Source organism: Camelus ferus, chromosome 12, assembly GCF_009834535.1.
Source record: "Camelus ferus isolate YT-003-E chromosome 12, BCGSAC_Cfer_1.0, whole genome shotgun sequence".
Classification (NCBI taxonomy): Eukaryota; Metazoa; Chordata; class Mammalia; order Artiodactyla; family Camelidae; genus Camelus; species Camelus ferus.
The window spans coordinates 53,177,586-53,287,388 of NC_045707.1; the positions used below are offsets into that span (position 1 = coordinate 53,177,586).

The 109,803-nt window shown below is 55.6% G+C and overlaps 1 protein-coding gene and 1 long non-coding RNA gene across 4 annotated transcripts; one reads left to right on the forward strand and one right to left on the reverse strand.

Moving 5' to 3' along the window:
- Positions 1-4,602: 4,602 nt before the first annotated feature.
- Positions 4,603-65,425, reverse strand: EDAR (ectodysplasin A receptor). Of its 3 annotated transcripts, none has more exons than XM_032493678.1 (12): positions 28,880-30,282; positions 27,144-27,212; positions 26,443-26,565; positions 25,727-25,908; positions 20,013-20,098; positions 14,008-14,094; positions 12,646-12,771; positions 12,491-12,565; positions 12,165-12,237; positions 11,036-11,195; positions 10,259-10,319; positions 4,603-6,926 (listed from the first exon to the last, which is right to left on the reverse strand). In XM_032493678.1, the coding sequence occupies exons 1-12, from the start codon at positions 28,883-28,885 to the stop codon at positions 6,604-6,606; spliced, it is 1,371 nt and encodes a 456-aa protein (XP_032349569.1). In that variant the 5' UTR covers positions 28,886-30,282; the 3' UTR covers positions 4,603-6,603. The 3 variants fall into 3 exon arrangements, with proteins under 3 accessions (XP_032349569.1, XP_032349568.1, XP_032349571.1); XM_032493677.1 differs by having other exon boundaries at positions 12,646-12,774; XM_032493680.1 differs by lacking the exons at positions 26,443-26,565; positions 28,880-30,282 and adding an exon at positions 65,136-65,425 and having other exon boundaries at positions 12,646-12,774.
- A 5,465-nt stretch (positions 65,426-70,890) lies between these two features.
- LOC116667751 lies at positions 70,891-74,277 on the forward strand. Its single transcript, XR_004324778.1, has 3 exons — positions 70,891-71,203; positions 71,582-73,825; positions 73,971-74,277. It is a non-coding gene; the product is annotated as an uncharacterized LOC116667751 (long non-coding RNA).
- Positions 74,278-109,803: the final 35,526 nt, after the last annotated feature.

The window sequence follows — 109,803 nt, forward strand, 5'->3', positions numbered from 1 at the left end:
AGCTAGGATACCATCAAAAAAAGAAAAAACCACCTACAGAATGGGAGAAAATATTTGCAAATGACGCGACCGACAAGGGACTAATTTACAAAATATGCAAACAGCTTATACACCTTAATATCAAAAACAAACAAACAAACAAGCAACCAAGTGAAAGCTGGGCAGAAGGACCTAAACAAGCAATTCTCCAATGAAGACGTACAGATGGCCAGTAGGCACATGAAAAAATGCTCGGCATTGCTAATTGTCGGAGAAACGCAAATCAAAACTACAATGAGGGATCACCTCACACCAGCCAGAATGGCCATCATTCAAAAGTCTACAATGGATAAATGCTGGAGAGGGTGTGGAGAACAGGGAACCCTCCTATACTATTGGTGGGAATGTAGTTTGGTGTAGCCATTGTGGAAAACAGTATGGAGATTCCTCAAAAAACTAAAAATAGACTTACTATATGATCCAGCAATCCCACCACTCCTGGGCACATATCCAGAGAAGAATGTAATTCAAAAAGACCCCTGCACCCCAGTGTTCATAGCAGCACCATTTACAATAGCCAAGACATGGAAACAACATAAATGTCCATCAACAGATGACTGAAGAAGATGTGGTATGTACACAGTGGAACACTACTAAGCCATAAAAAATAAAATAATGCCATTTGCAGCAACATGGATGGACCTGGAGATCATTCTAAGAGAAGTGGGCCGGAAGGAGAAAGAAAAATGCCATATGGTATCACTTGTATGTGGAATCTAAAATAAATAATAAATAAATAAGAACACAAATGAACTCCTTACTACCTATAACTTTATTGATTTCTTGAATGTGTGTGAGCACACCTGACTGTCCTTTATGGTTGGATCACTGCATTCTGTTGATTCTTATTTTGTGGTTGGCTTTATTCCTTGATAACTACGTAAGTTTAAAAAGCTAAAGCTCTAAACTGTTCTTAGAAACAATAAACAGTACATATGTGTAAATAAAAATGTCTGCAGTATATGGTATATATGTATTTACATGCAATATATTGTATATGTTCAGTCATACTGTAACAATTCTACTTAATAAAGATGAAGAATGAAAAAAATAGCAAAATCCATTTTCCTAATTAAGTTTAATCTAATCTCAGCCTGACCAGGCACAGAGCTTCTCTGTTAGGGCTCCCTTTCTACAAACTTTCCACAACTTTCTGTGTCCATATTAGTCTGTTCCTTATTTTTTCTCCATCCAGAAACAGGCAGCTCTAGGACCACGTCATTTTTTTCCCTTAAAAAAAATACAACTCCAGTCCTCATACCTTTTTTTTTTTTTCACTCAAAACACATATTCCACTTTCCTACTATATACTGAAGTGTTCCCCCATCATTTTTAGTAGCTTCAATTACATATTTAATTAGAATCCTCAATTCTTAAAGATCCCCACCTCCAGTGAATGTTTCCGTATGTTGTTTTGTTTGAGAAGGACCTAGCTATTCAAGTATTCAGTAAACTTCTATCCCTTAACTTAATTTAGCACAACCCTAAAATTTCAAGTTGTCAAATATCTGGAAAGATCATTTTTAAGTAGACATTGCTAAAACATAATGATTCCCAAAGATTTCACCCAAAGCTCTTATCCTGTTTGCATTCACCTATAAGAATTTCATCATACCAATTCATTTCTTTGACGAACTCTGCAACAGAACCAGCGTGAACTTACTGACCTTCAGTAAACCTACGTACAGTAGAGACATGTCTGTACTGATTGTGCTGACAGCTTAAGCTAGCTTTAATAGCAAGTAGCAGTTCAGTACTGAATATTTTCCAGATCTCATGAACCCAAAATTTGTTGTCTGATTTCTTTTATACTTAAAAGTGCTTACAAATTTAAATACTTCTAAATGAATTAAATAGAGCTCATGTACAAGTTAGGTTTTGGGGGGTTTTTTTGTTTTTACAGAAAGACAGAACCAAAGATGTCAAGATTTTCCCCTGAATTAAAAAAAAAAAAAAAAAACACAACTTTTTTTCCCTCCCTGAGAGCCCAGGTAGATTACCTGCATCTCGCAAGAGAAATGCAAGCTCCTCCTGAGAAATGCAAGCTTTTACAAAACCCAACCACCTTGGCTGTTTTCAGGGATTTTTTTTTTCCTAGTTCCCAAATACCCACTTCAGCTTAAAGAAGTAACAGTCATAGACGATTGTATATAATTCGTTCCCATTCACATGCCTTACTTTCAGCGAAGTCAGGGAAAGAGAACAGGGTTTGGACTCAGGTGCTGAGGAACACACACCCCCCGAAGAAAAAAGCCAAACTGCCCCAGGCCCACTCTGATGCAACAGCAGGGCCCCTGTGCTCCAGACTCCAGGGAGTTCTAGTCCACACAATGTTGCAAAAATATCATTTTCTTTCATTTACGGGAGCATACCTGAAGCTCCCAGTTTTGTAAAATACACCCTCGGGGACTGTAAGATGGAACAGAGCTCTGATCATCCATACTTAAGTATTCACGGCCGAGGTTATCAGATATCAAGCAAACAACCATCCAAAACAGTCTCTCAGGGTCACAGTTCCCTACCCCAAAAGGGGGGAACCCCAGCCAGTGCCCCATCAGAGATGAGGCTGAATGAAAGACCAAGGCCAGAAAGGAAAACTGCCAACCGAGGCTCTGCCCCAGGTGAGGCCAGCGCGATGGGGCGGATTCCTGGTGTGCTCACACGCCAGCCCCCTTACTCAGACATCTCAGCCCACCAGCACAAGTTCTGACACACACGTGCAAACAGACATGGCCCCACAAACCAAAGATCAGAAGTGTAGCCCCAAAACTCCACTTCGTCTCCCAAACGGAGGCCTCCAGAGTGGCCTGGCTTCCGAAAAAAACGGACCCAGGGCGGCTCCCCGTGAGCCCGGAGCCGCTCACTCCTGGGAGGGAACGAGCCCAGGTGGGGCGGGTGTTCCCGGAGGCAAGCCCATGTGCCCGCCGCACCCTGAGGCCAAACTGAACCGTCGGAGTTTGGAGCAGAGAAAGATTTACTGCAGGGCTGAGCGAGGAGGACACGGTGATTCATGCCCCAGAAAATCCCGACCTCCCGGAAGGGTTTCAGCAAAGCCTATTTAAAGGCAGGAGGCGGGGTGGGGCGGGGAGTCGCAGGCACGCGATCCGCTGTGCGCAGTTCTCTGGTGGGCTGATGTGGAGGTAAGGTGGGCGACAGCAGTCAACACTGTTAACCCCCAGGCTCCAGAAGGTCTGGGGCCACGTGTTCTCCACCATCAAGTAGTTCATTCCTTCCCTTTGGTGGTGGGTCTAAGCATCTGAAAAACTCAGGGAAAGAGCATGAGATACTGGTATCTGGTCCTTCAGAGCGGAGCTGCAGCAGAGGACATAGGCTGAGCCTGGAAGGCCCCACAGGGCCCCACTCGGGCACGCAGGCAGAACTTCCCACCCTGCACAGGCCAGAGGGGCTCACCCCAAAACGGTGCACACAAACGGCAGATAAGCCCCGGTTACACAGTCAGAGGAGGTGGCGTCTAGAACTGCACTCCCAGACAGAGGCCTCCCCGCAGAGGGGCCAGGGCAGCCCCCTTCCCAGGGGAGCGAGCCCGGACGCAATGGGGAGACTCCCAGCCTGTGTGAGCAGGAGTCCAGGAGCCACGCACCCCTCAGCCACAGTGAGTGTGGACACAGCTCCCGACAACAGCCTGGGGGTGGGGGCACAGCGCCCGGCAGGGAGAGTCTTCCCCACCCCACCCCCTCCCCGGTTCCCGGCGCGAAGTGAGCTCCGCAGCTGCTGGGACGCGGGGAAGGGGCGGCCCAGGCCAGGTCGGCCTGCTCAGGCGCGGACTCCAGGCTAAAACTTCGCTAAAACTGTCACTGAACGCAAGTTCATGTGCCTGACACACTGTGAGGTCAAAAAACACCAAAACGTCCAAGTTTGGAGCAGAAGAAGGTTTGCTGCTGGGCCGAGCAAGGAGGACAGGTGGCTCATGCTCAGAAAACCCCGAACTCCCCAAGGGTTTCCGCTGAGCCTTTTTAAAGGCGGCTGAGGGTGGGTTGGGGGGGGGATGTCCCAGGGCAGGGGATCAGCTGTGCACAATTCTCCGGTTGATGATGATCCATCCTTAGGAGCCAGGTCTCGTGGCCACGTGCTCATGGTCATTAAGTAGTTAACTTCTTCCCTTTGGTGGTGGTTTTGAGCATCTGAAAACCTCAGGAAGCTTGCGTGAGATTCTATAATCTGGCTCCTTCAGAGAGGAGCTGCAGAAGAGGATACAGGGTGGGGGGTGTCTGTCCCGGGAGGCCCCTCAGGGTCCTGCTCAGTTACAGGCCCAACCCAGGTCAGCGAGGACCTTACTGACCACTGAGCTGTCGTGATGAAATAATAATTGTCTTTAGCCCTGAGCTTTGGGATGCTTTGCTCCCCGCAGCAGGTAAAAGGCACTTACAAACTCCGGGGGAAGCAGCCACCCACGCGTTTCCCCGGTGATCTCACTGTAACCTCCTGCTGGGGACATGGTCCAGCCACCCCATTTGGGCAGCACAGTCCCCAGACAGGACAGCGCAACCAGAACCATGTCCACCCCCCCACCCAAAAGAATTCACACTAACAGCCTGTTGCTCTCCCTCGTATTTGTTTATTGAAACTGTAAAATATAATAAGTTATAAAAACAGAATTAGACACAAGTATTGCTGATTAAGACGTCGCTGGCCAAGGGCACAGCTTAGCCTGGGGCTTTTCTAAATGTTTTTATTACAGCAAAACCATGGAACGTTGTCCCCGGTGGGACGGGCAGGGCGGAGCCCCGTCTCTGCTCAGTGATGCCCCGTGGTCTCACTGACCCGCCTTCCACCACGCAGGCTAGAGCTCACCAGAACAAACCTTTCCTGGATTTGTTTCCAAACAAGTAAATGACAAAGGAACATGTGACTCTGAGGACAAACCCCCTACACAGGCAGCTTGAGTCCCCAAAACAGGCCTGACGCCAGCAAGACCCCCAGCCCTAAATTCTGACAGCGGGAAACCAGGCCGCCCCTGCCCCTGCCCCTGTCGTCCAGGGCAGCCGCTCACCCGTGCAATGCTTGCAGCCTCCCTGGGGCGGCTGCAGAAAGCAGGGCACCCAGGATGCCAGAGAGGAATTAAAAGCGGGTCAAGTTGTGCTGTGGAGAATTCAGCCTTCAGGTCACAGCACACAGGCAGGGCAGCAGTGAGCACACTGAGTGCGGACTCCACCATTCAGACCTGTCAGGATGTCTGCGTTCCCCAGTGCCAAGTCGCTTGCTGCTCTAAACACACACTGATTTCCTCTCCAAAAGCATTTGCTGGGTCGCTTGAGTTATCATTTTAAAAACACTGCTTTGTAAGCCGGAGACTGGTTTAATTTAGAAACAACCGCACTCAGGCCTGCCGTGGGGGCTCAGCAGAGAGCTCTGAGTTACCCCGTTAATTCCCAGTCTCGGGCGGTGGCAGATGTGAGAGAATTTGCAGGAACAAGTCCCGACCATTAACTTTCTCTCTAAACGGGGGACGAACACTCGCAGTTACGGTGAAAACTCAATTCTGCATTCTTCTGTTTTCATTCCCGTTTCACCTGATGGCTCGGGCGGCATGCACGTCGACGGGGGCAGCCCCGCAGAGGCCTGGTGTTTCCTCCAGCCCCAACTCACTTTCGCTGGCCCGAACCTTCCTTCCCTGACTCTGCGTGGCAGATGCGCTGGGCTGGCTAGGGGAAGGGAACGGCCCACGTTGGCAAAGCCACACCAGGTCCCGGATGCCGGTCCCCACAGTCCCCATGGGCTCGGAAGGCGCCACACAGTGCATCCATGTCTGAGGCCCTCTGGAGACCTGGAGTCACGTGGCCAGCCCCTCGGCTGACCGCTCATTTCTGCTTGAAGCAAACGGCCCATGTCCCTGAGCACTGCTGCCCTCATGGGGTCAAGTCCGACTGAGGACAGAGTGGAAGGCCGTCCAGGGACCCTGGTTCCCAGCCCGGGCCACGCACAGCAGTGAGGTCGGCCACAGCCCACAGACAGCACACAAGGCAGATGCAGAGGGGCTGTCGTTCCGTGGAAGGCCAGAGGGACACAGGTGACCTCAGGGACACCTAGGACTCAGACGTGAGCAGAGCCAGACGCCACACACGCAGCAGGTTCTGCATTTTGTAGCCTTTTCCCAACTTTGGAGCCGCTTTCTTCACGAGGACACCCGGCTCCCTTCGTCCCCCGTGGGCGCCATCTCCTCTCCGAGCCGTGCTCACGTTTCCAGGACCTCCCTCCCACGGGTTGTGTGCCGTCTTCCAGAAAAGCAGCTCCAGGCATGTCTCTGTGTCTCCCCAAAACCTGGACCAGATCTCCACCTCTGTCCCCTGACACTGCTCGGGCATGTGGGGTGGGGACTAGCCGTGTCCGCGGAGAAGGAGTGGCAGGGCAGCCAGACGAACACAGACTCCCTCTGCCTGGTGACCCCAGCGCACATCTCCTGGGTTTGGTTAGACAGGAAGACAGGCCCCAGTTTCCTCTTGCTCCCTGGACCAGGCTTGCCAGCGGAGAAAGCCCGATTCTGGGGTCTGCGGACACCGCTCCCGCTGCAGAGCCCGCCTCCATCCCGGCCCATCCACGCGCTCCTCAGGACACAGGGGGTGGGGGCGGTGTGGGTGGCAGGACCCTGGCCCACTCCAGGATGTCTGCGCACAGGGACTCCACAGCATCCAGCCGCTCGATCTGCACCAGCTTGGTCAGCAGCTCCGGGATGCTGTAGCCGGCCGTGCTGATGCGGTCGAACAGCTGCAGGCCGTCCGTCATGCCCCCGATCTCGTCCCGCTTCAGCCCGAAGCTCTCGGCCAGGTGGCGCCACGTCTTCACCACCGCCTTCTCCGAGTTGTACGTGGAGCTGAGCATCCGGCTGGCCTTCTCCAGGCAGTCGAACGGCAGCTCCGTGGGGCTGAGGCCTGCGGGACAGAGGACCACATCAGACCACAGCAGGAGTGTGACCGCAGCAGGAATGTGACCCCAGTGAAAATGACTTCTAGAACCTCTTTCATTGTAAAGTAAAACACAGATGCACAAAACCACACAAGTACACACTTAAGGCGAACAAATCCTGGGACCTTGCCAGCCACACAAGAAGGCTCTCATTTCCCTCAACCAATAGCCCCTACTGGGGGAGGCATGTGCTCAGGGGTAGAGCATGTGCCTAGCGTGCACGAGGCCCTGGGCTCAATCCCCGGTGCCTCCACTACATAAATAAATAAATCTAATTACCCCCCCTTAAAAACAACAACAAAACCCAAATCTTGGACGCCCGCAAGGACACACTACAGTCACCAACGGCTTTAATACAGGCCTCCCTTTGTCAGGTGTCCCTGCCCCACAGGGGGCTGGGCCAAGGAGGGGTCGAGGGACAGCATCATGTCCCTTTTTGGGGACTGCAGTCACGTCAATGAAAGGTGCTCCAAAGACAGCCCAGCACGGTGTCACCTGAGCCAGCTCCGTGGCCCAGGGTCTCAGTGAGGCTCAGCCAGGAGCACCAGAGACGGGGCACTTCCACTTCTGGAGGGCGCAGCGGGCGTGCTTCTCCCCATTCCTCCTGGTAAGTGCGGCCCAAGCCCCGGACACCACGGAGCAAACGTCCGGAGGCTGGAGAGTGCGGAGGAGAGGCAGACGCTGGGGCCCTGGACGGGCAGTGGTGGTCAGTTTCTGGGTTTTCTGCTGATTCCTCATCCCAGACGTGGAGCTGAAGAGCCCAGAAACCCAGAAATACCCACAAGTACAGACCAAAATGCCCATCAACCCTGCAGTCTTAGCAAGAAGAAAACATTCAGGCAGTAACTGCTTCGTCACAGTCAAACACCACAGAACAACCTGGCCCCACTCCCTCCGAGGCCGGCAGCGCTGGACGGGGAGCCTGGACTTCCTCCCCGTCAGCTGGTAAGGAGCCTCCCTGCCCCCACAGCGTCAGTGGGGACGACCCAGAGAAACAGATTCCCACCCCCACCAGCAAGAAAGGAGCCCCTGCTTGGGCGTCAAGGCGAGCTGCGTGGGGACCTGGCCGCCCACCTCCACCTGGTGGCAACTAGGTGTCACCCCTGCCCCTGCCACAGGCGCATCAGGAACACCAGCTACAGGGACGGCTAAGGAAGACCCAGAGCCTCGTGACACGACAGGACCTGTTCAGGTTTCACGAGCAACTCACTCGTCACACCAGGAGCCGGGGAGCTCGCCAGCGAAGGAGGGAAAGGCCAGCAGGCGGGGCCGACACTGAGATAAAGGACGTTAGAATCACCTGACAACGTTTCAAAGAAGCCGCGAGAGAATGCTTCAGCGAGCAATTAAAAGCACACTTGAAACAAATGAAAAACCGAAAGCCCTAACAAAAGACAGAAAATATAGAGAACCAAATGCAAGCGTTACGGCTGAAAAATGCAGGAATCAAGATTAAAAGCAGACAAGCTCACTGGCAGAAGAGAGGCAGAGGAAGGAGTCAGTGAGCTGGATCTCAGACTGGAAGTGACCCGTCTGAACGAGAGAACACAGACTAAACACACAGAGCCCCCGGGGCCTCTGGGCTATCACAGAAGATCTCCCCGTGTCACCAAGTCCCAGAAGGAGGGGGGTGGGTGGGCCCAGATAAAGGAACAATGGCTGAAACTTCCCAAACCTGGAAAGAGTGAGGCCTACAGAGTCAAGAAGCTCAGAAAATACTGAAGAGGATAAACCCCACAAAATCCAGATCAAGACACACCATAAACTTCTGGAAACTAAAGACAAAGCAGTCTTGAGCAGCCGGAGGAAACGCCCCTTCTCTGCAGGGTAGCGGCTAGAACAGCTGTGGGTGCCCATCAGGGGCCGGGCGCCATCCAGGGGGGTACGGTCCCCGTGCCTAACAGCCCAGAGATGACGAAATTAGAGAAAGCAAGAGTGGACTGGGGCTGCCAGGCGCCAAGGACAGGGTGTGGGGCTTGAAAAGCCAACAGGGCTCCTGTGGGGACAGGACGGCTGTCTTCACTGGGTCAGTGGCAATGTCCCAGTTGTGACTTTAAGGGACGGTTTGGCAGGTTACCCCCGGGAGAAACCGGGTTACGGGCCCAGGACCCTCCGTATTCTCGCTTCATCCCACGTGTGAATCAACAATGATCTTGAAGTCACAGGCTTAAGTAAAAACTAAACAAAGGACCCTGACACCTGGCACTCACTGCAGATGGGCCGCATCAGGACCTGGGGGCAGGAGGGGGCGGTGGGCAGAGGTAGTGGGATAACGTCCACCCAGGGCCGGGCTCTGCGGGTCCAGGGCCGGGCTCTGCGGGTCCAGGGCTCTCGGCCTCGGCCGGGCAAGGGGCTGTGCGTCGCTGGGGGTGTGCGCCCGCCCTGGGCGGCGGGAGGGGGCTGAGCGCCCAGGGCTCCACCCTCCCTATCTTGCTGCAGGGCCTCCTCTTCCCTGTGAGGATCTGAAATTAATTTGAAAACCACTGGGCCAGGGGTGTGGGCTCTTGAAGCCAAGGCACCCGCTGGAACAAAGACCTGCTTTGACCGCAGTGGAGTACAAAGTACAGACCGTGCTCGCGGGCGCGGGCAGACCCGCCAACCCGCACAGGAGTCGTTGTGGACAGAGGCCCCGTCCCTGCAGGCGGCCGAGCAGCGTTCTCAGCCCCTGGAATCATCCCTAGTGGTCACTCCGGGCCCACACAGCACCCACCCACGAGGCTGCCTGGGCTCAGGGTGCTGGGCACAGCCCTCAGCAGAGAAAGGGGCGGGCACCCGGCTCCCTGGCTGCTGCCTGGGCCAGATGGGGACCAGAGCCCAGCAGCCAACAAAGCTTGGGGGGGGTCCCCTAACCTCCACGACCAGTGTTCTCACTCTCCTGGGTGCGTGAGAAGGCAGCTGAGGGTCTGGATTTGGAAGAAACTGGGAATGTGGCTTCTGCTTCTGATGGAGACGTCCACACTCCTCAGCTGGCCGTCCTTCCCTGCCCATCCCTAGCCGTGGTGACCGTCGGAGAAGAAGGAGGGCAGGGCTGCTGATCTTTGCATCGAAGCCTCAAGGCGACGGTGCTGATGCAGAGAGCGCATTGTGCAGGATGCGCTCCTGTGCCCCGAGCACCGGCCTCCTTGACCCCTGGCTCTAGTGTGTCCTGCCTCGTCCCCAGAGGAGGAAACGTGTTGAAATTGCTCCTCACCTCCAGTTTGTCTCCCCGCTCCCGGGCACCAGGCTCCGTCAGAGTGCCCTCACGGGGATGTCTGAGGGTCCCTGCGAGCTCAGTGCCTGGTGCGGGGGCTCCGCTTACCTTCCGCGACCCCGCACACCTGGGCGTACACCTCCAGTATCTTCTTCCTTCTACTCTGAATCTACAAGAGGAAGAGAATGTTACTGCTCAGAGAAGGCAGAAATGCAGCAAACAAGGGCCCCATCCTGCATCTCGGTGGGCAGACGGCTGCTTCCTGGCCAGAGACGCCGAGCCATGCGCTCACAGGGGCTCTGTCAGATTTACAAAGGAAGCCTTCTGCTTGGGCCGCTCGGTGCCCACGGGGCTCCGCTGGACACAGACCCACAGGACAACCCAAGGCCTCGTCTGGCATCGGTCTGTGTGGAAGGAGGGACCTGGGGACCCTGGCTCGCCGGCAGGCAGCTGGGATACTCAGCAGCCAGGACGCGGTATGTCTGTCGGGACCGGGCCGCGGCCAGATCCCTGTGGGGCCTTTTCACCACGGGCGACGGTGCCCGGGCAGAGCTGACGGGCTGTCCCATCCCCCGTGGCCCCTGTGCGGCCCCTGGCCTACTCCCGCTCCCGTTTCCGGGGGAGCAGACACGTGTGTGCCCGCATGCGTGATTCTTGTCTGGTAGGACACATGCCAGCATGTTCACAAAGGGTTTCCTGTCCTGGGCTACTCCAAGCCATTTAAACCTTCTCCTGAAGTGTTCGTTTCCCTTTTCTTCTGTAAAGCTGTGTAATAGGAGAGCTGGGTTTTGTGTTTTCAGGGTCTGGAACCTGTTGCCTGGCTGGGCTCGTGGGAGAGGCCCTATCTCAGCGGGGAGGTGGGGCCAGACTGGGGTGCGGGCTCACCCCGGCCGCTCTGGTGGCGGTGGCCGACTTCTCCCGGGCCAGGTGGACCAGTGACAGCAAGCACCGCTCTGGAGAGCCCTGCCCGTCGGGGGCCGGGTCCTCGTCGCTGTCCAGACTCCGGTTCAGCAGCTGCTCCTTCTCTGATGAGGCGTCATTCTCGCTGTGGAAACAGGATGCTGGTGACCCTCCTGGCTGGACAGCCTAACCCACTGCCCCAGTGGTGGAGACAGTGGGTGCAGGGACCTGCCCCCGCTTGACCGGGCAGCTCCGGGCCCTGGGCACAAGGCGGAGAAACACCCACTCTCTGGGGCCCAATGCTGCATGCGAGGGTCCCGAGGTGGCCAGGAGCTCCTCAGCCGCGGGGCCACCAGGGCATGGGCACAGCCTCTGCTCTCTCCTCACCCCTCCTGGCCTCTAGCTCACCCCTGTGTCTCCACGGGGCCAGCACTGGGTCCCTGAAGATCTCAGGAGTGAACAGAGCCTGTGCTTGGGGGGCCCTCTGACAGTGGAGGGTCGGGGGCTGGAGTGGGGGCCTGCTGAAATGTGTACGTCTGGGGGAGGGGCCATAGCTGCCTGGCAAGGGGCTTTGGGACGTCCCTCGGGGGGCAGGAGGGCTCACGTCACACCCTGGCTCCCTGCCTGGGCCAGAGCCCTAGGCACACGTGGGTTGGTGCTTAAACTTTCAAAATCATTCCAAATGTATGAAAAACAACGTTCTTTTTTTATAGGCATCCTACTCGCTTCCTGTGGTTTGGCTGAAGACTAATTTAAAAACAAAGAATTATATTTGCTAGCAACTGGGTTACAGAAGTGAAGCCCATTCCCGCCCAATGTCCTCTGGAGGCAGAGGATGCAGAGCAAACAAGCCAGGAGGTTTCAGGGTCCTGACGCTGTCCCTCCTGAGAGCAGCCTTGGGGCAGACGCCCCGCACTTCACTGCCCCCCACCCCCACCCCCGGACCACCACCCCTCGCACCGCAGCCCTGCTGCTCCCCCAGGGCACCCGGCACAGCCTCCAGGTCACTCACCACGCCGCAGCCCAGCTCCCTGTCCTGCTTGGACCCCCAGGAACCCTGCCTTCAGTGGGCCTGGGACCTGCCTTGCCTGGCTAGGGCTGATGCCGGACTCACCTCTTGGCAGACTTTGCCGGAGCAGCTGTCAGCTTTTCGAATTCATCCTTCTCAGAGAAAATCACCACATTTTCTGTGGAAATAAGGGATGGGAGGGGAAGGTGTCAAAGTCTGGCCCCGCCGGCCTCCTCAGGGGCAGACGTGCCCGGGACTCTCCTCAGCCTCAGACCCCACGGAGTGGGTGCACCCACCCCCCTCCCTCGGCCTCCCCCCCCCCCCCCCGCAGCTGCGTGAGAGCTGGGGCTGTTGGAGGCCAGGTGCGGGCAGCGGCCGGAGGGGCAGACAACCTCCCGGGGACAGGCCCGCACTCCAGGGCTGCTGCCGACCTGGGGCCTCTTTCTTCTCCTCTTCCTCGCACATGGGGGCTTCCGCGCTCTTCACAGGGGGGCTGGCGCAGCAGGCTGGTTGGGAGAGAGAAGGGTGTGAGCAGGCAGCACGGGCCGTGGGGCCCAGGCGAGCGTGGGCGACGGGCAGCGGGCACCTGGGGCGGGAGGCCGGGCCTTCACGATGTAGAAGACGATGATGAGGACGATGCTGACGGCCATGGTGAAGATGGTGGACATGGCGATGACCAGGGCCGTGGCCAGGTGTCCTTGGCCCGAGAGCTCTGCTGTGTCAGGAGACAAGGCCACGCCCGGGGCTCAGGGCCCTCCTGCGAGACCACGGCCAAGAGCGGCGGTCCTGCCGCTGGACCCTCCCGGACCCTCCCGGACCCTCAGGATGCAGATCGCGAGCCCTGAAGCCCGTGCTGGGCGGCAGCGGCTCCCACCCCCCGGGGAGTTTGCTCCCAGGACGTCTGCTCTGGGTTCTGCTGCCTCGGGGACCCAGGCAGGTAGGTGTGGAGAGGAGGGGCCCACAAACAAAACTGTCCTGAAGACAGGGCAAGACAAAATTTTCCAGGAAAATCTCAGGAAGGAAGGATCACCTGCGAGTGTGTCTCATGTCACCTCAGCCTCAGCGTGACCAGCGCCGGCAGAGCTGGCGTGAGACCCCCGCCCAAGTCCCCCCAGGGACGTCTGCTGTGATCTGTCCTAATCCTCCAAGGGAGCCACGGGGACCCGGCTCCCCTGCAGCAGGATCCAGGTCACCCCATCAGATGGGAAGGAGACGCGTCCCAGTCCCTGGGCCCTGGACCCCCGCCCGGAGGGAGGCTGCCCAGGGCTGGCACCAGGCGCTGCCTGCCCTCTGGGTGGGGGTGGCCCATCTACGTGTCGCCCTTTCCTCCGGGCTGGTGCCAACCCCCCCCCCTCCCCGGTCCATGTGCTCAGCTAAGCCTTCCTGCCCTGATGCTCTGGCCACTGTGCGCATGGGTCTGGAACACTGCCGGGCTGGGAGACTGAGTGCACCCCGGGACCCAGGAGGGGCTGGAGCCTGGGCCCTGGGCCCTGAACGTGCTCAGACCCCGGTGGCGTGGAAAAGCACGTGGGAAGGAGGCCTCAGTGCCCGGTCTTGTCTTGGGAGAAGCCGCGGCCTGGGGGCCCCCACAGCTCCCTCCCTAAGGCCTTAGGGAGCCAAGTGCGGTTACTGGATACAAACAGTGAAGTCTGGTCAGCAGGTTGTCTGGAAGCCAGGAGGGCATCCCTGACGTGAGGCCCAGCGGCCTAGGAGGCTGGTCTCTGCTCACACCCTGATCACCAACATGGTCCTAGGGCCCGACACCCCCGGGGGCACGCACACCTCTCCTTGCAGAGAACACCCTAACTTCCAGGAACTGGGGGCCCCACGTGGTTGTCACTGAGGGGAGAGGTCTGAGGTGGGGGCGACTCCGTCTTACTTATTTCCTCCCGTCTCCTCCTGACTGTCCTCACCCCCAGGTTCCCTCCCCAAGGAGCCTGCGCCCTACCTTTGTGGGCGTGCTGGGCCGGGGAGAGGGTGCTGCCGCCAGGTGTGCGGGGGAGGTTGGCAGAAACTCCCACGGTGGCTCCCACACCTGCAAGGACAACGGTCACCGTGGGTCCCTCAGAGGGCCCGGGAAGCCCCACCCGCAGAGCTGGGGACAGGGCCACGGGGCGTGTGGTAACCCCGCAGAGGCTCCTGGGGTCGTCACTGAGCGTCACTGCTCAGTGTGGACAGACTCACAACTCAGCCTCCTACGACACGAAGGATTTGCATCTGCATGTGAAAATATGTTTTGGGGGGAAACGCTGGAATAATTCTTTCAATTGCATCGAACAGGAATGTATTTTTCATACTTTTTCTGGCTATAAAGTAATGCACACTCACTCTTGAAAATCTGGAAGAAACCAGAACATGAGAGAAGTAAAAGAGCTGCCCGCAGCCTCACTGCCTAAAGGTGACACTTTGATGTGTTTTCCTCTAGGATTTTGCCTCTGATACGTTTTCAAAATGGTTGTGACTGAACTGTCAAAGAGCAGAAACATGCTTCCTTCCCTCAGAACCGCGACTCACGAAGCTCTGCCCCCTTGTGGGAAGCATCGCTTGGCAGGGACGACGCAGAGGCTGATTTTGTGGTCGGGCGAGTCACTAGGGGACTGTTGTGTTAAAATGCCCTGGTGTGGACCTTCCTTTAGGCTGGGCTTGAGGTCTGCAATTAGTAAAGAGAATCTTGTTTTAAAGAAGTTTCCTTCTCTCTCACTTCTGTCTCTCCCGGGTTCGGAGTCATTCGTGGGTTTGCCTGTGGAAAGGTGATCAGACTCCATGTCCACCAGGACCCTGGCAGCCCCTGCGGGGCGTCCAAGGGGAATGAATTTCTAAATTACATCTCAGGGCTGCTCGGGACAGCAACACAGCTGATGGACAGGGGACGTCTGGCTGAACTGTCCACATATCCAGCAAGCAGAGGAGGTCACAGGAGGGCGGGCCAGAAACCCTGATCCCTTGCCTTTTAAAACCAGAAAACTTCACAGAGGAGGAGGGTGGAGGCTGGAAGGGATGGGCAGGCGGGGGACTGGCCCCGAGTGACAGCAGTGCCGTTAGTTAGGGCTTGAACTGTCCCCAGAGGCAGCACACGCTCCCCGATGCATACCCCCAGGCAGCCTTCCTTGCCCTGAAGAGCCCGCCGCCAGCTGGCCAGGTGTCCCAGGGCCAGAGGTGTCTCTGCTGGAGGTTTTCGGCTCCTGGGCCTTCACCCCGCCAAGCTCCTGGCCTTTGTCCTTTGCCATATCTGTCTCTGGCAGGGTTGCCATCCAGACAACCGCACACGCTGGGGCGCCTCTTCCCTGCGCCGGGCACACGCGTGGTTCCCGCTTCTCTCCTGCTCTGTCCTCGACCGACCGCTGGCCTTTGGGTTAGGTCTTAGCTCCCCCACCAAGGGGGTGGGACCAAGGGACGTGGTGGCCGCAGTGGGGACCCCAGAGCTGACCTGCCAAACAGCCCCGAGCCCACGTGGGGGGACTTCTCTCAGCAAGGCGGGTGAGGGGACAGGAAGCAGGAAGGGTGGGGGTGGAGGGACGCATGGAAGGTCTCTCCTCCCCCCCGGGCCGGCTCCTGAGTGCAGCGCTGCTGGCGTCCAGAGCTTACAGGGATGTCCCCTGCCTTTCTGGAGAGCAGTAACTCCCCCCACCCCAAATCTACACACATCTCGTAATTTATGAGATTTCAATGGGATCGAGTTGATTTCGCCTTCTCATCCTGGCCAGGGAGGGGGAGGGGAACACGGGGCCAGCTCCAAGCACAACTGATTTCCCTTCAAAAGCAAATGGGCTGTTGGGAAGAGACCATGTGTTTGTTTGTAAGGGGCTCAAGGCAGCCAAATACCTGGAGGCGCTGCATGTGGGTGTTTGTGTCTCTGTCTGTTCCCGTCCCTCTTGGTGGGGACTTGCTGGCTGAGGCTGGTGAGGTACTTGGGGACACAAACACGCCCAGGCCTGTGGTCCAGAGAGGGACACCCAGAGCAGCCAGCCACCAGACTTACAACACGCCCTTGCACCCGCCAGGCGGGGCTGGCACACAGCAACCACATTCTCCTGCCCCTGCAGGCACTCCGCCAGGGCCAGGTGCCAAGCTAGGCCTCTGCCCCAGTTCACCACACACCCCGGTGGCCTCCAGCTGGTGGCGCCTGGATAGCCCTGGGCTCCTTGCTGATCCCTGAGCAGATTAGACAAACGATCTGTTCTGAGCACGTCCTAGGGGCCCGGGTTGCCGCATGGACAGTGGGACATCCTCAGGGCCGCCCCACTGGGACCCTGCACCCTCAGAGCTGCCCCGCCAGGACCCTGCTCCCTCAGGACCACCCTGCCAGGGCGCTGCTCCCTCAGGACAGCCCCGCAGGGACCCTGCACAGCCCGAGTTCTGTCCCAGGCTCTGCTCTGGTCCCCTGAGGACTAACTCAGCACCAACGCTGGTTTTGGTGTCTGAGGTTTCCCTCCAGGATGGGTGTCCTGGCGTGGATCCTGCGATGAGAATGCCCCTCAGGGTTGGGTGTTGGCTCCCACACGAGGCCTGTCTTCAAAGGAGAGCAAGTGGGTCTGGCTGTGCTGAGTCGAAGAGCGGGCTCTGCCCAGGGAACATCCCTCATCCTCTGGGGGCTCTGAGGACCAAGCTCACAGCCCGCATGACTGCACCGCGACTCCAGGTGACAGCAGGCGCTCCTGGGGCCCTCGCTCTGTTCATCACACCAGCTGTGGCTATGCTGGTCTGGATCAGTCTGGCTGGGACCCCCTACCCTGATTTAGGGAGAGATTCACGGAGTCACCCATCTGTAAGGCTGCCACAGTGGTGCCCCTGGTGCGGAGGCTGGGCAAAGCCCTAGGGCCTTGGCTGTCTCAGCGGGGATGCGCTCTGACCCCGGACCTGGGGCCAGCTCAGTGTGGACAGGAGCACCTGCCAGTCAAGATGCTCCATGTGAGAGACAGCTGGGGCTCGGCCTCCGGGGGCCAAGGCTTCCCGTTCCAGCAACACCGCGGCTGGGCCTCTCATGACGGCATCTGGATAGATGAGCTGGCGCTCCCGGACTTGGCTCTGGGCCATGGCCCCTGACGCGGGATGAGAGAATGATGGCGGCAATGGAAGAATTGCTGGGTGCCGGCCGGGTGCCCATCCTTGACCCCAGGTCCCGCGAGGAGGGATTCCTTCTGCCGCAAGCCGTCCTGCTCAGGATGGCTGGAGGCCAGCAGGCAGTGCTCGTCTTCAGAGCCACGGGCCAGGCCTGGACTGGTTGCCTCCTGCACCTTTGTCCCCGCAAAAGTGGACAGCAGGCGACCCACTTATAGATGGGGAAGCTGGGGCCCACAGCCAAGGAACTTCCTGAGAGTGGAAACACGTCACGAAGCCCAAATCGATGCCATGACCTTTCTTCTGCCGCCTCTTGTCCTGACGATGCAGATTCCCAGATGGGTCCTCGGGATGGAGCAGGAGCGCAGTGGTCACGCCAGGTGGGCCCGCCCCTCGTCTGAGAAATGACCACCTGGTGTGGCCGTCCCTGGACGCGGCACTGGGGCCATGCTCGCTCGCTGCAGGCCTTCCTCCCGGAAGCTCTGCTGACAGTGGGGGGTCCACACAGGAGAGGAGGAGCTGAGGGCCCTGGGCGTCCCTGCGGCACCCCCACTCATACTCACACCACTTTGTGCTCTCAGGTTTCAAGTACTTTGGGCTCCTGTGTGTGTGTCAGGCCCACCAGGAGGACACAGAGGGACCAGGGGCCCGGCAGCCCTCACGGCTAGACGGGTATCTCACAGGCTGAGTCCACGTGTCCGTTTTGGGCCCCAAAACCAGCCCCGTGGCCACGTGTCATGGACACAGCCCCATCCCAGCCCCACAACAGCCTGTTTGGCAGGTGGGGAAACAGAGACGCCAGAGGTCAGGGGACTTGTCCAGGTTAAACAGGGACTAGACTCAGAGCAGGCCCCTCACTGACCTAACTGTCCCCAGAGTGCGGTCCTGGCCCCCCAGCCACTGAGTCAGGGGTGGGCCCCGCCGTGTGTGATGCAGGCACGTCAGACTCTAATGAGGCGCCCGCCCCACTTCACGGCCACACAGAGAAGCCGCCTTCTTTAAAGACGGAAGCACAGGGGGAAGAGGTGAGCAGCCCAGGGCTCATGCCTGCAAGACGTCTCCCCAGCGGGGCCTCGCAGGGCATGCTCCAGCCCTGAGATGTATACGTCCATGTCACGCCCCACTGGGGTCCGTGCTGAGAGCTGTGGACGTGGTCTGTACTGTCCACTGTTCAGTGACGCGGGACAGGCCCAGGTGATCACATCCAACCAAAGGCAGCGTCCAGGGTGGAGGCAAGGGGGCCCTGGACCCCTGACCGTAGGCTCAGGGAGGGCAGAGCCAGGGCACAGGGCAGCCAGCCAGCGACTTCGGGGACCTGACCATTCCTGGCTTTCCCAGGGTGGGGCTGCCAGCAGCCTGGGAGCTGGTCACGGTCAGCCTTCCTCGCCCTCTCTGCTGACTCTTGAGCAGGAGCCCCAGGTGACAGGTCAGTGCAGAGTGGGCTACAGGCCCAGAGGGGAGACCACACTTGAGACCCCAGCCCAGGCAGGCTCCACTCACCACGGCAGCCTATGAGGCCTCGCTAGAGGCATCTCCCCATTTTCCAGGCAGGCAAACAGGTCAGGTGACATTCAAGGTCACGCAGCAGGACTCCCAGTCCCCTGACTCTCAGTTTCGCTTCCTTGCTGGCCTCCTTTAGGCCTGGGTCCTGCAAACCCACGAGGGCCCGGGCAGCAGGCTGCTCTTCAGATCAGCAGTCATTTAGGGCCTGGGGTTCAGGGACTTTGCTGTCTTCCCCCATGTGATGGGCCTCCCTGGAGGGGAGGACAGTTGTTCCTTCCCGGGCTTAGAGCTCTCCGGCTGCTGCGTGGCCAGAGGGGTCCCGGGACTCGACAAGGTCACATGAAGGCCCATGGGGAAGGGCTGCCTGTTTCGCAGGGTCCACAGCAAAGAACTTTTTCCAGTAGGTGGTGAGTGTCCACCATCTCCCCAGCCGGGACTCACCCCAGAGCTCTCTGGGACTGAACTGTCCAGATTCCCCAGCAGCAGCCGGCAGCAGTGGCAGCAGCCCGGGGCCTCGTGTGATTTGTGGATTAATTAGTGTCTGGCTGGGCAGGGAAGCTCAGCTCCAAAGACTCGCAAACCATCTCACCTACACCAGGACTTTGGGAGGGAGGGGACGGCCCTCCTCTGGGCAGCCCCGCCCCGCCCAAACCACCTCCTCTGGCTGACCCGAAGGGGAGGGGAGGTGGGCTGCCTCCTCCTGGTGCCCTGAGGGGGAGGCCCTTGTTCTAGTCTCTGCAGAAGTGGGGTGGGCAGGGCCCCTGTGGGTGCCCTTGAAGGCCCTGGGACGGGAACAGGGCGCAGACACCCACTTCCCTCCCAGCCATCCAGCCGTCCGTCCGGCCCACTTCACTAGGGTCTCTCCCAATTGCAGACCCCACGGGACACACGCTACCTCCCCTGAGGCAGAGCCCCTGGCCCTCCATCATAAACGGACGCCCACGAGCAGTGAACCAGCATTGGACTAGGAAGGAGGCAGCCCCGGGCGGGACTCTAAACTCGAGACCCCCTGTGTCCTCAGGCGCTTCGTGCTCACCCCTATTTCCCTTGGCCTCATTGGGTTTAAAAACACGTGTGAGAACCTCCAGTTGCCTAGCGCCCTGCAGTACTTGGTAAAATACCTTGGCATCACGGGTATTTGCAACAGTCGCACGAGATGGATGGTTCAGATTTTAGTGGCTCCGCGTTACAGGTGAGAAAGCGGAGGCCCACAGGGGTCACGGGACTTGTCAAGGGACGGCACTGCCCTGAGCCTGCCTCATGGTTCCACCGCCGCAGAGCCCCTTCCCAGCCCCCAGCAGCATCTCTGCACCCTCACGGCCATGAGCTGGGCCAGTCAGGACAGGCACCAGAGCCGACACCGGCCCGCGGACACAGCACAGGGGCACTCACACTCCTTGGTGTGTGGCGGTGCCAGCAGGCAGGAGTAGCAGACCAGGCCGTAGATGTTCCTGGGCCGGTTTTCCATCATGTAGTAGCTGCGGGAGAGGAGGTGAGACAAAGCAGACAGGTGAGTGGGTGTGACCCCAGCACGCGCTGACCCCCGGCACGCACTGACACCCCCAGCACGCGCTGACCACCTGGCACACCCATGAGCAAAGCCAGGAGTGGGAAGACCCCATGGGAACCACTTCCTTTTCCAGGACTGCCCCTGCTCAGCCATCTGGGTGTCCCTCCAAACCAGGGACCAGTCCCCAACACGCCCACCCCAACCCCAGCGAGGGCACAGCCAGTAGCCCCGGACTCTGGGACCTCCAGGACTAACTGGACACCGGCTTCCCGAGGTTGAGTGGGGCTGGCTGGCAGAGCACGGCTGCAGCCAAGACCGTGGTCAGGTCATCTCTGAGAGTCACCTGCTTCCTCAGGAAGTACTTGGCCAAAGACACCAGGTGAGCTCAGGCCAGGACTGCACCCACCCCAGGGAAAGGTCAAGGCATTCACGCAGGGCTGTCTTCACCCCCAGCGATGCCCCGCACGTCTTTCAGGCTTCGCGGAGTCAGTGTGCCAGCGCCCTCCCCAAGTTCTCTGCAGGCCACGCACATGCGGCCCCACTCAGTCTCCTTCCACCGCGGGCTCCGGTGCAGTTCCCAGAAACACACGTGCAGCCGCTCGCCACATCATGAGGAGTCAGTTAACACCGTGAGCCAATGCCAGTGTTTCCCTTGTTACAGCTCAAGGGATGGAAATACCTCTCGGCCACTGGATTCTCCTGTGGTTGTTCTTTAATCTCTGTTTTATTAGCTGTGCACACCTAGCCCCTTGATAGCAGTGGTGGGGGTTGGAGGGGCTGGACTCGGCCTCCATGAGCTGGAGCACCAGCAGTGTGACCATCGGTAGCTGCCTGCCCTTCCTCGGCGTGGGGAGGCGCTTGTAAACGCCAGCTAACTAATCTCCAAACACCCTCAGAGAAGCTGCAGCGGACGAGTGCTCCCAACACACTCTGCCGCGCTCCAGAGCCACCTGCCGGGGCACCTGCTCCCAGGCAGCCAGGCCAGCCCCACCAGCAGTGAGCACCAGCCCCAGAGCTCCCCGAGGTCACCAGCCCCAGAGCGTTCGTCCTGGTTCCCAGTGCCCTGTGCTGGATGCTGGGTGCTGGGGAGGGAGTCCTGGACAGGATTGATGGGACAAAGAATGAGAGACCGAGGCTTCTGCACAGAAGTTCAAACCCCAACACTGAGAGGAGCCCAGGACATTCTGCGGTCCCCCCGCTCTTCCCGGCCCACCCACTGGGCCCCAGGTGTGAGCTCTGCTTGGATGAAGCTCTCCACGCCCGATGGGTGCAGGGCCCTCGGGGTGGGTTCTGTGCACACACGGGGCCCCCGCGCTCCAGGCCCCTCCTCGGGTGACCGGCCATGTGTCTGGAGGCATCTCTGAGCTGAGGCGTCTGAACAAGCTGTGGATGAACTGGACAACAGCGAGAAACAGCCTCGGAAACCACTGCATTTAAAGCCTGTCCCCCTAAGGCCCTGTGGGGCTGCTTCTCCTCACTCGGCCGAATGGGCACCTCAGCCTTGTCCTGGGCCAATGGCAGCGAGGACCGAGACCAGTTGCTTCAGTTAATTTCCCTCAACCGGAGGCGGGTGTTAGCGTGGGGCCTCTGGTCCCTTTGTCTTTCTGTAAACGTCTCATTTCCTACACTTTGATCTACACTTTCACTTTTCCCTAGTTCTTTTTTTTCTCTGTTCTCGAAGGGTTGATTAAGCCCAAGACAAGACTCAGTTAAAACAGCGCCTCTAGAATCTTCCTCCAGGTCGTCAGGTACAGATACTCCCCGAGGCTCAGGGCTCCTAAGCTGTAACGGACGCTCCCTCTCCCCTCCCCGTGTGGGTGGGTAGTGCCCACCATGAACTTCACCCTGTCCTCCCGCGGTCCCAGGCCAGCGGGTGCTTGTCCACGGGGGAGGCAACGCCCCAGGGAGGTTAAGAAACCCAGCCTCTAGACAGGCTCCGTTCCCAGGCCTCCCACACGAGCCTTTCTCAACAGGAAAGCCCCGTGGATGGCTCATTGTTCAGCCAGTGTCCCGGCCACATGCTGACACACAGTGGGAGGGCACAGGGTGAGGACAGAGCGCCTGCCAAACCACAGTGGGGAGAGTGCCAAGGCAGCCGCGGTCTGCGCCCACAGAGGGACCCACCGCTCAGGGATGAAATCAGCCTTTCCCGGAGCCCAGACGCCTCAGCCTCCTCTCCTCCCCTGCAGCCAGGCCCTGAGGGCTGCACTCCGGCCCCCGGGTGTCCACCTGGACGCCTGCCCCGTAAAGCACTGGGCCCGCCAGAGCTGGGGGCCGGAGGTAACGTAGGGCCTTCGGTTTGGGGCCTGGGGTTGGGACACTCACACCGCAGGGCAGAGCCAACCGAAGACAGCTGCACACGCCCACATTGTGGAGCCTGGATGCGGCCCCTGCGCTCACAGCGTCCTCCATTCACTCGCCTGGTCCTGGTGCGAGGACCCCACGGGAGGGAGCTGCTTGCTACTCAAGGTTTCAGAGCTGGAGACACCCTCCTCGGACACAGGTGGCCATCCCTTCTAGGGGCAGGGCGCGCACGACGTTTACATCGGCAAACGTCCCCGGGTGAACATGCTGGTTCTGAGCAAGGGGCCTCACTGCCTTTCCAGCACCAGGCTGGCCCCGGCCCGTGGGCGGGCTGCCTCCTGCACCGGCCTGGGCCTGTCCTTTCTGGCTGGAAAGTCCTTGTGGGTCTAAGCAAGAGGGAAGCAGGCTACCTGGCGTGCATCTTCACTGCCCTTTAGGCCATCGGGATACAGTCACAGTTGCCCTCACAGACCGCAGGGCGCAGGTTGGGGCTGAACTGTGGGGTTGGAGCCGGCGATGCCCACGGACGAGGCTCTATTCGGCAGTCTGCCCCCGCCCCCACCATGGCAGGAGCCCACCTGGACCAGCGGCTCCCCCATCATGGATGCGGGGGCAGCTCCCAGGAGGACCCACGCTCCACACCTGTGTCCCCATCCACGTGTTAGATGTCCTGGCCTGACGTCACAATCATCTCAAATTCCACACATACCTCTCTATCTCCCCCCTCCTCAAATCCCTCTTCCTCTGTATTCCACCGCCCGCGCGTGCGGTGGCCGAGCCCGCTTCTTCCCCACACCCGTCCCCACAATCCCACCCGCACTCAGGCTACAGCTTCATCACCACCATCTTCCAACAGGCCCCAAACTGCTCCTCTCCTCTGCTCCCAGCACTCCTGCACCCCCGCTCTCATGACTCCCGAACCCCTGTCCCAGCCCGGCTCTTCCTCACTGCTGGCCAAGACATGCTCTGTCCCCACCAGCCCAGATAGCGGCACCGTTTCCCAAGGCCCTCTCCCGCCGGCCCCACCCCTTACCTGTCTGTAGCCCCACCTGCGCCTTCCACGGTGCCACAGGGACCACAGACCCTGCACTTTGTCTCCATTGGAGAGCCCTGTCCTCTTCCTGGCCTGACTCCTGCCCATCCCAGCGCCCCCGAGAAGTCTTCCAAGACCCGTTCCCGACCCCCCCTCCCCAGTCATGAAGGAGGGTCCTTCCCAGACCCCAACACCTGGCCATACCTGCCGCACTAGGCTGCCATGGATTTTCCACTGCAAAGAGGGGAACCACGTCTTCCTCTTTGTCTCACCACTACCCACCTGGTGGGCTCTGAATTCAAAGGTTTATGAAAGTAAATGCAAGAGCTGTTACGCTAGGTTGTGAATGTCAGGTCAGATTCTCACACGCGGAGGCTCTCAGAACAAGTCGAGGTTTTGCAAAGAGTGCAAGTTCCTCCCCCATGGTGAGCATGGCCAGCTGTGCGCACTTCTCATCAGCGCTGCTATAGTTAATCCTCAAAACTCCGCATTTCTCTCATGAATTATGTATCTGCACTAACAAAAACCAATCAAGGCAAAGTCCTCGGAGGCACGTGTTTTCAGGGACTGGTTCCAGCCATGTAAGGTTAAGATCCTACAGAACTTCTCTTACTCAAGCAGAGTCAGCGACCCGTGTGTCATCAGGTGGGAAAGCCTTGATTCTGCTGCTCTGTTCTGCTTGGTGGAGCCCCCATACCAATAACCTCAACAACTAAGTTGGGGGCGGTAATTAGGTTTGTTTTTATTTTTAATGGAGGTACTGGGGATTGAACCCAGGACCTCGTGCATGCTAAGCACACACTCTACCACTGACCTCTACCCTCCCTCTCTGAACTTTTATTTTTATCGGACTTTCTAAAAGAATAGTCTAACATCTGCCTGGGCGTAGCTACCTGCCTTATGCATAGTGGGAAATAACGTTCCCTACTTTCTTCACCCATTTGACAAACAGGTTTGGCTCGTACTCTGGGTCGCGGATGTGGACGTGGGCTCGCCAAGCAGGTACTTGGACGAGTGGGTCTGCAGTTCATGAGATGGGTCTGAACTGAAGACAGAAAACCAGAGAGCCTGTGAGTGCGGGACAGTCACCAGTGGAGAGATGGCGGTGGGAGCCCCGGACATGGACACTTCCCAGTGACACATCTGAACTCTGGTTACTTTCTCCAAGTTTAAAGTATCTCCTCGTGTTAAAGAGCTTTTCACTTTCAATCTATTTGTAACTTGGAGGGTCTTTCCGTACTTCCTGTTTCTTACAGACTAATGCCCAGTGTCCTTGTTTGGGTGTTTTCTTCTTCTTTCCTTTCTCATTTCAGTACAGTGATTGAGGGGGATAACATGTGTGCGAGTGGGCTCCAAAACACAGTGCACTGTTCCAAGTGCTGCCGCCCCCATGGCTACCACCATCACTGCCACCATCACCACCTCCACCTCCATCACCACCTCCACCCCCCCACCTCCATCACCACCTCCACCCCCCCATCTCCATCACCACCCCCACCCCCCCACCTCCATCACCACCTCCACCCCCCCACCTCCATCACCACATCCACCCCCCAACCTCCATCACCTCTACCATTATCACCACCCCGTAGCCTTCATCACTGCTTTCACTTTCTATCTGTGGCCCTTACAAACATATGTGGTGTGGCCACCAGAGGGAGGTGGTTACTGGGTGTCAAGGCTGTACTTCCCTCGTCCCAAGGGGAATCTGCTAACTGTCTTGCCTGTAAGAAGGAAGATTCTATCTTTCTGTCTCTCACGCTAATTGCACTTTTCACTTCTTTTTTTGGGGAGACTTTTGATATATAACAGGATTGTGGTGGAATTATAGGCACCAAATATGTCTCTAATATTTCTATGAGCAGCTTTTTACCCTCGGTTTTGTCCAGAATACTAAAAATGGCAAAAGCAATACATTCGTATGGAGTTTTGGTTTTCTTTCCTCCAAAGCATGAGAGCTACATTGTCTCATTGTAAATAATCAACAGACCTGTTTGATGTAGGGAGTCAGAAGGTATGATTATGACCACGTCCACATGGGAGACACAGACGCAGGGCCTGAGTGGGTGCCCTGAGTGGGCTGCCCTTCTTGGGGGAGGCAGCCAACATGTGCCCCCCCCCACCTCCATCACCACCTCCACCACCTCCGTCTCCACCTCCATCACCACCTGGTGCCCCACTGGTGCTGGGGGAGTCCTCACCAATGGGGCCCACAGGGATTTGGCAGAGAGCGTGGTGGGGGGACAGCGCCGTGCTCACCCGGGGAGGCAAGGCCCACACTCAGCATCGTTCTCCGCATCCCCTGGAGTCAGCACCGTGGCCCGGAAGAAGCCTTCACAGTCTTTGTGGCGTCGGCATATCTGGTAGCCTCCTTTGGAGAACTTCTCTGCGGGGCAGGGGACGCAGCCATAGTCCTCATCTTTGGTGCCATAGCCACAGGACTGGTCGGGGAAGGGACAGGGGACCCCATCAGTACAGCGGCTGCCTTGCCATGACCGAACCCGCCATCCTCGGGGCACCGGGTGGCGCACTGGCTGTTTACAGGGGCTTCTCTCGGCCTTGGCGGCCTCACCGTCCTGACTGCGCTGCCCACATCCCTGTTCTGAGCCCTTCTGTCCCCGGTGCCCCCAGCCTGACGCTGCCCTCCTGACCTGTCCTGGGTAAACTCAACCAGCCAAGCCGATGGGCAGCCAGATGGTGCTGCGGCCCTTGGGGCCTGACTCCCTGGTCTCTGCAAGAACGAGGACGTTTTTCTAGCACTGAAGACATCCGTGGTGGCCGTTCCCGAGGCGGGGGGAGTAGCGGCCCTCAGGAGCAGCATGTCGCAGCCCTGCTCCCCGCCAGCGACAGCAGAGTAGGAAGCCGTCCTCTGGGTCTGACAGGCTTGCTCCCTCCCCTGGTCAGCATCGTCTGTGACCCCCACCGCTCAGACCACTTAATCTTCACTCACCCCAGGCAGCGTGCAGGGGCCTTACCAAGTAGGGCTCCTCCCCCGGCCCGCACTGGGGGCACGAGTGGCACAGCCCGGTGGTCTGGTTGTAGAACTCGTTCTCCCCGCAGCTGGAGTACTCCGCTCCCGCCGAGCACGTCAAGGACGCCTGCCTCAGGGAAGGGGGTCTTTGGCCTCCGAACCCCCGGAAGACCCGCACATACCTGGGGCCTGTACCCGCAGGTGGTGGCTGAAGGATCCGGGTGGGGGCCCCTTGGGCCCTGGTGCTCATTTGTCACCAAGTCCCGGGTGCCTTTAGCTAATGACCTGCTGTCCGAGGCTGCAGCCCAGGCGCCCTATACCCAGGAACTGCCCCCACTCCCTCTGAGTCCCAGCGAGGCCCCTCCCAGCTGCCTAGAACAGCAAGCTCTCAGTCACAGGTGTCTCTGCTCCTGGGGGGCCCAGGGGCTTGGCCTCCCCCAGTTTCGTGGCCACGGGCATGGAACTTGCCACACAGATGCCAGGCTGGTACCACGACATGGACCACGAAAGGCAGGTGAGGGCAGCTCCGACCAGAGTGTCTAACTGGGGCGGGGAGCTGGTCAGGGCTCTGCCGGGGCTGTGCTGTTGTCACCACCCCCATGTCACTGCTCTGCTGACGGGGGCCTAGCCTGGAGGACACAGCTGGCCAGAGCTCCCACGGAACCCCCAGGCGAGGGCGCAGGCGGCAGGCCCATGGCCACTTACCAACAGGACAGGCAGCCAGGCTGTCCGAGTGCAGCCTTTCTCGTGGGCCATCCTCTCCCACGGGTTTACCTGAAAGACACACCTCGTCAGTGCCAGGACCCACCGGCCATGGCCCAGGCCCACCTCCATGGCAGACACAGCGGGAATGAATGAGCCCCAAAGGAAAAGGCAGATTTCAGCTGAGCCCCAGCCCCTTGGACGCCACCATCTGTGGCCCCTCCCCCAGCATCGTGCCGTCCTGGGAAAAGCCCAAAGACGAAGGCCCAGAGCCCACGGAGGGCTGATCACTCACGCCCAGGGGATGGCCACTGTCCTTGTGCTCAGAGAGTCTGAGGAAGCAGGGCTGCTTGGGGGTGCCCTGCCCCTCCCGCCCATTGTACCCCACTTCCCGCTGCCCCAGCCGCGTCATCCGTCTAACCGCAGAGTTTTAGTGCTGAGATGACTGGGGCTCAGAGAGGCCAAGTGCTGCCCAAGGCCACACGACGGCGGGGCAGGGGTGGGGTGGGGGGCCGGGCTCGGGGCCCAGCAGTTCACAAACTCATTGCCACCCAAACGAAGCATCGCGGTTATTTTTCACTTGTCCTTTTCAGAAGTAGATATCTGTGTTTCCCACTCAGAACCAGTCTGCCTGGGAGCCTGGCTGCACAGAGGGTGGTGGGCTCACCCGGGTGCCACACGCGGGCCGCAGGCACCTCGCCTGGACCCAGGGTTTGAATTCGTAATCACACAGCACACCCTGTTCTGATGGCTGGGCTGCGTGAGAGCCTTCCAGAATCAACCGTCTCAGACCGAGGTCAGCTGGCCTTGGGGAGCCCCAGTCCCGTCGTGGTCATGGAAACCCACAGTCCCCAACCCATGTGGGGACAGGGTGGGAGCCTCAGAGCAGCAGGCCCGACCAGATGGGGCCCCTTCTACTTCGGAGAAAAGCCCTGAACCTCATGCCTGCAACACAGCATCCTCATGGCACTGGGAGAAAAGCCACCACAGGGTCACTGGTTGTGAGTCAGGAGGTCAAGGTGGAGAAGTCGGGGTCCGGGGCTGCGGGCAGTCCCTCCTCACAGGCCTTCTTTTCTAACCCCCAGGACCTGCTCAGTGAGAATTTTGGGGAGAAGCACCCAACACAAATGTGCGGCCAGAGGCCAGCAAGGGGCTGACCTCCGGAGCACTGAGTCCTCTGTCTCTCAGCCCGGGGTGTCCTCCGTCCAGCCTCCCACATGAAGTCCAGGTGGGGCTGTGAGCTTTCGTGCTTGTTTATGGTCACAACAAACGCAACCTGGGGACCTCAGCCCAGGGGACACAGCAGGCTCGGCCAAGACCACACACAGCCTGGCTCCCAGTGTGTGATTTCAAAGCTTGCTACACAGAGACCTGTCTGCAGAGACAGCCACCAGCTTCTCAATGAGAGTTTTTGGCAGGAGTGAGGCAGGGGTGGGTGACTAGACTGAGGCAGGTTGTGGGGAGCCATCCCTTTTTCCTGAATTAGGGGCAGAAGCGTGAACTCTGTGACCGAAAGAAAGGCAGGAGGGACGGCTGCCGGGAGAGGTTTGGACAGGACGCCCCGGCGACCCCGGGGAAGATGGGACGCGAGCCCCGAGGCCGAGGTCTTTCCGGATCTCCGCCCTGCTGGCCTGGCTTTCACCCCGGCAACATCAGGCGGCTTCGGGGGAGGGCTTAGGTTTCCGGAATCTCTTGAAGACACAAGAACTGCCTTTCCCCCACTTTCCCTGCACACAGACCTGCATTCAGAACTCCGTTTTGTTTGAAAACCCCGAACAGACCAGGCCAGATGCAAGCGCCAGGCACCGGGCCGTGAACTCCTGGGTGTTTTCCTCCCAGCGAGCGGCAAGCCGGGGCCTGCAGTCCGCCAGGTGGGGAGGGACGGCACAGACAAAGGCCGGAACCGGGGAGCCAGCCCCCCGCGGGCAGCCGGCCTGAGTCAGGACGGTGGGTTTCCTCGAGTCTCAGACCCGAGGCTCCCCCGGGAAGCAGCAGCCCTGGAGGCCTTCCAGGGACAATGCCGAGGGTTTCTGACTTAATTGACTCCTAATTATAGCCACGCCTGGGAGTGCCTCCCTGTAAACACGGGCAGGGCCGGGCGGGGCGCACCTCCCTGACCTCCGGGGCCTTGTGGAAAGGCTCACTGAAGACATTCCCAGGCAAACCCATGGACGCAGAAACAAGACAGAGTCTGTGGCTTTGGATGCATTTCTGTCATCGACTTCGACTCCCCAGGAGGAGGGGTTTGGAGGAAGGTGAGGGCAGTGCCCGGGCAGGGCTCCAGCCCCAGGTCTGAGCCCTCGCGGACAGGGCCCTGCACCTGCAGCGCCTGGGAGCTGGCGGGAGGAGTATCTCCCGTCATGACCTCTGGCTGATTTCACTTTGGGGATGCCCAACCCCATGCAGGGCCGCGCCCGGCCCCTCCGCTGTCTGAGCTGGTGCTCAAGGCCTGTAACCGCGGCAGTGATCAGGAAACAGGGTGGGCGCCCTGAAACACCTGCTCCCGTCGGCCGACAGACAAGGCTGCTGCCCAGCCTAACGATGGTCTAGTTCGGGGTCTGCAAATGGCCCAGTGAGTCCAGCTGCCACGTGGTCCCCCAAAATGCTCCTGCGGGATCACAGCTGCCTCTTGTCAAGACTTACGGCCACCACGACGCCCAGGACCCTGGGAGCCAGTCAGCCTGGACCGTCCACCACGGGGCCTCCTCCAGAGCTCCGCCCTCCTGCTGGCTGACCGCTCCTCCTGAGTCCACTCCCCTGTCGCAGCCCCTTCCTCTGCAACGTCCACCTCAAATGACAACACAGCAGAGACGGAGCCGCTGCTCTGGCCGGGTCCTCGCTGCCCCACGGGTGCCCAGCTGGGTGGGGGAGAGGGCAGGCTGGACCCTCAGGCCGTTTGGAGAGTCATCCTGCTGGGATTGTTGGTCTCTCCCCAGCGTCCTATGACCTTGGCCAGTGGCCGGGCCGCTGCTGCCCAAGCAGGAGGGAAAGCGTGGTGACTGGGAGCAAGCTGGATCACATCTGGGGAGAGCACGGTGCCCCTGCTGCCTCGTCTATGAAATGGGGATGAGAAGGGTGCCCAGCCATGAGGGGGCTGTGGGAGCGGCCCAGTGGTCCCACCTGGCTGGCCCCACCTGGTCCCGCCCCAGCCACTCTGGGGGCACCACGCCGTCTGACCTGCAGGGACCTGGGCTGGGAGCCCGGTGGGGCAGCTGTGCGGTCTCATCTGAGTCCTCAAGTGCCTGGAGTGACGGCGGCGCCCTGCCCTGCCTTCCCGCAGCTGGAACTCCAGAGCCGAGGGAGGAGCCCAAAACAGAGCTTCCCCCGTCCAGGGCTTCCCAACGTGTAAGCTTCACACACCGGCTGTGGAAGTGGAGAATCAGCCAAAGTTGGAAACATACTTAGGCCCAGCGTATAAAGTGGGGTCTCCAGTCAGGGAACCTCTCTCGCATCCTCAACTCCCAGGCGACCGTGTGCTGAGACCTGGAGCAAAGCAAGATGTCCAGGTAGCTTCAACTCCCCTTCTAGAGCAGGGCCTGGGCCGTGGGCACAGCAGAGCGGGTGAGCGGGGCTGCGGGCTGGGTGACTCCAGGCCCGAGGTGGAGGTGTTCCTGGAGGCCAGAGGTCACGTGGTGGCCGAGGGTCTGGCTTCCTGGGCTCAGGGTGCCCAGATGCCTTCTCTGAGGGCCTCTCACCCTGGTTCTAGGAAGATTGGTCAGACAGCTGGGCACCCCCCATCCCAGACAAAGCAGTTCAGCCAGTTCACGCCAGGGCTGGCCTCTCCAGACGTGAATCCTGCTGGTGGGGCTGGCCTCTGGTGGGCAACCGAGGGATTCTGTCCCGCTTGGAGGAAGGATTTCCGGATGCCCTGCGACCAGGTGAACAGGCGGCCTCTTGCTCACGTGTGAGAATCAGGGACTCTGGCCTCACCTTGGGGGTCAGACGACCGGCAACACGTGTGAGCAGCAGGAGCCACTGTCTCCGTGAGCCCCACGTCAGAGGTGGAACAGAGGCTGCCCTGGGACGGCTGGAGGCCAGGACTGGAAGAGGCATTGGCCAGGAGTAGGAGGCCTTTCGTCCCCTGGTCGTATGCGAGCCTGGATGCTCGGACGAGGCCGACACAAAGGCAGAGTTGGGGACGTAAGCCAGGAAGAGCGTGTTGGACCACCATCCAGCCTTGATGCCAACATGGGTCCCAGGACAGCAGCGCTGAGTCACCTGGAAGCTCGCTGGCAGTGCGGACCCCTGGCGTCTGTGGACCCACCACGTCAGGATCAGCGTTTCCGCTGGATCCCCAGGCGGCCAGTGTACCTCAATGTCTGGGGAAGCCAGTCTGGAAGGCCTCCCAGGAGCATCTTATTCGGGGCTTCATTCCCCACAGATCCCGGCCCGGGTTTCCCTGGGGTGAGTTGGAGCTGCTCTGTGCAGCTGCTTACAGACCTGGGGTCGGTGACAGACATGCACACGTCATAACCACACAGAGGTCTAGGCCCGTCCTGTGCATCCAGGGCCCCCGCCCGTCTGGGAGGGACCTTCCCTGAGGACAGCGGACTCTTGTCCCCATGCTGTCCGGGGCAGGACGGAGGCTGCGCCCGGCAGTCGGCGCCCATGGGCAGGCAAGCCCGGACCTCACGCTCCCGGGTCTGGTTGGGCCCTCGGCTGCACCTGACCCCTGAAAGGTGAGGAGGCTGCCTCTCCCCAAGGCTCCTCCTCCAGGAAGGCAGCCAACCTGGGGTGCTGCCTGCCTGGACCTGTGGGCAGGCTTGGTAGGAAGCAGGCCCTCGATGACTTGTTAAGTGCATGGGTCGGAGGTCCCTCTGTTCGGGGCCCTCCGGTGCCAGTGTGTTCACCTGCTAGGTGCTCAGAAGGTGGTGCTGGCTGACTGGGCCCCTTGTCCTCATTGGACTGCAGGGACCTGGGATAGAGGTCCTGCTTGCCCCCTGGGGAGGTCGGTGCTGCCCTTGGTGGTCCACATTCCGGGACGGGGGTGGACATGGGAAAGGACCCTGGTCCTCACTCAAGCTCTTTGTGAAAAGAGCAGAGGTGCTGGCAGCTGCCTGGTTCTGGGGAAGCAGCCACACAGCTCTCCCTGACATCCGCCCACTCCGGCCTCCTCACTCTCCCCCAGCAGGAGGGTCCTCCTCCCCAGATCCCCCAGGAGGCCCCCTTCCCACCAGCGTAGACAGACCCCTCCGTCCCCAGGAGTCTGCAGGTCATTATCAGAGCGGCTGGAAACAGGCCTCTGATGTGATTTATGCTCCCGGGAAGCTCCCGCTCTTGGTTGGATGGTGCTAATTAACACTAGATTGTGAAGATATTAACCCAATCTCTTTCACTTCTGTTTCTGCCAGACCTGTTTCTGAGAATTCGGGGAGTCTGGGAGGCATCTGGGGGGCCTCTCGCAGCCCTGACACCTGCACTCAACACAGGCTGGGGCAGGATTTTTAAACAAGGGGCCCCCTTTCTGTTTGGCAACCCTGCAAATTAAATAGTCTGTCCCATTCCAGGCAGCCTGGCTGTGCGGGCAAGGCCACCCTCCCCGGGCAGTGCAACCAGCGGTCGAGAGGCAGAGGCTGGAGAGTCTTCTTCAGACCCCTAAGGGGCCAAGGGTGGGGCTGAGCAGGAGGCTGGGCAGCAGGGGGTTGGGGGGCCTCCCAGAGCCTTACTCCCCATCAGGGGTTCAAAGGGCCAGTCTCCATGCCTGGCGCTCAGGGTCCTTGGGTAGGACTTGAGGGCTGGACAGGTGACCGGCCTCCAGCAGAGTCGCAGAGTGGCGGATGGTGTCCATACATTCCCATGACACGTATGTCCCTGTGTGGCTATACACATGTGTGCACATGTACATATAATTGTTTAGGGACTTCCCCTCCTCTGCTGGAGGCACACCAGCAGGCCTCACTCCTGGGACAAGCCCAGAACATGAATGAGTGTGTCACACTATTTTGAGTCCTAGGTGGGTCCCTTGCTCCTCAGCCGCAGAATCCCGAGAGCAGTCAAAAGCAAGGAAAACTGGCATCTTGGACACCTCTGTTCACATCTCAGCTTTCTGTTTCACTCAGCTCCTCCTGCCCGTTTTTATTTTCCCTGCATGCACACCAGCGGCAGCGTTCATGGTTCCTGCAGGGCCGCGGCCGGCCTGGCCGCAGAGGGCTCCCCGAACACCAGCGCTGCTGCTCCTGCCTGGGGGGCTGGCTTTGGGCCCCTCCGCACTCACAGCGCTCAGCCAGGCTCACGTGTCTGCGGCGACGGAAGCGGGTCTGCACCCGGAGCAGGGGGAGCTCTGCCCTGCATTTGGAACAGAGCATGGTGTTGAGACGCTGCTGCCTTCTTGAAGGCCAGGAGGCTTGTGAAAATAATGTGGCCAGGATTTCTCCACCCAGAAAGCTCAGACGGAGGGCAGGTATCCTCGCCCTAGCCTCCCGCCGCGAGGTCTGTGCTCACAGACTCATTTCTATTTCATGGAAGGGTCTTGCACACGTGGTAAGCCGGGTGAACCTTTCAGAAAAGCCCCTATTTTAGTGTCTTATCAAAATTGAGGGAAAGTATTTCCCGGGTGAAATCAGGAAGATTGTTTTAACTGAAATGCATCACTTTAAATTAGAAAATGCAAGTTTTCCTAGGACTCGCACATAAACATTTAAACATGAAACTTTGTTGAGACATCATAGCAGCCACTCTCATTATAGCTTTTTAACATGAGTGACGTCCATCCTTCCATCCATCCGTCCGTCCACCCACCATCCACCCAGCATCCATGCAGTACTTACTGAACCCCTACTTCAGACCAGGCTGAACAAGTTGTCACAATCCCTGCCCAGGGGGTGCCTCGCAACTTGGTGACCGTGAGATTGACGCCAAGGAGGGGATGAGTGGCCGGAGCAGGGAGAGCCCGAGGGGTGTTGTGTACGGGGAGAAGTGATGTGCCCGGGAGGTCAGGAAAGCTGCCTCCGACACAGAGAAGGGGATGGCCAAGGTTGGCCAGGAGTCACACTGAAAGGCAGAGGGCAAGATGAAGGGACAGCAGGGCTAAGGCCAGGGAGGCCACGTCCCTTGCTTCCTCCAGGCACCGCTCTGTCCACTCTCTGAGCCGCAGAGTCACCTCCTGACCTGCACCAACGGAACCCCGCACTCTCGTTTTCTGCGCAGGGGCCACCGTGCAGGCCCCCCCCCAGGGCACTGTCCTCCTTTCTCTGCTCACACATGTCGGGAAGGCAGTCCTTTAAGCCCTCCCTGCAGCCCCCCGGGCACCGGCATCCCCGCTGTGTCCGGGGATGAGGCTGGGCACGCGGCAGGTCTCGGCCACAGCAGTCCTGCTCCGCAGCACAACTGAACCACCCCAGCGAGACACTCCTAGCACCCAAGCCACGTCCGCTGAATAAGAGACCCTGATTTGATGGTGGAGGTGTCCTTTAAGCAGAGGAAGTTGAGGGAAATCATTTACTGGCACTGGGATCAACAGATTCTGCGTCAGCTGCTGAGCAGAGATGAAGCAGAAGCACCTGGAAGTTAGCTCTGTTATAACGCTGCCCCGAGGGGCTGGCCTGCGGTCCGCAGATTGTTATTGTGGGTAATTAGACGGCTCCCACATGGGTGGCAGAGGCCGCGGGGGCCTCCCAAGACTGAGAGGGAGCTGGAGGCCAGGGCGCAGCTCTCCAGGCCTGAGACCCCCCAGGACCCCCATCCGCTCCTCCCTTGGTGCCTCCATTTGAGGCCTGGAGTCAGAGCGGGAAGGGGGCCTCCCCCGTGGGCAGCTGTGTGCGTGGGCTGCCGGGCCGCCAGGCCAGGTCAGGACCTCCACCGCCACCTGGGGGCCCGCGGGCCCAGCACAGCGAGCGGATGGAGTTGGAGCTGAGCGGTCTCATGTTGCCTCGGAACTGGCGGCTTTCGTTCTGGTTCATGGTTCTCATTGCTGAGACTTTAAAAGCAACCAGCTTTATTGTGGTACAATTAACTCACAATAAAACCCACCCACTTCCAGGGTGCAGGCAGTGAGTTGGATGATGTCTACGCAACACGAACACCTGATCATGATCGGAACCTCCCGCCCCGAGGCCCTCCTGTGCCCCCTTGTCACCCACCTGCCCCTTGGCTGTGTTGGTCCCTGAGGACCCATTTGCCCATCCAGCTCCACATGTTGCACACCAGCCTCGAACACGGCCATAGGGGAGGGGGAGGGAAGATGGAGGCATCTGCCCGGAGTGGACCCAGGGACACCTCCCAAAAAGCCACTTCGCACAGACTGAGTGTACTGAAAGCAGCAGTCTGCTCGCCATCAAAACCATCATCCTCAACAAAACTCTTCTCTCTGAGGTGCTTTCTGCTCACACAGACTTGGCCTGAGGAGACGCTCACAGCATAGCCCTCACTTCTGAGGACACCAAGGTGCTGGGCCTCCAGCCTCAGGATGCACGTGTGGCTGGCGGGGCAGGGCGGGCTCAGCGGGTCGCAGCTGGCAACCGGGGCCCCGGAGCTTCCTTCTGGTGGGAAAATTGCAGCCTTCAGGTGCCCTCAGCTGGTGGAAACCACGAGGGCTGAAGAGAACCCTCATTGATTTCTTTAGGAACCTGAGTTCTGGGAGTGGACCCTCAGGGCACATCCCCATCTCTCCGCCTTTCGAGGGTGTTTCCGGGCCTCAGCCTTGCTGGTGACACACTATCTAATTCCGAGTGTAGGAGGTGGGTACTTACTAGTCCCCATTTGACTTGCTGAGCCCGTGGAGGCTCAGAGAGGTCAAGTGACGTGCCTGAGGTCACACAGACAGAGGCGGCAGAGCTGGGGCCCCAACCCAGATGGGCTCCTCTTCTGTCATGCTCCTCAGCCCGGGCCCAGGGGTCCTGGGAGCACAGGCAGAGAGAGGCTGGAGGTGGCTGGAGTGGGGAAGTCGGTTCAACATGGACTTGGTTTCCTGTAACTTCCGCAGACCCATGAGAGCTGGACAACCCTCTCTGAGGCCAGGGGAGCCACAGGGAGCCAGGGCGGTGGGAGTCGGGGCCCCCACAGCCTCCTTTGGTGGGCTTGTTGCCCTCTCGCCCCCACCCCCAGCCCTCCATTTGGATCCAGCACATCTGATACCTCCTCTCCCCTTTGGATGGGGTGCCAGCTCCACAGATGCCCGACCCCAGGCACATGGACTCCCACCAAGAGTTGCCCACAGGACTCCCACCAAGAGTCACCCCTGAGGACAGAGAGGCGGGTGCCCTGAGGACCCACAGCTGCAAAGAGGGGCCGTAGTTTGGTTGTTTGCTCTGCATGTCCCGGTCCAGACCCACTGACATGGGCTCGCGGGCAGGAGGTGGTGGTGCTGGAGGAACCACGAGGTCCCCGACTTCGAGTCCTAGCCTGAAGCTGGGAGCTTGTAAATTTGGATCCTTCCTGTCAAACTCAGGGTCCTGTTCTACCGGTTTGAGAGGAGATTTTTGAGCCCTTTTTAGATTTGTTCTGGGACTGGCGGCGATGTGAGGAGGCAAACTCACAGAGGCACCCCTGGGTCCATCGGGAGGGCCCCAAAGAAAGGGAATGGAGGAGGTCACGTCCTTGGCACGGGGTCACACCTGATCCGTCCCCCATGGGTTAATTTCATGTCGATGTGAAATCAACTGCACTGCAATCTCACTGCATTCCTCTCCCCCCAGTCCTTTCCGCAAAGAGAGAGCCAGGGTCACTGAAGACATCAGACGTAGTGACATTAGGGGCTGAGACAGTGGCTCGTCTGGACAGGAAGAGTCACCCCAGACTTAGGGGCCTGCTGCCAAGCACACCCTGATTCTGAGCAGAATTTGCTGTGCGGGTGTCCCTTGGCCAATGCTGGGCTGTCTGTCGGGCGCTGGTGTCTGTTCTCCAGGCCGCAGGACGGGGCTCACGGCCCAGCACCTCCTCCGCTCAGGTCGCACCATCTGTGCCCCACGGTGTCCCAGGCCGAGCAGGACGGGGCAGGCGCCGTGTCCACTGCAGGTGTGCTACTTTCTCCCGCGCATGGCAGCTGCGACAGGACAAGCCACAGCCTGAGACCCACAGGCTCGCCTGAGTGTCGTCACCCTACATCTCACCTGGGGCAGGTGCAGGGGTCCCTGCCTGTCTGTTCCTCAGGGGTGCACGGGATGAGTTTACGTGGGAGAGTTTTGCATGTGAAGCTCATACAGACTGAGGTTCTCGAAGGCAAATGCTCCTCTGCTCTGAAGGAGCGTATTTTCTTTGAGAAAATTTAAAATAGGGTGACTGTGACCGCAAGGAATGTTGCCACGGGGCTCACACTGTTGTCCTTAACCTAAAGTGGCTGTGATTCCTGCCGGGGGTGTGGTAAGGGCTCCCATCCCCCAGGGGGCAGATTTTCCCCGGGGGGACATTCACGCAGTCAACAGACCTCAGTAAGACACGCTGTGCTCGGGGCGGGGCGGGAGGGGCAGAGCTGTCCACCGCCCGAGCTCACCAGGTGTGGGTGCTGGTCCCCCTGCGCAGATGAGGAAACTCCCAGCACTAACCCCTTGTTGGATGTATCATCTGCAATCATTCTCTCCCATTCAGCAGGCAGCCTCTCTGTTTGGCTGATGGTTCCCTTCATTGTGCTGAAACTTTTTAATTTGATGTCGTCCCACTAGTTTACTTTTGCTGGAGTCATTGTCGCATTTGAGTCAGACTCAAAAAAATATCATCTTGGATAAAGAAGTTGTGGTGTATGTATACAATTGAGCACTACTCCGCCATAAACAGGGAGTGAAATGATAGACCTGGCAATTGTCATTCTAAGTGAAATAAGCCAGAAACAGAAAGAAAATGCCATATGATACCACTCATGTGAATCTTAAAAAATGACACAAATTGAAGTTATTTACAAGCCAGAAACAGACTCACAGACATAGAAGACAAACTTACGGTTACCGGGGGGAAAGTGAGGGAGGGTGGGATAAATTAGGAGTCTGGGTTTAGCACATAAAAACTACTGTATACAGAATAGATACAGTAGGACAGCAAGATCTGACTGTACAGCACAGGGAACTATGTTCAATAGCCTGTAATAATCTATGATGAAAAGAAGTGATGAAGACTGTATCTGTATAACTGCATCACTATGCTGTACACCAGAAACTAACACAACATTGTACATCAGCTCTACTTCAATGAAAAGAAATCTCCCATCGTGACGTCAGGTAGCTCACCACCTACGCTTTCCTTCAGGAGTTTTACCGTTCCAGGCCTTACATTCAAGTCTTCAATCCATTTTGAGTTAGTTTTTGTGTGTGGTGTACGACTAGTGGTCTAGTTTCAGTTTTCTAAATGTGGCTGCCCAGTTTTCCCACCACCGCTTATTAGAGACTATCTTTGCCTCATTGTGTATTCTTGCTTCCTTTCTTGTAAATTAACTGGCCATATAGTTGCTCTCAGTACACTGGGGATTGGTTCCAGGACCCCCTGCAGACACCAAAACCCACAGACGCTCAAGTCCCTTATATAAAGTGACAGTCTACTTGCATGCAACCTAGCCCACCCTATGTACTTAATTTTTTTTCCTTTTTCAGTTTTATTAGGTAGAATTATCACAGGCCGACTGCACACACACCTTATAGTGCATGTAAGTACATATATACAGGACACTGCACATTCTTTTAGTTTACATATATGTACTGATTATTGTTTTTAAGACCATCCTGTATACTTTAAATGTTCATGTCCAATTTCTTTCATTAGTGTCTTACAGTTTTTAGTTTACAGGTCTATAATTTCCTTGGTTAAATTTATTCCCAGATATTTTATTCTTTTTTTTTAAACTTATAAATGGGAATTATTTTCTTAATTTCTCTTTCTGATTGTTCACTGTTAGTGCTGTTAGTGTATAACAAATAAAAGAGAGTTTTGTCCATTGATTTTCTACCCTACAACCTTAATGAATTCATTTATTAGTTCTAACAGACATACATATTTACATGTCTTATGTCCTCCCAGCCTTGGGTGCAAGTCAACTCAAATTTAAGGAACAGAATGACCACTTCCCAAGAAAGTTAAATTAGCCTGTGTTCCTATGGAATCTATGGCATTTTTTTAATTGTACATAAAAGTACATAACAAAAGCATATACCATTTTAACGCTTTTTAAGCGTACAGTTCAGTAACATTAAGCACATTCACACTGTTGTGCAGCCATCCCCACCATCCATCTCTGGATCCCTCTCATTTTTCCCAACTGAAAGCCTGTCCCCATCCCATTCCCCTCCCCCAGCGCATGGTATCCCGCCATCTGCTTTCTGTCTCTAAGAATCTGACCCCTCTGGGGGCCCGATATGAGTGGACTCACATAGTATTTGTCCACTTGTCACCAGCTTATTTCAGTCAACATAATGCCTTCAAGGATCATCCACGTTGTAGCAGAATTTTCTTCCTTTTAAAGGCTGAATAATTGCATGCATTTTTTGTTTATTCATTTAAGACTAATGGCATTTTAAAATAAATATATCTCAGTTTTTTTATTAGCTGTATTTCTGTTTTTCAATCATTTCTAATCCTTTTTCGTGGCATTCTCAGTGGTTAATACTTAAATCACTGGCAATCCAAACAAACCACATTCTGTTAATTCTACCCAGACCTCTAATTAGCTCCCCTTAAAACTCAGAGACCTATTCTCTTTTTAATAATTTAATATTTGGGGAGGTGGTTCAAGACGGCAGAGTGTAGGAAGATCCTGAACTCACGTCCTTGCACAGATATGACAGGTCTGCAGATCCACGTGAAAAGGATCATACACCACGATCAAGTGGGATTCATCCCAGAGATGCAAGGATGGTTCTGTATTCGCAAATCAATCGATTTGATACACCACATTCACAAAGTGAAGGATGAAAATCATATGATCATCTCAATAGATGCAGAAAAAGAATTTGGTAAAATTCAACATCCGTTGATGATAAAAACTCTTAACAAGGTGGATTATAGATGGGTTATACCTCAACATAACAAAGGCTGCGTGTGACAAGCTCACAGCTAAAGTCAGTATCTTGTAATAACCTGTAACGGGAAAGAATCTGAAAAAGAATACATTTACGTGTAACCAAAGCACTTTGCTGCTCAGCTGAAACTAACACAACATTGTAAATCAACTCTGCTTCAATTAAAAAAAAGTGATACTTAGGAAAGGCTGTCTAGGATCACATCCTGAGGGAAAGGGCCACACTGGGTGCCACAGGGCTCAGGCTACACGGTGGGAGCAGTGCGAGAGAGGGTGACGGGCTGTGCCAGCAAAACTCATCACTGGAGATACTCCAAGGACTTTACACACACACACACACTCTCACATACACACACACTCACTCACACACACACACATGTACACACACACTCACACACATACACACACATGCATGCACACACACATACATGCACACACATACACACTCACACACACAAACACACACACACACGCATGCACACAATTCGAATGTCCACTTAATGTTGGCAATGGTTGTAGGTGGGAGAATTAGACATTTTTTCTTGCTTTCTTCTCCGTCCTTTTTTATATTGCTTGATTTTTTCCCTATGATCATTGTCTATTTTGAAAAGAATAATGATTCTAAAGGATATTCTAAAGCAATAGCATTGACACTCATACACACATGAAATATTTGATGATTTGCTTTTCAGTTCATGGGAGCCCGGCTTTCCCAGACTTCCAAACTGTCCTGTTGGCCGGAGCCCTGCAGCCATCAGTTCAGAGCACTGTCTGGTGCGTCCAGTTACCCTCATGGAACACGCCTTCCTCCTGCCACTGCCTTTGGAACCGCAGGGCCAGCGTGTGACTTGTGGTTTACTTTACCACGAAGACTTTTCCCCTAACTCTGGCCCATAAACAAGGATCAGATGAGGTTGGAGGACTGGTGTGGGGCTGCAGAAGCTAGTCACACCAACTGGAGAGCTCCCGCGAGTGGCTCGGCCCAGCCCTGAGTGCCAGGCGGGAAACACATGTTCTCGCCTCTTCCCAAGCTCTGAAGTCGGCACAGCTGGGATGATGGTGCACATAGCCTGTGATCTGTCGCAGGCGAGGGCTTCGTGCTGCCTTAGAGGCAGGTGCAACCGGAAAGTGACCTCGAATAACACGCCCCTTCCAGATGAGAGATTCTGTGAGCCCACCGAGGCTGGGGCCTTCATGTCCTGAGGCTTCCAAAGAATCCAGTGTGTCTGGGCATAGGTAGGACTAATCTCCCTGGAACTGCAGGGAGTGGGTGCCGCAAATGGGGCACATCAGTTAGAAGGTACGTTTGTTGAGCTCTGCTGGGCCTGGGTGCCGGGTGCCGGGAAGGCAGCATTTGTGGTGACTCTGACCTCAAGAAGGAGGTCCTAGCTGCAGAGCCGAGCACCGCCGGCACAGGGACTCCCCATCCCACGAGGCAGAGCTGACAGCAGCCTCTGAGCCGGGAGCTTCTTTGATGAGGGCTGGAGTCAGTCAGCAGCAGGTGAGCCAGCCAGGGCTGGATCCATCCGGGAAGTGCAGGTGACCCCTAATTCTTCTACGTTCCGACGTGCCTGCAGGTGGGACAGGTGAGGCTTCACACTCATGCCCCCGGGGCTCTGAGCTCCTGGCAGGACACCTGCCATCTGCCCCCCGGAGCTTGGCCTGGGCTTCCCCTCAGCTCTAAGGCCCTGCCCTCACCAGCTATTCTTTCTTCCTGAGAGACTCCAAACTGGAGATGTGAGTGCAAGACGTTTATTGGGGGAGCTCTGGGGACGAACACCCGTGGGCTTGAGAAGCTGGGCTGGTGCATCCCCAGCAAAGGCCTCAGAGAGTAGTCCTGAATTGGAGCAGGGGGCCAGGAGGTGGGTGACCGGGGAGAGGCAGCTTGCTCCTCCAGAGGGCAGTTGCCCGGTCAGAGACTTGGCTGGAGACCGACCGCTCACCTCCATCCCCTCAGCGTCTGGAGGCCCATGCCCAGGCTCTCCCGCACCCCAGTTCTCATGCTTGTTCACCAGACTGATAACCACCTGTCCTGGGGCTCTCAGCATCCTGAACAGCTTCCATGTAGCTCCAGGCTCTTCCCCAGAGGGCTCTTGTCATGGCTGGGGTGGAGGGGCCTCGCCCCATCTCCTGGTTGTACTGGTCCAGTCACCCTCTAGGAGCTGGTGCCCGGTGATCTCAGCACCCATCTTACACACATGTCCAGGCTTGTGGACTCTAATCCCAGTGACCACACCACAGTACTGGTACTGGAGAACCTCCACATGTGATCACAAAGAGTTGAATCTTCAGTTATTTCTGTTACCTGGGCAACACCGTGTCCGAGGTCAGATGAGAATTCAACCAGAAAGGCTTCTGTGATTATTGCATGAACAGGTAGTGAACTTCAGGAAAATGGAAAGGAATTTGGCATAAGGCAATCTTCATGGAAATGGGTTAGTCTTATCAGAATTTAAACGTATGTCTGAAATTCTTTGTTTCAAATCCTACATAAAATCCTGTTTATAACCCTAAATAGACACAAGTGCACAGATGAAGGTCATGCGGTTCAGAAGAAAGAGTGCTGGACCAGGGTGGGGCCTTGGGTGAGACGCCTTGCTAACAGGCCTGTTTTTTCACCTGTAAACTGAGGGTATTAAACTAGATCATTTCTGAAGGATTAGATCTGTGACGTGCAGTGAAAGCTCCCGGCAACCCTGATTCACGGACTGCCCTACTCCATCTCGGCTGGGTACTGATTAATTCAACAAACACTACTCTCCTCCCAGGGCTGTCAGGGTGTCACACAGAATGAAAGAATGAGAAGCAAGGCCCTTGATGCTCTTACAGCCTAACAGGGCGGCTTGGACAGTGGACAAATGATTGGGAAGCTAGAATCAAGAGTATTTCCATAAGGAAGCACACGCATAGGTTTTTTCTTGTTGTTGTTACTTTGTTTTTTCTTTTTTTTTTTTTTTTTTTTGGTGGGGGGCAGCGAGGACGAGATCAAAAGAGGAAAACAGCCCTGCTGCTGGTTGGCACCCAGAGGAGAGTTTCATGGATGAAGTGGCATTTGGTGTTGTCTTAGGGACCTGGGGCATGGCAGAAAATTGCAGGTCTAGGCACCATACACAGAAAGGCTAAGGTAAGGAGATAAAATGTAGGGCAGTTTCTTGGTTGCTTTGGTTAGAATGGTGGGCTCACATGAAGGGTATTGGGAGATTAAGTGGGAAGGTAGTTTTGGCAGTCATTGCAAAGGGATTTTGAACATCAGGATTTGGTTTCCATTAAGTACACAAGGTAGGGGATAAGCACTTTCTAAATAATAGGAGGACATACAAAATGTTTTTTTAAACCTCTCTTCTTCAGATTAGACAATTTCAGTTGATCAGAATTCAATTTGCTGCCTCTTTCTTCTACAACTTTTACATGTTGTTAAGTCATATTGTACTTCTCAGTTCTAGAATTTCTTTTTTAAAAATACTTTCACTATCTCTGCTGAGATTCTCCATCAGCTCACTCATTATGTTCACCTTTTCCTTTAAATCCTTGAACATATTAATACTGGGTGTCCCAAAGTCTTTATCCTTTAATTCCAACATCTGGGTTGTCTTGGGGGGTCTCTTTCTATTGTCTACTTTTTCCTGGATTATTAGGTCACATTTTCCTTCTTCTTCATGTCTGGTAATGCTTTATTGAATGCTGAACATTGTACTGGTATGCTATAGAGGATCTGCTTTATAAAATCTGTCCATTACAGCAGCCCAGACAGCACTGGAGGCATTTCAATGGCATAAATCTATGTCCTGGACCATTTCCTCTTCAGAACAAGGATCTTATTCCAGAACCAGCAGGAGGATGGTGGTGCCCTGGGCAGGTGGTTATGATTAGCTCTGTGATAAATGGACCACAATTTTCTCCTCTTAACATGCTTCTCATTTGAATGGTTCACTACTTAATGGAATTTCACAGATGTTCTGAAGCCCACTTGCCCTCTTTCAAGTTTGGAGATCCTGCTAACTTTGGGTGGGTATGGCCTCTACCGCATCGACGCAGCCATCAGCCCTGAAACTATGCTTGGGGAATGACTCCCCACCAACTCCTCTTGGCAAAATTGTGAAACATTTGCCTTCCCCCTCCATCTTAGTCAATGCCTGCCCGTGCAGATCTGCGCTTCATCTGGGGTTTTACCCACTTTTGTCAACCCATTCCCTCACTGGGAAGACCATTTTGTACAGAAATTTGTACTAGGCTGTGAGTGACTGGCCCACCTCCCCTCGGTAAGCACTCACAACTAGTTTCAGTAATAGCATTGTAGTGATTGTAAGTACAGGACTCTGAAGTCAGATTTCCTGGGTTCCAATTCTGGGTCAATCATTTACAAGCTATGTGGCTTTGCGCAGATTAACTATCTCTGAACCTCAGTTGTCTCATTAGTAACATTATGATTATTAATAGAACCCACTCAGAATGGAAGGATTAAGTGAGACGGTATGTATCAAGTGCTTATAACAGTGCTTGGTGCATAGAAAGTGCCAGTGAATACAAGCTATTTCCCATTTTTGGAATTTTTTTCCATTTATGAAAAAATTAAAAAACAAAAGAAAAACAGAAAGGGGAAATAAAAATCATAAACCACCCATTCTGATGCATTTTCTTGGTCTTTTATTTGTACCGACATAGGTATCTTTTAAAATGAAGTTAGGAGAGCAGTGTTTACATGCTGCTTATGGTTACCTTCTTCCTTGCCTGTGGCCTTAATGAGTCTTAAACCCCATTCTTTTTAATCGGATTCAAGGTATCCCACTGAATGGATGGAGCATAGTTAAATCAGCTAATCCTCTAATATCTGACCAATATTCACTATTACAAACACTGTGCCTGATCGGCTTTATGCCTGTTTGATGATATCCTTCTTAACAACCCCACAAGGTGCAGTGACGGCGTTAAAGAGCATGAGACGGCTGAGACTGGGTGCATGTGAGCGACGCCTGTGAGCATCCTTTAACTCAGACGGGACTTCTGGTTTGGATTCAGGTAAGGACCCAGCCTGATTTTGAATGCCGGGTGTTTCTGGTGCACTGACATAGATCACCCCCATCCCGGCCTATTGCCCACAAGCCGCGCACCAAGCTTTCAGATCCGAGGGTTCAAACACGCTTGCCTCGGTCCTCCTGGACAGCTGAGATGCCGCCCGCGGCCAGTGGGTGCTTGTCTGGTTAGAGACTGGCTGCCTGGTCGATGGACACTCCCCTGCAGATTTTGCTGACTGGCACCTGCTCATTTCCTGTCTGGCATCATCAGAATTTGATGAAAATCTTTGGTTTACGATTTGTTTTGCATTTTCCTCCTCGTCTGGAGTTTTGCAACTGGGACCTGAGGCTGTGAGGCCCAGCAGAAAAGGGAGCAGCTCCAGACTGAGTGACTCAGCCCAGTTTCCCACAGCCACAGGCCTCGGCTTCTCTGAGTATGGCTGAGAGCCTGGCCACGGCCAGGACACTCGGCTCCTCAGCTAAGCGGGGAGACTACTGCCACCTCCAGCTGCACTTGGCACATGACTGAAGGGACACCAGGCTCTGCGTCACCTCCAAACCCATCTATCCGGGCCAGTGGGGGCTGGTGACGGAGGACACTTCCCGTGAATCTGAGCCCCTCCAAATGGAAGGGTCCTGGCCCTCCCCCTGCCCCTCTTAAGGGCAGCTGTCCCTGAGCCTCATCTGCATTCAGCTAAATACTATGTCTTTGTAACATTTTTGATCTTCATTAATTATAGCTCAGGAAAGCTGGCAAAGACAACCTGTCTCTTTCATATAAACAAGATTAATTGCACGGTTCCTGCAGAAAATGAGCGACCAGCAGTTTAACAAAAAATGTTTGTCTTTAAGCAGCCTTTGGATAAAAAAAAAATTAAAACTGTTACAGGAAGTGGGGGAGCTGCCAAATTAGCGCGCCCGCAGGCCTCACCCTCATTATCAGACTGAAGGAACACACGCCCCTGGCCTTTCATCCTCCTCCAGGCCCGGCAACGGGGAGGGGAAGAAAGCAACTTAGCACAAAGCAGTGTCTCTGAAGTCTGGAATGCAGCCGGCTGTTTGAAGGTGGATTTGCACCCGACACCTTGCCCTGAGCTCCCTGTCAGGACTCGCCGGTCTTCACACCCCCCCAGACTGCCGTTCTGGGCTCTTCATCTCATAACGACCACATAATCCAAGAAAAGTGCACACAGTATCACGATCACTTTCATTAATAACCATGAAATAGGCCTTCCTTCAGCAAATGAAGAAACCCAAACATCAAATACGCGCAGCGGGCTGGGGCCGGGGCTCCTGGGGGCGGAGCAAGGCGCACCGCTGGCAGGCACTTCACTGCCACCCTGCCGCTCCAGGGTCTCTGGCCCTCACTGAGAGAAAGTGGAGCCCAGCTGGGCACTTGCTCCCCAACCCTCACCCCGGTACTCAAGAGGCCCGCTGGCATCCAGCCTTCTGCTAGGATCCCCTGGGGCGGCTGGGGACCCGGGGACCTAAAGTGAGGCTTCTGCCCGGGATGCTGTGACCTTAATCAGAAAGACCACCGGGGAGAGCCGGTTCTCCAGGCTCGGGGCTGGCTCGGGGGAGACTGCAGGTTTGGGGCAGGTCAACGGTGCGGTTGGTGCGAGTCTGGGAGCTGCAGCCACTAAAGAAATACCCTCGCACGCCCACATGGGGTGGTCTCCATGGCTGGAGGCTGGAGGCTGGAGGCTGGAGAGCCGGAGGCGCGCTGGGGTGGTGATGTGCTTTCCCGGAGAAAAGAGGGGCGCAGAGGGACATGGGACTTTCCGAGGTTGGGGATGCAGGGACACAGCGACCTGATGCCCGGAGACGGGTCTGAAACACGCCAGCCTGCCCCTCACTGATGCTGACACAGTCCAGGGTGGGGCAGGGGGAGGGGAGTGGACCCAGCTATCTGCTGTCACTGTTGCCTCCCCAGGCGGGAGGAGCTGGGTCGAGGGGTCTCCCTGTGGCCCGGGTGGGGGCCTCCTGGATTTTCACGACCAGAACGTTGCCTCTCTCTGCTTTTCTGTGATGTTCAAACCCTGTGCTGAAATGACTCAGTCTGTAAGGTTCCCAGGGACCCTGGTTCAAAGGAAGTCCCTGGGCTGAGGGGGCTTTGGGGCCCCACAACCCTCAGGGGGTCCAGCCAGGCCCACAGCAGTGCTGGTGCCCCCAGAACGCGGCCCTGGAAGCAGGCAGAGTGGCCGGGGCTGGTGAGCAGTCTCAGTGGATCGGCGAGGCTCTCCCCAGACTAAGCCAGGAGGGGTTACGCAGCGCCTGGCACAGAACAGCATATGAAAACCTCCGTGGGTCTTCACCTCGGGACTTGGGCCCCCTCTTGAAATACTAGTACACACACATCCAAGTGTAAGAGAATTTATGCACGCACGTGCCGTGGCCTGGTACCTCTCTGCTGCACATGGAACTGCGCACTCAATATCCCGTCCAGGGAGGATGCTGGTCTCCACGCGTGAAGTGACTCCACGACGTACTAACGGAGGGGCTGGCGCTTTGAGGACACACTGCCCCAGACCCCGGCCAGCAACCAGGGAGGAAGGCAGCCCGGGGAGTCTCCTGACGACCAGCGACAAGTGGGCTGGGGTCCGAAGGGCGGTCCGGCCCGGCCTAGCCCCTCACGAGCACCAGGTCTCTCAACGGGTGCTTTCTGGAACTCTGGGGGCGTGGGGGAGGGGCCCGGCGGGGGCTCACTTCGGCCTCCACTGTCCCCTCTGCAAACAGAAAAGCGGACCATGCCCACATCGCCTGGCCTCAGTCATTGACATTTTCCCCCCATTTTTTCACATTTTCCTGACTATAAAAACTCTATAGAAAGCCTTCAAGTATGTAAAAGTATAAAGAAGAAACCTGAAAGTCACGTAGAGTCCTGCCATCAGGAAGGATGAGATTTTGATACATTTTAAAAATTTTATATACACATGAAACTGAGAATCGTGTTGTGTATTGCGTGTTGTATCGTTTCTGTCTAACGACTTAACGAGCATCTCCTTGGTCGCCACGTCCTGCTCAGGGACACAGCTGCGTACTCAGATTCCACCGCACGGATAGGCCACGAGCCGTTAATGCACCCCACGGTCTGACAGTCACGTGTATCCCGGTGTCTCTGACTATTGTCATCAATGTCACAACGTCGGACTTCACACAGCGTGAGGGGCGCTAACTGTTCCCTTACACACTCCCCGTGGCAGAACTGCTGGGTCTGAGACCCAGAGATGTGGGGGCAGGGAGTGCAGAGTCCGCAGGGTGGACCCCACTGCTGAGCCCTGCGGTCCTGGGAGGGGTCGGAGTCCCAGAGAGAAGAGCAGGAGGATAGGACCACGTCCGACGCCCTCCCTCCTCAACAAGGCAGGAGTCCGGGTCACACCCAGCCTGTGGAAGCTCCGCGCGGGGCCCCGGGCTCATCGGTGGCCCTGGGGCGGCCAGTCGGGAGGTCTGGGGCCCCTCCCTGAGGACACACTGCGCCTGCTCCTCCCCAGACTCAGCTGCTCTGGGACTTGCCAGCGTCATCTTAACCCAAGTCACTGCTTGTGACAATCTGATGACACCATGGGGTTGTTGTGTGTCTTGCAGATAAAACGAGTCAAAGGGGTCAGGTCGAGTGTCTTCGTTCGCACAACCACTAAGGGCTGACGGGACTCGCACTGGAACTTCCCACCCAAGACGACCGCCTCCTGGCGGCCCCGCTGCGCCTCCATCCCAGCCCGACCTGACGCACACGCTTCTCAAGGCCAGCATACCACCAGCTCATGGTCACATGGATTAAAAGCTCAAATTCAGAGCCCCTCGGTCTTTATCGGTTACGATAAGGATGTACGAACACCCTGGCATTGTCCTGGGGTGAGGGGGGCAGCCTCGGGGATGCCGAGGAAAGCAGCTGTGGTGCTTGACCTCCTGCCAGTCATTTCCGCAGCAGCAACCTGACAGACAGAACCAAACGCTGTGGCTCTGCCTGGCGGTCAAGTCTGGCCAGTCACTCAGGTCCCCCTTAGGCCAGCCCAGAAGGAGCGCCAGGCCGTCTCTGGGCCCTAACTTAGCTCAGCGGAGGCCACACGCAGAGATGCTTTAGAGTTTGGGAAACTCCACCATGAAGTTTCTTAATGACGTTCCGGGCAAATGTGAAGTGCCTTCTATCAGTGAAAAGATCTCACAAATTCCAAATCTGGTTAAGTGGACGTTCGTAGGAGCCATGAGAAAAAATTCAATGTTTCAATATGCCTTTGAAGGCCATCTGCAATCTGTCCCTGAGGTGCCCAGAGCAGACATTCTTAACTTTAAGAAGATGTGAATTGTAAGAACTACAAGAGGAAATTTTAGAAATTAACCTGGTTTGAGATCCTTGAAGATTCACGTGATTGTGAGAAACAGTGGGACCCCCCCCCCCGTAACCCCAGTGCTCTCGTCTTACAAAACTGTGGTAGGATGTCTCCTGGGTAGTCAGGAGGCTGACGGTTACGAGAGGACTTTCCAGAGACTTTATAAAACTCTGTCAACTGCGAGAGCAGAACGAACCTGGGGCCCTTCAGGACTTGTGACCAATTCGGGGCAATGCCCAGGCTGAGGGTCTCGTGGGAGGGCCTGGCCCCGCCCCACTCCCCGCAAATAGGGGCCCTTCCATTGTTCTACCCTGAATGGCCAAGGGCGGGAGGAGGGAACAAGGGTGCCCAAGGCCCCTGGACGAACGGTGGACCAGGAGGCTGCGAGGTCCCACCAGCTCCAGCCCTGGCCGCTCCTGCACTCCCCTCTCCACCCACTTCCTTTGCCACAAGATGCAGCGGCTTAGCCTGGCGTGTCCAGTACGGCAGCCACTGTCCACATGTGTGGCTAAGCACCTGAACACGGCTAATGTGACTGGGGAACAGAGTCTTCCATGTGAATTAATCTTGATCATTTTACACATACAGACATGTGTGGCCAGTGGCTACCCCACTGGCAGGACAGAAAGTCCTTCAATCAGTCCTTCAATCTCTCCACTTCGTGAATGTTCTGAGATATCTAGTTTGTCTGGGTGGCCGTCTGGCCTCCTGTGGGATGGGCGGAGAGCCTCAGTCCCGGGGAAGCCGAGGCTCGAGACTCAGGACTTTTCCACGGCGGGTCTGTGCCCCATCGCACGCACACCCAGTTCGCTTGACCTCCAGATGAAACGCATCCTTGTGCGTTACACAGCCGCCTCCAGCAACCCACCTGTTCTCTCATCCCCCTCGCAAATGGTGTGAACCCAAAATGTGGGAAATAAAAGCTCACACTCTAAACAGCAAGACAGGCACTTCTGGAAAACCCCATGGTAACCAGTGACTGAAATCAGGGTAATTTTTTGACGACTAAGAGACTCCTATTTAAAGAATTAAGTGTCTATGAGCAAAAGGAGCAGCAAATAGCAAACCAACTCTAGGAAGGAGAACACACGGAAGTAAATCCAAACAGAAGCTCACAACACACTGGATTCGACACAGTTTGTTAGCTGTCCTCCCTGCCCCCCCCCCCAGCGTGGCCCCCGCCCGGGGTCGGGCTTCTCCCAAGAGACCTGGTCCTTCTCCATCAACGCCCCCCAGACTGCAGACAGTTCTGCACACCACACAGCATGACAAAAATACCCCTTAGAATAAGGGGTAATTCATTCATTCTAATTAAATCCTGTAAAGTTCAGCTTATTATTTAAATATTTATATATTTAAGAATCTGAGGCTTTTTCTCCTCAGTAGCACAACTTGCTTATTTCACACTAACTTCCTAAAAGGTTACTCTTTATTTATTTCCCACAAACAGTTAACCACTGTCTCCGGGAGTGTCTTTTCCCAGCCCCAGGGTCAGTTATGTCCTTTAATAACCACAGGCACAGGTCCCCGCTCGACAGGCGCACTGCACACGAGGGCGATGCTAAGCCCTCACGGGCCTTCTCCGACCCCCACAGGTGGGAGAAGGACCCGGGCTCTCCCTCTTACCTGCGGGTGTCTGGTGGCCCCTGCATCCTGCTTTCAGGTCCTCTGCAGAGGAAGCCTGCCCTTCCTTGGGTTTATGGTAACGGGGGTCTGATGCAGGAGGGGTGTGGCTCCCCGCGCAGGATGGCAGGTGAAGACAGGGAGCGCGGGGTTTTATCACTTCACAGGTGAAATCCAATACTGGGCCTTTCATGTCTCTCGCCCCTCCCCGCCCCTCCCCGCCCCTTCCCGAACCTGTTTCTTCTGCACCCGCTCACCCCCACCCCCAGGCAAAGGTATATTTCCTGAAAACTGGAAAAACCAGGTACTAGCAACCTCAGATCAGTGCTAATTAAATTAGGCTGTAAAATTCAGGCTGTGAGTGACAGCTCCCCCGTTCCGACTGGGCCCCTAACAGGCCTAGCGAGCGCCTCTGATGCCACCCTGATCCGGGGTAGACGGGGCTCAGGCTGCGAGCACATCAAGGGTTCTGAGCAGACTGACTTGGAAGCAACCCTCTCCTCCTGGCCTTTTCTGCCCCAGCTTCCATCTCACATGTTAAGTTTCAAGAACTCGAATAAGTCCCCACATAGCATTTCATTAGCCGCTCAAGTTCCATCTTTGTTATTAACATCGTGTTGGGTGATCTTTACAATAAGCACATGGACAGTGGGTGAGGGCGGCGCTGAGTTGCTACCTGACTTCGGGAGCCCTTCCCAGGCTGAGTCCCCCTGAGGTGACACTCTTGGGGACACAGGGGGTGCATCATCTGATGTCTCGCTGGGCCCCCGTGCAGTCCTGGGGGCCAGAGCCTGGACATCAGGATGCCAGCTGTAACAGCGGGCAGCTCTGCTGTCTCTGGTTTGTTCCCACGGAGGGAACCCCATCTCGTCCCAGGAGCGCCCGGCCATGGCACGCTGTCATTGGGCATGGAGGAGAGGGGCTTCAGCTCTGTGGCTCTGCCTGCAGGGAGGGAAGGCAGCCCACCCTCCCTTGAGCTACACGTGAGGTTGCAGAACCAGGAGCTGGCCCTGGAAGGCAGCAGGGGGAGGACTGGCCCTGGGAGAGGACGCTGATCCACACAGGACAGCAGCTCCACAACGTGGTTGGGGCCAAGGAGGGGCAGCAAGCAGGACCCCTTCCCCAGGGCCACCCGGGCACTCAGTACTTCTGAGATCAGGTCCCTGGGGTAGTCAGCTGTGGGTTCATATTTCACAGAGAAAACCAGAAAAAAGTTAAGAATATCAAAGGTAGAATTTTCTTTTGCTTCAGAACTTCATGTCCCCCGAGGCTGCGGTGGGCCGGGTTTTGAGGTCCCGCAGGCTGGAGGGGGCTAGATGGGGAGTCTTGCTGCTCTCTGGTCTTCAAAGCGAGTGTTTATGGGTTTCTTGATTGTCTTTCTATCCTCTTTTGTTATCAAAGAGGCTTGTAACAGTCCTGTGTGCAACAAGTGACTTCCTGATTTTTCTGCCAAACAAGGTGGTTATAAAACTTGAAAGAAATTGGGCACTGAGCGAAAGTGTCTTTGCAGAAAAATTTAAGGTGAGTTTGATCCTTTAATTGCCTAAATTTTACCTCATAAACCAACCTCTTTCCTCCTTTTCCTCAAAGCCTCCGACGACACGGTCTACGGAGTTAAACCAGACTGGAGCTGCTTGTTCGAGAGCCGCCAGGATGAGACTCCCTCCCGGACCAGCGTGTGTGGGAGCAGCGGCTTCTCGGAGGCCAAGGGTGGAAACCCTGCAGATTAGCGGCGCTAAGGCCCGTCAGATGTGGCTTTGTGGGACCCCCCCACCGCCCGCAGCCACAGAGTGTGGAGGCAAGGTGGACGTGGGGGGAGCCGAGCTCACCATGCATGGACAGAGAGATGGGGGGGGGGGGGAGCACACGGACGTGGCCCTGAGACTCGACGGTGCCAGGGCGGCCTGGGTCTAAGTGTGGAGCCTCCAGCCCAGCCCTGGAAGTCCCGTCTGTCCTCACGGACTGACGTGAGGCGGTGAGGTTGGTCTCACCTACACACTGGAACCCGAGGTCGTAAAACAGTGAAGCAACAGATCAGGAACTGGAACCTGTGGTGGGTGGTATTTATCTAAACACCAGCTTTTGTAAGAACCAAATGAGAAGGGGGTTGAAGTTGTAAGAGCAGCCTCAGCCCTGGACCCAGCAGCGGGTTGACATCCCTCAGCCTGGCCCGGGCCACACCTCCTCCAGGCAGGCCGCCGGGTCACAGCTTCCGATGGGTTAGGACCCAAGCCCGCTCTGTGCTCAACATGTGTCCACAGAACGGCGACCTCAGCGTCACCTGTTAGAAGGGTGGGGTCTCCACCTGCCCAGGTCTCCTGAATCAGAATCTGCCTCTTAACCAGGTTCCCGGGTGACTCAGCGACCACGGACACCTGAGGAGGGATGGAGCCACACCCAGGTTTCCAGCCTCCTGGGTGTACGGCTCCGACAGTAAAAAAACTGCATGAGGGTCACACACGTGATGTCCCACTGCACCGATCTGCTTTATGTCCATGGTACATATACACGTGTGGAAAGTTGAGAAGCAGGAGGTTAGGGTGGAAAACCATTCATTTACTAACGGTGCAAAGTCATTTGGTTGTTTAAACTTTGAAAACCAGGGTCGTAGCATCTCGGGTCTGTTGAGAGAGGTTTCTCCTCCTCGGTCATCACTGTGAGGAGTGGTGAGGGGTCAGGCCCACAGGAAGCCCCGTGCTTGTTGGGGTTGAGGCCGAGGGGCCAGTAAGAGCTCCCCATTTCCCTCTTGACAGGAGTCTGGGGGCAGGCGTCTCAGAACTCCCCCGCTACCCCCACCAGTGTGTCTGGCCTCAGCCTCCAGCTCCAAGGTCCAGTCCCGGCTCTTCCTCTGGCTGCGGGAGAAACTGGCCAGCACTCCTTCCACACACCGTGCACACCCGCCACATTGACCGGACTCAAGAAGCCACTCAGCCTTGGATTCGAGGTACCTGGATGATGGCACAGTCCTTGGGGATCTCAAGGGGAGAGGCCCTGGGCCTGGCTGCGCTGTTGGGAAACCCAGGCTCCAAGAAGGAGGATTTGGGCCTTGGAGAGAAGATAACCCTGAAGATTTTAAGTTCACGCCTCTGCAGGACTTGAAGTCGTTTGATTGTCCTAAACATGCTTTTCAAAAATGCCTCTAAGTATCTCGTTCCCTCAGATGCGTCTGGCAGGTCCTGGGTTGCAAGCTGAATAAATTGCTCAGTTTCCGGGAGCCGTGGGTTCAGCCCCCTGAAAGCTGGACGCCCCACGGCCCCAAGATGGGGCACCTCTGCACCACCTCCAGGACCGGCCCGTCTCGAGGCACAAGCCCGTGGGCCCCGCCCCGTCGGGGTTGCGGGGACAAAGGTAGCGCCAGTTTGACGTTTCCCTTCTGCTTCTGCTCTCCTCTCTGCCTTGGCCCCACTTTTCAGATACACGTCGGAGTCTGTTTCTCAAGACCCCACGTGGAACTGCCCATCTCCCCGCCCCACTGATTTGTATGACTCGGGTGTGAGGCTGAAGTGGCTCCGGCTCCGGGAGGAGAGGCCAGGGAGCCGGCTCGGGGCCTGGCACTTCTCAGACGTTCATGGGGCCAGACCCAGGCGGGGCCTCGGCACAGAGGGCTCCCAGCCCTGAGGATGGGGATGCAGCGGGCGTCGCTCAGAGCTGACAGCTGGAACGCAGCCAGCGAGGCTATGAAGTGGGGGGTGGTTTGCTGCAGCTTCGCACTTTATTCCTCTTATTTCTCAGGCCAGGTTTTGATTAAGTGTGGGAATTTCACCTTGAGTCCCTGAAGAAAAGTATTACTACATGCACAGCCGGCAGCATCTCGGTGCTGAAAGAAATACAAAAGTGTGAACGATGAGAAGCCACAGTCCCAGGGCCTCACCGTCCAGTGGGAGAGACAGAAGGATAGAAACAGAAGAGCAGTGCCCGGCGGGATGACATTGCCGGTCAGAAGGCGTCAAGGGGAACCAGCACCTGCGGGTCCCCAGGACGGTCCAACTCCACACGGGAAGGGACAGTGGGGGACCTCAGGGAAGGGCAGCGGACTGATGGGGAGAGTCCGGCTCTGGGGCTGGGGCCTCCGTATGCGGTGGTCGCCATATGACCACGTTCTGGGGAGCCACAACGGTCCATGACGGGGCTGCTTAGAGCTGGAACTCTCAGGCCCACCCAGGCCCTTGGAGTCAGGCCTGCAGGTCCCCGTGGCCCAGGGCGCGTTTGAGGATGGAGAAGCTCCTCTTCGGGGTGGGAGGAGCCGGGGGAGGGCTTGTAACCAGGCTTAGGACAAGGAGCCCTTTCAGGATTGTTCATCTGTGCATGTGAGCTCAGAGATCTGGCAGCCAGGAGCTGCGGGACTGAGCCCTGAAGCTGGAGGGAGAGTCCCGATGTCCCGCTGGAGGAACCGGCGGGGCGAGACCCACATGGAGGCACCGGACAGGCCTGGGGAGCCGGGTTGGCCAGAGCTGGCCCACACTCCGCATGATCATTTGTCAGTTCCAAGGGGGAGCAGGGTTCACTGAGAGCTGGGGTTCTGGGCATCACCAGTTTCTCCCCACTCAGGGAACCCAGCAGAGAAACTAGGGCAGTGGTTACTTGAGGCTTTCAGTAAAAGAAATGTTACTAGAATTTCTATAAGCCTAGAATTTCACATCATTAAAATAAGTTCAGAAAATGCACTTTAATTTGTTAGTGGTTCCAATGAAAGAAGACTCTCTGAACAATAATGTTTCGTCCTGGGAATCAACAAGACCAAACACATTTGGTGGAAATAGCTACCCTTCAGCAGGACAGAACGACCCATGAAAGGCTCCAAGACCTCGGTGGGGGTGGCCTTCTGCTTGTCCCACAGCGGATGAGGAAGGGGCAGTGAGGTCACTGGTCTCAGGGCTTAGAGAGTGAGGAGCCTGCAGGGTCACCGAGGGGAGATCGGCCTTGGACACAGGTGGCCTGACTCCCAGGCTCATCTCAGCTCTCAGGCCCTCCTGCCTCTGGACATGGGCCGGGAGAGGAGGGTGCGGTTTCCGCTCCGGGAAGGGGACACCTCCTGCCTGGTCTCCCCTTGGCCTTCTTGAATTTTCTTCTAGAGCTTTCTGAGCTGGGCATGCCCAGAACACAGCAACCTGTGCCCCAAACCCAAAAGTGGCTCCTACAAGGTGCTTTGTGGAGAGCTAGGCCTTAGACAGAGAGAAGCAGGAGCAGTGAGAGGGTGACCTGCCACCACCAGCCTCTTCTGGCCTCCGCCCCCACTTCTATTGGCCAAATCCACCTGGGGCCCTGTTGGTGCCGCCCACGCAGGAGCCTCCCGAACAGAGCAGGGAGTGGGCTGGAGGGGTGGGAAAGCCGAGTGCGGTGAGGACAGGACTGGGGCTCCTCTGTCCGGCTAAGGTGGGCCCTACGTACAGCAGGTGCTCATAGCATTGGTGGAGGGGGTGGGAACTGCCCTGAGTGGAGGAGGGGGATGTGTGCCCACAGGTCTCCCCGCCCCGAGCAGGGCCACCGCTCTCGGCAGGCAGCGGGTGGTCAGCCCCAGAGGCCTGGGAGAGAGCTGGGGGCACAGGCTGGGGTGATTAAACCAACTTGCCAGATTCTGGCATGAGTGAAGGATGGTCATAGGAACTGGGTTTGGAGCAGCAGAAACACCACGCAGGCAGTCCTGATGCTGGGGCATCTCAGTGTGGAGACGGGCTTGAAGGAAAGGCAGAGGAAAGACAGAAAAGTCCCTCCCTGGAGGCAGGGGGCGTCCGCGGATTCGTTAGCACAGCTGCAAACTTGGTTAAATTAAACCCACAGAACAATCCGCACACAGAGCTGAAGGAAGCAGATGATGTAGACGCAAATGAGCACAGTTTGAAAGCTTTCCAAAAGGAAGCCATTAACCCGCAGGGCGGGGAGTAGACACCACATCTCCTGCGGGGCTCGGGCGGCTACTGCTTCCCAAAGCCGACCAGTGCCAGCTTCAAAAACGCCCAGCGTTGAGGAAAACAAGATTCACCCCAACTCCCAGATGCCGGGCCACCGATGACACGAAGTCCCCCCCCCACACCCCGTCTCTTTCTCCTCCTGCCAGTATCACTCACGCCCAGGGGCAGACCTCTCCCGCTGTTGATCGAGATACCTTCCAGCCAGCTTTGGAGTCAGACCAGCCTGCCACCGCCCTCCTTGCTGGAGCCGCAGGGGGCTGCCCGCACCTCACTCCCCAGGATGGTCCCAGCCTCAGAGCAGCTACTTGGTTGCCGCATTTCACACACACCCCACCCAGGAAGCAGAGACACCCCCACCCAGGAATTCTGGGGCAGGGACTGCGCAGTTCAGGGCAGCTGTTTGTCCAAAACACGGTGAGTGAAGTGGGGGGAAGGGTGGAGTGAGGGCCCACAGTGGGGAGGCGTCAGCCATGGGGCTAGGGGAGGAAAAGCCCTCCTGCCTCCCACCGGGGGTTACACTAATTAGGAGGCAGAGCTGGTCCTTCGAGTGGAGTTTCTTCACTGGACTGTGTTTCCCGTGGGGAGGGGGTGGGGCTGTGGCCCTACTGTGTGATGGGGCCCCATGCCCGCCTCCCAGGCCTGGGGTGCGTGTGCCATGGGCACCTCTGCTGTGGGCACCACAGGGTGGGCGTGGGAGTCGTCCTGCATTCTCCAGCTGAAACCCAGCTGCGTCCCGTCTCCTGGTTGTTCTTTAACCTCAGCTCTTCCATCCCCTCCCGACTTGCTTCACTGACTCCAGACAGATCCCATGGGCTCACCAGAGTCACTCCCCGAAACCTGCGTTGGTGGCCCTCAGGGCACAGGCAGGAGTCCCCATTCTGGTGGTGGGGGTGAGCCCACCTCCTGTCCCTGCAATGACCGTCACCCGCCAAGGCTAGGCTCACTCCTTCCGTGATATTTACTTGACACTGTGGGCAGTGCCTTACGCAGGCGCTCTGCGGTGGGAGCTGCTACTTTACACAGAGTGCAGCCGGGATGGGGGTGTCTATGACACGGGGACCTGAGGGGGAGGAGGCGGCACCAGAGGTCCTGGGCAGGATCATTTGTGCAGAAGGAACAGCAGGGGCAGCGCTGCGGCTCATGTGAGGAGCAGCAGGGAGGCCGGTGTGGCTGGAGTATGGCCAGGGTGTTGCTGGTGGGGACAGCACTGCCCCGTCCTTCTCAGGACTCCTGCCCCATAAGTCAGGGTCCGGGGCCATTCTGGATCCTGGCCAGACCGACAGGCTGCTCCAGGGAAAGGCAGACCCCTCAGACAGGCTTGGGTTCAGGAAACCAAAGTTCCAATGGACAAGTAGAGGCCTAGCTGGTTATTAAGTTCAGCCCAGGGTGCACACCGAGTGTGCAAAGGGCTGACACGGTCCCCATCCCATTCTCAGGGCTCTGCCTGCCTTATCCCACGAGTGAGCTCAGGTAACAGGTGGTCGTGACGGCCAGGACCGCCCGGGTTCCAGCCCCACACACGGAGCAGGACCTGTGCTCAGTACCTCATGGGCTGGAGGCTGCGCTCTGCCCTCATTCCTCACTGCCCCAGCCCAGCACCCCTTCCCGAGCCCTGCTTCTCGGTGGCTCCGTCCAACCTGACACCCAAGGAGAGGGAAGGCTTCTGAAGTGAAGCAAACACAGCTTGGGGCCCTGCAACCCTGATTCTGCCGTCAGGAGAAGAGGCGGCCTAGTGCTGGATGGAGAAGGTTCTGCGCAGCGTCCTCTGCCCCCGGCCCACTGCCCAGGCTCTGCGGCCGGCCGGCAGGAGCGTCTGCTGAGGGGTCTCGGAGCTCAGCGCTGCCTAGGGTTTCAGAAATCTCTAAATCTCCCCACCTTTGAAAGGTTCTGATATAAAGTGAAATCTCGTTGCAGCAGTGCCCCCGCCCCATCCCAGATCTAACCTCTGGAGGAGCCCAGGGAAGGTCCGGGTGGGAAGCGGTCACTCAGCAGGACACGCTCCTGGGGTCGCTCGCCTCTGAGCCTCGGCCACACACTCGAGAAGGAGCGACGGTCTATTTCACAGGCTGGCGTGTCCAGCAGAGGCTGGCTGAGCGCCTGCCGTGCGCCAGGCGCGTGCTGGTGCCGGTGCCGCTCCCCGTCCTCAGAGGCACTGAGCGGAGTCTGGCGCCCAGGGGAGTGTGTTCTCTTGTTTGTGTAACTGTGGGCTGTTTGTCCTACTTTCTCCTTTCCATCGTGGGGCCGTGAGAGCAGAGGATAGGCCTATTTCTTTTAGATCCTCTTGTAAGAAATTGGGTAAGGTCAGGAGCACAGAGAAAGCCCCCAGGTAAATAGGACGGCCGGCCCGGACTCAGGGTCCAGGCTCCAGGGGACACCGGGGAGGCAGTGGGAGGATGCTCAGCCCGACGGAGGCCTGCATCTCCAGGCCCTGCTCTTACTTAACCGATGCCGCGGGAGAAAAACAGCCAGTTCCTTAAGGAACACGGACACATTTGTCGGTGTCTCAATTCTGTTCATCCTGTAAACATAAGGAGAGCCCAACATTCTACTGTTCTGAGTTTTGCAATCTTCACAAAATAAATATTTGCCTTCAAAAGCAACAACTCAGATAACCATCAGGGTAACATTCTCGAGCGTCGTCCCCCACCGCCAAGCCAGGAGCTGAGGTCAGCGCAGAGAGCTGTGTGTGGTCCGTCGGATGATGACTTTCACGTGGAAACCTCAGGTTGGAAACCAACTGGCAGCCATTTGGAAAAGTTTGGTCTCTCAGTTTCTAGATTTGACTCAAAACCAAGAATCCCCAGTCCCTGGGACGTCTGTTGGTTTCCTCCGTCCACCAGGTGAGGAGCAAAATGGCTTAAGTGAGTGCTAACGGGGGATGAAGACACTGCGAGGCCCTCAGGGGTCGTGGGGACTGGACTGGCCCTGCCGGAGGCCACCGCATAGTCAGACGCCCACTGGGTGTTCACACACCTCAGGGACGGGTCTCTCTCCAAACCCCTCTAAGAATGAGGTAAGACTGCAAAGGAGTCCTGCCGATTTTAGATGACACAGTGACACACAGATGACACAGCCCAGCAGCAGAAAACCACGCCATGCAGACCTCGTGCCATTTATAGGTGCCACCCTGGGCCGCCGCCGCCGCAGCCTCCTCTGGGCGCGCTCCGCCGACAGGCCGGCTTTCTGCGGAGAGGGGAGCATCTAAATAGCCCCACAGTGTCCATTCTGACTGGTTTTCTTCATTATGGACAAGAAGTTTTAGGAACAGTCATTCTGAGCCATTACTGAGAAATACATCTTAAGGAAAATGAACCTTGGGAGTCCTTTAAAAAAGTTCATTTCAATATTTTTAAGGATTAGGGTTTTCTGGGCCAGTGGTAATGTTCGTTAGGCAAGAACATGGACCTCAGTCATAACAGTAACCCATGAAGCCATCTCCACCAGGTAAACAAAACCCGCCACACCGACAGGCCTCTGTACCCCGCCCCACTGTGCTGTGGTCTCCGGTACCGTTAGGAGCCCAGCCGGACGCCAGGCCACTGAGGCCCCCTCTGGCTCCTCCCTCAGGACCCGTCCATGAGCTGTCACCACCCCACTTCCCACAGACAGGTCCCTTCCTGCCCAATCCATCTCCACGGCCCTGTTATGGGAGTGAACTGAGCCTGCCACATGCTCGTATCCATGTGCTGGACGGGTCCAGCGGCCAGGGCCACCCCGACTCCATGAGGGTGTGTGGAGTGGACGGAGCCACTCTGAGCTGTCCAGCCGGAACTAAAGCCCCAGCTCGATATCAGTTCCCTGGCAACTCACCCGGCCGGGAGAGGAGGCTTCCTGATTGACCGTTAGGACGCTGCTCTGCCCGCCCAGCCCTGCCTGTCTCCCAGTGCGGGGAAGCACGTCCCATCTCTCCCAGTGATGGGGGCAGGGGAGTACATGGAGCTGGCGGAGGCTCGGGGCTCTGGGCTGACCGCGGGAGTATCCGGGAGGGCTGGAAGGGCCATGTTTGACTCTACGAGAATGTTAAGTGTTTTCTTTCTGGTTTGAGATTTCTAAAAATGTAAGCATTTGTTTCACATCAGTCTTCAAAATTTTTCTCAGAAAGGGCCCCTTTGTCATTATTAATTGCAAAGAGAGCAGATGTCGAATTCAAAGGCCAACTGCCCCTGCCACCGGCCCCCAACCCCACCAGCCACCTCTGTCCCACCAGCCCCACCTGTGCTCTCAGGAGGAGGCCACCTGCAGATCAACTCATGGGAGCTGGGTTTCAAAACACACCACCTGGCTGCCGTGGGCACGGATGGTCCCAGGATGGCCTGGGCAGCTCTGAGGTAACGTCCCACCGGCCTCAGTGAAACCCAGACTCCTCGCCATGGCCTCCAGCCCTGCTCACTCTGTCTCCTGGTCTCCTCTCTCACCCCCACCTTCCCTCTGCTGTAGCCACGCCACCCTCCTGCTGGGGTGGGATGTCTCGGGTCCCCCCGCCAAGATTCCGTCCTCTCGAGAGGCCCCTCACTCTCTCCCAGGCTCTTTTCTGCTCACCGGCGTGCTTCTTCTCAGTGCTAGGTTTATTGAAGTCGTGTCCCAGGACTGTGGCTCCTCTTTCCTCACTGGAAGGGGAGTGCCACGAAGCAGGGGCACTTCCCCACTGCCCACGGTGCCGTCGTGTCCCCACGTCCCGGGCAGTGCCTGCTGCGGGGCAGACGCTCAGAATGACTTGTTGGACGAATGAATGAATGTACATTAAAACCAGCATGACATCCAACCTCCTCTCTCCTAGGCATGATGTTTAGGAAACGCGGAACTGGAATTCGGCAACACCAACCTGTTCGTAGTAGAGATCTGGCCTGACAGCTGCCAGACGGCGCCCTCTGGCTCGCGTCTGCAACCGGGATGCGCGTGTCTGTCTTTACATCCTGAGAAGGTGCTTTATGCCAGGATTAAGGAGTTGCTGGCAGAAATCCCTCCCCATTGCTTCAGGAGGCTAATCTCTTACTTTAGTCTGGGCTCACTCTCTGCCTCTGAATCCAGCCCCTGAAGGGTTGAGCAGCGTTAATCCTGAGGGTCTAGAAACAGCACAGCCGAGCGTGTGGCACTGAGTCCGTGGGAGAGGGACGGGCGAGCAGGGTCCCTCCGCGCCAGGTGCAGAGCCAGGCCTGACGCAGGGTCGTGCCCACGCTCTCACCGCAAGGGCGTCTTCTCATTTCCCATTGATCCGTCTGCCGGAGATGGAAAAGGCCTCCAGGTGGTTAGTTCTGTGAGAACCACGTGCCCAGACCTCGGGGCATTTCCAGGGGTCCCAGGCAGAGGCCTGGGCCGCTGCCCAGCTTGGAGCTGAGTGGTGTGTCTGACGACCCGGGCACCTGTCTCTGCCTGCGCGTTGGCCGGCGTGACTCCCTGTCCCTGTGGTCCCTGATTCTGACTCGATGTGTGAGCAGAACTGGTGACCTTTCTCTGACATAGAGGATCCCACCCACCCGTCCACTGGCCACGTCTGCACTGAGTGCCCTCCATGTGCAAAGGATGCCCTGCAAACGCCTGGGGTGCTGGGGTCCTGTATGCATCGCCTGGTGACGGCCCACCCTGCTTCCCAACCCGGGCCGAGCTGTCCCTAAGCTCTGATCCGGTGGGGTTACCCGCCCTGGGCAATGCCTAGTGACCTTGGGACGGACAGTGATGAGAAAGTAAATGCAGCGCAGTCTCACCTGTACTGACAGAGGACACCACACACTTGGGAGGCCTGAACCCTGAGGCCATTGGAAATTTCCCTTAGTCACTGGACTGTGTTAGACTGAACCCCCGAAGTTACCCGTGTTCAGCTGTGTCTGCTACAGACACACAGCAATGACGCAGCTTCCCTGTCACCAAACATCTGTTGGGGTGACCCCCAAGAATGAAACGTGGCATATGGGCCGACATGACTGGGACCCGAGACCCACCTGCTGAAGCTGGTGGTGGCCACCAGAGGTGGGGACAGAGGGCCTCTGCACCAGCTGGGCACCGGGTGCTCTGCCCACGGCAGCTGCGGCTGGAGTCACAGTGTCATCGGCCCTGTGGGGCTGGACAGGCCCCTGATCCTCTCTAAGCCTCGAGTCCCTTACTTGAAAAGCAGAGAAGACGTGCATGAAGCTGTTTGTAAAAGGCAGGGGGGACGCAGTGCCTGGATCTGTTCCTTTCCCTCGCTCTATTTTTTAGGGAAATAATAACCCGAGGTTGAGTGACAGCCCGACCTCGCTGTGCCGGGAGGAGCACTCAGAGGCCAGGGCTTGGGCTCTGCTTCCTAATTGACCTAATGTGCCAAATGAGCTTAATGTGAGCTAATTAATGATGCTATCGGTGGTGGAATTACCGCGGCAGAGCCGAAAACAGCATCAAAGCAACAAGCAGGCAGGTGTCCACTGGATAATTGAGGAAACGGGGGCCGCGAGGTTGCAGGCAGGACCCCAGAGGCTGGGTGGGGTGTGGGGGGAGACCGCGGGGCTGAGCCACTTAATTGCCGGGCTGGCTCCCAAAGCGCCACCCTGGTTACAGCTCCTGTGCTTGAACTGCAGGTTTCCCCGAGCCTTTGAAGCTGGGCTCCTGGGCATTTCCTTGAGAATGAAGTCCATTTTTTTTTTTTTTTGAAACCACAAAACTCATTCACCTGGAGCCAGGAAGAAGACCCAGGTGACCTGGCTTTCGTCTGTGGTCCTTTGGGACCAACGGAACTTTGTCGAGAAGATGCTCCCGAGTTAAGAGCCGGCGTGGTTTGTGCCTGTGAGGTCGGGGGGTGGGGACCAGGGCTGCCCTCCCCAGTGGTGCTATGAGGGGCAGGGGACACTGACTCTCCAGGAAGAGGGCGAGCTCCCGAAATGTCTGAGCCTCACAAGTCTGTATCTTCCACAAATGAAAACACTGTTTACTTCTAGAAACTGGGTCATAGCCAGAGAGTGAAAATCAAACGTTTCAGGGAAATTTTATTTACTTTCTCCTCCCAAAGACAAGTGCTTCCAGGACTACCGCAAACTACGCCCCAGTACAGCCTGGCTCACTTGGGGGAGAGGGTGCGGGGTGTGCAGGGACCCCTGCTGCCCCAGCCCACGGCGGGGCCGTCTGCCTCCCCCAACCAGTGACAAGGGACACAGGGCTCATCCCCCAGCTTTGATGAGGTGGACTCCGGTGGACTCTGCCAAGATGACACTTGGGAGGTTTTAAGTGGCCGTGCCTTAGAAATCTCAGAGCATCTAGTCAAGCAAGAAACCTTTCTGTTATCTGAATTGAGCCCTTTACTCCTTTAGTTCATTATGCTTTTTTTTTTAACCTCTTTAATATTTTGAATTCACTGCAGTTTCACACTTGGTTGGAAAGTGTCTCAGAATCCAACATAGAACCGCTAGGCGGTGGCGGCTGAGAGCTGTGGGGGCGGGGAGGTCTGGCTTCCTTGGCCCCCTCCTCAGCCCTTTCCTAAGTCCCCACCTCCTACCTGCGTCCCTCCAAGTCCCTCAAACTTCCCTGACGGAAGGCTCTGCTCTGCCAACATGTGTCCACACTCCAGCCCGGACGGTTCTAACCATCCTTCTCAGACCCCTCACCCGCCGACCCGCTGCCCTAACACCTCTGGCCTCTGAGGAGCAGATGCAGTGACCGTGGGGTGTGCCCACACCGCCCGCTCTATCTGGGCAGAAGGTGGAAACCCTGGGCCGCAGGGAGAGCTGTAATCTCCAGGTGCACGTCCACCCTCTCCCCCTACCCTCCCCCAAAACACGGGGCCACGACCTCCATCTCAGACTTGACTCAAACCCGCGCCTGGGCGGTGGCTCAGGGGACGGCAGTGGCGTGCCGGAGCAGAGCCCAGCGTGCCCAGCCCTGTGCGCCTCCCCCGCCTGCCAGCCTGGGCCACCTGAGCAGCTCCCTTTCAGGCTTCTGGAGACCCCGGCCGAAATCTCAAGCCCGCTGGGCACACACACAGTTTGGCTCCTCAGCCAAATGCACAGCCAGTAGCAAATGGGGTTGGTGGTGTTTTCCTGAAAACAAAGGAACAACCTCAGGTCTCAGAACTAGGAGCAGACGCACAGTCACCAGGAAGCTTGTTCAAACGCAACCCAAAAATGACACGCATTTCAAAAATGCACTCAGGTGGTCTCTGGAGATGACACCGCTGTCTCACCCACAGCCCAAGAGTTTAGCAAACCGAGAGCCAGGGCGAGGCTTACCTGGACCCCATGGGAGAGTCCGTTTCCAATCCAAGCAGAAGGTGGTCCGTGAGGAAAGCCAGGAACGTCCTGCCGAGGCCACTCAGGTGGCCGCTCCGCCGTGTCCCTGAAGCAGGTGCTGGTGTGGAGGCGGCCGGCAGAGCTGCCAGGGCGGGCGAGGCGCCTCTCGGCTGTCAGGACCCCTCCTCCTGCTCCACGGGCTCCCTGAGTCTCCCTTGACTGCCAGTCCCACCCGGAGCCAGAGGGAAAGTCGGCCCAGAGGCCTCTCTGCACACAGACTCACCCGCACCACCTAGAGGCCTCTCCCCGCACGGGCGCCCGCCCAGCTCTCACCGGGCTCCACCAGACACCCCGTGGAATCGGTAAAATCACAGATGCCTTTTCTTTGTTGGGGGTGGGAGCTGGGGGGCTTGCTTCTCCCATAACAACCAGAGCCTCTGGGCCCTGGAATGCTAGAAAGCTCAATTAGCATTAAAGTACCATCACTCAAAATGTGATCCCCCAGGGACCCGCCACCGAGGCGGCCACAGGCAGGGCTTACCTCCAGTTGGCTCTGAAGCCCTCGCTCTGTTCCTGCCCCGTCCTGCCTCCTCCCCCAAGTCCACTGCAGGCCAAGCCCCCGGACCGGACATCTCTCCTTCCCTGGCACCCTACACACCATATATACTCCACATAACTGATTCCAAACAGCCACACACACCCATGGGACCTCGTGCCCCCCACGGAAGGAAGCAATGAGGAAGACATCTGAAAGAAACACTGTGAAGGGAACTGCCTTTAGTATCTGTCAATCCTCCCAGTTCCACCATCCTGAACAAGGAGGTAAAGCATCCAGCCCTGCTCTCCCCAGCCCCACCCGCACACAGGGAACCCACTTCCAAGGCTCGATTCCTATCCCCGCCTTTTCCATCTTGTCTCTACCCAGATTCACAGAAGAGAAGTAAACAGTTAAGAGGGACACAGAAACGTGTGGACGGGCGAGGGTCCTGAGGACAGTCTTCTCCCTCCTGAGGTTGAGCAAACCTCGGTTCCCGACTTTTTTACCAACATGACGACCATCCCAATAGCCGAGGTTTAAACAAGAATTTCATCCTGATCATTGAGACTGGCTCCTCCATGCGACCCATGCTGAGCCCAAGCTGAGGGTTTTTCATAAATTACAACTATTAAAATTACTCAATGAAGAACCTAGGAAAACAAACAGGATCTACGTATTCTGGGCTAATACAGAATTTCTATCGTGTATAATTTTGACTATTTGGACAATTATTTTGTTAAGTGTGTTTGAGGATGAAGATTATCTTGGGTGTAACATTTTTTTTCCTACTAGAAATTAAATGGCACTTTACATTTATGAAAAAGAGAGGACACAGATACTGCCAAAAGACAGGAGAAAAGAGAAAATGTTAGAATGGGCACAGAACATGGATGCTGCCATAGAAGCCAGCGTTTTCCCCTCTTTGAAAAATCCAAGACATTATGCCACCGAGAAGGGTGGCAGATGGTTATGCCTGCAATTTTCAGTCATTATATCCAAATGAAAATGAGTCTACAAATTAATTCCACTGATTAAGAGGAAGAAAGAAGCAGGAGACATTGTTGCTTATCTTCATCGTTTAAGGCTCTGGAGCACTGAAGACGGGTGATTTCTGTTTTGCTCATTTCCTAAAAGGCTGAGGCAGAAAGAGCAAACGGTTAAAAATAGCACATAGCAGCACCAACCAAGACTGCAGAGCACGGTGGGCGACCGGGTCTCGGGGTCTGTGCAGAACAGAGTGAAACGTGAACACGTGCTGGATGTACACGCCCGAGCCCTGCCCCGCCTGCCCCTCACGTCCAGGGTGCACGGACGCACGGCTGGGACCTGGCGGAGGAGCTGGGCAACCCCCGCTCCCAGCTCCTCGGAGCCACAGCCTTGCAGATGATCCTGGAGTTCAGTGGGCTCCGGACCGGGAAGGACACTCTCCCAGCAGACCAGACACTTCCCAGCGAGTGCACTGACCACATCCCAGTCATCTGTGTCCTAGTGCCCAGCTCCTGTCCTGTGAGCAGGAAGAGACTTGTTCCGTCTCAGTGCGATCTTCTGTTTGATGTGGTCACACGTCAGGCCGGTGGAGGACCTACGAACTGGACATGACTCGGTGCTGGGGTAACATGTGGAGGAAACGCCCCAAGTCTCTGCCTCGAGAAGTTCACACTCTGGGGAGACAGAGCCCCGTCAAGTCACCAAGACAGAAACGTACTTCCCGGAGGAGGTGAGCAGGGCCGGGCTGGGCCCCTGCGCTGTGTGGGTGGGACTGTTGCTGCTTGGTGACACTCTCCTCCTGCCCAGTTCCTGTCTGCAAAGGTGGCATCGGACCAGATGCACCAAACCCGAGGGCTCCTTTCCGTGAGCCAAGCCCTGATGCTTAGCTGCCCCGACCTGAGCTCCCGCAGCAGCTGAGCTCCTGGTCACCTGCGGAGTCTGTCACTGGGCCCCTTCCAGGGAATTGCATTGCCTGAATCATTATGAGTATTGGATGAATTTTTTTATGCCCATGGTGGGTCCTCGGTGATACTAAATAATTCAGAGTGTTCCAGTTCAAAGATCAGGAGCTTATTTTAGGAGAGGAGCAGGCCTCTGTCCCTGGTAAGGTGAGCAGGAGGGAGACTGAATCTGGGGGGGCCCCTACCCGCTGGGCCCTGGGCTCACGTCCACGACCCAGGAGGCGAAATGCTGAGGGAGCTGTCTGCCTGCCGGGATGCGTTCCCCACCCCACGCCCTGCACAGGGTGAGGGGCACCGCTCGGGTCGAAGGCAGAGTAAATGGGGCGTTTCAGCTGGTTTTATCCGACACTGAGGTTCTGCGTTTATCTAACTGAACTGGGCCACGCCCAACTTGTGCTGCTAATTAAAGAGGTCAAAGCCTGGCTTCTCCACTTCCACCTCTCCCAGGATTCAGGCCTGGAATTCGAATCCTGCTCCTTGCAAAGGGACTCCCCCCACCACCACCTGCGGAGAGGAGGCAGACCTGGGCTGAGAGGAGGCTCAGGTCTGTCAGGGCTGGGTGGGGCCAAGCCCTTAGGCCCCCTCCTCTGTGACATCCCCTCACGGGTAGCTAAAATGTAATGAAGTTTATCCCACCGAATGACCTCGGGAGCTTGACAAGCACAAAGGTTCCAAACACTAACCCTTTTCATGGCCTGTAACGGTGTCATTCAGCACAGCAGCACAGATCAGCGTGTGTCTGATAAACAGGACCACAGGAGTGTTATGAAACCTCCTTGCGCTGCAGCAGAAAAAGTAAGAGAGGGGAAACCCGAATTTGGAAATATAGAATATTGATGTCATCATTTAAAAATCAACAGATTCATTCTTCCAACAGACAGTTTCGTATTTCTACCATTATTCATGGCTTTGGGGAAATGGGGTCAGTGGTTCAAGAGATAATCACTCTGTTAGCTTCGCTCAGCAGGGGAACATGAGACCACAGGACAAACGTGTAAAATTACCAGTTCACTGGGTTACACCCCACAAAGATTATTAATGGGGTTTTTCTCATACTTATGAGGACATTTTGAAGTTTATCTGTAAGGCAGGAGAGTCGTCAATTTATGAGGGTGATGTGTTTTGGGAGCGTTTACTTTCACAGAATATCTGGTTTGTCCCTGCTCTTTTTTCATGAATATGAGCTCATTGTCCTCAAAAACTGTGGTCAACAAAAGAAAACCCACTGGGGACATCTTAACGGGAATTCCCCCTGGTTGGCCGAGCTGCCGCCCAGTCCACAGTCTCAGCGCTATTCCGGGGGGCACCCTCGCAGCAAGGTGCGCCCCACCTTCACGACTATCCCATGAGCCAGAGCGGGAGTGTGTGGCTTCCAGAAAGGCTGCCCCATCCCCTCTGCCGCTGCCCCGTGTCCTGGGGGCTGAAGCCCTGGTTGGAGGCCCTGCCCTGAGCTCATGCCTGGGCTGGTGGGCTGAGCCTCCCGCCCTCAGCAAGCCACCATGGGCACATCAGACTGGTGATCTTGGTCCTTCTCAGGACTGTACTGATTTCGTGATGAGATGGGCGTGTATACCCGTGCTCCGTCAGCACACGGCTGTAGCTCTCCCTCCATCCCGAAATTGTCCTGGCCTCCCGGGCTCCTGACTGCAAAGCTGACAGGTGCCCTTTAGCCTTCATTCCCCGGGAGCTCTGCCTGCACCACACGTGCCACCGCCTATCTCTTCCTCCTGCAGAAACCCTCCTTTCTCTTCCATGACCTGTCTGGTGGTTCATCGGGTCCTTGGGTGACCGTCTGCCCCTGCCTCCCTGATGGTGGTGGCCCCACGCCTGCCTCCGTGCTCTCCCAGCTTCATGGTCCAGCAGCTACGCGCAGGCCGGTGGCTCCTGCTTGTAGATTTTCAGCCCAGATCTCAGCCTTTGAGCTTCAGTTCTTGTGTCCAGCTGAGCGGGAAGCAAGTCATCAGGAGGCCTCAGATGCTGGGAACCACGCGCATCCACTCCAAAGTCGTCTGCACTCCCTCGTTCCCGAGCTCAGTGGATGCCTCCTGAGGGAGCTCACAGGGTCACCGACGTCTTCCGGCCCCAGCCCCTGCATCCTGCCCACTTTTCCCCCTGGGCACTATTCTATCTACTCCCTCCACCCGCTCCGGCCATGCAGGCTCTGGTTCTGGTCCTCACTGTGTCACATCGGGATGACGCAGCTTTCTGACTTTCATCCTGCCTCTGACGTTGACTCCTCCGTCCCGCCTCCACCATGACCAACTCAGGTCTGAGCCCTGGCCACTGTCTGAGCAAGGGCACAGGAAGGCCACCCCCTCATCAGCCCTGGTCGGCTGTTGCTGGAATGCAGGTCCACAGCGCTTCAAGAGAAACTCAAAAATCCAGATTTTTTAAAAACAGGAAATCTTGTTTCTCAGTGTTGGCAACTAACCTAACTGTGGCCCAAACACACAGAAGCCCCATCTCTGGACTGGACCAGCTGGGCCCCACCCCAGAACTGTGTGCCCGCTGGGCGGGCTTTGGACTTCAGACTGAGCAGCCAAAGGGTTCAGGTCTCAAGTCACTGCTTTTCTAAAATGACTTCTGCAAATGAACTCACTCATTTTGTGTTCTTATTGTCCAAATGATGGCAGAGTTTAAAATTCTTACTAGTGCGGACGCGTGGTTGTCTGGAGGGGCCTTGGTGCAGCTGCTCACGAGCTCGCTCCCCTGCCTGGTCCCTCATCCCAGAAACAGGACAGTGACGGTATCTGCTTCATGGGCTGTGGGGACACTTATGGGACAGTGTGCACGGGGGTGTGGCCGGGAGCTTGGTGTAGGACGGAGGGCACCAGCTACTGCTCCTACTGTTCGAGACGACACCCAGTTCTTTCTGCAGAAGCACCTCTGGCTGTGACTCGTGGACTTGGTGGCCACGTGGCAGCAAGTCTAAAGGCACCCGGCATCTCAGTGAAGCACCAAGATGACTCTGCCTCTCGTCCAACCGAGCAAGGAGACCCTGGTCCGGTCGGATGTCAGGCACTCACTTTACTTTGAGGATAGGCGACTATCGTGACTTTTCACTCTTTTGGCACAAAAGCTTGCTGCCTATGGTGGTGACACTTGAAGATTCCAGGACAGGCTGATGGCAGAAAGCACAGCCCGTGTTACTGATGCTTCTCGGATCTTACCATTTGTAAAGATCTGTGAAATCCCTGTGATTAAGTAGGCTTTTGAGACGGCAAAGATTGAATAGTTTTCTTAAAATGTCACAAAATTTCCCGTTTCATTCTTAGGGAAATGTGGTGGGGGGTGGGGAGAAAGGAAGTCACTTTGCGACTTTCTATCAGAAGCAGAGGTCACAGGCTTGCATTTGGGCTGTAAGAGGCGAAGGGTTTCAGCAGAGCAGGTTTCTAACCTGCCCACGTGGATTCAGGTCCGTCCTTCACTTCTGGCTGTGCCTCACCTGTGTCCTGGAAAGTCCCTACCTGCCCTCGAGGATGACCTGCAGGCGTCAGACCAAACTGTGCACTTCCCCAGCAGCAGTGGCACCGGGAACCGCTTCTGGGAGCTGCAGGGACAACGCGGAAGTTCAGCTCCAGGTCAGCGGGGCGAGGAACTGGACCCAGTGTGTCGGTCCTGCAGAAAATGCTGAGCCACGGAGAGCTGTCAGAGTTGGGGCAGAGAACAGCACGCGGGGCGCGGAGGCAGCACACGCGATGCAGACGGTGTCCCGGGAGGAGGACAAGGAGAGAGGAAGCGAAGTCCTGAGAACATGCAGGCAGAGCAGGTGTCCCACATGGAAACTGGGGGGTCTGTGGAGAAGGGGCAAAGGGGTCAGGCCGTGGTGGGGAGACCCCACAGGGGTCTGGATTAGTGGTCGCTTCCTGTGCTCCAGGCATCAAATGCTCTGCATGATTTAAAGGAACAATCCTCACAACAACCCTTTGAGGTCGTCATGCCCACCACCACTTTTATAGGCGAGAAAAACTGAGGATCCGCGAGCAACCTGCCCAGCTGGCTAGTAGGGGGCAGACCAGGTGGCAGCTCTGCTCCAGGTGACCTCTTGCTCCAGGTGACCTCCCTGCTCCAGGTGACCTCCCGCTCCAGGTGATGTCTCTGCTCCAGGTGACGTCTCTGTTCCAGGTGACCTCCCGCCCCAGGTGACCTCCTGCCCCAGGTGACTTCCTGCCCCAGGTGACTTCCTGCTCTCTCAAGCTTGGGAAGCTCTGTCATGGTCCATCTGTGAGCAGCCCCTTTGGGATGGAACTGGAGTCTGGTGGGTGGCTGCCCCCTGGGCTGTGAGGAGAAGTGGGGTGGAGGGTCTTTCCTGGGTCTGTCTCTTTCTCTACTCTCCCTGGGTTAGTCACGCCCAGTTCCAGCTCTCACTTCCTTGGAGAGAACCTCTCATCTCTCCTGTGCTCCTTCGTTCCCTCCTGGTCATTTCCATCTGCAGAGCCCACCACAGATTCGGGTGCGGAACATCTGAAACAAGACCCGCCGTCCTCTCCCGGCCTGTCCACGACTCCCCCCGGCCCTCACCGGCCCTGGTGCGCTGCCCCTGGAAGGCCCCGGGACCCTGCCTGCCCGCTGCCGGAGCTGTCTGCTGACCCAGCACTAGTAGGATTCGTTCCTAGACAATTTTAAGGCCAGTTATGTGTGATTTTTATTGAAAACTTTAAATTTAATTGATGTTACATAAACTAATAAGGAAAGAGGAAATACACGTGAAAATAATTTTTAAAGAAAAATTAATTTGACTATTTTGGAAAACTTGGTGAAGGTGAACTGATTAAAAACAGTTGTCATAATTGGATTTTGTGAGACAGCCATGCAGGATGGGGAGGCATAAAAATAGAGGACCCTGCACTCAGATGGCTTCAGTGTCTTTCAGGTTCATTTCGAAACTGGGAGTCCACTCTGGTGCATTACGTCCATGGCTTTTGCTGAACGGACCACCGAGACTCCGGAAAAGGCTTGGCCCAAATTCAAAAGACTGGCAAACAAACATATAATACATAATGTTATATATAATATATATTTATATTTATAAACATAAATATATACACAAGTACTTATAAAACAAATATCTATCTATCTATCTCTATGATTCCCCACTTTAACTGGCTTTTTGATGGAGCAACCACCTAGTGGTCAGTCTGCACAGATAAGACACACGTGCATTGTGCTGGGGGAACAGTGGAACTGCCTAGTTCCCAGGGTGTCTCTCCCACCTGGTGCCTCGGGGTGACCCTGCGAGTCCTCCCAGCACCCCCTCCCACTCCTGCCCCAAATCAGAAGATGCCCAAGAGCACCGTGTGAGCCTCACAGACACCCCCCCAGCCCCGGCACAGGGTGTGGCAACAGGACACTTGTCTCTACCTGCTGCTGGTGGTGGTAACAGACGTCTCCCTGGGGCAGGCATGGGGAGAAACGTGCTGCCTTAGGAAACAGAGGTCTGCTGTCTTATCTACTGGAAGATGTAAGAAGCAAGGGCCCCACACACTCACAAAATCTAGAGACTAAGAGGAGAAATGGAAACCTGCAGGCAGCCTGGCTGACACCAAGGCAGGGGGTTCCCTCCCCGGCCCGCCCCCCCCTGCAGTCGACATCGGAAGGCAGCCCCTGGCACCTGGGTGGCTGCTGCGTCTCTGTTTAAACACTGATTTTAAAGAGCCCATTTCTGTGAAATGGTGACTCACACAGGGAATGGGTAACAGAAGGAGACTTTCCAGACACGGCCCCACATGAAAGCACAGGGTTGAGAGTCACTGTTTCCCAGTGACTCTCCGGTCCCTCAGAAACGCTTTCTCATGGCCCTTCCCAAATTCAGTGGCATGTCACCGTGGTCTAAGTGCACCTGGGTTTTCTCGCTGGAGCCGGAGTCCGTGAGGTCTGTGCCCACGCGGACCCTCACTGAGCCGGAAGCATGTGGTGGACACACAATTCATGTCTGTGGAGGGAGGGATGGAGGGAGGGAGCCAGGCGGAGGCTGAGAAGAGACGAGGACCAGAGACTGCACTTGCATCCCCTTCCAGATCGCACCACCGAACGCTGGCTACCCGCACAAGTCCAGTGCTCTCACAGAAACCCCTTGGCCCCAGGCCGGGCAGCGGATGCTGGGACGGGCCCTGGGCACTCGGTCTCGCCCCTTCCCATATCCGGATGTGGTGCCAACGAACCGTTAGGCAGCTGCCGGGAAGCAAACGAGAGAAAAATCCCAGGTACAGGGGCGTCTTTTATATCTAAGACTATTTACCTTGCTTGTGTCCACTTAGATGAAAAGATAGGCTGATCAATTTCAGTGGGGATTTCTGTTACATGAGAGCTTAAAAAGTAATTACACATATCCTTTCCTTCCACTTGTAGGAGCAGCCTGGGCGTGCGGAAGATAATCTGGGCCATGCAGAGTAACCTGAGAAGTCTGTCGCCGCACCCGACCCAAGATTACCAACCACAACCTTGCTCTCGCGTCGTCTGGCTCCATAACTGGGATCACGCCGTACGTGCCACTTGGTGTCCTGCCCTCTGTATTTTGAGCATTTCGCTTGCCATCCTACAATCCCTTGGAAACATGATTAAATGGCTACTTAATGTCCTGGACAGACTATAATGTTGCTACCAATTCTTCTAAGTTTGGACACTGTCAATGGATACTTCCAATCAAATTGCTAAGAAATCTATTTACACAGTTACAGAGTAAACCTGTTCTGGCAAAGGCGGTAGCCCTCCCCCCCGCCCCCCGCTTCCTTTTGATCCTTTGAGGCAAACACTTTCTGTTCCGTAGCTGATTATTTGGGAATTCACCTGCAGATCTTCCAACGACTCACATCGCTACAACTGGAATCTTCAGTTTGGGGCCATGGCTGATGGCTCCGCTGGGACGATGAGCATGTCTGTGCCACCACCGCAGCCCCCACGACTTACCAGACCCTGCGACACCCTCCCCCTACCACGTCCTCCGGGGCACAGCTGCTGGGAGCGCGGGGAGACCACGTTAGCACAACCTCACATCCTCGTCCTGCGCACTGCCGAGGTGCGCGGCAGAGCTGGCACTTTCCCCTTCGGCTCACCTTTTTGTTTCCCTGGAGTTAGAACTTTCCTGAGGTCCAGAGAAGCCAGAGCAGGAGACCGGGTGCCTGGCTGACCCAGGGGACGTCGTGTGAGCTGTGACAGCTCTGGGCCGGCACCTGCTGTGGCAGCTTCGAGAACACGGCTGCTCCACTTCCAGTCTCCAAACGCACACAAAATGCCCCTCTGGCCAAGGGCATCAGGAGCCACTCAGGAGGGGGCTTGGGGCACACTTCCGGTCCACGGAGTTGCCCGGGGCGGACGTGGCCCCGGCTCCTGGCCTGGCTGGTCTGTTGGCTGGGGTCACCATTGTGTCCAGGTGAGCCCTTCATCTCTTTCCTCGATTCACACACCTGTTTCCTGGACCCCTTCATTGGTTTATCCTCTTGTTTCATTGGCATATCCTCAGGAACACTTAAGAACAGCAGGGAGCCACAGGTAGTGAGTGCTTTAGGTCCCAAATGTCTGAAAACGGCTCCATTATACCCCTTAATTCACAGCTTGGATGGACGGGCATAAAGTTCTAGGTTAGAGGTCGTGTTCTTTAAGCACCTGGGGCTGAAGCTGAGTTCAAAGCCACCTGAGTCCCAGTCTTTGTCGTTAATCTGTCTTTGCATCTGTCTTCCTCCCTAGAAGTCTAGCATCGTCTTTTTCCCTGGATTCTAAAGTTCGGTGACTTGGTACCCGTTGTGTTGGGGGCTCCGTGGGCCCCAATCTCTCCGCCAAGTTCCTTTCCTTCATTTTCTCTTGATGGAGCGCCTATCCTATCAGAACTGAGCTCTGGAACTGTGTCTTCTAATTTTCTCTGCGATTTTTCTTTCATTCATTCATTTGGTTGGTTGGTTGGTTGGTTTTTGCCTTTTTTTCCTTCTACCTTTGGGGAAATTTTCTCAGCTTTTTTTCCAAACCCATCCATCGGTTTTTAACTTCTGCTGTCATTTCTTAATTCCCTCAAACTTTTTGTCCTGTAACTGTTCCTTAAAAACAGCATGTTGTGCACGTGAGCAAGTCTGTCTTTCTCTCTTAGATGCTAACCTTCCTCTTGTCTTTCCGGAGGTGCTGACACCGGTGACCACAGGGACTTTCTTCTGCTCCAGGTTTGTCTGTTTTGTCTATTTCACGGTGGAGGTGTCACCCAGATGCCACTGATGTCTGGTCCCTTCCCTGGATGTTGAGAGAGTCACCTAGATTCTTCTCTCCTTGACACCAGCTGGGGCTTAACCTCTGCACAGGTGTCGTCTCAGTCATGGTTGAAAAGTAAGGCAAAACACAGCAGGGTTTTTATAAAAATACACTTTTATCATCAGCACAGAAAGCACTTTTTTTCATGTGATTTTTTTTTTATTTTAGGATTTTTTTTTTAATCCATCAGCTGTCACTATGGTAGCCTGCTCAGTGTTTAACTTCACAACTGATTTCTCTCAAAAAGCAAGTGGTTTGGAGTTTTGTTTGCTTCCTTTTGGAAAACTTTAATGGACTCTTGATAAAGGAGTAATTGTAATAGCTTAAGAGGTTCTCTGCCTCACTCTCAATGTAAAGATTTGTTTCTCTGAAGTAAACACTTTTCTCACTGTAAGTGGCCGGTTCACTGGAGAGGCACACCTGTCCACCTTGAGAAGTTCAGGGGAGGCCTCAGCACACTTGGTTACAGATGATTTAATAACTAACGTACAAAGACATCATCAGAAGAGCAGTGAGTGTGCGCCCGCGGGCGGCTCTGGGACACACACAGGTGGCTCCGTAAACCTGTCTGTTCTGCAAAGTGCAGGCTAAGCTCCCTCTGTCATTCTCAGTGGCTTCTGCCTAGTCTCACTCTGGCTTATTACTAGAAAAAAGTTTGAAGTTCAAAAGTAAGTACAGTTATTTTGTTCCCCACTTTTGAACAACAGGGAGGGAGTCCAGCTCTGAATTTTCTAGACAGCGTGAGAAGCCAGCTAGAATTCCAGTGTCTTAAAGACAAAATTTGATGTTCATGGTTTATGGGCCAGAGCCTTTCAGCTCGATGATACATTTTTTTTTCTTTATTAAGCCAGTGGAATCAACCAGATGCTCTCCAGCCAGAGAATAATGGTCTGCCACTAGTGAAAACCCACCTTGTTTCTCACGTGGCTGTCCAGGCAGCCTCTAGGGAAACGTAGCCGGAAAGATGCCAGGGCCCCAAAGGAAGCAGGCTGAGACTCCCGCTGTGCTGGATGCCACCCAGCAGCGCCCGTTGAGGAGCAGTTGAGGGTGAACCCTGTGCCTCTCAGCAAAGCTACATTTGCTCTGGGCCCACTTCCACCCGGGCATGGGCATGTGGTGCCAGGTGAGGTGTGTGGGCCCCAGCATAGCAAGCCTTAGCCCAGTGCTCGTGGCAGGAGCTGGTGCAGGTCCGTGGCCATGTCCATGGTGTGTCCACAGTGTGTCCATGATGTTTCCACGGCATGTCCATGGTGTTCCACAGCGTGTCCATGGTGTGGCCACAGTGGAAGCTGCTATTGATGCAGGACCAGGTTCTGAATGGAACAGTTCAGCTGGAAAAAAAGATGTGGGGAGATATATTTGTCCAGGACCTATGCTCACCCCTTAAAGTAATTGTGTCTCAGAACATTCCGGCATCACTGGTCTTAAAAAGGTGCTCGGCCTGGCTGCCCCGTCCACTCAGCAGCCAGGGCAGCTACTCTGGGGTGCAGGGCAGGGGGTCCTTCCTCAGGAAAGGACCTGACATCCAGGTGACCTTAGAGCAGACTTTGTGGTCAGACTCAAATACCACCTGGTTTAGCTCAGCAATTTGATGTGCTGGCTTGATTTCTTGGCTCACTGATTTTTGCCAATATGCAACCCCCATTTGGGCTCATACTGACTTAAAAAGATAATCTACCTACTTGTTTACTTTTCCATCCATCTCCCTCTTCATTACTTGGCAAATAAACTAAACGCATCTGGCTCATTCTGCCCACATTCTAACACAAGGAAGCTAAGATTACGGGTTAGTCTGGTCTGGGGTCCTGGTTTTGTTACTGAGTTTGGCTCCTATTCAAACTATTCAAGTTATTCAAGTGGGTCTTTGTAGTTAATGTGACTCTGAAACCACCAAATCTCTAAACCAGCACAGACACTGTCTGTGTCCCCAGAACAGGGCTTGGAGGGAGATCCGCAGTAGGTGAGGGGTTACAGGGCACAGGGGAGGACAGAAGTGGGGCCAGGTCCGGGGGCAGTGCAGTCAGTGGAACGACTGTGTTTAAACAGGGACCGTTTGGGACATTTTTTGCACCAGTTTTCTTGTGATTCGTTCACTTTCTTTCACACCTTCATGGCTGTGAGTCCTGGGAAGGGCCTTTGGAAGAGGGCACAGAATTAGGAAGACGTGGAAACTCGTGAAGCAACACTGACGAAACACAAAGTCTCTGTGAGCGGTGGCATGGGCGGAAAGACAGCAGACGGACCCAACACGGAGAAGAGACCGGCCGTCGAGGGAGTCCCAGAGACAGGCCTCCCACAGCCTGTGAGAACCCTCCCCCAGATCATGAAACAGGCAGAGAAGGGACGAAGGGGTCGGGGTTAGTTCCCTGAAGCAGCTCACGCCTGGGTTCAGCAGACGAGTCAGATGAGTTGAAGGGATAATGGCTGTTTGTAGCAACACCAAAGAAAGCCCTCAATTCCAACGTGAATGACACCGTCACTGAGTGACCTCTCTGCAGATGCAGACGGAGGATCAGTCTAGCAACTTCGGTAGACCCGATGGGGAGAAAAACACAGCATCTAACAGTGGCGTGGGAGGTGGCTGTGGTCGGTGCCCACAACGGGGAGCATTTTCCATTTACAGTCAAGGTATTATCCAAACACGACAGTCCGCCAGGGCCCTGGCCCAGGAGGGGCTGGTCAGGCGAGGCAGGTCCTCCAGCCACGGCCACACACCTCCACCCCTCTGGCACCTCTCTCCCCCCAAACCCCACCTCCCACTTTGTCTTGCTAGAGCTGTGCCCACAGAGCCTCCTCTGCAGATCAGAGCCCGTGTCCTGGGGGGCAGCACAGAGTGAAATGTCCGAGCTCCAGGACCTCCTCGGGAGGCTGGAATTTTGGTTGATGAATTATCCGTTCAATTCAATTGGCGAATTAGCTCTCGGCCAGTGGAGAGTATGAAGTCAGGGCTGAGCTCGGCAGAGAGGGCATCCCCTCACCCCCGCCTGTCCGCCCTCCTGGGTCCCCTCCGCATGCGCCTCTCAGTCCCGCACAGTGACGCACCGGGGCCGCCCCGTGTTGAAGGGGAGGGCTGCTGAGTCAGCATCGGAGCGTATCCGAGCCCCTTTTCCATCTCTTCTGCGGGGTCCAGGCATCTGGACCCCAACCGACCTCACGGAAGACGCACTGGGCTTTACCCTCCGCGGGCTGGGTCGGCTGAGCAGCCCTCCCCGCACACAAGCTCAGGGCCCTGACCCCTCCTTCACTCCCGCCACCAGAGGGTCCCTGGGTCCTTGAGACGTGACGAGCGTGTGAAAGCGCTTGGTGCCCACGACTTCAGCTGTGACTGTTTCGTCTACTTAGGCCTCACCTCATCCCCAAAGAAAGGGTTAAGGCAACAGTACTGTCCTGACTGTTACCCGGACACCTGGACCCTCCTATGGCGACGTGATGGACGCACGGAACTGTGATGGTTTTAGGGGAAAAGGGCCCCTTTGCCCTGTCAGTGCCGAGCCCCACGTGGCTGCAGGTGTCAGAGCGAGGCCGCCGTGGGCTGACCTCATCAGGTAGGAAACGGGCCCATAAGGGAGTGACTGACGCAACTTCCTGCGAGGAAGCTCTTCCCTGCAAGTTATCAAGCAGACCCCCCGGCGCTCCCGCAGAAAGGGCAGTTTCCCGGGGAAGAGTCTCTCCTGTGACAAGGAGATTCAGCGGCAGTTCGATCCTGTGGGTCTGACTTGCAGCAATGGCTCCAAAGCAGAGGAGGGGCGACCTGTTGGGGCAGGAAGCAGGCCTCCGGAGCCCCCGCCCCGCGAGTCCCTGGGGGTGGGCGTCCTGGGCCCCCTCCTCTGTCCGTCTGTCCTTCGTCACTAGTGCTGCGGCCGAGAGGCCTGGACAGCACGTCCAGCCATCATTACTGGCCTGTGTCCAGGGGTCAGCAGGTTGGTCGGATCCCGACACTGAGACTGCATCCTCTGGTGGCCGTGGGACACCCGGGGAGCCATGGGTGGCCTCGCAGTTTGCTGCCTGGCCACTAGCCATCTCATGACAGGGACCCTGGCTGCTGTCTCTGCATCCGATAGGTCACTCATGACTCGTTTGTGCACACACTTAGGTGCCAATTCGAGTGTGTGGGCGGGTCTCAGACTTACTGCCCCGACATCCTCCTTCAGAAAAGAACCATCCTGCCTCTAACTTCCCTTTGCTGCCTTGTCCTGCCTGTGCAGTTTCCATTCGGCCTGGATTCGAGGGCTCTGGAAGTTGACTCCCCACCTAAACCTCCAGTGGTGACCTCCAACCTCACAGCCAGGTGGGTGGGGCTCTCTGCTCAGCAGGCTTGGTACCCAGGGCTTCCCTAGAAAGCCCCACCCTCTCTAACCAAATCGTAGTAACCTACTTAAAATTCCTTACATTTTTATTTTAAGTGGATTTCACATAAATGAAGCAGGCCTTTTCATGTCATCGAAAGATTATTTTAAAATTAAAAGGTTAATTAAATTCCATAACCTGTCCTTCGTGCTCACAGACCTGATAGCACCGAAGAGTGCCTGGTGCAGGAGGGTGAGGGATAAACACTAGCTGAGTGAGAGAGTTGGGGAGTGGGGGAGTGGGGGAGTGAGTGAATGGATGGGTGAAGAAACAGCTCCACCTCTGACGGGGAGGCCCTGAGGAGAGAGAGGGCCAGGCAGGCTCACGTAAGTAGAGCTTCCCACCAGTGTGCAGGGCTATCCAGAGTCCTGGACCATTTTGGTCAATACAACCAATTTGTGATCCACATTCTGCCCCTTGACAGTTTTTGGAAGTTTCCCAAGCTGACTGTCCCTGTGGAGTGACTGCCGGTGGGACGCGACTAGCGACCAGCATCTGTACTGGCAGATCCGGGGCTCGGGGTGCACACAGTCTGTAGTTAGCAGCTTCCCATCTTTTGTTCCCCCAGGGCCCCGTGAGGCCCCAGAGCGAATGTGTGGTTGAGGCCCTTGTTCAAGTCCAGACATCACAGCGCTTACATGATGCAGCCTCACTGTGCAGGGCTGTCTTTCTGGGCCACAGCTGCAGAGGCCGCCTGGCCACATGGCTATTAGGAGCTGGGGTCTGGGAGGTCAAGGGTGAGGGGGCAGGGGCCTGAGGGAGGGAGCCTGCCCTCAGCGCCTGCAGGAGGCCTTGTGGGGACTGAGCCCGGCCAAGGGGAACCAGTGGACACCTGGTGCCCCATCTCCTCCCCCAGCCCCCACTCCTCCCCTGCCGGTAACCCCTGCCCTGTGCTGCCGTCGCCCCACCCATACCTGGCCAGGCCGTCCCCACTGCCATGCTGAGCCTGGCATCCTGAGGAGCTCAGGCTCAGGACCGTTGTCCACGACCACGGGGCCCCTCCATGGCTTTCCTCAGGGTCAGAGGGCCTCTCCCCTTTAGCCGGGACTCCTAATGGCTCTGAGATACACTGTGAGCACCTGGTGCCCTGCTCTGCCACCCAGTCCCCACGTGGAGCTCTGTCACAGTAGCTGGGGGATGGTAAGGTGTCCCCAGCTGCAACAGAGGAACCCAGGCTCGGAGCAACCAACAAGCAAACAACCCTCGGCCCAAGTCACCCAGCCAGCGCACGTGGCTGGAGCCAGGTCCCAGCGCCCCTCGTGGGCTGGACACGGCCTGCTCTGCCAGGCCAGATGCCAGTTCTGGGTGGTGGCAGCTGGCGGCCCCTCTCCTGTCCTTGTTTCTGAGGACACATCACCACCCCAATCCACTGTTACTATCCATCGAAGTGCAACCGAATTTTATGGATATCTGGGTATGTCTGGACAACTTACTTGGAGAAAAAGTAGTTTGACAAAATGCTTAGAAATTCTGTATAATCTAATTTTTCTAAGCACCTGGACCACTAATCTTGTCCATAAGTAAATACAACAGCTGCAGCGGAGTACTTCTGCTCCGTTGCCAGGCAGGATCGATTGATTCACTCATCAGGGTTGAGTCGTATCTTTGGCGTTAAGAATCAGGCTCAGTCTCCGTCCCAAAGAAGTGACTTACAATATCACGGGGACGTTAAGTGGAACCAACTTTGCCGATTATTTGCTGCTGTCCTAGAATGACCGCTTAGAGCAGCTGCAAACACGAGCTGACCCTCTGGCCCCAGGGCCGCACGTCCGTCCGGGGCTCAGCGAGCCGAGGACACTCGTGGGGAGGCCCCAGCGCCTGCTCCTTCATGACTGTTTATACTCCTTTCCCATTTTTCCTTTAATTGTTGTAAAAAGTGAGACAATCTTCTGAGGACTAGGAGCCCTTGCTGGCTTTGTCCTCTATTCCGTGGGCATCTCCGCAGCCACCCTGCACCTGAGCCTTCCTTGCAGGTTGGACGTGGGGCAGGACCGGCGTCTCTGGAGCGGGAGCAGGAGGCCCACCTCGTGCAGAACGTACATCCTGCGTTTGGACCAAGAAAACTCGGTGAAGGGAGGCAACAGACCTGAACAATTCCTCATCGCCCGGTGGCTGTGGGGGTTCTCGTCTTTGGGCCATGCACAATTTTCCCTTGGTCTTCTTGTTAAAGAATCGTTGTGTTTACAGTATGAAATGTGCCCTCTGTGAATAAGATGGGGAAGAAAGAAAACCATTTTTGCTGAAGGGCCCAGAAGGCAAGATTCTCAGACAAAGGTGTTTGAAGTCCAGACACCCCGGGAGACACGAGCACTACAGTACGGCCCGTAGGGCAGATCGAGGAGCCGGGGCGGCGGCGGGGGCTGAGTCCAGCGTTCTACCCGCCTCCCCACCGCGGCTTGCTGAGCGTGCCTCTGGGAGGGGCTCAGGTGCATTTTTAGGGCGAGTTTTCCTCAGAGCAGCCAATTGTCTGACCGTCTCGGTCGGGCTCCTCTGAGATGCCACCCTCATCCTCTGAGAGGCCCCTCCCAGGTTAACCTGCAGAGGAACACGCTGGGCAGGCTGGCCGTCACCTTCCTCCTGGAATCAGAGAGGAGACATGCAGCCAAGACCCTCTTCCGTTGACCCAGTAAGCTCTGTGACCCGGTTAAATTGGTTTCACACTTGCATCCATCAGCGTCACAGGGCTGTCACCTGCAGGCACTCAAGAGAGCCCCTCGGTTCTGAGAAGCTGCCTCTCTCTTCGCTGAGCTTTATGGGACACGGAAATTCATGGGGCTTTTAAATAGAGTCTCTGGATCACACTAGTGCAAAAATGTGCCAGGTTAAAAAAAAACCATCGGAACTTCAGCTTCTTGCTTTTCAGAGCTATTCTTCATTTGCTCAGAATAAACAGCAAAATTGAGAGTGTGTGTACCTGTGTGACTGTGTGTGCGTAACTGCCTTGTGTAACCCTGTGTGCGAGTGTCTGTGTACACACACACGTGTGTAACTGCCTGTGTGCCAGTGTGCGCTGTGTGACAGTATCTGTGCAGCCACCAGCCGTGTGGCTCCCTGGCCCTTGAAGAACAGCTGGTCTGAGCTGGCATGTGCTGCAGGCACAAAGTAGGCACTGGGTTTCAAAGACTAAGTGTGAAAGAAATGGTAAAATACCTCACTTGTTTTAAAATCAATCACCTGGTGAAATGATGTTTGGGTACACTGGGTTAAATAAGACAGTGTCAAAATTAATTCCTTGTTTCTTTTTACCACAGTCTGTAGCTCACACCCCATTCCCCCCGGAAAGCACAGGTGTGACCCCCCCCCCCCACCTCAAAGCCCAGATTTCAGGGCCGTGGACCCAACGTCTTCCCTGTGGTCACCGAACGCCTGACTGGAATGTCATTTTGGGCCCAAAGAGTCCTTTGGACGCAACGCGCCTGTCTACAGCACTAGGAGGCATTAGCTCTGGGCTCTCGCGTTCAAGGCGCGTGCACAGCTGTGTGCGACCACGGGCCCCTCCCATGCCTGGGGTTTCCACCGGGTGTCTCGCGGGCCCCACGCCTGCCTTCGCCGGGGCCTGCACACTGGCTGTGGAGGAAGCTCCGTCTCCGTGGCCCAGCGGGGAGACTTGCAGAGAAGCTCTTCAGTGCGTGTCTGTGGGCATCTCTGTCCCGCGGCTCGGGCTGGGGAGGCAGCTCGGCCCCGGAGGCCTGGGGCTGCTTCTTCACGTGTGTGGGGGCCTGGCTCCCTGCTCCCAACCTGGACCCACATCGCTGACACTGGGGCCAAAGCCACCTCCGCCCCATTTTCATCTCTTGTCCGCCCTGAGCTGCATCTTCCGGGGCCTCTCAGCCCAGCCTGGCACTTCCACACTGAGAGACTGGGCTCTGCCGGCTTTCCTGGTTCACTGTTACACTCCCCTCCTCCATCAAGGTCCCAAATAGTTGATCAAAATATTTATCTAAAAAGCAGGTTCTCTTCCCAGAGGGGAATTCTCCACTTCCTTATGCTGCCCCAAACCCACTGGTATTCGGCCGATACCAGAGCATTACACAACCAGCAGGGAAGTATGCGGAATGTTTGCTTTAGAATATTTTCTGCGTACTTTCTGGGCTCAAACCAGTATTTGGTCTATCCACGTTAGAAATAATAACCCAAGAGGGAGAGGGGTCAGTTATATGAAAGACCGTGCTTTTCAAACTATAGCGAAAAAGCAGCAAGCTGCCTAGATCGCCAGCGTCCTGCTTTCATCATAATTGCTCAAAAAAACCTCATGTTCACGGTACTTTAAATTTTTTTTTTGTTTTTTGGTGGGGGCAACTGAAATTTCTGGGCGGCTCAAGAAGACAAACTTCGGGGAGAACTAGACAGTGTGGCTGGTGGGAGGCCCTGGTGCTGCCCGCCTGGTCACTCCCAGCGTTGGGGTCCCGCGGAGCGTGGACAGGATGAGGTCAGGATCCCATTGCTGGTTATGGGGTCGGGCTTGGGTCCCTGTCAAATAGGTGCTGGACAAATGGCCAATGATATGTAGACACTGAAGGAAAGGATGAGTGTCTAATTCCTCTTGTTTCAGTTTTGAAATTTAACCACCGACGGCAAGCACAATATTGAAAAGTGATCGCCAAACACTGGTTTTCTGATGCACCAGGAATTCTCCAGCTTCCCAAGAAATGTCAGAAAGTCCTTCAAACTTAAGTTTCTGTTAATATAAACAAACACAGACCATACAATTTCTAGAAACAGGGGCTATCTTAGTGCTTTAAGCATGGGCTCAATATATTAAAATATTTTTCTTTTGGGAGATCACAGTTTTTCTGTTTTGGAGTAAGCTTTGAGTCAACATAGTCTGATTTTTCTGAAGCAGCAAACAAATTGATTCTTAATTCTAAATGCTCTCTGGGGCAAAAATGGCAAAACACAAAAATTCCCTCACATGTTTGAGAGGCATCTCCGGTGCTCATCCAGTTCCTTGTGGTCTGTGCCCAAGAGCAGCGGAACGAGCTGGGTCCCCACCTCGCCCAGGTGTTGCCCTCTGGTTGCACCGGCAGGAGGGTGGGGGTCCGGCATCGCTGGTCAGTCCCCATGCCATGCAGCCACGATGGCCGGGGGCACCTGGTCCCACAGGCATCCTTCTCGCCTGGAAGAAAACGACTCCTGGGGGACGGTCTCGTTTCAGGCTTGTCGCACGTCCAAGGGAGCAAACAGGCTCAGCTTAGCTTTTTCAGCCAGAACAGGTTGTGCTGGGCCTCAACCCCAAGGCACCCACTCTGGGCTCTGGGGACATGGGCCATCCCGCCTCATGGGTTGCTCAGGCCAGGGTCCCTGCCCTTCTGGCCCAAGAGGTGCCACCATGTGGTACTGCTGCCCACTCCGGGGCATCCCACTTGGATTGCTGGGCTGAAACAAAACAGCCTCTCAGGTGCTGCTGTAGCTTCAGGCTAGAACAGAGCTTCCCAAGAGCGGCTGGAAACCCCAGGGCAGCCCATTTGCTGGAGGCCAGGCTGTACGCTGCCCCCCCCCCCAGGAGGCTCTGAGGCCCAGGGCCTCGGCTAGTCCCTGGGGCAGGGCCCCTCGCTTCTCTGTGAGGTCACACTAAGCACTGGCTGTGGTCACTGCCCGTCCTGCGGGTCTGCTGCTCCTGTGAAGGGCTGGGGGCTGACGGGCCGGCTGTTACAATTCCCCAGAGAGGGAAGCCCTGCTGTCTGCCATCCCAGCCGGCGGCCTCTCAGATGTACCGCGGGCTTCAGTCAGTCCTTGGCTCAGGGGTTCCCATCTTCCCGCACTGTCCCCTCAATGCCCGGCTGTCCCCATCAGCGGCTCCTCCATGTCGTCCAGCAAGCAGCTCTCCCTGGCCTCCTTCATGTAGAAGGCTCTCCTGGCCCCAAAACCCACCGTCCTCTCTTCTTCTGACCCTTTGGATACTAGTTTACGTCTGTCTGTCATCTTCACAGCTGGAGCTCAGAGCCCCACACTTAGCAGACACTAAACCTTCCATCCCAATTACATCAGCGACGAGTAGGCGCTGATGGAGGCTCATGACCGTGCAGGCTGTGGCTCTTCTGAGACAGAGACAATCCCCTTGATCTCAGATTGATTGAGCTCCTCATTCCAGGTCAGGGGATGGGCATCGGAGCCCCTGCCCCATGGGTGTGCCCAGCACCTTCCCCTTCTCAGGCTCCAGGTCGCACCCGGGAACCCACCTGGCAGACCCTCCCTATCGTGCCCCACGTGGCCCCGGTCCGGGCGAGTCTGGGTCACGCCAGCATCACCAGGGCAGACCCCTTCCCGCAGGTCCTCTGCCTCCTTTCCTGCCTCTGCTCTTAAGTGAGTCGATCTGTTACCAAACTTCAAAAGGCAGGAGGTGCCGTCCCTCCCTCCCAGGGGCCCGGGAGCTGACGCAGGGTTCCCAGTCCCTGCCTCATGTCTTTTCTTAATTGAAGAACGATTTGCATAAAACAGAACACACAGGCCTTCAGAGCTCAGCTGGATGAGTTTGGATAAACACTTGCGTCAGTTCCAGGAGCCCCCGCACCCCTTGCGGGACCCCCCAGGGCCTCCATTTCTACCACCAGAGCCCAGCTTCACTTACTCTAAAATGTCATCCACGTGGGGCACGCACGTGTTGTGTGTTTCAGTGGTTCTTTTATGGCTAGGCAGGGCTCGGTCAGACGGACGCAGCCCTGTCTGGCGTTCACCTCCGGGCTCCTTCTGGCTGTTTGTGGCTACAAACACCCTTCATTAGACTTTGTCTTGTTGGCTAAACGGGCGAACGGCTGGTGCTTAGAGCACAGGCATGTTTGTCAGAATAGGATGCGGCTGAGCCGGTTTCCGAAGCACCACGCGGTCCCCGCGGACGCCATCTCCCAAGGTCAGCGCATCCCTGGTGCGGAGCCGCGTCTCGTAGGGGTTTCCGTCTGCATCCCCGTGATGGCCGAGGACACCGAGCACCTTCCTGTGCTCGTTCACATGCACGTATTTCCTCCTGTGTGAAGTGTCTGTTCGAGTCTTTGCCGTTTTTGAGAACTGGTGACTAAATTTTGTACTGAGGAGTCACCGGCAGGTGGTGGTGTACTGGTCAGGGGTGCACAGACAGTGACTCGATACTTGTAAGTCCTAGGCAGGGACCCCCGTGTCCAGGCCCCACCCACCCCCCGTGTCACCATCTCGTCACTGAGGTGAGGACAGGTCTTAGAGGAGCCACGTATTGCCAGTATGTCTTCCAGTGTGCGCCTGTCCTGTGTCCCTTGGTGCCTCTGCAGCCTTGTCCTGGTCCCGTGACAGCTCTGGAGTCCCCTGTCACATCTGTTTACTTCTTGCTCACAGCTCACTCAGTGGCAGATCCCTGAGGTTGGGCCGAGGCCTCTGCCCTTTATTCCATCTCCTCACCCGGGGTGGAGTCCGGAGCAGCCTCCTGGTTGACCGAAGGCTCTGTGGCTGCCGGGCTGGCCAGCTCTGCACCAGGTGGCAGGTCTGGGCCTCTGCTGCTGTTAGAAGCTCTCTCTCCTTGGTTAAGCACACGTTAAGATACTGGGTTCTCAGAACAATTTGTTCTTTTGGCCCCTGAGCCCCGCGAAAGCCAGGGCCCCCCTCCCTGGTCTCCTCACGCCCAGTATGCAGTAGGTGCTCATTGTCCTTCCTGGACCAGATGCACCTCCCTCCCTCAGAGCCTCCTCCCAGTGCCCTCGCGTCCTGAGCAGCGATGGCCAAGGGCCAATTCTCCTCACAAGCCACGTGCCCACGCCTCCCAGCCCCACACGGACACTGGCTCCTCCAGGGTCACTGGTCCCGTGGGTGTGCCCTCCTGCCCCCATCTGCCCGGCTGCCCTGTGCATCTCCAGCCTCCCTCCTGGCCCATCTGGGTCCCTGAGAGCTTTTACAGGAGGGTGACGTCATGTTTACTGCGTGCGCACAGGGCGAGGAGAGCCTGTGCTGTGCCACGGAAGGGGACGATTTTCTGCCCAGATTAAACCCAAGACACTTTGGGCTCCGCAGGCTTAGGGGTCGTGGGTGATGACCCTGAGTGCGCCAGGATGGAAGGCAGGAGACTCGTCCTGCCCATGGACCCACAGTGCCCCAGGCAGGAGGGGGTGAGGGTGGGGGCTCGGCCACAGAGAGTCCACCCGCGCCGGGAGGCTGACCAGCTCCAGCGCAGCCCCTTGCTGTGACAAATGACCCCATCTGTCCTTTGGTGGTTCAGCCCCCGTGGAGAGGGTGTGGCTTAACAGAGGCCAGGCCGTACCGTGCAGCCCACGCCTGATGGCCGGGCATCCTGTCGGCAGGACTAGAACCGCTCCAGAGCCTGGGCAAGGGCAGTCTCAGCTCCAAGCCCCTGGCCAGGGAAGGAAGGAGGTACCCGGGGGTTGGGGGTGGCGGAGGAATTCTGCTGCCCCCCAGCCTGGCCGTCAGGGCTGATCCGGGTCCCCGACTCCCATGTGATGAGACCCCGGTTCCCACCTGGAGTTAAACGTGTCTTCCTGAGGCAGGCTGAGCAAACCCTCCTGACGTTTTGCAGCTACAGCTGAAATAAACGAGAGTCTGACACACATGAACACGTGAAGCTGGAAGTGTAGGAGTCTTGGGACTGAGCGGCAGGTAACGGCTCCTGGGGTCCAGTCCACAGGCTGGATGTGCCTTTGGAACAAGCCCTGGGTGGCTTTGTCCTCCTACCAGATGGGAGTTCCCACAATAGAGAACAGGGATGGATCGGCAGGGTGATGGATAGACAGACGGACAGACAGACAGAGCTGCCCTACCCCTCCTCCCAGCCACGCTTGCAAGCCGGCTTCCCGCTCACCCTTGCTTGCCTCTTGTAGCCTTTTGAGAACCTTGTGAACAGACCAGACTCATTTTTCCAAATTATAAGGATCTAATGAAACCAGTCTTAGTGCCAGGAAGAGACGGAGCTGGGCTTCGCGGATGGGGGACAAGCCACCAATTCCAGACGATCCATCAGAGATCTGGGCCTCAGTTTCCCCTGGGTCCACGAGGTGGTGGTTCTCCTTTGGGGCCTGGAGCCGGAATTTCTAGGGTGCTGGCTGTTTCCCTGGTTCCAGCAATGGAAGATGGAACTCACTCAGGGCAGAGGGCAGAGACGGTGCCCTCCCCAGAGCCTGAGAGGAGGCACGTGGGGTGTGTGAGAGCCTTGAGTGCGTCTGAGTGCGAGTGGGTACTCTTACACACATGCACACACACGAGGACCCCCTACAGCAGCCTTTCTGGGACCCTAGAGATGGTCGTGAGGTCACATGTGAGAGAAGATCTGCGTCACCGCACGTGTCACTGCTGGTCTCGCTCCCATAAGGCCACATCCTCACCTGCCAGGTGTGCGTTGTCCCCTCAGGGGTCTACACGCACGCAGCCTCAGCCCCACTGGGCCCAGCGGGAAAGAGTGGGCCTGGGGTGTGCACTGAAGCCTTTCAGCTCACTTACGTGAAACGATTTTTCGAATTACCTATTGTCATGGCTGATAAGTGCAAAATAACTTTTCAAATCCCTTAATTCACAGAAACTCTGGACATAATGAATTTTCTACTAAGGACTATTATGTGGGGGGGGGGGTTACAATTTGGGGCACTGAAAGCAGTTAATCTACATTCTCAACATGTGGTGACCAATGTCCCCTGCAAGCCCACAGTTTAAAGTTCGAGGAGCTTGGCCCGTGTTCCTCCAGTGGATTTGAACATGGCGGGTCAGACGGGGCGCACATCCTGGGGGCCTTGACCGTGGTCCCAAGCCAGCCCTCCTCCTCTGGCCCCAGGGGCCCAGCCCACCATCTCCCAGGAGGAGGGGGCCGGCAGGGGCCTGGCTCTGGGTCCGCACTTTCCTTCCCCAGAGGATGGGGCAGAGCTCCTAACACAGACCACCTGCGAAAATGGATTCAGCTCTCCCTCCCCACCCTGACCACACCGAGGCCTTCCCCTGGGACAGCAGAACATCCAGCATCAGGGGTGGGGAGGGGAGTGTGTGCGGGGAGGAGATGGGTCCTGGCCCCTTAAACTAGACGCATCAGAAGTGTCCTCTTGCCTGCACACAGCAGGGCCACCATCCTGACATAGGCTGAATTTCCACATGTGTTTGCACCCAGCTCAAAACAGAAGGCTTCCACCACAGTCACCCCAACGCCTGCCCACAACCCTGCTCAGATGGAGGTTCCAACCCACTCACAGACAGGCCACCATGGCTGGAGAAGGCAGGACCCTGGCCCAGGACAGCCTCTGAGCCCTGGCCAGCACTGCCCCCTCTCGGGTGACTGAGCTCAGGGCTCGGCGGCACGGCATCCCGGAGACGGAAGCCTTCAGATGGGATCAGGCTGGGGTGCTGGGGGGTCCTTGAGGGGGAAGCTGGCAGCCTCTGTGTGGGGCCTCAGGGCGACCACCTGTGCAGACAGAGCTCTCCCACAGCCCACCGCCCACGCTACCCTGCCAGTGTCTCCCCGCCCCATCCACCTGCCGGGCTGAGCGGCCCCCACCACTCTGCCAAGCAGAGAGAAGGCTGCCCGCCTGGGGCTGGACTGTCACACCCCTCCCTGTGCTTGTGGGGCCTGGAGGTCTTCCAGCTGCGCTTGTACCCCCCAGGGCCGGAGGAGGAGAGCGAGCCACCCACTCCCCTGGCTTCTGATCCTGCCTCCAATTACTTCCTGGCTCCCCATCAGCGACTGCCCAGTACCTGGGTCTTCCTTTCCCTGCTCGGTGCCCAGGGCCACGAACACCAGAACACGGCCTTTGCTGTGGCCTCTCCAGTTAGGAAACGTGCCTGGGAGGGAAATGTCGCAGAGGCGCCCCCATCACAGCTGGCCCTCTGGGAACACCGGCCAGCTGCACCCCATGCACACAGAGAACTCCCGGGGGCAGTAGAGGGGGGAACTTGCCCAACAGTGAGGCGAAGAATTGGCTCATGAACAAACAGCCTGAACTTTCCTCCGGCACCTGAGTACACACGGGGTACATGTACCCCACACACACAGCAGGCTTCAGACTTCCCTTCTCAGATGAAGGCAGTGCTTTCTTATGACAAATCCTGCCTCCTTAGTGGCTTGGGTCAGGCAAGCTGGCTGACGGGGTAGTGTAAGTAACGGAAGAGTCAGCTCCGTGCCTTTAACAAATGGAATTTTCTTCTCACCAAACATTAAGCTGAGGCTTTGTTTCAGGGGTTCAGTGATAACTGTCAACGGCAATTCTTCTGGTCTTATGCTCATTGCTGCATGGCTACAGAATGGCTGCGCCAGCTCCAGCCACTGTATCCATTCAAGGTGGTTGAGTTGGTTTCTGGCTGTGCCCTACTGGGCTCCTGAGAGAAAAGAAACGTGTTCTTGTTCTAAGTGCCAAGCACTGTGTTTACAAGGGTCATCTCATTCACTCCTATGGAAGTTCCATAAGGTAGAATTAATGTTGCCCCCACTCTAGACACAAAGAAACTGAAGCTTAGAGACACTAGGAGCTGGTAAGTGGCAGAGTGTGGACTGAGCCCAGTCCTCTCAATGCAGCCTTTATCTTCAACGCTAGGTAGGAGGTTAACTGTGCTTTAATGGAAACACGGAGCAAGTGTTACAGGAAAAGTGGAAGCCCTTTCTGGCTGGAGGAAGGAGTGGGGAGCTGGGAGTGAGGGTCGAGCATGACAGGCCCCGGGGAGGAGGGGCCGTGTCCCATCCCCACCTGGCTTCCTCCACCTCCTGCCCAGGACAGTGACTTGACAGCCCTCACATCTCTAGCCATAAGGAATCCTTCCCCCCTGGGGCCTCTCACCGCTGGGGGAGATGAGACCATCCACTCGGCATCGCAGCTGAGTCCGTCCTGGCTCAGCCTGGACACTGGAGCCCCTGACACAGCAGGAGGATCACAGGCCAGAGCGCTGAGCCTGGAGAGAGACACACCGGCTCAGTTTTCCAAACGCAGAAAGACAGAAATTATACGAGCTGTGACCTCTCGAGTGAGTCAATTTTCATCAAAATTCTGGAGCAGAGTTTTAAAATAAACCAATTTTCTTTTCTAAGCACAACCTTCTGGGGTGTTAGATGTCTGTGGGGTTGATTTAATGGATGAATGTCCCCACAGAACCAGGGTTGCTCGCATGGGGGCTCTGTCTTGACCCAGTTCTGTTTAAACACTTGTAAGTCAATAATTTTAGGGAAGACATAGACAAGGTGCCTTAGAAATTACAGAGCACTCAAATCTGGTAGGGTTTGCTTTCGAGCTGAATATGAAGTAAAATTTCAAAAGATCTAGAAGACAGGCGCCTTGAGGCTTAAATATATAAAGTGGAATCTGACAGGATTCATGGAACGTCTGCACCTTAAACGATAAGATGGAGCTGAGCTGTGCACAGGCCCACGAGTCCTGTCCATCATGCGGCTGTGTCAAGGGGCAGAGCCTACCACGAACCACAGGAGCACAGGCTTCCCCAGCGTCCCGCACGGTCAGGGGGCATCCGGTTGAATGCGTTCTCCGTCCCAAGAGCTCTGGGACATCCCGTTCCCCGGCTCCTGGGCTGACCGGGCCCTTCACAAGCTCCCTCTAAGTCACCCTTTCTCGATTTAACATTCACTCGCTTGCTGTAGACCTTTGATCATTCTCCACAGTTGCAACAATATTGATCCTCAGTTTTCGCTCATTTTTTCATGTTTCTGGAGCAGGGTATGAGCCCTGGTTCCTCCCCAGCCAGCCCACATCGGCTGTGTCACGACAGCCTGCATGTCAGGGACCGGCTGGGCGTGAGTGAGCTGGTGGACGGCCGGGCCCTCGGGGTACTTGGCCTGGAAAGAGGAAGCCAACCGGAGATGTGTCAGCTGTCCAAATATCGTGTTGGCCCGACCTCGCGTAGTCCAGAGAGAAACACAAGGAGCCCTGGGAGATTGTAGACACCAGTATCCTGTGCAGAGGGAGGTGCCCCAGAACCAAGCCGGGAGGGTCTGAGCAGCTGTCCAGGGTTCCCGCACGCAGGGCTGGGGTGAGAGAGCGAGGAGCTCCATCCAGAGACGCAGTCTCTCTGGTCCTCCATCCCAGATTCCATCACCAGCTGTTGGAGACCGGTCAGTCCACCCCTCTCCTCCCCCAGCTCCCATGTGGTGGCCAGAGCTGCGCTCCAGCGCCCCCGCTGCCTCCCGGCTCCGGCATGAGGGGGCCGGCTCTCTAACTCAAATCTGATCGTGTCTTTTTCCTGCTGACCAAACACACCGGTTCCTCCTGCCCATGGATGTGTCCCAGTTCTTCAGGGGAGACCCCAGCCACCTTTTCAGACCCAGGTCTTATGTGTCCCACCCCTGCCCTACTGCCCCCATCATGCTGTGGTGGGGGCCTGGGATGGAGGGAGCTGTGGCTGGGACTCCCAGATGCACCAGGAGGTGACTTTGGAGCTGAGTCTTAAAGGAAGGAGGGTCTGGTGACAAGGGGGATCCCTGCTCTTCCCTCTGGAACCCAATGTCAACCATGGGATGCTGGCCACATCTGGAGATGCTCTGGGTAGTGGTAACTGGGGGTGGGGGCTACCAGCACCTGGCAGGGGAGGTAGGGTGCATAGGAGGGTGCCCTGGGCATTACCTGCAGAGACAGGTGCTCACGTGGAGAACAGAGGCCCCTCAAGGGCAGAGTAACTTTCCCACGTGGTCACTGTCACTTCTCCAGTGCCCAGAACAGGATTCAACATGAGATCTCCGTGAATGTTGAACCAGCAGGCTTGGGCACATACTCAGCACTTGGTAAATAATCGGTACCATTATTATGATTTCTTGTGGGCTTGTGCGGTTTCCGTGCCTAAGGCCTCCGCCTGTCTCCTGGGCGGGGTGTGGAGAGGGCAGGTGCTGGTCTTGGAGCCCAGGGGCCCCGTCTGGGCCCAGCTCGGCCGTAGTTGCTGTGTGTCTCCAAGCAAGTCCCTTCACCTCTCTGAGATTCCACCTCCTCATTCATTGGGTGGAATAAAATTTGTTTTTCTTTTTATCTGTCAAACTGATGGGCTGAGCAGATATGACCATGTGTCAAAGTGCCTGTAAGCACCGAGCACCTTTCCATTACTGTCATCACGTGCTGCCTCCCGCAGACGGAAACGCTGACATTGCCACGGCGGCACCGCACAGTGGGGGGTCCGCTATCAGTATCTTCCTGCCCATGAGGCCCTCCCTCCTTGGACAGGAGTCTTGAGAGAGTAAAGAGGCAGATGGCCTTTAAACCATATCACACAGGTCATGAATCGCTCACTGACCAGCTTCTTATTTAAAATTCAGACAGTATGCTCAAAATAGCACTAGTAAATTTCCTGTCTTGAGTCATTTTTCTCAGGCATACAGCAAGGGAAAACAACGAAAGACCAATAAAACAAAGACTGCAAACTGTAAGGTGGGGATTGTTTGTCCAGGGCCTGGACCTCCAGCTGTCACCAAAACCACCTTGGGCGCAAGGAACCCAGATGTTTGATTTGGACACACGTCTCGCAGAGGGAGGGCATCTTCTTGGGAACAAAGCATCAGAGGCGGCGGCGGAGGCGCCCACACGCAGTGATCTGCAAACCCGTGCTGGGAGGGCAGCTCCCAGCTCGCCCCGGAGCACAGCGCCCGCTGGCCGTGGAAGCCCTGCAGCATCAAAGCGGAGAGGCCGGCCGCCCCCGGGGCAACTCGCTCCTGCTGAGCCGGGGGCGCAGCCCCACCCTCTGCTCAGCAGGGATTAAACCTGAAAGAGTGTTGGAAATGTGATGAGCGTAAATACCATCTGCCTGGCAACACCGTTCACATCTTTTCTTCTCCTTCTGGGAGTCACGTTCTCTCCCTGAATCTCAGTTCATTACTCATCCAACAATTATTTATTGGATTCTTGCTGCTGCTGGGCAGTGTTCTAAGTCTTGAGAATCTCCTGGAAAATGAGCGACAACTGCCTGTCCTCACAAAGCTTATAACATAGAGACAAGGAGTGGACAGACCAGATAATCAGCAGTGTAATTCAAGAATGCCGTGGTGCTAACACTGTGAAATGTCCACACTCTCCAAGGCAATCAACACATTCAATGCCGTCCCTATCGAGATTCCAATGGCGTATTTCACAGAAATAGAACAAACAATCCTAAAATGTGTATAGAACCACAAAAGAACTCAAATAGCCAAAGCAAAGAAAGAACAAAGCTGGAGGCATCATGTGCCCTGATTACAAACCATCAGAGCAGCTTGGTTCTGGCCCAAAACAGACACAGCAATGCAACAGAATCAAGAGCTCAGAAATAACCACACAGAAAAATTAACTCAAAAAGGACTGAAGACTTGAATGTAAGATGTGAAACCACAAAGCTCCAAGAAAAAATAGGCAGCAAGCTCTTTGACATCACTCTTGGTGATGATTTTTTGGACTTGACATCAAAAGAACAAGCAACAAAAACAAAAAATAAATGAGTGGGATGACATCAAACTAAAAACTTCTGCACAGCAAAGGAAACCACCAACAAAATAAGGCAACTTACCTAATTGGAGAAAAAATGCATATAAATGGGCAGAGGATCTGAATAGGCATTTTTCCAAAGAAGGCATCCAGCTGGCCAACAGGCACATGAAAAGACGTTCCACATCACAGGGCCTGATCTCAGGGAAATGCAAATCACAGCCCCAGTGAGGCACCACCTCACGCTTGTCAGAAGGGCTGTCATCAAACAGACAAGAAATAACAAGTGCTGGTGAGGACGTGGAGAGAAGGGAGCCCCGGTGCCCTGCTGGTGGGAATGTAGACTGGTGCAGCCACTGTGGGAAACAGAATGGAGGTTCCTCGACAATTAAAAATAGAGCTACCACATGATCCAGCAATCCCACTTCTGGGTATTTATCTGAAGAAAATGAGAACACTAACTTGAAAAGATGTTTGCACCCCCATGTTCACTGCAGCACTATTTACAATAGTTGAGACATGGAAACAATCTAAGTGTCCATCAGTGGAGGAATGGATAAAGAAGATGTGGTAGATATATATAAAATGGAGTACTATTCAGCCATGAAAAGGAAGGAATCTTGCCATTTGTGACAACATGGATGGTCTAGTGGATATTACACTAAGTGAAATTAAGTCAGACAAAGAAAAATACTATATGATCTCACTTATATATGGCATCGTTAAAAGTCTAAAAAAATGAGCTCATAGATACAGAGAACAGATTGGTGGTTGCCAGAGGCAGGGAGTAAGGGGTGGGAGAAATGGGTGAAGATGGTCAAAATGTACAAACTTAAAGTTATAACATATAAGTCACAGGGATGTGAGGCACAGCGTGGTGATCATAGTTAATAATGCTGTATTACATATTTAAATGCTGCTGAGAGTAGATCTTAAAAGTTCTCATCACAAGAACCAAACTTGTAACTCTGTGTGGTCACAGACGTTGACCAGACTTACTGTGATCATTTCAAATGTATACAAATATCACTACTTTGTACACCTGAAACTAATGTAATATGTCAGTTACATCTCAAAAACAAAGAGAAGCTGACACCTGTTAATGCACCAAGAAGAGGCAGTAGGGCAGGAGAGATGGACGGGGCCGCCCTGAGGACGCCTGGCTCTTCCGAGTGCATCACGTGTCTCCTTACGCAGTGCTGGACAGCGGCAGGTGCCTGTGTGTCTGTGTTTGTGTGTGTTACAAGGTGTCGTTTTCTGGAAAGAGCGACCAGCCTTTCAAGGACTACCTTGGAGCACGCTCCATTCTTTCTTTCCCTTAGTACCTATGAAGGGAACGTCAAAAAAGCCTTTACAAAGGGTGATGTATTTTTCATGTTAACCCTGAGAAACCTCCAACCTTAAGAAGCCCATAAAGTTATGTGTGCATGGAACCTTGTTCCTACATCCAGGAAAATCATTAAAACAGTAGAAGGGTTATATTAATCAGGACTCTCAGTTGTGAGCAACAGAAGCTCACTCTGGTTGATTTAAACAGAAATCTACAAGGATATCAAGTTGTTCACAAAATCTCCAGGAGGGCTGGAGAATCAGACTGGATGCTGCCCTGCCATAGACGATACTCAAAGCCTGTGAACCCTGCAGCTGGTGCCGTCCAACATGGCTACTGAAATGTGGGCAGTCCTACCAGAGATGACTAGTGAGTCCAAAACACACACTGGATTTCCAAGCTGAACATGAAAAAGAATGTAAAATATCTACTAGCACTGGAAAATATTGATTGCAGGTTGCAATGATAATACTTGGATACACTGTATTAAATAAAATGTTAGAAATTAATTTCGCCTGCTTTTTAGTTTTTTGGATGTAGTTACTAGAGAAATTTAAGTTACATCATTCTCTCTGTTTTCTACTGATGGAAGCAAGGCCACTTCCCATATTCGGGGGAGGACAGGGTGGCCCCAGAAGAAGCTGTCAGAGGCCGTGTTTGGAGCATCTGAGTGCCTCCTGCAGCAACACCTGCCCCAACTGCTTCACAGCGACTATGGGCAAACGGCACCGGCACCAACACCGGGTGGGGAGGGACCACTGGGTCAAGGCTCTATCGCATCTAGAGGTTTTGTTACAACATCTCAAAGGGCCTGGGAGCTGCCCACCCACTCTGGTCCTGGGAACCAGCCTCAGACCAACTTTATCACCACACCTTCAGCTATTTTCAGGGTCTGGCGGCTGCCTTGACCCCCTCGCTCTGGCAGGTGAGTTCCCGGCTTTGCACCTGTAATTGCGACCTCCCATCCCACCCTGACCCCAGGGCCTGCCCCCTGCAGAGAGGACCCCCTCAGTGCCCGGGGTGGTGTCCACACAGCGTCCTGGGGGTTTACGACTGAGGACATGAGCAGTTCTCATGGATAAATCACTCCAGCTTTTCAGTCCTTCCCATCTTCCTTCCTCACGTGTTCACGTGAGCTTCTGGCACCTCCTCTTCACTGGGGACGCCCCACCATCTCCAGGTTCAGTCAACAAGTGAAACAAAGTGCTGAAAGCGCCTCACCCAGAGGCCCCTAGTCGAAGACAAAATTCTCCTACCTTTGTTGGGGCATCCCAGGACCCACTCCATGTGCCCCCAGAAGGCAGGAGCGGTTTCTAAGGCTCCGGCTATTAGGGACCCTTCCAGACTGCAGAGCTCTCCTCAGGAGCAGTTCTGAGCCAAGCTAATGACTCCAAGCCTCAATCAGCTGCCAGGCTTTGTGGTGAAATTTACTTCTTAAAGATTTATATTTTTATTTTTATTTTTAAATTGTGGTAAAATAAACACAATTTAAAATTTACCATTTTAACCATTTTTAACAGTGCATACGGATGCAAAACATCTGTATTCTGAAAACTATAAAACTCTGATGAAAGAAACTGTAGACGACATAAACAGATGGAAAGATATACCATGTTCTTGGATTGGAAGAATCCATATTGTAAAAATGGCCACACTACCCAAGGCAGTCTACAGACTCGGTGCAATTCCTATCAAATTATGGCATTTTTGACAATGGCATTTTTCACAGAACTGGAACAAAAAAAAAAGTGTTAAAAATTTGTATGGAAACACAAAAGACCACAAATAGCCAACAAAATCTTGAAAAAGAAGAACAGAGCTGAAGGAATCATGCTCCCTGACTTCAGACTGTACTACAAAGCTACAGTAATCAAAGCAGCATGGTACTGGCACAAAAACTGACACATAGATCAATGGAACAGGATAGAAAGTCCAGAAATAAACCCACACACTTTTGGTCAATTAAGCTATGACAAAGGAGGCAAGAATATACAATGAAGAAAAGACAGTCTCCTCAATAAGTGGTGCTGGGAAAGCTGGACAGCTACCTGTAGAAGACTGAAATTAGAACATTCTCTAACACCATGCACAAAAATAGACTCAAAATGGATTACAGACCTAAATGTAAAACCAGACATTATAAAACTCCTAGAGGACAACACAGGCATAACACTCCGACACAAATCACAGCAATATTTTTTTGGATCCATCTCCCAGAGTAACGGACATAAAAGCAAAAATAAGCTAATGGAATCTTATTAAACTTAAAAGCTTTCGCATAGCAAAGGAAACCATCCACAAAATGAAAAGACAACCTGGAGAGAGAGAAAATATTTGCAAAAGATGAGACTGACAAGGGATTAATTTCCAAAATATACAAACAGCTCATACAGCTTAATACCAGAAAACTCAATCAAAAAAATGGGCAGAAGACCTAAATAGGCATTTCTCCAAAGAAGATATATGGCCAACAGGCACATGAAAAAATGCTTAATATAACTAACAATCAGAGAAATGAAAATCAAAACCACAATGAGGTATCACCTCACACTAGTCAGAATGGCCATTATTGAAGAGTCCACAAACAAATGCTGGAGAGGGCGCGGAGAACAGGGAACCCTCCTGCACTGCTGGTGGGAATGTAAATTGGAGCAGCCATTGTGGAGGACAGTATGGAGATTCCTTAAAAAACTAAAAAGACTTACCGTTGATCCAGCAACCCCACTCCTGGGCATATATCTGGAAAACACACACACACACACACACACACACACACCCCTCTAAGACCTGGGTTGGGGGAAAAGGCATCCCTCATGCTCCCTCGCGGACCAGTGCGGAGACCGCGGTGCCGTCCCGCCTGCGCGGTGCCGTGTGGTGGGACACGTGACGGCGCGCGCAGGCGCACTGGTGCGCTCCCATCAGCTCGAGAGACTGCGGCTGTTTGCCTTGATGCTAAGGCTAGAGGGACTTGCCGTCGCCGCTGTTGGGACCGGTGTGCTCCTCCTCCTCCGCAATAAAGGCGCGTCCGAGAGCCCTGCGGCTCCGCTGGTCTTCCGTCTGCCAAATCCCCAGAGCGCCTGCAGTACACCAGGGACAGGAGACCGCGGGGACCCACGCGTCATCCATAGGGACGGTGTGACACAAGGGCTCTGCCGATACTCTGTTTACTTTCTCCACCCAGGAGTGAGGTCTCCAAATGATAGGGACAGAAGGGGCCGAGGGAGAAGAGACGCAGCCTGGGGTGTGGACCCCTCTGTAACCTGACAAGGCCATGTGCCCGATGTGCAGGGAGGCCAAACCAAAACGTGGGAGTTTGGAGCAGAGGAAGGTTTACTGCTGGGTTGAGCAAGGACACGTGGCTTGTGCCCCAAAACCCCAACTCTACAAAGGGGCTCAGCTGAGCCTTTTTAAAGGTGACTGGGGGAGGGGCGTTCCAGGGCAGGTGATCAGCTGTGCATAATTCTTTGGTTGATGGTGATCCATCCTTAGGAGCCAGGTCTCGGGGCCACATGCTTATGGTCATTAAGTAGTTAACTTCTTCCCTTTGGTGGTGGTTTTGAGCATCTGAAAACCTCAGGAAGCTTGCACGAGATTCTATAATCTGGGTCCTTTAGAGAGGAGCTGCAGCAGAGGATACAGGGAGGGTCTGTCTTGGGAGGCCCACTAGGGTCCTGCTTGGGTACATCTCCAGGCCTTGGCAATTCCTGCCCAGTTCTGAGAACGAGCTTAGGTGATGATCAGGGATGCCTGGACCACGGCTGGCTGGCCCTGTGCAATAACGGTGCACCTGTGCTCACCTGGGGGCACACAGTCACCTGGGGTCTTGTTAAATAGCCAGTCAGGCAAAGAAATTGAAAGAATAAGAGAATCTGGAAAGATGAGGCAAGAAAAATATCCCAAATTTTAGTAAGGGGGAAAAGTAGATTCAGGGACTTCTCTGTGTTTCCCACCCGATGGAAGCTCTGTCTCTGTCTTCAAACCTGCAGCAGCCTTCTCGCTGGGCTGGTCCTCTGGGAGCACCTGAGCCATGGAGAGCCAGGTAGAGTGTGTGTCGGGTCACCGGGGCACATGTAGCTGGCAGGCCCTTGCTGGCTCGGGCAGTCCCAGCCCAGCCCGCCACAGGGTCCAGGGCTGAGCCACTGTGTCCCAGGCCCTGCACCTCAGTGTGGCCACGCCAGATCACCGGTTTTATCTTCACTGTAGTGAAACACACATAACATAAAAGCTACTGTTAAAAACCACCCTAAACTGTATAGGTCAGGGGCAATACCATCCTTCTCCAGAACTTTCTCACTATCCCAGCTGAAACTCTGTCCCCACTAAACACTAACCTCCCTCCCCCCGTGTCCTCTCTTTGGTTCCTCTCCATACTCGCCCGTCCCTACAGGACCTGTGGCCCCGCTGGCCTCACGGCAGGTGGGGCGGAGGGCTCTGCCGTCCTGATTGGGACGCAGCTGTGGGCAGGCCCTCTGGCGCTGGTCCAGCTTGTGGGCCTCTCAGGGGTGTCCTGGCTGTGCTCCTGGGCCCACAGCACACTCCTGCCCTCTGCCTGGAGTGGGGACTTTCTTCTGTCCCCTGGGCCCAGATGCATCGTGGTCTCCCCAGTCCTGGAGAGCGGTTCTCCTGGAAGGCGGGCTGTGTTCTGCAGGGGGTAGGGAGAGGGACCAGCAGGTCTGGGTGGCCCTGGGCTCTGCCAGCATCACAGGAACCCCCTCCTCAGGACTCTTGGGGTCGTGGTGTGGACCGAAGTTAAATAAAGGCATATGATGCAAGAAAATGGGGGAGAAAAAGGAATTCCAGGGGAAAAACACAAAGCTGAACCAGAAACTTCTATTCAAAGAAACAGTAAGAAAAAGTCAGGCTACTGCTGTCATCAGTTTCCACGCCCGGGGCTGGGCACAGTCAGTCAGTCAGGTTATCCAGCTGAGGCGGGAGGACCCGAGGGGGCTGAATCCTTGCTGTTTGTGTGGGATGACTGCCCAGGTCGTAGTGCAGATGCTGGGCGAGGTGATGGACTCGAGTGAACGGGGCGGGGAGGTGGCTGCGCCCCACCTGAAGCTCAGCTGGACTGTTTTCCTCATCACCTTGGACGGCACCACTTTGATGACAATTTAAAAGAACCCCAAGCCAGGTAATTCACCAATACATGCATGATGCAACGATAAAAAGGTAAAAATAAAGACAGAGAACAGAAACGGTGAACAAAAGAGGAAGGAGAGATTTGTTGTAAAAATGGGTCAGGGTGATTGACCTGGGGGTGGAGGCCTCCTGAGGACGTTGGGGGGCAGGGTGGGAAGGGGGTGCCTGATGACAGGGTGGTGGCAGATTCAGGGTTTTGTATCTATAAGTGGACTAACACAGTCCTTTCAGAGTACTTCTAAAAGAATCCTTCTTAAAGACAAGGAAAAAAACAAGAAAAAAACATACTAATATAAAGGCATCTCAGAATGTATCTTAGAAAGAAAAACTCTGCCAAGTTCCCTTAAACCTTTAATCCCAAAATGCTTAGATAATTTAATGAGGAGAGAACCGCTCTTTCCTGACAACCCTTGGGCAGTGGGGAGTAATCACCTTTGAGATCTGGAGCTGTAATCTCAAGAGTCTGGGGATGCACCTGGGGGAGGTCTTCAGGGGAGCCTGGGGCCCGGGGGAGCCTGAGGCCCGAGGGCCCCTGAGCTGTGCAGGAACATCAGCTTCGGAAGGTGTGGTCCCTACGTGGCATGCAGGCTGCTAAGTACCACCAGAGAGCAAAGGTGTTCCCGCGAGTCACGTGGTGAACTGCCGTCTGAGTAAAGGGACGTGGGCAAGAGGCTGGCAGAGCCAACTGTGAAGCAGAGGAGCCATGTGATCTGCGAGAGGAGCGACTGTGGTGCAGAAGCTGTCCTGGGAAGAGCCCTGCCATGTGTGGCCAGGAAGGAGGCTGCATCTATCCAGTACCTGTGGTGTGCGGCTGGCAGCCCCACCGCCCACTCCTGGCTGAAGGCAGCAAAGTGGGGCTTGGTCCAGGCCTCGGTGCGATGCTAAAGTGATGACCACCGTGACGGGGACAACAATGTCCTCTGTGCCAGATCCCGTTCAGTGAGTGCAGGGCCCCTTAATTACCCCATTTCACCCCTAAAGGACCAGGCATGAGGGTAAGGGGGCCAACTAACGTGGTTCAAGAAACACACCTGCCTTTGTCCGAGGTCTTATGCTCAATGACCATCTAAGGAGACTCCCGTTGTCCCCAGACAGCGGCTCCTGGGAGCTTACAACCACCTATGGCGGGGGGGAGGGCATCTCCCATTATTTGTCAGCTCAACCTCCATAATCAGCCACTTTTTCAGGAGAAATCACCCTAATCCCTTAGTTTCTCTGCACTACTCCTGTTCACAGCTGATGTTTTCTGTAGCTGCAAAGGCTTTGAGAGTCAAAAGGACCCCAATGCCCCTCAGGGAAGAGGACAAAGGAGAGATGGTGGGCCAGACCCCAGCCTCAGGGACAAATACAGGCCCAGTCCTGGAGCCTGACCTGCGGCATGCAGGGGACGTGAGGGCAGGGAGGTGCCACCATGGGCAGCTCCAACTCTGATTTCATTGCTAATGTGAATTTAATTCAGGACCTTAACGACGTCTTAAAATGGCTTTTGTATTTAATTACGGGTAACCCAGGTAAGTACAGGTGAGCAATCCTTACAACAACTTGAAACGGCTTTTGTATTTAATTATGGGTAACCCAGGTAAGTACAGGTGAGCAGTCCTTAGGCAGGCACAGGAAATCCAAGAGCATTAATGGCTTCCAATGACCTATGGTGTATTGTGTTGTAAGTGTAACTAAATTGCTTCCTTCAAATGCAGCTCATTGCTGATTAATAAAAATGTGTTCTCTATTTACACGATACTTATCATCCCAGTGTACTTTACAGGCCAAATAACATTTCATAAATGTGGGTGCAAATTATATTTAACTTGCATCAACAGATTAGAGACTCAGCTCTGCTAATGCTGATGCAATCAGGTGAATTTAAAAGAACGTTGAATCGATTTTCTTTTCCTGAAGACAGTCGTCTTGGAAGGACTCTTATATTTTTTCCTGTGGTCCTTATGTTCTCACCATCATAAAAAGAATTCCTGATCTTAAATTCTGCCCCCCCCCCACCGCCTCTGTATATGGGGAATTGAGCATAGGAGCCCCACAGCTGTCCCGTCCCCTGGCTCTGTGCTAAGTGTTGTTTTTAAAAAAGGCCCTGAAAATAGAATCTCCTCTCAGAGACTGAAGATCCCAGGAGGGTCCTTTCACCTGCCTCCCTTTTCTATTTCCAAGTCTTGTTTGTGACAAAGTGCTGGCAGGTGGGGTAGGGACGCCAGAGTCCAACACACACGGGCATTTCTGTAGCACAGGCAGAAGGTGGGTTATGAGAGAAACCCCACTTGGGTGTCTCTCCTCCTGGGGTTCCTGGAAGCAGAATTCATTCTTCCTTCTTGCAGGTAGCCATGGCTCCCTGGGTGGGGGACTTCCAGGGGCAATGGACCTAGGACTTTGGAACTACAATAGGACTCAACTGACCCCAAACCTAATGCAAGCAGGTGACACTCTCCATCCTTGGAACTCGGCAGGCTTCCCAGATGCCCCGTCCTAATCCTGCGATCACTTGCCCATGGCACTTAGAGATGGTCAGGGTATTTGAGAGCTGCTTCCAAGTCATGCTCCAGAGCCACAACCCGCAAAAGAACTCCTGGAACTGAGAGAGATTCTCCCTACCCCTGTCTTGGCAATGTTTAAAATTTACATCAAGAATCACAGGTGCTTAGCGCTGTGGGCACCTTCACGGTAACTGGCTCGTCCCGCGGCCAGCGAAGGGCGGCACCTGCACTCTGGCAGCCGCTGTAAGGTCAGCGCTGTGGGATGGTCCTGGGGCCCACGCTTTCCTGCATCAGGTGACATTTCATAGGGGAGGGGTGGGAGCCGAGGTGACGTGTGTCACTCAGGCACAGTCCTCTGGCTGGAGGGTGGGCTCCGGCCCAGAACAGCACCAGGGAGGGTGTGGGTCCCACATCATCACCCCACCAACCAGGACACCACACTGGACATCAGTCAGAAATGGACTTTCATTGCGTCAGGTCATAGAATTTGGTGTTTGTATATTACCAAAACCAGCATTACCCTAGCTGGTGCACCAATGACGGACAGTCACTGCCTGAACATTTTCCTGCTTGGCAGGGCCGTCCACTCTATTTCTGAATTAGTAGATCACTGTTCTTTATCATGATAGAAACCCCTTCCTCAGCCGCCACACATGGAGATCCGAGTCCCATTAGCCACACCCGGATCTGTATTTTCAAAGGTTTACATTTACCAATAGGTGAAGTACAGCTTTACTGTAGGACGGCTGTTACCCACCCATCACACCCCTGAGCAGGTGAGTACCAGGGTGTGCCCAGAACAAGCTCTGATTGGACCCGAAGGGAGAACTCAGCGTCCAGGTCAGTAAAACGCGGGGCCCGGGCTGGATTCTGGGCCCCTCACCTCCTCCAGCTCTCATAGTCAGCCTGCCTCTGCAATGAGGCTGAAAACCCACTGTATCTGGATGTGATGTTTCCCCAGGAAAAGACTTATTTGCAATCACGTGTCCTTCTAAAACCTTGATCCCCATCAAGAGGTGGACTCTATTTCCTCAGCTCCTTAACCCGATGAGCTCCTGTGACAAATGCCTGGACAAACGGGAACAGAGGAAGGGTCCTGTGGGACTCCTGAGGGGCGAGAACTTTCTCTCCGGCCCCAGGCCACCGGGAGAGTCTGCATGTCAGTGCTTTGGCCACAGCCAGGCCAGGCGTGTGAGCCTTGTGGCAGAGTGGAGAAGAGACCTAGCCCTGCCCAAGTGACAGATGTGTGAGCAAAATAAACAGCGGTGTCCCAGGGCAGTGGACATTGGACGTCCCATGACAGCCCCAGGCTGCCATCCTGTTCCTCTGGTGAGTCAGGCCGATGAGGCCATAGAGCCCACACCAGGCCACCAGGGATTTCCCAGCAAGAAAACAAACCAAAAAAGTCGTGGTATCAATATTTGTACTCTTGTGGTCAGGGACCCTGCTCATTCCCAGGCATTCAGAGAAGGGGGCGTAGGCAGAAATTTTGGAAGGTGGGAGGACTGACTATAGAGGGAATGAGGCTACATGTGTCCGTCCCTGGCAAGGACGTCCACATGGGGCGAGGAGCCTGGCTGCAGGAGGGTGGGTGTGGTTGGGGCTGACGGGGACAGTGCCACTGGGAGTCCATGAGTCTGTCTCTGAAGCTCTTCTGGGAAAGCCTCACCTGAGGCCCACACGAGGCTGCAAGCTGGCTTTTCAAGGAGTGTCCAGATCCTCCTTTGGGTGGTGGCCCTGGGGCCATGTGAGCGGTCTGTGATGTGCGCTGAGGCACACGCCAGCTTCTGTGTGTGTTTCACTCGCAAGGTCCGTGTGTTGCACCAGAGCGCAGAGTGGAAGCTGCTCCTGGCAGATTCGCAGCTCTCATCTTTCCTCAGAAGGAGGGGGCATTACCTCACCCAAGGAAAGGCCCCATTACTCCTCCTCACGAGACTGACTGTTCTCCGTTAGCTCTTCCATAAGTATTTCACATTTTTCTAGAAAACACATCAATATTATTCATAATTGACACCCTCCCCTTGGATGACTTAGGGCGTACTTCTGCCAAGACATGAATTCAGATGCTAAACTTCATTCAATGTCAATGACGCTGTGATTATTCTGGAAGCTTTTCTTGATATTCAATTTTCATTCATTTTGCTTATGACTAATTTAAATAAGGGACTGTCTTTATGTGTTAAACATGTTGCCAGGGCTTTAGCTGATAACTGCACGGTGCGTGAGCTCCCAGTCTCTTCCCAGATCTGGGGCCAAGCTAAAGTAAAGTGAGCTATGTCTCCAGATTGGAGGAAAATCTATTATAATTCTTTTGAAGACTGTGAGCGAAAATACAGGCAACGGCAGGATTATTTTTAATACCAGAAAGCACTTGCAGTATTTTTGTCACAGCGCTATGGAAACTGCAGTCAGTCACAAGCGGACGCCTCACCGAGCAAAATGTTCCTTCCTGCAGACCTGAGCCAGTTCTGACTCACTTATCTAACTGGATGCTGTGCGGTCAGTCAGAACAAATTCACGTTTGAAATGTCGATGGTCCCAGTAATCACTCCAGCCCACATTTAGTCAGATTGAGCGAAGCCCAGAGGTTGCTCATGGACCCGCTCTGGATGGCCCACGGCCCCCACCCAAAGGGGCTGGCTTCACCCCGTGGTGGCCCTGCAGCCCCTGCACCCTGAGAGTGGCAGTCACCCCGGGAAGACCTGGCCTGTCAGGGATCTGGACTCACCTTCTTTTACACCAGGGGCATTCCAGGCCCAGTCCCTCCCCACAGGCCACCTCAGCCAGCAGGGCTCCCTGGGGGCACCTCTCAGAATCACCCTCACACTCGGCCGTCTTCTGGCTGGGGGTGCTGGGTAGGGAGGGTCTTCCAGCCTCGGCCACATGCTCGCTGGGTCAGCATCCCACGAGCACTGCAACCCAGGTCTCAGATCAACCTGGCCTCTTTCTGGACTCTGACCTCTCCTCCAGCCTTCAGTCGGAAAGTGTCTCAGGGCTAAGAAGACTGTGGAAACTGACTCGCAGCCTCTCGGCCCCACATTCCAACAGCTCTGGGGAGAGGAGCTCTGGTCGACACACACAACCGTCCACCTGTCTTAGTCTGTAATTCAGGTAACTCTTCCCGGCACAAAGAAGGCCCCTGAGGGACCCTGGCCTCGCCGCCACAGCATGGGGTAGTCACTCTGCTTACAGAGCTGTCCACGTTCCCCCAGGACACCAGCCGGGTGTCCAGGCTTCTCAACATGAGGAAGCAAAGGTGAGGTTCTGTAGAGCAATGACACATTCTGCACTTGGACAAATGATATCTGCACCCAAAGTGCCTGGAGCCACTGCCTCACTAGCGACACCTGTGAGCCTGGGACCGACCCTCCGTCACCCTTCCTGCAACATTTGCAGAGCACTCGGTCGCACCTGTAAGGCATCTTGCAGCCTCAGGTGGAACGTGTTAGGGTGACAAGGGTCCCCCTGCTGCAGGCCCCTGTCCTCGTCCTCGTCCTCCAAGGAAGCAGGAAAGGTTCCTCCCTGCAGGTTCCCAGGGAGGAACAGTGCCTCCTTCTCTCACCCATGGCCTCATCCGTCACCTCCAGGAAAATCGTTCCCGGACCCACATGCCCGGCTCTGCGTTCCCTCCGGAGCACCAGACACCTGCACCCGGGCCTGCCAGCACCTCAAACTTGTGCCTAAAATAAGGATCATTGTCTGGCCCCTAAATTTGGTCCCGTGCTCCCCTTTCTGGTCAAGGGTCTTCCTGATGCCTCCTGCCCTCTGCGCTCGGGCCTGACCAGCTGACCAGCCAGAGGAGGCATTTCCTTTCTCCTGTGTATCCAGCACCTGCTGGCTCGTAGGGAGGACATGAGCTTAAATCTGGACATGCGAGGAGCTGGGACTCAGGAAGGGGAGACAGAGCATCTGTGTTGCGTGAGTGCGAGGGACGGGGTCCAAGGGGAAAGACCAGGCGTGGTTTCCAGGGAAACAGGAGGGAAGGGGCTGACGTGTGTGCGTGCCCACTTTGTCCGGTCTAACACCCGCTTTGGTGTGGGTTTCCCCGGAAGCAGGTCCTCAGGCAGGTAGCTTGGCTGAGTTGAGGAAGGCCAAGTGCTTTGCAGAGACAGAGCTGAGGTCAGAAGTGAGGCGCTTGCAGGGAGGGTCACAGACCTGCAGGCGGCGGGGCAGCGGGGCGGCGGGGCGGGTGTGTGCCAGACGCAGACGCTATGTTATTACCTCACGCCTGCGTCCACGATACATCCTGTGTGAAATTAATTTTGAGAGCTTCGTTCCTTTTCGTACAAAGAAAGTGCAGTAGAAATGCGAGCTGTCAGATGCCCACAAGCATTTATCATGATCTCATACGGTCTTGGATTGAAGGGGGGCTTAGCGGTCAGCAGGTTCAGCCTCTTCAAATTTGGTGCCGCCCAACTGTGTGGAGGTTTATTAAATGCATACCAACCTTGGGATGGTTCCTGATGGGTCTTAAAGACCAATAAACACAGGCTTTGCCCTTGAGGAGTTTGCGGGCAGAACATGAAAGGTGCAGGAAAAAAGAGCCACGTGGATTCAGGAGAAGGGCAACCAGGAAAGGCATCATGGAGGAGGTGGTCTGTGAGATAGATGGGGCTTCGTTGAGGAGCAGAAAAACGCAGAGAGTTCACACACGAGGCGGGAAGGTGGGGTCATGGTTGGGGGGGAAAGGCACCTCCTCCCTCCCTCCCTCCTCCTCCCTCTGCCCCCCTTCCCCCCACCGCCAGTTCTCACCCTCCCTCTCACAGGCCATCTTCTGAATTCCCAAAATTGTTTTATATGAATGGCTCTTAGCCTTATTTTCTGATATAATTGACTTTCTGAACATGTGCAAATTTAACTGAGTAACATAAAACTGCATTTGTAATACTTCAGCTATTCAGTTCGCACCCTTAAGTTCCTTGACTCTGCAGCCACTTCCCTTGGCTGCTTCAACCAGAAACTGCATATGGAGGGCCTGGGGTCATCGTGGTGGCATTTATCTTTTTGGCTAACAGCATTTTTCTGAGAACTGAACTGGGTGCCAGCTCTTGAATGTCAGGAGCACCCACGTAAAAAGCAGGCCCCCCAACTTCTTTGCAAAAGCAAGACAACCTGGCAGTGTTGGGCCCTTATGTCCTCAAGGAACGTGAGACTGGCCGGGGCTGAGTCACAGCGTCCGCCTTAGCGAGGCCCAGCTCCCCGCAGTCCCACTCCAAGGCCCTGCTAGCCTCCAGTGCGCCCGGGACAGCTGCCTGCCTGCGCTGTGGCCATGGGTGAGGCAGAGGGCCTGATGAAGGTGGGGTTCGGTGGCCTCAGTCCTG

What these genes read in the sequence shown, in the direction of transcription:
- EDAR (XM_032493677.1), bottom strand. An exon ending in ACCGCCACACACCAAGGAGT is followed by an intron (nt 14,095 to 20,012) that starts GTGAGTGCCCCT and finishes TTGTCCTTGCAG; the next exon opens with GTGTGGGAGCCACCGTGGGA. An exon ending in GGCCCAGCACGCCCACAAAG is followed by an intron (nt 12,775 to 14,007) that starts GTAGGGCGCAGG and finishes CTCCTGACACAG; the next exon opens with CAGAGCTCTCGGGCCAAGGA.